The sequence below is a fragment of the Rhizophagus irregularis genome, chromosome 13 (assembly GCF_026210795.1).
Source record: "Rhizophagus irregularis chromosome 13, complete sequence".
Classification (NCBI taxonomy): domain Eukaryota; kingdom Fungi; phylum Glomeromycota; class Glomeromycetes; order Glomerales; family Glomeraceae; genus Rhizophagus; species Rhizophagus irregularis.
Window position 1 is genome coordinate 4,739,156 of NC_089441.1, and position 101,474 is coordinate 4,840,629.

At 25.6% G+C, this 101,474-nt stretch overlaps 21 protein-coding genes across 25 annotated transcripts; 14 read left to right on the plus strand and 7 right to left on the minus strand.

Annotated features, from left to right (window-relative positions):
* Positions 1-4,739: 4,739 nt before the first annotated feature.
* On the minus strand, positions 4,740-9,368 carry OCT59_005640 (uncharacterized protein). Its single transcript, XM_066138481.1, has 4 exons — positions 8,931-9,368; positions 8,397-8,573; positions 7,930-8,319; positions 4,740-7,847 (listed from the first exon to the last, which is right to left on the minus strand). The coding sequence occupies exons 1-4, from the start codon at positions 9,114-9,116 to the stop codon at positions 4,932-4,934; spliced, it is 3,669 nt and encodes a 1,222-aa protein (XP_065997603.1). The 5' UTR covers positions 9,117-9,368; the 3' UTR covers positions 4,740-4,931.
* Positions 9,369-9,995: 627 nt separating this feature from the next.
* OCT59_005641 lies at positions 9,996-10,927 on the plus strand. Of its 3 annotated transcripts, none has more exons than XM_025317544.2 (4): positions 9,996-10,138; positions 10,216-10,401; positions 10,488-10,672; positions 10,757-10,927. In XM_025317544.2, the coding sequence occupies exons 1-4, from the start codon at positions 10,010-10,012 to the stop codon at positions 10,851-10,853; spliced, it is 597 nt and encodes a 198-aa protein (XP_025178003.1). In that variant the 5' UTR covers positions 9,996-10,009; the 3' UTR covers positions 10,854-10,927. The 3 variants fall into 3 exon arrangements, with proteins under 3 accessions (XP_025178003.1, XP_065997604.1, XP_065997605.1); XM_066138482.1 differs by having other exon boundaries at positions 10,232-10,401; XM_066138483.1 differs by having other exon boundaries at positions 9,996-10,401.
* OCT59_005642 (uncharacterized protein) lies at positions 10,703-12,648 on the minus strand (the record flags this gene model as incomplete). Its single annotated transcript, XM_025309311.2, has 6 exons — positions 10,703-11,113; positions 11,188-11,436; positions 11,533-11,810; positions 11,885-12,138; positions 12,233-12,476; positions 12,548-12,648. 6 exons carry the CDS (start codon positions 12,646-12,648, stop codon positions 10,947-10,949), a joined length of 1,293 nt encoding a protein of 430 aa, XP_025178004.1. The 3' UTR covers positions 10,703-10,946.
* A 9,496-nt stretch (positions 12,649-22,144) lies between these two features.
* Positions 22,145-22,345, plus strand: OCT59_005643 (uncharacterized protein; the record flags this gene model as incomplete). Its single annotated transcript, XM_066138485.1, has 1 exon — positions 22,145-22,345. The coding sequence occupies one exon, from the start codon at positions 22,145-22,147 to the stop codon at positions 22,343-22,345; it is 201 nt and encodes a 66-aa protein (XP_065997606.1).
* A 225-nt stretch (positions 22,346-22,570) lies between these two features.
* OCT59_005644 (uncharacterized protein) lies at positions 22,571-22,792 on the plus strand (the record flags this gene model as incomplete). The annotated part of the gene is made up of 1 exon (XM_025310840.2): positions 22,571-22,792. One exon carries the CDS (start codon positions 22,571-22,573, stop codon positions 22,790-22,792), a length of 222 nt encoding a protein of 73 aa, XP_025178005.2.
* Positions 22,793-26,506: 3,714 nt separating this feature from the next.
* On the minus strand, positions 26,507-29,382 carry OCT59_005645 (uncharacterized protein). Its single transcript, XM_025317545.2, has 2 exons — positions 28,356-29,382; positions 26,507-28,259 (listed from the first exon to the last, which is right to left on the minus strand). The coding sequence occupies exons 1-2, from the start codon at positions 28,879-28,881 to the stop codon at positions 27,025-27,027; spliced, it is 1,761 nt and encodes a 586-aa protein (XP_025178006.1). The 5' UTR covers positions 28,882-29,382; the 3' UTR covers positions 26,507-27,024.
* Positions 29,383-40,001: 10,619 nt separating this feature from the next.
* On the plus strand, positions 40,002-40,894 carry OCT59_005646 (uncharacterized protein; the record flags this gene model as incomplete). Its single annotated transcript, XM_066138486.1, has 2 exons — positions 40,002-40,316; positions 40,379-40,894. The coding sequence occupies 2 exons, from the start codon at positions 40,002-40,004 to the stop codon at positions 40,892-40,894; spliced, it is 831 nt and encodes a 276-aa protein (XP_065997607.1).
* Positions 40,895-40,927: 33 nt separating this feature from the next.
* OCT59_005647 (uncharacterized protein) lies at positions 40,928-41,938 on the plus strand (the record flags this gene model as incomplete). Its single annotated transcript, XM_066138487.1, has 2 exons — positions 40,928-41,264; positions 41,328-41,938. The coding sequence occupies 2 exons, from the start codon at positions 40,928-40,930 to the stop codon at positions 41,936-41,938; spliced, it is 948 nt and encodes a 315-aa protein (XP_065997608.1).
* Positions 41,939-42,359: 421 nt separating this feature from the next.
* Positions 42,360-42,674, minus strand: OCT59_005648 (uncharacterized protein; the record flags this gene model as incomplete). The annotated part of the gene is made up of 1 exon (XM_066138488.1): positions 42,360-42,674. One exon carries the CDS (start codon positions 42,672-42,674, stop codon positions 42,360-42,362), a length of 315 nt encoding a protein of 104 aa, XP_065997609.1.
* An 11,010-nt stretch (positions 42,675-53,684) lies between these two features.
* Positions 53,685-55,889, plus strand: OCT59_005649 (uncharacterized protein; the record flags this gene model as incomplete). Its single annotated transcript, XM_066138489.1, has 11 exons — positions 53,685-53,687; positions 53,766-53,794; positions 54,286-54,314; positions 54,388-54,411; positions 54,591-54,614; positions 54,689-54,722; positions 55,379-55,412; positions 55,523-55,555; positions 55,634-55,650; positions 55,744-55,784; positions 55,870-55,889. The coding sequence occupies 11 exons, from the start codon at positions 53,685-53,687 to the stop codon at positions 55,887-55,889; spliced, it is 288 nt and encodes a 95-aa protein (XP_065997610.1).
* Positions 55,890-60,574: 4,685 nt separating this feature from the next.
* OCT59_005650 (uncharacterized protein) lies at positions 60,575-61,241 on the plus strand (the record flags this gene model as incomplete). Its single annotated transcript, XM_066138490.1, has 2 exons — positions 60,575-60,589; positions 60,801-61,241. The coding sequence occupies 2 exons, from the start codon at positions 60,575-60,577 to the stop codon at positions 61,239-61,241; spliced, it is 456 nt and encodes a 151-aa protein (XP_065997611.1).
* Positions 61,242-61,338: 97 nt separating this feature from the next.
* On the plus strand, positions 61,339-61,548 carry OCT59_005651 (uncharacterized protein; the record flags this gene model as incomplete). The annotated part of the gene is made up of 1 exon (XM_066138491.1): positions 61,339-61,548. One exon carries the CDS (start codon positions 61,339-61,341, stop codon positions 61,546-61,548), a length of 210 nt encoding a protein of 69 aa, XP_065997612.1.
* Positions 61,549-69,085: 7,537 nt separating this feature from the next.
* OCT59_005652 (uncharacterized protein) lies at positions 69,086-71,143 on the plus strand (the record flags this gene model as incomplete). The annotated part of the gene is made up of 1 exon (XM_025317547.2): positions 69,086-71,143. The coding sequence occupies one exon, from the start codon at positions 69,086-69,088 to the stop codon at positions 70,754-70,756; it is 1,671 nt and encodes a 556-aa protein (XP_025178010.1). The 3' UTR covers positions 70,757-71,143.
* A 204-nt stretch (positions 71,144-71,347) lies between these two features.
* On the plus strand, positions 71,348-72,024 carry OCT59_005653 (uncharacterized protein; the record flags this gene model as incomplete). The annotated part of the gene is made up of 2 exons (XM_066138493.1): positions 71,348-71,771; positions 71,906-72,024. 2 exons carry the CDS (start codon positions 71,348-71,350, stop codon positions 72,022-72,024), a joined length of 543 nt encoding a protein of 180 aa, XP_065997613.1.
* Positions 72,025-72,638: 614 nt separating this feature from the next.
* On the minus strand, positions 72,639-74,539 carry OCT59_005654 (uncharacterized protein; the record flags this gene model as incomplete). Its single annotated transcript, XM_066138494.1, has 1 exon — positions 72,639-74,539. The coding sequence occupies exon 1, from the start codon at positions 74,424-74,426 to the stop codon at positions 72,639-72,641; it is 1,788 nt and encodes a 595-aa protein (XP_065997614.1). The 5' UTR covers positions 74,427-74,539.
* A 692-nt stretch (positions 74,540-75,231) lies between these two features.
* OCT59_005655 (uncharacterized protein) lies at positions 75,232-76,705 on the plus strand (the record flags this gene model as incomplete). Its single annotated transcript, XM_025334007.2, has 1 exon — positions 75,232-76,705. Exon 1 carries the CDS (start codon positions 75,248-75,250, stop codon positions 76,703-76,705), a length of 1,458 nt encoding a protein of 485 aa, XP_025178013.2. The 5' UTR covers positions 75,232-75,247.
* Positions 76,706-76,861: 156 nt separating this feature from the next.
* Positions 76,862-78,227, minus strand: OCT59_005656 (uncharacterized protein). Its single transcript, XM_066138495.1, has 3 exons — positions 77,822-78,227; positions 77,514-77,734; positions 76,862-77,414 (listed from the first exon to the last, which is right to left on the minus strand). Exons 1-3 carry the CDS (start codon positions 78,176-78,178, stop codon positions 77,357-77,359), a joined length of 636 nt encoding a protein of 211 aa, XP_065997615.1. The 5' UTR covers positions 78,179-78,227; the 3' UTR covers positions 76,862-77,356.
* Positions 78,228-79,051: 824 nt separating this feature from the next.
* On the minus strand, positions 79,052-80,812 carry OCT59_005657 (uncharacterized protein; the record flags this gene model as incomplete). 3 transcript variants are annotated; one of them, XM_066138496.1, is made up of 2 exons in its annotated part: positions 79,846-79,860; positions 80,012-80,812. In XM_066138496.1, 2 exons carry the CDS (start codon positions 80,810-80,812, stop codon positions 79,846-79,848), a joined length of 816 nt encoding a protein of 271 aa, XP_065997616.1. The 3 variants fall into 3 exon arrangements, with proteins under 3 accessions (XP_025178017.2, XP_065997616.1, XP_065997617.1); XM_066138497.1 differs by lacking the exon at positions 79,846-79,860 and having other exon boundaries at positions 80,148-80,162; positions 80,342-80,812; XM_025317553.2 differs by having other exon boundaries at positions 79,052-80,812.
* A 6,462-nt stretch (positions 80,813-87,274) lies between these two features.
* On the plus strand, positions 87,275-88,948 carry OCT59_005658 (uncharacterized protein; the record flags this gene model as incomplete). The annotated part of the gene is made up of 4 exons (XM_066138498.1): positions 87,275-87,377; positions 87,477-87,540; positions 87,628-87,765; positions 88,423-88,948. The coding sequence occupies 4 exons, from the start codon at positions 87,275-87,277 to the stop codon at positions 88,946-88,948; spliced, it is 831 nt and encodes a 276-aa protein (XP_065997618.1).
* Positions 88,949-93,015: 4,067 nt separating this feature from the next.
* Positions 93,016-93,727, plus strand: OCT59_005659 (uncharacterized protein; the record flags this gene model as incomplete). The annotated part of the gene is made up of 2 exons (XM_066138499.1): positions 93,016-93,310; positions 93,429-93,727. 2 exons carry the CDS (start codon positions 93,016-93,018, stop codon positions 93,725-93,727), a joined length of 594 nt encoding a protein of 197 aa, XP_065997619.1.
* Positions 93,728-94,475: 748 nt separating this feature from the next.
* OCT59_005660 (uncharacterized protein) lies at positions 94,476-95,448 on the plus strand (the record flags this gene model as incomplete). Its single annotated transcript, XM_025329144.2, has 2 exons — positions 94,476-94,652; positions 94,840-95,448. 2 exons carry the CDS (start codon positions 94,476-94,478, stop codon positions 95,446-95,448), a joined length of 786 nt encoding a protein of 261 aa, XP_025178020.2.
* Between the last annotated feature and the right edge of the window lie 6,026 nt (positions 95,449-101,474).

Genomic DNA, 101,474 nt, shown 5'->3' on the forward strand with positions numbered 1-101,474 from the left:
TGGCTATATATTTAAACTAAAAAAAATTACCTTTAAATTTATATGAGCTGTTTTTCTTAATTGGTTACCACAATAATGATCATCATCATTGTACTGTTTCAGTGAAACTATCCGAAACCTCTGAAATCCTAATTTGGAAATGCATTTGTAGATTATTTTAGTATGTTACATAAGAAATTTAATATCACGACATTTCGAATTATTTCTTGGCGTTATTCTTAAATTGGTCATACTTCCGATAATTATTTTAAATCTATTACAAATGTAACGAAATCGACCTTAAATTATGTGGCTTAAAAAAAATTTTGAAACATTGTCAATCAATATTTTATTTTATAGACAAGGAGTCAAATTTATTGAAATATCTTATCATTGGATCTTATTATTATTAATTTATTATTAATGCAAAGATCTATATTGTAAACGTATGAAAAATTAGAATTTCGACGAAATAAACATTTTTGAACTTTTTATGCGTGCGTGCAATGCGGAGTTCACAATTTTACTTAAAATAAACAAAAATATTTACAAAATGCAAGTATTGAATCAAAGTGCATTTAAATTCCTCTTATTGGAAAATTTTATCCGGTTCATGTTATGTTTTAGCAAGTGATGATTTAATTAAAATTTTCAGTTTTAATTGAGAACTGTAATCATATTCAAAGTTTTAATAATTTTAATACAATCTTTGATTCATCAATCTTTGTAGGTAATATGTTTCTTCGAAAAAAAGAACGCGGAATTCGTTAATCCGTGTCGGTTAAACAATTGCCCTTGCATTTAATACATAGTATAAGAATTGATCAGTTTGATCGATTCTTATAATCTTTAATAAAGCCTGATTATTGCTGTATTGCAATGAATTTTTGAATAGCAGTAGATCCTTAATTAATATATTTTCTCCTGAGTAAGATAGACTCTTACGAATATTTAATTCCTTGTTTATTATAAGTCGATTGATACGCCAAATTTTCGAAATCTACAACGTTATACAGAAACAGCTTCATAAATGCAACGCTCTTGGGCTGGGTATGTACAGGAAGGATGTGCACTACCTAAAGGACGTGGGTATATACAGGGAATAGTGCATCACCTAAAGAACGGCCAATAGCAAAATAGACATTAAAATAATATATTGTCTATTAAAATAATATATTGTATAAACATCAACTTACTTTTTCTGAAGGCATTGTTACATTATATCATTAATTATTTAAATTAATTTTTATTAAATTTGACGGACTTTGGATAAAAATTAACCCATAATCGAACAGTTTAATCATCACGTGCTTGCATATTTAGAGAGTGTGCCAGGGACTGTAAACTGCACGTGCAGAGCATAGGGAGTGTGCATTAGTTAGGTTGGTTCGGTTCCGGTTAAAATTCCGAAATCTTAATTTTTTGAATTTTACGACCTTTTGTCGTCCAGTTTTAATGGTAACGATGCATGTGGGACACAATGTGCCTATTATGGACTATCATGATGATAAGTTTCTTTGAGGAAATGAGTTATCGAAACAAGAAAAGATATCTTGCTAGAATGCTGGTAATCTTGACTGACAAAATCCAAGATGATGGGAAGTGATCAACGGTGAATTTAATGATTTTGGGGAAAAAAGGAAGATAATGCGATTCATGTTCAGAGCATCTATTCACAATGGACTAATGGACAAATCAATGAGCTAATGGCAATGTCGAGAGTGAAAATAATACCAGCAATTCAATGGTGCAGTTAAAGAATTCGAGGACATAATCCAATTTTGGGGCCACCTAAAAACGCCATGTCATCTTTATACGCCCGGACAGTCAATTCAGTCAATTCAGTCAATTCGATGTTCCAAAAATGAAATCAATCCTTTCATGTGCCAGGTGTCAGTTGATAATGAAACATATGGGCGTCGCAAAAGTCCACTCATATGACATGATCGTTAAATCCAACCGTAACTACGCTTGGAATTAAGCTTCAAGATGATATTGGTTATATGAAAGAAGTTCTTGTCTGTTATATTAAAGAAGTTAAAGTGTATGGACCATATCGAGGAAAACTGCTGCGGACTTCTTTTTATGGGCTGCGTCGGTCACGTGTTTGATTTGGATTCTATGTGCAATGTGTTACGGTTACTTGATTACCACAAAAGTGCTATAGATTGTGAAGTCCATTGGAATAAATGCATAGTTTGTTCTTTTTTTTTATCTTAAATTTTATTATAGATATTTCTTACAGATACACCATATGATCGCTAAATCTTTCCCATGATGGGAAACTGGTGAAAATTTTACTGGAACAGCATTCTCTTTCCAGTTTCAGCAAAGAAAAAGTTATGATATTGCTGGAAAAAAACGGAATTGGTAAAAGCACCATTACCAAAACTATTCTCAAACTTTAATGAACTGGAATATTGAAATCACTATGGAACATTGGTATGAATGGTATCAAAATTTTAATTCAGGCCAGGCATTATGAATTACGAGTTTGACCGGAGTAATGATTCAAAAACATTTGATTAAAATTATAATATTGCCAAAATTAAGTTAACACTGATCTTCTCTGTTAAAAAAAATAAAGATGTCGAAAAAAGAAAAGAAACGTCATTACTGACTTGGAATTTTTTTGTAGTGTTTTACGTGTACTTTTTGATTTAAATTATAAATTATTTGAATTTCAAATTCATGTTGCTATTAGCAGATTATTTAAGATTAATTGTCATTTTTTATTAATTACATTTAGCTGAAGATAATTAATTACTAAGTATCAATTAATATAATAGTATAAGGTTGGAAATTAGAGCCATTATAGAAATATCTTATAATAAATTATTCTTTCACCAATTTCGAATGCTATTTGTTGATCAGAGATCATCGATCGGATCACGCGACACATAGACACATATATAAGTAACACATTTTTTCTTTTTCCAGAAAAAGATGAACAGGAAAAATTTTCTCTAGCTTTCGAAAGAAAGATATCACTTGTTCTCGATTGCAAATGAGAAAGCGGGCGCCGTTCTGAAACTAACACACCTGTTTCTTCCTCTACTTACTGGAAATGGCTCACACTAGTGGACAAATAAAAATTATAAATACGACGAGCTTTGCTGGGGCGAGATTTAGGTCTTGACGAGGACGACGAAAAAAATCATTCGTAATTAATTACCGTGTCTTTCTCAAGACGACCAAGCAAAATTCATGCCATGAACAGAGGATCTGCTTCAAGGCTTGCGGATTTTACCAAGAAGTGTAAGGAGAAAACTTAAATTCGTTCTGTACCTCATCTTGAGTAAAATATTAGAAAATATGGCCTTGACTCTGATGATATAGGTTCCATCCCGATGTTCAAGTTACAAGCCTACGAAATTCAAGAGGATGATAAGGATCACATACGCTGAGTTGAACTTCCATGGAACATTACAACCAACAGTTTAAAGTAATGTGCAAATGAGTATATCGTGGCGCTTCTTCATCACTTCATGCTGCCGGTAACCTATCCGTATCGTCATGGATGAAAAAGGAACTTAGCAATACGGGTACGTGGAAAAAGCAGAGGTCGTTTATCATCACGTATCGTGACGATGATTTTCTTGATATTTTACCTGGTAATGTACTAATGCTATTTCTTTTCATCTCCAGGAAGCCGACGACCTTATTTGAATCACGGAGGTAAGCAGTGTAAAGTTCCCATAGGCTTTGTCCAGAATATCCAGCAGTTCGAACACTGCTCGAACAAGTTGGAAGGATGAGATGATTTATATGATTTATGGAATCGTCATGATAGAACAGGACTGGCACTTTCCTTCTATATGCCTATGAGAGATATCTGAAGCAAGTGATTTTACCGAGAGGGCCCTTTTTCTTCACATAGCTCAGAAAAAGATGAATAGAACTTAATATTTTCTGGTTACGAGAAGGCAGTGATAGGGCGTACGCGAAAGAAGTGCCAGTTAGGAAAAGGGCTAGAATAGAGGGTCATCGCTCAAAAAATAATCGTATGTAGTATTTATTCCCTTGTGATTAATACGGGCTGCGTCCGGATAAGATATTTCGATCACATGCAACCAATCATTTATTTTATAATCGTGCATAACTGTAACCTAAGATTCAAATAAAAGTTTTATTATTTATTTAAATAAAAAATAAATTTAATTTATCGCAATTTTCGAATTACTGTAAACAGTATAAACGGGAAAAAATAATGATTTTTTTCAAAAACCCGTGAAACCAGTAAATTTTATTGCATTTTTGGAGAAGGTGCGATTATAACATGAAAACCTTGATTTTAGGATGAAAAATCCAACTCTTAGGTAAGTTTACTTATAGAGAACTTTTTAGGTTACACGAAATCTCAAAGTCGCTTTAATATGCAAACTTGCCGAAAAATTAAGTTTTCTGCTCTAAAATTAACATTTTCAGCACCTTCTCTATCTAAAAATGCAATAAAATTTACTGTTTTCGTGGGTTTTTGAAAAAAATCATTTTTTTTATTTTATTTTCCCATTTAAACTGTTTTCAGTAATTCGAAAATTGCGATAATAATGGCCAAAAATAATGTGATTAAATAACAAATTTTTTGTGCGGATCATTTAATTCTAACCGGGAATTTTGAATAATGTAAATATACAAAAAAAATTACGTTGATAATAATTAATCACAAGGTAAATGTCTAGATTAAATTTTTAAATAATAAATCTATATAATTAAATGAAATTTGTATTAACAATAAATTTGTATCAACAATATAATGTCCCCGGCATCAATTATAATAATTGCTTTATTATGTATGTTATATACAAATAATATACAAAGCATAAAAAAAATCTACCAAATTTTTTAGCCTATTATGACTTTACAATACAAAAATTTTTTCATATACCAATTATTTTAAGACAAAAAAAAAAGAACAAAAATAAAAGAATAAGAGAATTAATTGGTGACAATTACCACCAAGGTGTATCACCGGGTTGTTGCTTGTTCCATACTTTTCCTGGTGCATCATTAGAATCAGGGGCATTTGCCTTAGAATTATTTGCGGTATTATCAACGTTATTGTTTTGATTATTATTTTCATTGGTTAAATTCTTCCTATCATTAGTATGTTTTTTCTTATACTTTTTATTTCTATTATTATTATTTCCGGTTCCATTGTTACGTGAGCTATATGAGCTATTGCGACTATGCACTTTATTATCTTTAACATTCTGTTGTGCCGAATATGACAAAGAACCTTGCTGTGATAGTGTTGGTGAAGGTAAAGCTGATGTATTCATTTGTTGCTGAAGCTGGGTTGTTTGTATCATTAACGGAGGAATTGGTGGTTGCTGAGAATGAGTCTGCGTCGGTTGGAACATTTGTGTTATGTTTTGTTGCAATTGTTGATGATGTTGAGAATGTTGCTGTTGTTGAGGTTGATGATGAGGTTGTTGAGGTTGTTGAGGTTGTTGAGGCTGTTGAGGATGTTGAAATTGATGATGTTGAGGTTGATGTTGTTGATGTTGTTGAGGTTGTTGAGGCTGTTGAAGTTGATGGTGTTGAAGTTGATGGTGTTGAAGTTGATGAAGTTGTTGAGGTTGTTGAGGTTGTTGAGGATGTTGGGGGTGTTGAGGATGTTGAAGTTGTTGAAGTTGTTGAAGTTGTTGAGGATGTTGATGTACTATTGGTGATACTGTCGGTAATTGAACTGTTGGTACAGTAGTAGTTTGATGTTGAAATGGTTCGACTGATTGTGGTTGATTTTGCTGATTATGATTAAAAGGTAACTGATGTTGGACTGAAGAATGTTGCTGAAAGTTAGTCACTATTGACATGGGTTGTAAAGGCATATTATTATTTGGAGGAGCTATTTGTCGTGGATAAGCACTTTGTGACTGCTGATCAAAGGTATTTGAAATTGACGAACCGTTGAAAAACAATTGATCTCGAGACACACGACGTTCATCCAAAGGATTATTATGTATTGTCGGTATACTTGTATTTATCGTTAATTGAGGATTCTTGTCAGTATTTTTATTCTTTTCTATATTTTTATTCTTTTCTTCTTCTAAATCAAACAATCGCGATTTCAACGCAGATATACTATTTTCCAAAGTTCGGTTCGTTTCGCGAAGACGATCTGCCTCCTCTGTCTTCATAGAGACCTCTTTCTCCAACTCCGCATTACGATGTTGTATACTCTCAACTTTCTTTTCAAGTTCTTGAGTCATTTGCTGTACAGTTTCAATATCTCCCACACGTTTACGTAACTCTACACTTTGACTCTCACATTGACGTCGGTAATGTTCTAATTCAACTGTCTTATCACTTTCCAACTTACATGCACGTTCAAGATCTGTGACTTTTTTCTCTAGATCTTCCCTATTAGTGCGACATTCATTTAATCCAATCAACTGATTCTGAAGATCTTCAAGAGCATTATTAAATTCGCTGGTCTTTGAATTAATTTCCCTCTTCAAATTATCAATTTCACGATCCTTGTTATTTATGGTTTCAGTCTGATCTTGAACCGTCTTTCGAAGTTTATCTGATTCACTTTCAAGAATATCGTGATGTTCTTTCAATGAACGACTATGCGAAACTTCTGTTTCTAATTGATGATAGCTAGCACGCAATTCATTAAGCTGTCGCTCAGTATCTTGTAATTTTTCCTCTTTATCTGCAAGTTTTCGTCCAAGTTCGTGACACTCTCTACGAGACTCGGAACAGTCAGTTTCGGATTGCCGAAGTTTAAGATTAAGATCATTTAGACTAGTTTCTGTTTGTATCCATCTATCTTGTTTTTGTTGCAAGGCACTATTCTCTTCGTAAAGCTTTGTATTTTCATTCTGTAAAGTACGCACTTGTCTTTGGAGTTCATTTTCGTTACGTGATAAACTACTTTTGAGCGCAGTGATTTCAGATTGCAATTGTCGTTCACGATTAGAAAAATCATCGATTATCGACCTGCTTGAATTATTATCATCAGAAAGTCTTGCGTTCTCATTTGTAAGTTTAGAATTTTCACTCATTAATTGAGCATTCTTGAGGACATGCTGTGAATTTTCAGATTCAACTTCCATGATACGACGATGTAAGGTTTGTGAATTACTCAATTCATCATGGAGTTGTTGTTGACGATCTTGTATCTTCCGATGTTCATTTAGCATTTCTTGAATACGTGTCTTTAATCCATCAAGTTGGCTAAATTCTTTTTGAAGTTCAATATGACGTGCTTGCAAGTTTTGATGCATGACTTGAAGCTCTGCATGTTGTTGTTGAACTGTACTTGCAGATTGCATTTCATCCTTAGCATTATTAAGTTCTGCTTGAAGTGCAAGATGTCGTGTTTGTATTTCTTCGTGTCTTAACACAAACTCATTATGAGAAGAACGAATATCTTGTTGATGATGTTGCAATTCGTGTAAAAGCTGTTCTCGAATCCATTCGAGATTTGATTCTTCATTTTTTTTTCCAGCTCCTTCCCGTCGTTCATCTGCATCATCCTCCCTCTTATCCAAAACCGACGAACTACTACCAACATGTTCAGGTCTAGTTTCGGCAAATGTTGCTTTAACTTCAGAAACAAACTTCTCAATATGTTTTTGAAGTTCTCCCTCAACTCGATTAACAACCTCAATCGACAAGCTTTTCTGGAATTCATCCCAGTTAGGGGGAGAAGAATTATTTTCAGCGTATGGAACCGGCGGATAAGGTGTAGGCGGTGCTGCAACATAATATGGATGTTGCTCATAAGTATTTGGATAACCGAACGAACCTGTTGCAGAGTCAAGATCGGATGTTACAATTTGTTGGCCTGGATGTTTCCTTAGTTTTCTTTGATGATAGGACGATGACTCGACCTCACCATTTATATCTATTGTCTACACAATAAAATCGTAACAATAATAAAAAAAAATTATCAATTAAAAGATACAAGTAAGAAACTAACGTGGAATTGCATACCTTCTCCTTTTTGCCCTTTTTCTTTCGGTCCTCAGCCTGATCCGAATCAGATTTACTTGCATCCGTTAATGGGCTACCAGAAATGAAAGACGGTGTGAATTCTGGTGCAAAAGCATTTAAATTGCTCTTTCGGCGACGTGCACGTTCTTTTTTCTCGAACTCGTCGAGGTCAACTTCTTTTGCATCTTCATTGACTTTCGAGGACGAGTCCGCAGTTTCTTCTTTTGTTTCTTTTGATTTTCCCGCTGTTGAATGCGCCCTTGGGGGGAATGTGAAGTCATGGTCTAATTTTCCGTAATTCGAACCCCTGGTCCTTTGCTGATCTGGGGCTTTTCCAAACATTCGCTGGAGGGCTTCAATTGCCGCTTGTGGCATATCTTGCGTTGATCCCTGGAAAGAAAATATCGTAACATATTCAAGAATTAAAAATTTTATTATCTAGGAATAGGTGTAGTGGTTTAACTCACCTCCTTTCTTGTACCATTTAAGGCATTTAATGCATCGCTAATGTCCCTATCTTTCTTCTCGCTCTCTTTCTTCTTATTATTTGGATAATTTACAATGTAAATTTTATCATCCTGTAGAAAACCTGTAGATTGAAAAATATCAGGCTTTGTATTCGTATCTGGGCATTTTTTCTTTGCCTATTATTGAAAAAAATATAATACGTGACAAGGTGATTATTCATAATGTGATATGATTATTGTGTGATAGTATCCATAATTCGATGGCTATTTTTTTTAAAAAATAAATTTGAATATTCGAGTTTTTAAATTAGTTTTAAAGAAAAAAAATAACACAATTGCAATTCTAATATTCGAATATTCTAAAATTATAATCTAACTAAATTAAGTTTCGTGTAAATGACCAAAAATTAAGAAATAAATAATATTTGTTTAGATAGTGTGTGATACGACTGGTTATCTTGATAATAGTGTGTTATTTTCAAAAAAAAACTAATTTCGTTAAAGTTAAAAAAAAAAAAATTCTTTTTCATTTACCTCCTCTTCTGCAGTCTTTTGTGCCACTTCTTCTTTCTTTTCTCTAGTGGCTTCATCTAATAATTCGTAATCTCCAACCGACGTTGGGAATTTGCCTTTGGGTAATAATACTACTGGCCCAGTTGTTTTTGACTTTTTAGTCTTCTTTGGCTGTACTGGAGGAGTAGTTGGAGCTGGTGTTGTCATTATGTTAATATTAATTTTATACAAATATTTACGAGATGTGATCAAATGAAAAAAATTTACAAAAGGTTTTTGTTTTTTGAACAAAAAAATTATTAAAATAGTTTATCAAAAATGAATTTGATAAACTGAATAAATAAGATAATAAAATAATTTTTTTTGTTTGAAAACTTTTTGAAATAAAATCTTTGTTACGAGAAACGAGCAAAAATTATTATTAATAGGTATTTTTTATTCTTCTCGCGACAAAGCGTTAAAAATTTAAAATCTTTGAAAGTCATTAAGTTTATAAAAAAACCAAGATTACACAAATTCAACCACAACCTTTTGTGTAATTTCAAATAAAAAGGCAATGATTGACCAGAATCAAGAAATTTTGCCTTCTAACCGGCAAAAACTTACTGGTTTATTTATTCTTTTTTTTTACCGTGCTAACCACTTTTTTTACATAATGAAAATAATTGTTACATCCCCAGAATTTTCTTGTACAACTTTTCGAATAATACGAAAGTAGAAAATATTTTATTATAAATTTATATATTTTTGTTATATCTCGGATTTCTTTCAGGCAAAAACGCAGTTAGGTACTTTGTATTACTATACAAACAATAACGCCAGAATTAAAATGCTAGTTCAAACAATATGCAATAAATCTTTCAAATCACGTTACACATAAATTCTAACTGCAAATTTCTGATTTTGGGTTTAAGCATTATCAACAATCAGGTCATAAACAATGCTGTTTAACATTTTTAGAACTTAGTATACGCAATAATCTATTCAACTTGCACTTGTCTAATTATGGAATACGGTGGAATACGGGCTGTACAGTGGCTGTACAAACCAATCGATTTATTTGTGATTTAGTTAAAAAAAAAAAAAATTCTTTCAGCATCATGTCGCTTGTACGTAAAGCAACTTTATCTCGTAAAACCAATGAAACCGACATTAATGTAGAGTTATGTTTGGATTCAGCAGGAAATCAAGAAATCGATATCAATTCTGGCATAGGATTTTTAAATCATGTAATTAAATTAACAAATTTTATGACGCGTTAATGTATCAAAAAAAAAAAATCGTTTCTTTTTTTTTATGAGAATAGATGTATCATGCTCTAGCAAAACATTCTGGGTGGTCACTGTCACTAACATGTAAAGGTGACTTACATATCGACGATCATCATTCTGCAGAAGATACAGCGATTGCTTTAGGACTTGCCTTCAAACAAGCCTTAGGAGAACCAAGAGGTATAAAGAGATTTGGTTATGCTTATGCTCCATTAGATGAGGTAATAACCATTCCTTTTTTCATCAAGATGCATTTTTTTTTCTTTTTTGCATAAGTCGTACATTTTTGTTTATTGGCGTTCCGTAGGCTTTGTCACGCGCCGTTGTTGACATTTCGGGAAGACCATTTGCAGATATTAATTTGGAATTAAAACGAGAAAAAATCGGTGAACTTTCTACTGAAATGATCCCTCATGTTTTATCGTCTTTCGCCACATCTGCAGGAATTACATTACACGTTGATGTGTTAAAAGGAAAGAATGATCACCACAGGTAAGCAAAAAGTTCTGCCGCTCTATAATATTGAATTTTTCTTATTTTTATTAATTTTTCTTAACATAATAATTTAATTTATAGGGCGGAATCCTCTTTTAAGGCTCTCGCCGTAGCATTACGACAAGCAATTGAAAGGACTGGAACAAATGACGTTCCTAGCACAAAAGGGTGTTTATAATATAAAAAAAAGATGTAAAATAAAAACAATATAACAGTAACGTGACTTTAATATTATGAAATGAAAGTAATGAAAATGAAATTATTGTTGTCTTTAATCAATTTTTTCTATTGCGCTTAATCTTTCCGGAAGAGGTGGATGTGAGAAATGATATGCCGAGTACCATGGGTCATTATTTAGATTTCCCAAATTTTTTATCTGAATTTTGATTAGACCCGAACGAAGTTGTACTCCATAGCCTAATTTTTTTGCGTACGCATCTAAAAAAAAAAGATATATATATGTTAATAATTTACAGTGTACGATCATGAAAATAACTTTGAAAAATAGTTACCGGCTTCGAATTCATGTTTTCTACTTAAAATATTCATCAAAAATGCAACAACATTCTCAACGGGCGCATAAATAAATTGAAACAACATAAATCCAATCAATATTGGTTGTGTTTCAAACCCGAATGATCTATAAAGGGATGTGTTGTTGATAAATTGAGAAAATACAAAGAAAAGGAAGAAATTGTGAATCTGGGAAATAATAAGAATTTTAACGGTATGATTCAGATACCAATGACCTAATTCATGACCTGTGAAAAATAACAGAATTGTTAATAATTCAATTAAATGAAAAGTGAAAAGGACAATTAAGTAAAATCTGCCTATTAAACGTTATAAAAGCCTACCGACAATCGCCACTATTTCCCCATTATTAGCTTGTTCTATTAAAGTATCATATAGAACAATTCGTTTATTTTTGAAAAATCCGTAAAAATAGGCATTGGAATGTCCTGATCTTTTGCTACCATCTATTACATATAATTTTTTAAGTGGAAAATTAATACGAGAAGCTAACGCTTCAATTTGTCCACGGAGTTCACCCTCCGGAAGTACTGTTACTTTGTTGAACAAAGGTTGAATAAGTGTTGGGTAAATAGTAAGTAATATGAAAGTAAAAATTATCCTAAAAAAAAAAATTACTTTTAATTTAATTATTAAACTTAATATTTAAATAGTAAATATAAAGATTCGACCTACATAAATATCCAAACGTAAAAATAGAAATTTTCACCACTCCATTTGATAATTTGCAAAACTAAAGATAAAATCGGAAGCCCTATAACACCGGCAATCAAAAATCCTTTAATCATGTCCATGAAAAATAACCCCAAAGTCATTTTGTTAAAGCCATGACGTTCTTCGATGACAAAAGTAAAATAAAGACTTAGAGGGAGTGATATAAGATACGATAAAAGTGTTAATATTACGGTAAAAATCAATGATTGCGTTATCTACGAAGAATAAATATGATTAGAAAAATTATCCTTGCCACGATATAGAAATAACTGTAATAATCGATAATTGAAAATGAATTTAAAAAAATACCTCGTGGTCGGGCCCGTATCCAGCGTATGCCAACCATTCTCCAGAAAGGTTCCATAACCAAGGAAGAATATCAAACACGATCATACACGTGCTTTGAATCTGTCCAAACAAAGCCGAAACAAACTCAAATTTCGCTTTGTCAAGACCATATTCTTGTGTTTTTCGAAATTTCTCTCGAACTTCTTCAATATCCTGTAGGGACTTTGGTGGATGTGGTTCACGAAGTTTACGATACTGACGAACGCTTTAATATTAAAAAAAGAGTAAGGACCGAAATATGTGAATAACAGATCTATCATAAAAAGATAAAAATACCTTAAATATTGTTCAAATGTATAAACTGCCCAGGAAAAAGCAAGTACAAATTCTTTATACGGTGTATCTTGTGCTTTAAAATCCAAAATTAACTTATCCATCGCGAATAATTTCAAAAGTTTATAGCTAGAAAAAAATTTGCTACAAGCCACTTTTATTGAACCAGTGATCGCAGTTAGTAACACAGAAAATTTCCGCAGTATAAAATTTCGTGTTTTTTTTTACGAGACTAAACGTTAGTTCGTGTCAATGATTTCTATATTCGATCTTATATTTAAAACACGTGTAAAATAACTTTTTAAAAAACTTTGTTATCAAATCAGGACCCGAAAATTGCGTGTTTTCAAAATTTCTTATACACATACTCGGTTAATATCCCTTGTTATTTTTGATAACTATTTTGACATGTTGACTGAAACTATCAAATCATCATTATAAGAAATTTAAAGTAATTGATTTCAAGAATGGAAAATCTAACTCTTAGTAAATAACAACTTTAAATTACACAAATTTTTTTTTTTATTATTATTATACTCAAAGAGAACAGTACATGCTCAAAGGAGCAATTACAAAATCATCAACCTATATAAAAGCTAAAAAGCACTTTACTTGCCAATATGTATGATTAAATATACCAAAAAAAATTTAATAATATATAATTTATTACTATTTTTTTTATAAAAAAAATTAGTTTTTTTTATTATTATATTAATTTAAACTGAAGTTATAAAATTTAAAAAAAAATATAAATAAAATTACATAATATATATTATTATTAATAATTTTAGTTAAAATTATAATAATTTTAAATTATATTTTTGGTTTTTTTTCTTTAAGTTGTAATTTTTAAATTATATTAAATGAAAAATTAACTTAAAGCAGTTTTAAAGTAAAAAAAAAATTTTTTTTAAAATTTTTTTTTTTAACATTATTTTTTACAAAGAGAGCAGTTATCTTATTTAAAAAAGAATTTACATTATAACTGTAAATTTTAGGAGATAATGATAAGATAATGTAATAGTTATAATATTTAGTAATACTAATACTTAATTATAATTAATAGCAATTGGTTAGAATGTATTTTTAACTTAAAGTTAGATGCAATTTATTTTTTTTATATAAGTGAAAGATCAATTTTTTACCTTTATATATATCTAATTAAAGTATATACTTAAATAGTAAATCATGTAATAGAATAGTACAAATGATTATAATAATATATAATATAGTAATACAAGTATATACACTACCTAGACAAAAGTAGCAGACCTTTTATTTTTGTTAATTACTCAAAATTATACATAATAATGATACTTGAAATTTTAATATGTGATAACATAGACTCTAAGGAACATATATTCTAAATTTCGTAGTTCTAACCTTCATGCAACTATATTAATTAAAGAAACTTATAAAGGGAAATATTGATGATTATCTATAAAATTAAATAAATAGTCTGTTATTGCCTATTTATTTAGAATTTTGCATAATATTAATAACAGAAATTTTAATATGTAATAGTACAGAATTTTGATTAATATATATATATTAAATTTCTTTATCTAGTTTTTGTTTTTATATGAATTATATAAAAAATTGAGAGAAAATTTAATTTTTAAAAACAGCAATACTGTATTTTCACATTCTCAAAATTTTACATAATAAAATACTTTAATTTATATATTGTTTGAAAGTTACAGTTCTGGAGAATAAATATTATATATAAATTTTTATAATTTATCTTTTAAATTAACAATTAACATCTAAAAAAATAAAAATAATTCATTTTTTTTTAATTTGACAATCATCAAGAATTTTTAATTTTTTTAATAAATATAGCTGTATGAAAATTAAAAGCATGAAAATTTGACTCTATGTTTTTTAAAGTCTATATTATTACATATTAAAATTTCAAGTATTATTATTTTATGTAATTTTAAGTAATTAACAAAAATAGAGGATCCACTATTTTTGTCTAAGTAATGTAATAATTACCAAGCTTCTTTTTTAATTAATATAGCTGTGTGAAAGTTAGAAGTATGAAATTTTAAATATATATTCTTTAGAATTTACGTTATCACATATTAAAATTTCAAGTATTGTTATTATATACAATTTCGAGTAATTGATAAAAATGGAAGGTCCTCTACTTTTGTCTAGATAGTGTAGTATATAATTTACTAATATAACTTTAAATTTTAAAATTTATAAGTATAAGTAATCCTGAATTTGGTTTGCACTTTAATAAGTTTTGATTTGGATAAAAATAAAAATAAAAATAAAAATTAAAATAAATAAAATATTAAAAGACTTGAATATAGTAGTTCTATTAGACCAAATGTAATATTTTATAATAAATAAATAATAAATTGAAAATAAATATTTAAGATAAAAGTTTGAATTTTTTACTTATATAAAGAAATTTAATAAAGTGAAACTATCACAGTTTAATTTTTTAAAATATTAATATATTAAATTAAGTAATATTAGTTAGAATTATAATACAGTCACAATTTATGATAAACAGATTATTATTCAACCTGATAATAATATGAAACTATATCTTAAAAAAATAATTTAAATTTACCTATTAGCAAATACATAATTCTACAATAAATTAATATATAGTAAAATTAATGATTTTTAAATTTATAAGTTTACAATAAAATTTGATCAAAATTTTTTTATTTGAAAGCTAATTGATTATAATTTTTAAAAATGTACTAATTAGAAATATTTTATTTTTAAAATGCAAAAGATATTTATTTGTAAAGTAATAAACAAAATAATTTTATATGTAAAAATAAAAAAATATATATAGAAAAATCATTACTTATACAGGACTCCAATCATTACATATATAACTCACATTTGAGTTTTAGCAAATTCAATTAAAATTAGGTTAAACTCATAATTTTAGATAGAGCAAATTGATTGAAAATTAATTAATAGTTATAATTATGAGTTTTAGCAAATTGTATTAATTTTACAAAGTCATATTTTATATTTGAGCAAATTGGTATTTTTTTAAAACTTTTTTTTTAACTTTTATAGATAATATTTTTAAAAATATAAGTTTCAAAGTCCGGTTTATATTTTGGCCAAAATTAAGTATAATTCCGGCCAAAATTAAGCATAATTCTGACTAAAATTAAGCATAAATACAGGTCAAACCCCGTTCAATTAGTTTCACAATATTTTATTTTTTAATAATTATTTATATTTAATTTATTATTTTTATTAATTATTATTTTTATCTATAATCTACATATTTTTAATTATAAATTATAAAAATTGACAGTTTAATTTATATTAATTATTTATTTTTTTATTGATAATAAAAAAAAAAAACTGTTAATTTTGGTAAATTAACAATTAAATTTACTGGTCTACAAATAATTTGAATAAACTGAAATTATATTTTATTAAGCAAATTTAAACCTATATCATTTAGAATTTTACTACAGTTTATATAACTTAGTCCAAGCAATTAAATTTGATGAAATTTAAATCACTACTATTTATTCAAAAAAAAAGATAAATATAAAGTATAAACATACAATAATAAACCAGATTAAACTTAATAAAACTATGTTATTAAAATTTCTTATAAAGTATTTTTTAATAAAGTAGTAGCATATTTTTAAAGTAATTATAATCTACTGATTTAAGACAGATTTCAAAAAGTTTAAAATATTTTGGATTCAGAAATCTTCTAATATATCTTAAATAAAACTTTAAAAAATTGTATAAAAACTTTATTTAACTGTAATTTAATTAGTTTTGTGATGTTTATAACATTTAAAAATAAAGTATTTGTAAATAAAAAAGCCATTTTTTTAATAAGTATTTAATAAAAAGCTGAAAAAATTTTCATAAAAAATGATCAATGTAATTATTAAAAAGAGTTTTTTCTATTTTTTTTTTAAAAAAAAAATTTTAAAAGTAAATATAATATTCATATGGGTTGATTTATGGAATTAAGTTTTTATATTTAAAAAACTAACTTTATTAAGTAAATGCAAATACAAGTTACATGAAAATGATAAATTCACATTAGCTGACATAAATAAAATTGATTTAATTATATTATTTTTTGATTTTTTTTAATAATATCATTAAAATTAAAAAATTTAAATATAATTGTTATGACAAAATATTGAATAACTTAACATATATATATGCTAGACAAATGAATTTATATTCATTAGAAAGAGGTAATCAAGAGCTATCCATAAACCAAATATTGCATGAATTGAATCACAAGTTGCTGAATAATTACGTTCAATATATTTATTTTTAACTTTTGACTTTGATCATTAATATCTTCACATCTAGTAATTTGATTTGAATGATCATTTTTTGTTCAAGTAGAGTAGGTTCTGGGCTTTCATATGAATATAAATATATGTGTTTAGCATGCATGTACGCTGAGATATTAACAATCTTGTTAATTGAATAAAACTTTGACACAAAAATTTTTAAAATTATAATTCTTACTAAAAGATTATCTTTACAGGTATTACTGAGCTCTTTTTACTTTACTTAACAAGGTTTTATTTGCTATTTCTGTTTTAAATTGAATAAATTAATAAAATCAATTTTAAAAAGTAATTAACAAGTAGAATAAAATCAGTATAGTAAAAAACAAAAAAAACATTTCAAAAACTCTAAATCATAACTCACATTTTTATTTTGTATATATTTTTACTAAAAAAAAAGAAGGAACCAAGGTTAAAAATAAATGAAAAAAGATTTTTCTTATTAATATAAATTATTAATATTTGTTTTCTTACTTACTGATTAAAAAAAACCTGCTATATATACCTATAAACTTTTCTAAGTCACCTAACAAAAATCTGATTGAAAAGTGATTGAAAAGTGATTGAAAAAGAAAGTAGTTGCCATTGTTATTTTTGAATAAACGTTAAAAAATTTTTTTTTTATTTTTTGATAGATTTAGATCATCTGATTATGTAACACATATAATTTAAGCTTATGAAACATAATTCTTGTTAAAATATGCAAATCTTTATGAAAATCTTAATTTTGACTAATTCCACGAATTGGCAGATATGTTTAATTATTTATACACTACCCAGACAAAAGTAGCGGACCTTACATTTTTTTCAATTACTCGAAACTGTACATATTAATAATACTTGAATTTTTTATATATGATAACATAAATTCTGAAGAATATATATTTTAAATTTCACGCTTCTAGCTTTTATACAACTATAATAATTAAAAAAAAGAAGTTTGGTGACTGTTATATTACTTAAACAAATGTAATGGACCCTTTATTTTCATTAATTACTAAAATTACATATAATAACAATGCTTGAAATTTTAACATGTAATAATATAGAATTTAAAGAACATAGAGTCAAATTTTCATGTTTTTAACGTTTATACAGCTGTATTAATTCAAAAAAATTTAAAAATTTCTGATGATCGATAAATTAAAAAAAAAATAAAAATTATGAATAACATTTTATTTTTTAGATAATTGTTAATTTGAAAAATAAAAATATAAAAATTCATATGATATTTATTCTCCTAAACTGAGCTTTCAAACAATATAAAAATTTAAGTATTTTATTATATGCAATTCTAAATAAACTGGCAGTAACAGACTATTAATTTACTATTATATAACATATATATGATAGGTATTAATATTTCCTTTTAAATTATCTTTAATTAATATGGTTATATAAAGGCTAGAACTATGAAATTTTGAACGTATGTTTTTTAATATTTATATCATCACATATTAAAATTTCAAGTATTATTATTATGTACAATTTTGAGTAATTGATAAAAATAGTAGGTCCGCTACTTTTATCGGGTAATGTATTTTTTTTTTATTTATAAAGTAAATCAACTAGGAGTTTAAATTTCATACAATAAAAATATAAACATTACAAATATAGAAATAGATCTCTTACCATTTCTGAAGTGTAATATTTTAATTATTTATAAAATTTTATAAATAAATTATAATAGGACATTACTAAATATCACCAGTGGTGATCATCACCATACTATTTAATTCTAGTTGAAAATTATAATTTTGGCTAGAGTTAAAAAACACACCATAAATTTTTTTTCAAAAATTTCAATTTAAATAATAAATGTGTAAAACAAATCTGAGTAGATACTAATCACACTAAAATTTTGAAAATTTGACTAAAAAAACCTTTTTTAAAACAAAAAATTGTATTTTACTTATAAAATCAAACTTTCCTGTTTTTCTCAAAAACTATCTAAACAATAGTCTTTATAATCTAAGGAAAATATGTTCTACCCATAAATTTACATATAGTAATAATATTTATATTATAATTAGAAGAATATTCAGTCAAAAATTTTTGAAAATTCAAAAAATATTTTATATGTGATGATAATCACCACTGGTAATATTTAGCAATACCCAAAATAATAATATTATTTTTATTTTTACAAATTATTTATTTAAACAATATATTTAGAAACAATCTTCTTAGAATGATAAACATTTAAAAATATTATATTTTCGATACTAGAGATATTTGCAAACAAATATTAAAAGTATATATAATTATTATAGTTGAATTTATAATCAAGATTAGTTAAGTCTGTAAAAAAAGTTATTGCTTTCTTTGCTTCTTCAAATTAAGCATTTTTTTATGTAAATATAGATAGTATAATATATAAAAAACTAGTATAAAATTACACAGAAATTTGAATAAAAAATAATAAATCTATCAGAATAAAATTAATTTTAAATATACTTATTAATAAAATAGTAATATATTACAATAATCTAATCAAATAGAAAAATATAGATTTATAAAAATGCTTAACTGGAATACCATACCTTCCAAATTAGAGATCCTGGACAAAACTGATATATTTAGTCATTTGACTAAACTGAAATAGTTAGACATTTAAAATTAAAGAACGAAATGCCAAAATTCAATATTCCATAGTATTTCTATAGATTTTTTATAGATTTCCATGGATTTTTAATTATAATAATTACTTATAAAAAAAAAAATAATAAATTTATATTAAAATATAATATTTTTTAAAGGAATTTATAAAACTATTATATGTATACTAGTATAAGACTAATTTTAACCTGAGATGATTTAACCAGAGTGATTTAACCTGATAATTTTTATATATTATTTTAGAGTGATTTAACTAGGGTGATTTAACCTGGTAATTTTTATATATTATTTTAGAGTGATTTAATCAGGGTGATTTAACCTGATGATTTAACTTGATGATTTAATCTGGTGATTTTATTATGTAACGAAATGATATCATTATGATGTGATATTTATATTTACATGAAGTATTTTTTTCACACACAAAACATCAAATTCAATTTTGTCAATAAAGTTGTTCACGTTCAAATATAAAAGTTTACTTTAATACTTTGCAAATATATAAGTTTCGTGATTAAATACTTAGTTACCTTAAATTTTGCTTTTAAATATAACTATTATATAATCATCACCACCATTACTTACGTTACTAATATCACTTTCATGTCTAAATTTACTTGTTTACATAATGGAACTATCTTATAGTAATTTTTTACAAGACTCCTTTTTTAGTTCATATAATATTGAATAGTTATTTTCCTTAAAAATGTATAATAATAACAATAGCTATAAATTAAATATTCAACCAGAAGATGAAAAAAATCAGGTAATAAAGGATCAGATAATATAGAAGAAGTAGAAAATATAAATGTATTGGATGTAAAAGATATTGATATATTGGAAGATGAAGATTTATATAATGATGATGATTATGTAGAAGAAGATAAATTAGAATTGAAGAAAGGAATGACATTTGAAATATAGAAAATTGCTAAAACTTATCTTAAAAATTTTGCAAAGTAACAAGGATTTTCCTTTCATAAGAGAAGATGTGAAATAGATCTTATTGACAATATTACAATAAGAAAAAGAACTTTTGAGTGTTCCCATGCATATACATATGATTCAGACAAGGCTATTTTAGAAGAAAATAGGAGAGATAGAAATTCAGAAATGATCGGATGTGCTATGTACGTTAATATGGCTTTTTCTAAAACAGCTAAAGGTGTTCGAATTAATAGTATTATTAGTGAACATAATCATTCACTAAATCCTCTTATCATAAAAACTGCACCAAAATTTCAAAGACTTACCAATGAAATGCTTGAAAAAATCAAATTCTGGATAATTGAAGGAAAAATGAAAATGTCAAATCAATATAATTTACTTGTAGCATTTTTCTCTGATAAGACAATTAATAAAAAAGATTTAAGTAATGCTATACAGAAAATTTAAAAAACAAATAGTGCCAGATAAAAATGATGCTTGTCAAATGCTTACTAAGTTATATTTAGAAAAAGAGAATAATCCAATATGAATAGTAAAATCATGAGTTGATCCTGAAGAAAGAAGACTTAATTCTTTATTTTGGATGTCCTCTGATCAGATTATTGCTTATGAAAGATATCATGAATCATGATTAAGGTTGCTTGCCGAAACCTAGGAGTTTAGGCAAGATGGCGTTTCGCTGAAAAGTGAAATTCTGCTGAAACTATATTAAAGTTATATTAAAAAACTGGCGAAACTTTGGAGAATGGCGAAACTGCCGAAACTTATTATAAATGCCAAAACTGCCAAAACTCTGCCGAAACTATAATAAATCTATAGTAAAATTTTGATGAAACTAATCGTAAGATTTTGAAGAGGTTTAGACAAGCAACCTTAATCATGATGTTGTTATAGTCGATACAACATCAAGAACTAATCAATTTGACATGATACTATTATTATTTACAGTTGTTAATAATAATTTTAGAAATCTTATAGTTGCAGCAGCCCTTTTAGAAGATGAAACTGAAGTAATATTTACCTGGATCAAAACTAGTTAGACCAGTTATGCTATTAATTGTAATTTTACTGCAAGTATTCAGAGTTCTCAACATGCACACGTCAAATGACCAAAAACAGGCAAAAAAAATGGCTAGAATTGCATAAACTATTCGCAAATTTATATAAACTATTTACAAATAGTATAGGTTAATTTGCAAATAGCCAAAAACAGCCAAGAATAGCCAAGAATAGCCAAGAATAGCCACTGCTTTTCACGCTATTTTTTTTGCTGATTTTTAGCATTTCAAACTGTGATGCTGAAGTATCTAATAAGATAATTAAAGAAAAACTCAACCAAACTTCAAGAATAAGTGAAGTTGTTGAAGAGGTTCAAGCTATATTTGATAAACAATTAAAAAAAGCAGTATTTAACTGAATATATGAACAAAATTCCAACTAGAGGTTTACCAAGTATAATGGAAGAATATTTTCTGGGATTAGATACAGTATTAAAAGAATATCTTATGTCACAAATATTTCAAAAGCAGCGTGATCAGATAGCACAGTCACTCTGCTATGATATTATAATGATTGGTTATTTTTATTAGAGGTAAAAAATTTTAATTTTAATGGTAATCATGTACACAGACACTTGGTTTTTACATTTTGATAAGATTGATAATCAAAAACACAAAAAAAAATTTGCTCATTTTATTATTTTTAGTTGATGGATGATTTTTATCAAACAGATATTGCCAGAGAAGACAATTATGATCAATCACAGTCTTTACTTTCTTCATTACTTGGTAATATAATACAACATAATGTTCAGGAAGTATGGAAAGCAAATAGACATCGTGGCCAACAAACAGCACCTCAATATGTGATTATACTTGATGATGGATCACATTTATGTATATGTCTTTAACTCATCAATTGTGAGATTGTATGCAGATATTTTTTCTAAGTTATGTCATATTCATCTAATACTCAATTCCATATTATGCTTATTCTACAATGTTGGTATAATAACAAGAAATATCAAATGAGTCAACAAGAACATTATTTAGTACTAGTTTATCAAATTAAAAACAATGAAACAGATTTTTTTTTGTCTTAATTATCATTTCAACATTTTGAGAAAGTTAGGCAAATGCCTAATATTAAACAATTGCAAGGCCTTAAACAGAAATTCAGGTTCAATATAGACTATGCTAAAAAGATACTTGATTATACTATACAAGCAGATAAACTTAATGAACTCATTAGTCAACCTGAAAGTTTTATTGAAGAAACGAAAGAAGAACTATCAAATAATCAGGAAAATATTGATAGTATTGTTAAAGATCCAATACAAGTTAAGCATAAAGGATAACAACCTAATAGGTATAAATCAGGAGGTAAAACTTCACGAAAAAGAAAAAAAACTATTAAAGATATCACAAATGTAAATGATCAATAATCTGGACTAATGATTCAAGATTTTAGCAATCAAAAACATGTAAAACATTATCAAAAATGTAAAAAAACTGGTTATTATACTTCACGATGCTCAGGAATATAAATATATGTAGTAAAGTTAAAAGTTAGCAAAAATAAAATCATTTTTTTTGAAATAAGTATCTTTTGTTAGTTGTTGTACAATTGTGATCAAAATTTTTTTTTTAAGAAACGCATATTATGTACAAATGCGTTTTATTAAAATTGTAAAAATAGTGTACAGAGTAAACTATTACAAATTAAAACCACTCCTACTCGTTAAAACTAAGATGCCAGGTTTGCCAATAATTCAAAAGTAAAGAAATGAAACATCTAAAATACAAATACCTAAACTTAATTAACTACAATCAAATATCAATTACCCATTACATCCAAACAGTCAAATAATTATACGTTCTAACTAATTTCACTAATGCATCATTATTCCCTTACAGTATATCTCTTAGACCATTTACAATAAATTTGAATCTCTGAGGAATTTTTTGGAAATTCTTCTTATTTTCATTATGATTATTGATACAGAACCTAAAAAGAGGTGTGGCATTAATTCTGGCAGCAAATAATTTTTAGGTCTAAAGGATGGAGTGGAATAATAGCATTAACAGTCATTTTATAACTAAGGGTTATTAAATTCGGTAAGAAACTGCATCACAAGTTGCAAATAACCAATCTGTTTTCTACTCCCATCCGTGTTCTTGATTGAAGTTCTACCTCTTTAATAAATGAATTAGAGAAGCCATTGAGAAAGAAAGATTTGTCATCCGGAATATCATTGACTACTACCTAGAACTTTTCTCTTTTTGTTCCAAAAGATTTCAACTGGCCGGAAGCCACAGGTAAACTGCAGAATGGAATACTGTAGCTCAATCTCTTTTGTTAAAGGCATGAAGAATTGGTAGAAGCAGTGAAAACCATGGGTGGAGAGTTAGTAGATAAAGACATTAAGACTGAGGGTGAGGGCAAAATCTCAGGTGTTGTTAGCGAAAAAAGTGGCAACTTTGTGTTTAGACAGGACGTTCTAATTATTCCTTTACTTTCTTCTCTTTTTTCTTGTAGTTTTAGTACAAGTTCTTTTGTCAAATAAAGATGTAGATATGATTATCAGATCAACTGGATCTGATATATTAATGATCATACTGATCAATAATGGTTACAGTAACATTTTATTATCAGCAAGAAAATAGGTTAGTTGATAACGGTCAGCTTTCTCTTGATCATGAGAGAAAGGTCAAAGTTTTCAGTAAAACCTTCACACCCACTTATTATAATAGTTAGTAGGAGTAAACAGGTGTTTATACATAAGAAAATTTAAATTTATAGGGGAGGATAGTGATTTAACTTGGGTGATTTAACCTGGGCAGATTTTTAATAAAATATTAGATTGTAAAACTAATTTTATAAAAGAGGGAGTGATTTAACTTGGATGATTTAACCTGGGAGGCAAGTTAGCAAGACTCATATGTATAATATAATTTCATATATTTTTATAATAAAACTATAATTTTATATAATTAAAATTTAAACTTAAAAATTATTACTATATAGTTTAGTCAATGATGAAACCAAAACTAGTTGGTGACGAAACTGAAAATTTTTGGTAAAAAAAGTTTAGTCAGATATTACTATTCCAAATATTAAAATAGAAAAGCTTAAATAAAAACTATATAAAAAAAGATGCAGAAAGTATAAAAAGGAAAAGAAATGATTCACTCAAGTAGAATTATATATAGGAAAAATAAAAGAAAATTATGTTTAAATAGATTACTAATTTAACATATTGTATTTTATCTTAGTAATCAAATACCATATATTACAGGTCATAATATCTCAAATATGATACAAATTTCAGGAAGTTGATTTTGTATTATTACATTTATAATTCAAATTTTTATTATAGCTATATGTATTATTTCAAAAACTTGTATAATAATTAGAAAATTACTTATATCTAATTTCTGAATAAGATTTGATTTTCTAAATAATAAAATTGATAGAAAAGTAACTTTTTTCATATAAAAAAGGAGGATACTATACATAGGGGAGTATATAACCTGTAATATACAGATCATAGTAAATTGATTATTATAAATAATAGATTGCAAAATTGGCACTTCATGCCTTAACTTAGCAATCAAACTATAGGTTATAAATAGCAGAATTGCCAATTTGGCACTTCATGGTAATACGCAGTTAATTTCGGCCAGCACTATGCCCAGGCCCAGAATCTAGAAAGGAGCGGGCAAGTGTGGAAATGTTTCGGCCAGAATACAAGGCGCAGTAAATTATGAAATTTTGGACAGCTGGGAGTCTGGGACGCAATATCTCGCCATCCAGGCAATCGATTCCAAATTTGGCATACATATAGGCCAGGTCACGAGCTTCCAAACAAGTCTAAAACCGCACGAATCCAATCACTGGAAGCGCTCCAAAGATCAGGCAGAAATTTCAGCATAGTGCCAGCCGAGTGACTTCATAAAATAAAATTATGAAGTATCAAATCCTGGTACATATTAGTCTATATATGGTACATTATACTCTAGTAGTCTAGTTGACTAATATGTACCAATAAACTATAACGTCCCGGTACATATTAGTCTTGACTAAGCCGGACACATTAATATATTAATATATTAATGTATCCGGCTGGTCTATTTCAGTTCTAAATTATTACTATTAAAATAAATGAATTTGAGCTGGTTTAAATTAAATGAACTGGATTGTATAGTTAGTTTGATCCAAAATTAAGTCAGTTCATACTTTATATTAAAAATTTGTTAGAACTAAAGTATAGAAATAAACTAATTTGAGCCATTCAATTATGATTCTTACATACAATATATTTTTTATTTTTATTTTTATCATGAAGACAGAAACCGGGATTACAAGTAAAAGGTAGAAGTATGAATTACAAAAACAATACTAAACTACACGATACAAATTGATCCGACCCCCAAAAGGAGTTGTCCCGTCTGATATTTACCAACTATTCTAGGCGTAACCGCCCATAAAAAGAGGTTCCAACTGATCTATCATCCGTATTTTTCTTTCGTCCGAGGACGCCTGAATACATTGCAAATATATTATTGAAAATCACGTGACACCGTCAAAATCGCCTAGCAATTTTATAGTAAAAGGTCGGCTGGCTAAATAAAAATAAATGTAAAAATGATGGAGAAGCAGGATTTTAAAAAGATGAAAAAAATATGCTTGCCAAGTTCTAATCCATATGTTTTGATATTTAAACTACCCAGTTTCTTTAATCTTTACTATTTACCTATTTGCTAATTTACCTCTTAGTTAATATACTAAATTTTGGATTTCTTTAAATTTTTTATCAAATTTTATAGTTTATTCGTATTACTGTAAAGATGGTAAAGAATATTTAGGCGGTCTAGTTAGATTTAAGTAAAGTTTGCTTGATTGGAACATTAAACTTGACCGATATTGTATAAAACCTTGTGATAAATGGATAAATCTTTGCGGACTATGGGACTATGGCAATTTAACCAAATTATCATAAAAAATGTATATACTGTATATTATATATATGTTTTTTTTTTTAGAAAAAAAAAGACTTTTAAATTTTTTTTTATTATTATTATTGTTAATTCTGTAATTACAATAAAAAAAAGATTAACGTTAATAAGAAGAAATAAATATAAGTTACTTTTTTAAAAAAAAACTCCACAACAGGACAAGAAAAAAAAGCATTTATTTCTTCAGGGTTATATAGTATATATTAAGTAAATATCTAAGGTACAAGGCTATATATGTAAAATATGTATAAACGGTATCTTCTATTTTTTTAAAAAAAAAGGATTTTTTTTTTTTGCCATAAAATTATTATTCACAGAAATAATTCACTATAAAGGAAAAGTAAAAAGAAATTATGGCGAAAAAGAAAAAACCTACATAAAACTTTTTATGTACAAATGAAAAAAAAATGCAAAATGTAATGTAAAATGTATAATGCAATTGTTAATGAATGAAAAAAAAAGGATAATAGTTTAAGTGTGTATTATATATATAAATGTGTAAATGTGTGATAATGCAAAAGTTGAAATTATTTTTTTTTCTTTTTTTCTTTTTTTTTTTATTTCTTATTTGTTATAGGGCAATTCCGGTTTCTGAATAAGAACTCCTTTGACTTTGATTTCCAGTATTTCTACTGGGACTATATTCCTCTATAACGTCATCTATACCATTTGCTACGAACGTGTCTGTGGGATGTACTCTTACCATAGCATATGTTTGTTGATGTGGTAATGGTGAGGAAGGAGTAACATTAATGGATGGAACGGTTTCATCATAAACGGCTAACAAATGATTAATATGACTGACACTACCACCACCAAAACTCATTTGGGGCTGTGATGGTAATGGTGTGGAATATTCTAAGGCCAAATCATCATCTCCTTCAACGTAACGATTTGTTCCAAAATCATCATCATCCTCAATATAACGGTTTGTATCAAAATCATCATTGATATCATCCTCAACATAACGATTTACTCCGAAATCATCATTATCAACATCAATTTCTAAAGTTTCTTGAATTCCTCGATGATGATAAGCAGGAGCAGGTCTTTCATGTAAATCTTCATCAACTTCATTTATAACAGTTCGAGTATCTATACCATCAATATTCATTCTTAAACCAGAAGTGAGATCAAAAGCAGCTTGTTCACTTGGAGTACGATGACCTGTCAAATATAAAATATTTTTCATTCCAGATTTCTTTTCTTTATCAATCATAGCTCTTGGTGGAGGAGTAATTATTTTTGGAGAATCATCTGAAATAGATTGACGAGATCTTGGAGATCTTGGAGTTCTAGGAGTTCTTGGAGTTCTTGGTACAGAATGTTTTCCAAAACTTAATTGACCTTGAAAAGATCTAAGAGTTCCAACATTACCATTAATATTAGAATTATTTCTTGATTGATCATCATTATTTGAAGGAAATAAGCAACAGAAAATTTTATCCAATTTTGCAGCAACAAGCCATCTTTTATAAGTTAAGACAGCTTCTTGACCAGTTCCAAAGAAAATGAATAAAATAAAACCGGAAAGAGGTTTTGCATAATCAACAAAAGTTACACCATGATTTTCACCCGGGAATCTAGTAATGGAGTGCCAATTTCTCTCACTCATATCAAAAGGGACGAAACCTTCCAAAAGATTTGAGAAGGTATTAAGAAGAGCGGCAGGTAAAGCAAATATGAGGTAAGTTACACAGAAAAGGACCAAGCGATAATAATAAGAAGTATTTATCCCAGATTCATTATAAGCCAAAAGGGATTTAATTTCGATACGTTTTTTGATAATAGCGTAAGATGTTAAACCTTTGAAAAAAAAAAAAGGGATTATGATTAATACACGAACGAATATATACTGTATATATATATACAACATTAATAGCTGACACAATCAATACATACCAGCATAATAACATCCAACTATAGCTATTATTGGAGGCCACATATTATCCACGACGAAGAAGAACCAATTTTGTTGATGTACATTAGCACATCCAAGAATAGGACGTATACTATATTTAGCAGTTTGAACTATATAACTTAAACCAGTGAGAATAAAAGGGATTACCACAGTAATTACAAAAGCTATTAAAGCCTGACGTTTTTTAACTTGTACAGTCAAAATAATGGGGGAAGCAACATAAGAGTACATAGTATAAATAGTACAAGTAGCAGAACCCAAGAGACCAAAACCTGCAGCAAGATAAAAAGGGGAAGCAAAAACCAAACACCAAATTTCCGCCTTATCTTCCAAAATTTCATAATCAGGCCATAAAATTGAATTCACGAAAGTTATAAAATTTGCAATCAAGACCCACATAGTCATAAATATAGCACCATAATTTCTAGTTTGTAAATGAAAGATTCCTGGTATAATACAAAGTATTACAGCCAACCCTGTCGAAATAGTGAACATCAAATCACCCATCTTTTATATCATATATATATTATGAGAGTAGAGTATAGTGGAGTTGTTCGTTAAAAGATGTCGTTAAAAAAAGGATTTTAAAAATGAAAGATTATAATTGGAATCCCCGACAAAGTTATTGTTGAATGATAATGTTGAGTAGGAGTAGGAGTTGTATAAAGTTATCTTTTTTTTCTAAGCGCCCGGCCTTTAAGAAGAAGAAATTATATAATGTATTATTAAATTATTATTATTATTAGATAACTTTTTAAAAATACTGTAGTATTTTTTTCTTTTTGATTAAAAAAAAAGGTTTTAAAAGAAAAAAAAAGAAAAAAAAGGTTTTATAAAAAGGGGGGAATATAAAATAATGAGAAATGTCGGAGAACCAAGGAAATAGGAAATAAATTAATAGTAAAGAATCGTGATAATTTAAAATTTAAATTTTTTCTTGAACCAGTCGAATCAACGACTGTCCAAAAAAAATAACCTTTTTACTTTTTCTTCTGAAAAGAATGAAGATAAGAGAGAAAAAAATGAAATGAATGAACAACAGAAGGCTAAATAAGCGTAAAAAAAATTCGAAACACTAAAATTAATTATGGCTAATCTATAATTTAAGAAACTTCCTTTTTTTTTTTTATTTCAATTCTCAAAAAAGCAATAAATAAAGTTGATTAATGTATATATATATGTAATATATATAATATATATAACAAAGACATTAAAAATATATATATGAAATATATAAATTAAAATTTTTAGAGCGCATAGAAAAAAATTTTAATTCATCAAAAGAAAAAAAAAAAGGGAAATAAAGAGTTAATATACATTTTATAATATTTCTTTGTAATGATCGAATTTAAACTAAACGGTTAAAAATATCCAACAAATCATTCCTTGTTTTAAATTACTGTTACCCGAATATGGAAAGCATGCATTGTTTAAATTTGATGATGAAAAAAAAGTCAAATGCAAATTAAAATGTTAAAAATGCCGATCCCGTTACAAGTTTATTTTAATAATTCAACTTCAAATTTTTAAAGTAAAGTATTTAAAAATCTATTACTAATAAAGGAAAGATGTTGTATAAACAAATATAACTTTGTGAGAGTCATAAGGATGCGATATATTAAAATAATTAAATATTTATATATATATATATAATAAATATATAATAAGTATATATAATAAACATATAAATATATAATAAATATATAATAATACATTTTATTATTATTATTATCACAAATTTGTTTAAATTCCTTTAATTAAACTTGTCAATTCATACTGTTTAACAAAAAAGAATTAATACCAATTATAAATGTTTTGAATGTTGTAATTTTTTTAATTAACAATCAATCAAATTCATATTTTTTAATAGAACTAAAAGAGTAATAAAAATTTCTTCCACGTTGATTACAACATAAATATAATATATGTTGTCTTCCATTGTCGGAATGGATCTTCATTGTTAATTTTACAAACGCATTGGTGTAACCCATTTTAAAATTTTTTACCATTCATCGGATTTTGGTTAAAAAAATTTCCCAAATATTAAAATCTTTTCTTCTTTTTAAGGTTGACTTTAATTGTCCCATAAAAAGAAAAGAAATTCCGAAAACATTTCAAGAATATTATTCGGATCATTTTTGTGTATCAAGTGTGTAACCCGTAAGCGGGTAAAGGGTCTGCTAAGTACATTAAGTAATTCAAGTAATACAAGTGTCACTAATCCTAATTGGACTAAAAAAAGGTGAGTACTTTCTTTTGTATTACATTGCTTTTATAAGTTTGGTTGTGAAGGGTTGATTTACCTTCATTCGATTCGTTTTGATGAAAATCATTAAATGTAAAAATGGCGCAAATTTTAAATTGTGGCAAAAAAAAAAAAATTAAATATATTTGTTTTTTTTTCTCTTCTTTTTGATCTCGTAAAATTTTTCATATTTATGTAAACTAAATAAAGTGAATAAATGTGTAAATTTTATTATATTAAGGCGTAAATGATTGTATCGTAATATTTTGAGATCTGACGACTGATAACCGTACATCAATTATTCTGGTTTTTAATCTTGGTTTTTTTTTTTAAACAAAGAGATGATGACGTAGATGGATCAATATATATTAATTATATTATCGTATTTTATATCATATTTCCTTGTATGTATCGTATTGTAATCGTATTGTTTTATTTTGTTATACATTAAATTTCTATAATTTTAATAATTTCCATATTATTTTTAACAAAGAAAGTTTTATATTAATTACTCTTTGTTTCTCGCTGCGCCTTAATATTTAATTGGTTAGTTTTAATCGTATAAAGAATTTCGTTGTTTTTGACAGTTTTTGTCTCTAAGCTAAGCCTTCTCCATTCTTTACATATTTATCTTATGCACTACTTACATTATTAATTGTCGGTCCCCGGAAAATTTTTAACAGTGCAATGTATTATGACATTAAATATCATGTCTCAATGTCTCATGTTTTACTTCCTTTGTTTAATTTAAATGAATTTCTTTGTTCAAAAAGTTCTCCCTTGTCTTTTGTATAAATTGTATCATTATATGTTTAATGTCAATTGAACTTTTTTACGTTTTACTTCAAATTTATTTTCTACTTTTAACCACAAAATGAAATCCAAACTATTGTTTTTATACACATTGGTTTATTTTTTTTGAACTTTTGGTCTATCACGTGACTTGAATTTAATTCGTGTGCGTGTTTTTCGTACAAAATTAATTAAATTAATTGGATGTTTTGTTTTACAACATTTGTTAAAAATATAACTTTTACTCGTTACAATCCTATTAATAAAAAAATTCATTGATAAATGATTCTTTTAAATTGAAGTTGGTCATGCATTTTTGGATTTAATTTATTTAAATTAATAGTAATTTTACCTCTTGATTAATTTGTCATAATTCTTTATATATATATGTATTTATATGCATTTATTAATAAACAAATAAATTACTTTTATTCATTGTTCCGGTGCAAAAAAAGCGAAGGAATCGTGCTATCCATTCTTATGTACTTTGACTTACATATACGATTAATAATTATAGACGCTTCGATTCTTTGTCAATGTTTGAATGGAAAATTCTAATGAATACTATACATTATCAAGTAATTTTAAAATTAAATTTTATATGAATGTATAATACATGTGTATCACCATTTGATTTGTCGATTTTTAATCCTTTTGGATGCCAAGTAATACTTACGATATATAATATATATTTGATTTTCGATTCTAATCCTTTTAGATGCCAAGTAATATTACAAAAACTTACGATATTTGTAGACTCATATAATATATATTCGATTTTCGATCCTAATCCTTTTACAATTATTAACAATTATTAGATGTCAAATAATATTACAAAAACTTACAATATTTGTAGATTCATATAAAATACCCCACTATTTGATTTTCGATTCTAATCCTTTTACAATTATTAGATGACAACATAAACTTACGATATTTGTAGATTCATAATATATGTTTTCAGCAAATAATAATTGGTTTTCAGCATTTACCATGATTTGATGTAAATCCTCTACCTATATATGTATTTTCACACGTTTTTCTGAAATTATATTAATTTCCTTATAAAAGAAATTAAGAAATTGCGCGATGTTAACACTACTCTTGTCACCCGTGTCACATACCTCCCTTTTTCATTTTTTATATATATTTCTGAGAACTTTGTTGTAAAAAATCTATTTTTCACACCCCACTTTAAATGTCACTTGTATTAATTTTGCCCGGCATTACGTAATTTTGTCCAGAGACGAGGCGATGAATAAATTTACTCATTATAAAATTACTTGAAAATATTAAAAATGTAAAATAGTATATTTAATAAATATTAGTTTAAAAAAATTAATTTTGTTTAAAATGTATATATATATTTATATTTACTTATTATTCTTTGATTAATAATTTTCTAAATAATAAACCTAAAATTTTTAATAGTAATTAATACTGAAAATAAATCTCATTAGACTTTAATTTTTTATATTAGATTAAATATTAATAAAATATTTGTATTTTTATAAAAAAAAAAAATTTCGAATTAACTTGCATTAGTTTCCTAAGTTACTTTTTGTTATTCATGATACAAGCAAGATAAATTATTATTATACTAAATTACACTCTTTGACATTCTATAACTATTTGCTGGATTACAAATAAGTCAATGATAAAATTGGGAACTGTGATTGCATCAGGAACTGTTATGGTGTAATCAGTTTTATTTGGGACATTGGTATTTGTAGTGGAATCCAAAACTATTGGAAAGTTCCAAAAAACATCTTCAATTGGAATTGTCATTTGATAAGCAGGAAGGTTCAGATCAGTGCAAGCAGTAGCATTAGTAGTACCATATAGTAAAGTGCTAAAATCTCACTATAATATAGCCAAAGTTATAATTGACTATAAAAAAAATATTAACAGTAGATAAATCTTATTTACAGTTTTGAAAAATATTCTTGGTAAATTTGGATTCATTGATGCTGTAAATCCTAGTAGTACACCATATCCTCCTGGTGCTATTGATGACATATTTTAGCATATCTATAACGTAGTCTAATATTAAAAAAAACTTATAGAGATAAAACTATAAAAAAAAAAATAACAAACTAGATATATCAATATTGACTAATGATCCATTTCTTGATGGCTCCTAATAGCATCAAGTTTGATGCCAAGTATATCTCAAACACATTGTTGTTGCATCCACTTTTCACATCTTATATTCAAGTCAGTAAGGCTTTAAAATTTAGCTATCTCAACAATGATTCTTATATGAGATAAACTCTACATAAGAGTATTAGAAAAGTAACTTAAACAAATAATACATAAACTAAAAAAACTAAAATAACATTTGTATGTATCACTGGGTGGAGGACCAGAGTGTGGAATACCAGGTCTTAGAACATAAGCAGAAGTAGGATATACTGTGATATATACCACCATTTTTTTCCAGTGAGCCAAATTATAGTAAACTATAGAAAAAAAATGTGAATTGATATTACAAGTTAAAGATCAAATATATTAAAAGGAAACCTCTTATATAGTTGATAAAGAACTTTTATCAGACAGTTAGAGTTCTGAACAGGTTGACCAAATTCAGGTAATCTGACAGGTTGACCTGAATTTATCAGGTCAGGTTTAGCAATTGCAATTTAGCATCAGTTCAGGTTGTAACATCAATATAACCTGAATGACCTGTTGACCTGAAACTATAATTTTATATAATATAAGTGATGGTATTATAATTCACTTTTTATATTGGTTTTATATAATAAAAGTAAGTTGCGGTATTAAAATTCACTTTTTTATATTGATTTTATATAATAAAAGTGAGTTGTGGTATCAGAATTCACTTTTTTTATATTGATTTTATATAGTTGTGGTATTGCGATTCACCTTTTCATACGATTTTAATATAAAAAAAGTGGATCGCAATATTTTCAAAAAAATGTTTTGCATTATTTTTTTTTGATATTTTAATAAAAATCCTGAAAATTTTCAGGTTTCAATTCAGGTCAAGTCAAACAGATAATCTGATATAACCTCCACACCGTACCTGACCTTGAAAAATTTCTTTTAGGTCAGGTTTATTCAATTAAGCATCGATCCCTGATCTGATTCATTTGGAACTTTAAATTCAGAATAGTGGTTGGGCGTAGTACCTCTCATTAAGCCTGATTATAGTGAAATTACAAGTTTAATTCTACTGATCACAGAAATAAAACAAATTTTACTGCAGATGCTAATACCAATAGTGTAAAGATACAAAAGTTAGTGTAGTTGAACTGCATCATGGTGAATTAATACATATTACACCATTATTTGGAACCTTAAAGTAATCCATTAATTTTGACATAACAGCTTGACGATCTATCTGTATAGAACATTTCTATAATACAGTCAGATCTCTATATAGTCACCTAATCAGTTCTGCAAAAATCGGTGACTATATAGAAGCTTTTGATATGCTGTGATTATACAAAGGTTTTTTTTATATAATAATTATATATATTAGTACTTCCCAAAGGTGTGATTATATAGAGAAATTTTATATGATATGAGTCATATGACTATATAGAGTGTGATTATATAGAGGTCTGACTGTATATATATTTTTGTTTTTCCAATAAAATTTATATCCAGTCAACTTATTGCAATAAACAAAGGTGTTATGATACTCTTCCATTAAAACGTTATTTCCAATTCAAAATGGCAAACTTGAAAACTATACAGATCAAAAGTGAGCAGACCTTAAAGAACATGCATAAGTCATACTTACTTTTTTTCTTTCAAAGAAAACTCTGGAAGTCTGGAATAGAGCTCCAAAAATGACTTGCATAAACTCGCATTTTTGACTCACATAATTGTAAATTTTCGTTTAATTATATTCTAACTTAATAAAAAGTACTTTAAAATTAAGGTTTTTGACTTGTGACTCGACTCAACTCGACTCATTAGGAGCTCTAGTCTGGGATAGTTATAAACTAAATTATCAGTTACTACTGTGAATTCAAACTTGAAAAGGAAGATATTTTGAAAAGGTAGGTTTCAAGATGAAAATGATTAATCAATCTGGTTAATATATTGATTAATCAGTGACTTAGAATTGGCTTAGATGTTATATAAAATCTGATTAGCCGATTATTCCATGATTTGAGAAACTACAAACCAATATAATTAATTCCCATATATAAATCTAATATTTTATTATAATATACTTATTACAAACTGTTATAATTCACTAATAATAATATAAAACTGCAAATTATTATTTTATTACTTAAACTCTTATAAAGATGAATTTATATAATATAGCCTACTTTAAGCTTTATTTATCTAATTATAATAAAACATATAAAAGTATTGTTCTCTTTAAAAAAGAAACATGATAATAAAACATCAAAAATATGATGCTTTTATATTTGTGATTTATTTAGAAAAATACTTGAAGAATACCTAGAAATTTTTTTTAAAAATATATTATTCAAATATCCCTATAAAAAAATTCCAAAAAAATCTTCAATAAATAATCATTTTTCTAGATTTTATTTTAAAGAAATTCAGACATGTGATTATTTTTCTGAAAAATTTTTATAGGGTATATGCAAGATTTTATAATATTGAAAGGTTTCTTCCTTCTGAAATAAAAATAAATTATATATATTGTATTATATACAACTCTTTAGTATTCATTCTTAAAAAAGATATATTTTACTATACAAATAATAACTTGAAAAGGTGTATTAATAGAGTTATAGAGATGCTATTTCAAATAAATATATAAAAAGAAAAGAAATTCTTCAATCTATTATTTTAAGGAAAAATCATATCTAACAATATGAATAATACATATTATAATAAGAAAAAACTAAAATAAATCATCTTTAACTGGAACTATAATCCAATTTTTTTTACATTCAAAAAAGAATAAATTGATATTAATATTATATTTATATAATAATTATACAATTAGCTATAAAATTAATAGTAAAAAATACTATACAAAAGAAATATAAAAAAAGGATAAATTACATAATGACTTTACTACTTATTTATTAATAATTTCTTTATTACCACTAAAACCTATTGCATTAATATAATGTAGTGCAAGTAATACAAGTATATCTGAGATTTTCTTTTTTAATTTATAGCTTTAAAAGAAATTAGTAAATATTATAAAAAAAAACTTGAAATATAAGTAAATGAATTTAAAAGATGGTAAAAAATAATAGTACTTTAACAAAAAAAAGTTATAACTTTTTATAATAAAAAATTTATATAGTATATTGGTTATTATACTTTATGCAAGTAGTTTGTGTTCAATTATATAAATAATTAAGTACTTTACTTTATTATAATACATATAAATAGATATATATAATAAAATAAATGTTTTTTGATTCTTATTAAAGTATATATAATGTAATAAATAATATATTATAAATTATTTGTATAACTATTACTTATATAATAAAATATAATATTTATATTTACTTTAGAGAAATAAGCTATTTCTATTACATTTTAACCAAAAGATATTTATATAATATTATTAGATTTTATTATTGAATGATTAAAGGCTGATTGTCTCTGAACTATAAAAACGAAGTTTGCTTTATAGTTTGGACTCTTACTGTACTTAATGTACTGTGCTGAAATGTTTAGTTAAAATGACTAGGATGCATCCAACCTAGTATGGTTATATGGGAGTATGGGAGGATAGTTATTCTACCTTTGCTTATAGAGTGAGTTAAATGCTTCATACTGTGCCCTGATGTGTTCCTTGGTCAACTACCATAAGGTGGTTAGAGGATTTGTTATCTGGTTCACTTTAGCATTTAGAAAGTACTCTAAAAAGTATTAAAAAAAAAAAAAATTATTGAATGATTAAACAAATAAAATAAAAAAAAATTATATACATTATCTTTAATATCTTTTTAAATGTTAAAATCTTTAATATATATTCTATATATTTTTATTTCTAATATAAAAATTTAGCATAAAAATTTATTGTATATTATTTTGATTTTTAATATGAATTTAAGTTTAAAAAAATATGATTGAAAAAATTGCAAAATATTATAGTAAAAAGTTATTGAAATTTACATTATTTTTTTTAGCAATTTTTTAATATTATATGATAGTAGTCATCTATAAACAACAATTATGAACAATAGTTCAAAATTTGAAATTTTATTTATTTATATTGTATAACCTATTTTTTAAAGTACTTTTAAAATATTAATTACTGCATGAGCGGTAAAATTTTTTTTTAAACATATTACATAGAATTCTTGTAAATTTCTATGGAATTTTTGTAAAATCCATAAAAATTACATAAAAACTAATCTGAAATTTTATATTTTTATTATTGCTACTTAATAAAATTATTCAATTTTAACCCATAATATTAATTAAAATTCTTATTAAATTCTATAAAATAATCCAATAGAAATGTTCAGTACATGTTGTTCTATTATCTTATTGGTTTAGTTTTTTCTTCTTACTATTCAATGCAATTTACTGGATCAAAAGTTAGCAAACTACCTGATTGGTAAATGGTAACATTATTTGGCGAAAATACCAATTAGTCACAATTATTCATCAATCGATTACCTAATTGGTGATCGATCAGTGATTAATTGATGCCTAATTTTTCACTTTTCAACCTGTGAAATTCTAAAACTATAATTTGTAATTCCAGTCAAATTCAAAATTCTGAAATTTCAGCCAAAATGCTAAAATTAAATATGTAATTCAGCCAGAATTATACATTTAACTTTGGTAGGAATTATTGAATTTTCTAAAAAAATTTAGGTTACACAAAATCAAATTAATCTTCTATATATTAAAAAACACTGCAATCACGTGGGCGTTATGGCGTTATGTTTAGATTAACCATATAAATAAGTCATTTGAATTGTGTAACCCTACTCCTATTCGTCGCCAATATTACACAAGACCAAAAAAGGAAATTTTATTTCTGGCGGAAAACTGAAATTTGGGTTACACAGGATTCCATAAAAGGAATTGTTGGTTACGCAAATTTCCAAAAAAAGGAAATTTTGTCTTGTTACTTTTCAGAGAAATTAAAAAAATTGGGTTGCTTAAATTTCCAAAAAAGGAAATTCTTTGCAGATCTTTTAATTCTGGCCGGAATTACATATTAACTGTTGTCGTAAACAACAGGTGAACACTAGTTTCTATAAAAATTGATTTTGTGAAATAGTTATTACCAAAAAAAAATAATAATTAACATATCTGTTTTAGCTGGAATTTAAAATTATGAATTAATTCTAGCCGGCATTATGAATTTGGCTGAAATTATTAGTATAATCAAATCTGAAATCTAAATTAAATCTATCAAATACAATCTCAGATTTTGAATAAACCTAATCTGAATCTGATCTGATTTGATTTAAAGCTAATCTGACTTGTTCAAATCAAATTTTTTTGATCTGAATTTAAACTATAGATTAAATTCATCTGATTTGATCTGAATCTGATAAATCAGATTTAGATCAAATCTAATCAGATCAGATTTTTTCAAAGCATTAATTTTCAAAATATTAGAATTTTAAAAACAGTATCTTTTTAAAGAAGAATGTATTATTTAATAATAATCTTTTTATTTGTAAAATAAAGAAAAGCCTTTTACTTCAAAATAAATTAAATATAATATAAATAAACTAAAAGAAAAATCTGCAGTAATTAGTATTACTTTTTTTTATATTATTAGTTAAAATAAAATAATTCAGCTTAAATTTAATTAGATTAAATATAAATTAAATAAATATTACAAATTATAATTACTATAATTTTACTTTTAATATTTAATGTAAAAACTAAACTGAAAAAACTAAAGGGTTTTAGTAAATTAATGAAATATTAAAATAGTGAAACTTTGCTAAAACTATATAAAATCTTATTAAAAAGTTAGTGAACTTTCCAAAAAAAATGAAACCTGACAAAACTTATTATAAATGCTAAAACTGCTAAAACCTTGTTAAATTTATAATAAAATTATCATAGTAAATCTTGAAAAAACTAATTGTAGAATTTTGGAGAATTTAGATAACTTATTCAAATTTAAACATATTTACATAGCTAATTAAATTAATTAAAAATTTTTAAATCATAATTATATATACATATCGGCGGGTTTGTTTCATTACCTATAATTATTGAATTTTGTTATATGAATAAAAATAAATGTTGCGAAGTTAATGCTTAGTATGATGTGCATATAATCCTAAAAAAAAAATTTAAATTTGTCGCAATTTTATTTCCAGCCAGAATTAACATAATTCGGCTGAACTTAATTCTGGCCAAAACTTTATAATATTATTTGCGACGGAAAAAAAGAATACAAAAGAATATGTATTCCGTAAAATATATGTTGCGTCGTGCTGCGGTCTTTGATAATATTAATGGGTTAACATTAAGTGTAAATAAAAAATTGATCATCCAATTGCAAAATTGGTTCATATAAACAAAACATGACGACATAATACATATACAATTTAAGAATCATGTGTAAGTTTGTATCACACTTGATTTCAAAAAAAAATTTTTCTAACGCTAATTTCAAAATAACAAAATGGAAGAAGATAGCACTTATCCAACAAGTCGTTTTATTAAACTTTATGATAAAAAAAGAACTTTCTATTACAAAATCATAAAAGAGGGAACATATCCTCTTACCAATCAACTTCATTACACCAGAAATCCAAAACATCCAATTCCTCACAATTATATTGTTGAAACTCAATATGGAAAAGCAAACCATATTGTAAAATGTTCAATTAATTATGTGGAAGGAAAACCTTTATTTAAAGTCAACTTTGGAGAAAATTTTGCGAAAGAAGTACATTCTTTAGAATCTTCAACAGAAGCCGCCTGTAAATATTATCAGGTATATTTGATGAATTTTTTTATTATCAAATGTTAAATATGAATGCTAAAACAAATAATTAGGAGTTCAAAGAAGCTACTAATAAAGGAAAAATATCTGGCCCTCTACTTTTTGGTCTCAAGTTACTTAGTGTTGAACGAGTGTATAAGTCAGTGACATTAAAAATTCAACCTTTTAGTGAACTTAGCAACACCACAAGATGCCGAAAGATGCTATGCTTATCACAATGTATTTTGGATGCTGTTGAAGAAGAAAAGGAAAACATGTTCCATCCAACTGACCAAATAAAACTTAAGCAAGTAAAATTTGAATCTTATAATGATTTATATGATATTAATTTTGAGCAGTTAAATATAATGGGAGAAATAAAAAGAATTGAGGCAGTAGTTAAATCTTTAGACAGAAATCATATTTCAAGAGAGGCATATCGATCTTTAGCACGAATTGAACATAGTATACCACGTGAAGAGGCAGTATCAACTACACGACAAAGAATCAATATAGAAATGAGAAAAAATATTCCATTAACTCTTGTTGATTTATTACAACCACCTATTTTTGAGCCAATTACAGAATAGCCTCATATTACTGATAATGCAGTTATTACAAATATGTTAGAATCAATTGGTAAAGGAGGACAACGGCGTATTACAAATATTCTCAATTACATTGTACCGTTATATATAGAACGAGGAATCTTAACTCCTGAGACATCAACTTTATACATTAGAATTTCAGGTGATGGACGCAATGTTGGTCGCAAGGTTAAACATGTTATGGTAACAATAACATTATTAAATGACCTTAATGGTTTACAAAAACCAGATAACAATTATACATTAGTCTTATATCCAGGAGCTGAATCATATGAATCTCTTAAAAATGCCCTAACTCCTTTAATTTCTGACTTGTCTATATTAAAAGAAAAAGGATTTGATCAAATAGGAGGTAATCACTGGCCGGTTGAACTATTTTTTAGTTCAGACTGGAAATTTCTATCAATATGTCTAGGAATAAAAGCCGCTAACGCTCAACATTTCTGTCCATGGTGTGATTGTAGTAAAGATGAAATTAACACTACAACAAAAACAATAAATAAGTCAATGGATGAGATTAAAGATAATTATAATCAAATTAATGGTCATATTAAAAAACCACTATTTTATATGATACCTTTACAAAACTGGGTATGTGACGAATTACATGTTTTTTTACGAATAACAGACAGATTATGGGAATTGATACTTTCTGATCTTCGTCGTAAAACAACAAATGAAGAAATTTGGAAAGAAAAAATATTATTAGAAATGCAGAGACTTAAGATAACATTTCAATTTTGGCGTGAAAAAAATAGTAACAATCTATCATATACTTCCCTTATGGGACCAGACAAGTTAAAAATCCTGAAAGAATTTAATCTTATTGCCATTTTTCAGTCAATAGAAAGAGCTATACAAATCCAAGAATTATGGAATCAATTTAATGAACTGTATATCTTGATGCAAAACATGCAAACTACAGGTGAAACTTTTCGTTATAAGGCTCAAACTTGGCTAAATGCATTTTTAGCTCCTTCTAAAGGTCATCCCAACAGGAGTAATTTTGTTAGAAGAATGTATTGAATTCAAGATGTAACTCCCTATATTCATGTATTGGTTAATCATGTAGCAGAGTTTATTGAAATTCATCATGAGTTTGGATTAACTGCTTTTTCATGTTCAGCGGTGGAAAAGAAAAACCACATGCAAGTGTGCCTTTATTTTCGAAACACATTAAAAGATGGGGACACGAGAATTCACGAAAATCTGCAATTGTAGAAATGTTAGAACATGAAAATCGGCAATTATATTTTGCGTTAAACGAAGTACCAAATTTTTTTGAAAAACCAAAAAAATACAGAATAATTTAGTCTAATAATTAATTTCGTAGTTTTTTTTATTTAAATAAAGAGAAGATCACAATAATAACTGACATATATTTACAACAAGATGATTTTTTTATTTATTTGTATATGCAAAATTGATTTATTTCTATAAAAAAAATCTATATTTGACATTGATCCAAAAAAAAATGAAATTGGACGGATCCCGCCTCAAACTTATGATTTTCTTTGTCTTTACCACCCGTCATTTGCCATTTTACAGTCATTTCCCCATTAGCTGATAATTTCATTTTAGTTTTTTGTTTGTGATTATCATCTCCATTCTCAGGTATATACAAACGAACAAAACTCAATTGCCCCTTTCCATAATTACGTTCTCCCCACTTCTCATCATCTAATATTTGCCCAATTTCATCAAATGCATTTTCCCCCTTGAAACTACAAAAATAAAAAGATCCACATGGAGAATAACGCATTATATGATCTTTGAAAACACCAACAAAAGCATTTTCACTACAATGTAATGAAAAGGTTTGTTCTCCAACTGCAGTATAATTGTTCCTAAGTCACTTTTGTAGCTCCTTAATTATAGCGCTTTTTAAATGGGAGAGTTCTGAATTAAAAATTTGTTGAATATGTGATGGAAGTTTATTGTAAGATATATGTTTTAGTGTCTCATGTCGTTGTAACCCTGAACGAGTTTTAAACCCTTTGGTACGCCTTGTACAGATTGAACAATAGAACTTAGCCGGATCTCGAATCATAGGCATCTAAAATAATAAAATTTTATGAGAAAAAAAATAACCAAAAATATGAAAAATAACTATTTGTACAGTTTTGCAAGTTCGAAAAAAAAAATCAGCTGGTTTTAGAGCAAAATACATACCGGGTTAGGTCGGATGGGTTGTTAGGTGGTCGGATGGGTTGAGTGCGCGCTTTTTTTTTAAGTTTTTTTGTTTTTGCGTGGTGCGAATTAAGAAAAATTCTTTTTGATTGATCTGCACACTCACCTGATACAAGATAACTTACATGCAGATCAGTTTTGATACACAAAAAATTTTAATGCAGCATTATGTCAATTTTACTGCGTGAACTAAATCCGCCCATATGAAACCTCTAAGAAATCATTTTCTATAAATTTTATTTTATTTTCATGTTTATTTTCTTCTAGATAAAATAAAGAAAAATAATTATTTTGAATTTTTTGATAAATATAAAAGATATGTTCTAGATTAGAGTTCCGTACGGGTTAGATTGGGTCAGGTTACCTGGTTAATCTGACCCAAAATTTTTTTTCAGGTCAGGTCAGGTCAGGTAAACTGTTCTGACCTGACCTGACCTATTTGACCTGAAAATATTTAAGTCACTTTGGGTAACTCAGGTTACCTGAAGTTTTATTATTAAACTGAATATTTCAAGTAAAAAAAACATTTTGTAACATTTTTTTTTATTAAATATACAAAAAACGCTGAGTTTGACGTTAAAAAATGATTTTTTTTAATTTTTATTGAAAAAACGTTAGGTTCTGGCATTTTACTTTTTGTTTTATATATAAAACCACCAAAACTATTAATTCCAGCATTTTTTTTGATTTTACATGTAAAAATGCCAGAATCATTAGTTTCAGCATTTTTTTTATTTTACATGTAAAAACTCTGAAACTATTAATTTTGGTGTTTTTTTTTGATTTTACATGTAAAAACGCCAGAATCATTAGTTCTGGTATTTTTCTTTTTGATTTTACATGTAAAAATGCTGAAACTGATAGTTTTGGCATTTTTTTTTCAATTTTACATGTAAAAATGCTGGAATCATTAGTTCTGGCATTTTCATTTTGATTTTACATGTAAAAATGCTGAAACTGATAGTTTCAGCATTTTTTTTGATTTTACATGTAAAAATGCCAGAATCATTAGTTCCGGCATTTTTCTTTTTGATTTTACATGTAAAAATACTAGAATCATTAGTTCTGGCATTTTTCTTTTTGATTTTACATGTAAAAACGCTAAAACTATTAGTTTCAGCATTTTTTTTTCAATTTTACATGTAAAAATGCTGGAATCATTAGTTCCAGCATTTTTCCTTTTGATTTTATATACAAAAATGCCAGAACTATTAGTTTTGGCATTTTTTAATTTATTTGACCCAAATATATGTCAGATCAACGGGTTGGATCAGGTATCGACTAGCATTGACCTGATCCGTATCAGGTTATGAATTTGATGACCTGACCTGAATATTTCAAGTCAACCTGTTGGGTCATCTGATCTGTTGGGTCAGGTTGCAGAGCTCTATTCTAGATGCTTTATCTAAACAAATAAATAAAACTTTCAAAATTAGCAGTAAATTGAACTGTATTATTTATTCATTCATCATAATATAATTTGTATTAATATATTATTAAAAATTCAATATACCTTACATTTTACAAAAATATACTGTATATTAATATAATTTTTATATAATAATATTTTTGCTATATTAAGTAAACTAATTAACTTTGCCTTATTTTTAGTTTTTTAATTCAATTTAAATGAAAATTAAGATAAGCTTTTGTATTGTAATAATTGGTCAATATAAACGTGATGATAATTATTTTAGTTAATTAAAATTAAAAATCAAAAAACTTAACATGATCAAAAATTGTTAAAATTAAAGATTCATCTTAAGAAAGCTAATTCTGTATTAATATCAAAGGTAAATTCAGTAAATATGTAGCAAATCAAAGAATCTTTAAGTTTTAAATAATTATATTTCTATACAAATGAATATAACTATACAAGTTTATAAATTTACTTGAAATAATTTAACAATAGACATATAATATAAAAATTATCTGAAACATTTGAAAGATATAATAAATTTACCAAATAGTTTAAAGTAGTATAATACTAAAATTATAACAATTTCTTTTCTTTATTAGTTAAGCATGACTCTCTTTAAATCTAAAAGTACAACTAATATTATAATTTTAATAAAAGGCTATTTATCACATTTAGCCAGAAATTATTTTGATATAGAATTATTATAGAATTAAAAAACTAAAATATATTAATTCTAATGCAAAATTTCAAATACAAATAAAGCTTATTGCTATGAATTATTGGTTTAACTATGATATTATTGCAATCTTGATTAATTTAAATAATTCTTGGAAGTGAGTTTTTCTAAAAAAAGAAATACCAGCTGTATATTCTTATAAGTCAAATTTACTTGAAGTTACATTTAAAACACTTCAATAACTTGTAAACACAGAACTGATAGAAGTTAATTATACTAACAATATTAGAAATATAGTTGATAGATTTAATAATAATAGTCCACTTATGAAAAGAAAAAAAAAGGTAAATATGTTTAATGTGCAAATTAATAATATAACAAATTTTAATAATTTTGCTAATATAATGCTTAATATGAAAATAAAGTTAAAGTTAATTGATAAAAAGTATTTAAAAGAGGTATTTTGCCTTTAAGATAAAAGCAGAAACATTATATTATATTTCATATAAGTTGATTTATCTACCTTTAATTAAAATATTGATTTTATTACATTTTTATTATATATAATATACAGTAAATTGGAGTGAATATTAAAAATTCTTATTTAAGATCTGATCTGCCTATGATTCACAGAAAATTACTATATAAATTCAGGAGAAATTATTGCAAAAAATAAACTAAATTACCAAGTTATGTGATGAAACTTAAAAATGCTAAAAAAAATATCAAGAAAAAAATTTTCATATAATAACTCACAATAAATGCTAAAATCTGACACCTACCATATTTTAAATATTTATTATTTAGTAAAAATTGCTTATGAAAATTACTCAAATATTATTGTCAAAATGATGGTTTTTTGGCTAAAAATAAGTGTAACTAACATACAAATAGAAAAGATCTTAAAATGAAAAATTTAACCTAAAATAATCTATCTGCTATATAAATTCTTCTAAAAAGCCATTATTACCTATTATTCTGGTAATTGTATGCTATTTTTTTTATATTATTGTTATAACACTTTCAAAAAACTAATAATAAATTGAAACTAACGCTAAAAGTTTGTGTAATGCACTCAGATTGAAAAACTAAATAAGAATACATATACCAAAACTTTCATTATTTGAAATTAATTTATGGGTTACTCCTTATACAGATGGTGCCCAAAATTATCCGGCCACTTTTCAAATTTGAAAAACTTATATATGTTAAATATGATGAAAATAAAAATTTAAGTTTAAAATATTTATTATGCCTTCCTTTATTGAATTTTACAAAAATTTAATAATTGATTCTATTTCCATTTGCGGAAATAACTGCATCAACCCTCCGAGGCATACTTTTGATTAGTTTTCTATAATATTCAGGAGGAATGTCATTCCACGCATCTGTAACATACTCCATAAGCACACTAATGCTGATGTGCGGGTGAACGACATCGAATCATCATCTTCATTTCAGCCCAAATATTTTCTATAGGATTAATATCTGGTGACTAAGCTGGCCAGTCAAGAGTCACAATCCCAGCATTTTCACGTGCGGCCATTGCAACTCTTGAACGGTGTGGCGCAGCATTATCCTCCCCCGAAAGATTCCATTACCCTGTGGAAAATGTGTATGCAAGGTAGGTACAACAAAATCATTAATAACTTGAGCATGCGTTTGGCCAGTAACTGAACCATTTAATGGAACAATTGGCCCAAGGCCGCTCCAGGAAAAACACCTCCAAAACATTTTGCTAGGACTGTGTTTCACAGTAACTGAAATACAATTAGGATTTAACTCCTCCCCAGGTTCACGCCATACCATCCCCTGCCGACCCTGTTGAAATTGAGTAAAGGTGTTTTCATCTGAAAATAGGACTCTTTTCCATTTTCTTTCAGTCCAATTTTCATGTTCATAAGCCCACTCAAGCCGAGCCTGACAATGTGCTTCTGTCATTGCAGGTTTACGACGAGGAACACAGGCTGTAAGTCCAACTTTCTTAAGGTTTCGGCGTATAGTATTACGAGAAATAGGTTGCTTTGTTTGGGCTGTCCAAGTGGTCGCAATTTTTTTTGAACAAAGTCGATGATTTTCATTGTTTTCTTTAATGAAGGACTTAAGTTTTTGTTGAGCTGGTGAGTTAAGAAGTGGTGGACGCCCAGTTTGTTTTTTTGGTGTTAAAGAGTGAGTTTTACGAAGGCGTTTAAGTATGTCATTAACTGTTGTTTTCCCACACCCCAGTTGTTTGGCAATTGTGCGACTTGAATGTCCACAATTGTGACCGTAAACAATTGCGCCACGAGTTTTTGGGGTAAGTGGTTTCATTTTTCCGGAAAGTTCCAGAAGAAATGTGGCGCAGAGGATTGTTCATTGTAATTATAAATACAAAATTATTGTTTGTTTACATCATAATAACACGTGATGATCAGCATAATTTTGGCAAAATAAAGTGGCCGGATAATTTTGGGCACCATCTGTAAAAATAGAAAGAAACTATAGTAATATATGGACTAAAAGCAAGAGAAAATATTAGAATTATAGTAGTTTTAAATATATAAAATACATAAAAATATAATTTTAAGTGTTCATATTTGTTAAAATAATGTAGTATATGACTTGAAATTCTCATATATATATGGTGCACATAGTCTAAAGCCACCACTTTTATTATGTAATTTCAAATGAATAGAAAAAAAAATTTAATCAACATTTTTTTAAAAAACTTTCTGTAATATTGTAGTTTATTAAACAGTATACTTTTATGTAACAGAGAGTTTTTTCAAATTGAATTACTGTAACATAAGATATATAAGTTTTAATTTTGATTATTTTACTATATTTTAAATAAATTTAGAGGAATTTGGCCAGTTTAATACTAATATAATGCAGGCCAAAATTTATAAACTGGTCTAAATTAAGAATTAATTCGTGATCCGTCTCCAAACCAGTGAAATCTACTAACACATTTTGGAGAATTATTTTGCAAATTAATTTAGTGGGAAATTCAGATAAGAGCAATAAATATAGCACGCAGGAAATGTGAAATGAACTTACAAATTATTAGAGTAGAAGAACTGACATTCCAAAAGTATCAACTATTCAAAATTACTAGTGATACACCGCTCAATATAAGAAAAATATAGTACGATGAGTTAGACAACCTGTGTTTAATAGAAATAAATAATTTTAATACTTTTTTTTTGTTTTTTCTTGTTTATAACCTTTAAATAAATTATTTACCAGCATATAAATAATATTTTAATAAAAAAATATCAATTTTGTGATTGTCCCACCTCTTGTATTGAATAATTATGGCATTTTTAAAGGCCGGAATCCAGCGTCGCTAAAGAAAAAAATTTTTTAACTAATCGTTGAATGTAAAAATTTTTGATGGATGCGATTACTTGCCTTTTAAGCAATTGGTTACACTATTTTTCAGCTGGGTTGTAATACAAATTTGGCTGGTTACTTTTTAGGCAATATCGCCAATTTGTATAACAACGTAGCCTTAAATGGCACATATATGTTGATCAAACTTGTGATATTAATATTTGACGATGCAAATTTATCATTTAATATACTCAGAACATTATTATATAACACCTAAAAAAAAAAAAATTCTGGGCAAATCAGCTCAAAAGCCATTTAAGGGATAATTAATTTGTAAAACCAGTTCCCCAAAATTTATTAGTAGTTTTTACTGGTTCGGAGACGGATTACGAATTAATATAAAAATATTTTTGTTTAAAATAACTGAATGAGAATTATTTATCTATAAACTTTATTTTTTTTTTGAAACAAATTAAATATATATTTATTATTTTAATGAATATAGAAAAAATTTAATGGGTAATAATATGAATTTATAAATCATTTTAGCTAGAATTAATATTAATTCTGGCTAAACAATTGGTATTCTATTCTACAAACCCACCTATATATATATATGATTATACTTGTGTCCAAAATTATTTTAGTATTACGGAAATATGTAATTACGTAATTCTGTAATTATTAAGTAATTCATTAGAAAAACTCCGTATTCTGTAATTAATTTCGGACTCCGTAATTAATTTCGTATTACGAAAATATTTGGCCAGAATTAGCCTTAATTTTGGCCGATTTATATATAAAAACTTTAACAAATAATAACTCGGCACCCAGTGATCCGTTTTGAATGATCTTACTACCATTTGATTCGTCTCGATAAGACGATTCTAATGGTAATAAGATTATTTAAATCCAATTACTAGATCGCGCTCTGATACCAATAACGTTTAAATATTTATAGCGTAATAACTTTGCCAATTTCAATGCTAGAAAGATTATCATACCGCCATTAGAATCGTCTCGTCATGACGAATCGAATGGTGGTAAATTCATTCAAATCTAATCACTAGATCGTGTTCCAACACCAAAATTCATTAAATATTTATAGTAATTTTACTCCATCAATATCGGTGCTGTAGAAATGAAACACATATCATTAGATTTGTTTCGATGAGACGAATCGAATGGTAGTAAGATCATCGAAATTAGATCACTAGATCCTGAGATATTTGCAATTTCGCACTATTATGCAAATTTCAAAATTTCAGAATACGTAATTAATAATTTCAGATTTCGGATTTGCCAATTGAATTTTGGAAACAACTATATATATGATAAGTAAATATTAACCAATAAAATTTGCTCATGTAATTTTATAAAAATTTGGCTAAAAAATAAAAAAGTGGTGACTTTAGACTGTGCGCACCATATATATACATACCTGTCAAATTTGACGTTGCTTTAAAGTAAAATTTTAAACAAATAAATAAATTTCTCAATTTTTTTTTATTTTTTTTATTTTTGACATTTAAGAATTCATCATATGAATTTGTTGCTACAGCATAATAATCTGCAGTTTTTATAGCTCATGAAATTTAGCCAATTTTAGCATTTTTATAATAACTTCACCCTGAATTTATATAGTAATTTTCTGTCATTCGTAGGCAAATCAACTCTTAATGTTATTATACTATCTATAATTTGGTAAATATTCATTTAAATTAATATAATTCTTAGCACTTACTATATATGTTAAAAATTTGTATCTCAACTTTAAACATAAATATCTTTAAATTCAATGATCTAATCGGCAAACTTTTTTCGCTCATATAGACCAGATCAAGGGCTTTTCAAAGAGCCTAAATTTATAGAAAACGGATCAGTGAATCTTGATATATTTGCGTCTAAAGGTGGTAATACAAACTCTGATATAAAATAATTATTTGAAAATATCTATTATGATACCATTTTTTATATGATATTTTTATTATACATTTATAAATATTTATAGTTACTAAGACTATATAAATTTTTATTTTACTTTATATTTTATTAAAATATACTTATTTTTTAATAATATATGTTAAAAATTCCATATATATGAAAAATAAATTTTTTATTAGTGAAATGGATTTTTTCATATTTTTTTTACATTAAATAATTTAAGTTTTGAAATGTAAATTTTTGTTCAACTTATTATTTAGTCAAATGATCATTAATCAGATAATTTTTTAGTATTACAAAAACAATTTTGAGTAATGAAAATTGTAAAAATCAATTTAATAACTCTTTTTAATGCAGAGTAAATAAATCAGCTCACATGATCAGTAAAACATATAAAAACAAAAATATAACATAATTATAGTTTATTTTTAATATAAAAGTTTATTATATACTAGTTAATATAAGTTAATCTTTAATTTATATTATTTAAATTTAGTAATACATTTCAATCTTTATTTAACTTTTAAGAAAAATTTAAGAATATTTATATAAAAATAAAATATAAGAAAAATAATACAATTAAAATAAAGGCAATTTCTATTTGTACACAGGGTGTTTAAACACGGGTCATATTAGTAGATTAAAAACGGCATTCAAAACCTCCTTTAATGCCTTAAGTAAACTTGCAGAGCAGGTGAAAATACATATATTTATCTGTAATATAATAAGAATAAAAAGTAAAGGAGTATAATGTCAGTAGCATTCAATTTCAAATTAAAAAACAAAAAATTAGTCTATTAAAAATTATATTTATATGACCTGTGTACAAACACCCCGTGTAAACTTAGAAATTTTCTAAAATAAATAAAAAAAATAATATAAATAAAAAAAGGAGTTTGCTATTTATTGCCAGCAGCGATCATCGTGATTTTTTAAATTTGGCTAGAATTAAATGATCGATATAGAAATTGCCTTTGGGCATAGCTAAAGCGGAGCTAATGTGGCTCAAAAAATTTTCCAGATTCCCCCGATGTGACACGTGCGGAAAAATATTTACCCATGGTGTCCAGCCGGCATAACGTTGAGCCGTGGCTGAGCTTGGAAGGTCCTTCGTGGGTGTGGCAAGTGCTGGCACGAGCCTCACCGTTATGAAGAACCGGCCCTGCCACGCCACAGTGACACTATTGTGACGAGCTTGGCCACTGTGGGTAAATATTTTCCCGCTATGTGCCATCGGGAGAATCCGGTACTTTTTTCACCATTTTTTGAGCATTTCTCCCCGCTTTGCCCCTAAACTTTAGCCGTCTTTGTTGGAATATTGTATAACTGATTTTCCTGATTTTTATGAGAAATAAAATTGCCTTTTTAGATTGTGTAATGTTACTTAAGTTTTCAAAAAAGGATATTTTGGCCGGAATTATAAAATTTGGCTGGAATTATTATAGGGGGTGTTGAATAAGAGGAATAAGGATGACAAATAGGATTTTTAATACTAAGTCCCTGGAATACATAGTAAAAATAGAAACAAGGAGGGTGTGACGCAGAATGACAAATTATACATTATTAAAAAGCACGTGATACTAGCGATTCATAGCAATTTTAATTAAAAAATTACATAAATTTTATTTATTTTTATATACAAAACAAAATAAATTAAAAACCTATTATTATTTAAATTAAAATTGGTTAATATAATAAGTTTTCCTATAAGATATTTTAGATCACAGTAAAAAATTCAAATAAAATACTAAAAACTACTTTTTTTACTATTTATTTTCTAATTTAACATCAGGAAAGTTTTTGGGGTGCAGAACTGCGGAGATCTGTGAAATTAGCAGATCTCCGCATTTTTTTGCACTTTTTTGACGCATTTTTGCGAAGTTCTGCAAATTTTGCAACTTCGCAGATAATTGAATATTTTTATCTATAAATCAGCAAAATTCTGCAATTTTGCAGATTTCTGCAGATTTATTAGAAAAATTCTGCGGTAATCTGCGATTTTGCAGATTTTTGCTTTTATTTTTCATTGAAATATCGGCAATTTTATCATTTTGATTAACTCTAATTAATTTAACACGATTGCCAGTTAGAGTAGAACCCCGAATAATACTAATATAACTCACAAATGATCGGCATGCATTTACTACGATATTAACTCTACACAACTTTTTTTTCATAGTAACACTACACAAATCCAAATCTTAGTTCAAAAAATTTTTGTTACTAATATAATTCGTTTCACATTTTTTCTATTAGTAAGATATTAATAAAATCATGCGAAACTCACCATTTATTTGTTAAAATAGTGCGTTTCGCACTTTTTTCTATTAAAATATTAATAAAATAGTGCGAAACTCTCCATTTATTTGTTAAAATAGTGCGTTTCACACTTTTTTATATTAAAATATTAATAAAATGGTGCGAAACGCTCCATTTTTTTTATTAAAATAGTGCGTTTCGCACTTTTTTATATTAAAATATTAATAAAATGGTGCGAAACGCTCCATTTTTTTGTTAAAATGGTGCGTTTCGCACTTTTTCTATTAAAATATTAATAAAATGGTGCAAAACTCTCCATTTTTTTGTTAAAATGGTGCATTTCGCACTTTTTCTATTAAAATATTAATAAAATGGTGCGAAACTCTCCATTTTTTTGTTAAAATGGTACGTTTCGCACTTTTTCTATTAAAATATTAATAAAATGGTGCGAAACTCTCCATTTTTTCGTTAAAATGGTGCGTTTCGCACTTTTTCTATTAAAATATTAATAAAATGGTGCAAAACTCTCCATTTTTTTGTTAAAATGATGCGTTTCGCACTTTTTCTATTAAAATATTAATAAAATGGTGCGAAACTCTCCATTTTTTTGTTAAAATGGTGCGTTTCGCACTTTTTCTATTAAAATATTAATAAAATGGTGCGTTTGCACTTTTTTATATTAAAATATTAATTAAATGGTGCGAAACTCACCAATTATTTATTAAAATGGTGCGTTCCACACTTTTTTTTCTTAATAAAATGGTGCGAAATTCACCATTTTTTGTTAAAGTAGTGCATTTCACACTTTTTTCCTATTAAAAAATATTAAAATAATGCGAAATGCATTACTTTTTGTTACTATATATCGGGGTCCTGTTGGAGTATATTTGTCAGTTCGTATTATTACAGTAATCATTACCAATCGGATATAAACCAGAAATCGATAAAGTTGATCAGACTAGTCAATTATGGTTTGTGTGCTGAATGATAATCTTTAGCTTTAAAAAAAGTTTTTTTAAAAAATTTATCTTTTCTAATATTTTTTTTAGGTATCAGCGAGACTCTTCGCTTTGGATTGGTAAGTTTTGAAAGTTTTTCTTTCAAAACTGTTTTTTTAAAAGATTTTTTTAATATTTTTTTTATTTATTTTTTTAGGTATCAGTGAGACTTTTCACGGTAAGTTTCAAAAGTTTCATTCTTTAAACTTTTGAAACTTTATTTTTTTAAAAAAAATTAATATTTTTTTTATTTATTTTTTTTAGGTATCGGCGCCCTTCACATAAGTTTCAAAAAGTTTCATTCTTAAAACTTTTAAAACTTTCGTTTTTTAAAAAAAATTAATATTTTTTTTTATTTCTTTTTTTGGTATCGGTGAAACCCTTTCACGTAAGTTTCGAAAGTTTCATTTTTTTGAAATTTCGTTTTTTTTAAAAAAAAATTAATATTTTTTTTTATTTCTTTTTTTTAGGTATCGGCGTTAAACCCTTCGCAAGTTTTGAAAGTTTCGTTTCGAAACTTCATTTTTTTTTAAAAAAATTTAATATTTTTTTTATTTTTTATTTTTTTTAGGTATTGGCGAGACCCTTCACTTTGCATCAGTAAGTTTCAAGAGTTTCATTCTTTTGAAACTTTGATTTGTTTTTTAATTTTAATTTTTTTCTTTATTTGTAGGTATTGGTTGGGATCTTTGGAGTAGTAAGTTTTGAAAAATTTGTTCTTCTTTTTAAAACTCTATTATTTTTTTTTAAAAATTTTTTTCTTTATTTGTAAATATCGGTTGGCAGGAACATTTGGATGGTAAGTTTTGAAAAGAATCATATTCTTTTCAAAACTTCAAATTTTATTTTTTTTAACTTTATTTCTATATTTTGTAGGTATCGGTTGGGATTTTTGGATAGGTGAGTTTCGAAAAGTTTCGTTCCTTCTTTTCGAAACTTATTTTTTTTCTTATCTTTATTTTTCTATTTTGTAGGTATCATCAGTTGGAAATTGGGATTTTTGAATAAGTGAGTTCGAAAAGTTTTGTTCGTTCTTTTCGAAACGTATTGGTTGAATAGGTTGTAATAACCGAAAATATAATGAAATAAAATAAGGATAAATAATTAGCCGATGGATAAATAATTAGCCGATGGGTAAATAATTAGCCAATAAAATTATATTTATAGTTTAGTTTAGTGTAACGAGATAGTTAAATATGATAATAGATCTTTAAATTTTATTAGAAATATTAGAAATATTAGAAATATTTTTCTTAAAAATGTATAAATACAAGTGGATTTCGATAGGAAATTCGGCAGTTCAATTTTTGGAAAATAAAAATTTTATTTCGTCCTTATTAATAAACAAACACATTCTTTTAGCCTTTTTCTTATGAGTAAAAAGTGCCACATTAATTATTCTATTTTAATTAATGGTTTATTAAAAATATAGAGAAACTATCATAATTTAAAATTTCGGTAAGAAATAATGTTTTGTAATTTTTGTAACTAATTTTTATCTTAAAACCAAGCATAAATACTATACGAACTCAACACGTCGGTGGCAACATACGATATTTTATTTTAATATCCTATGGGCGGCGTGTCACAAGGTAAGTTTTGAAAAGTATCATTACTTTTCAAAACTTTAATTTTTTTTTTAATTTTCTTTCTTTATTTTGTAGGTATCGGTTGAAACCTTTGGAAACGAAACCTGTGGTAAGTTTCGAAAAGTTACATTACTTTTCAAAACTTCATTTTTTCTCGAAAAGTTTCATTACTTTTCGAAACTTTAATTTTTTTTTAATTTTTTCTCTTTATTTTGTAAGTATCGGTTGCAACCTTTGGAAACGAAACCTGTAGTAAGTTTCAAAAAGTTACATTAACTTTTTGAAACTTCAATTTTTTTCAATTTTTTTTCTATATTTTGTTGGTATCAGTTGCGACCTTTGGATAGGTGAGTTTTGAAAAGTTTCATTTCTTTTTGAAACTTCAATTTTTTTTAATTTTTTTTCTAATGAAACTTTATTAAGGTATTCTCTTTTTGTAGGTCTATGGCTTTCTGGGTGTTTCCTGAATGGAACTTCGAAGGTATTCTTCGAAGTTCTTTAAATTTTTATTTTTTTTAATAAAAATTTTTTTTTTAACGAAATTAATTTTTTTTCTTTTTTTGTAGCTTTGCAACTTTTTAGATGATATCTGAAGAGAATTTTGAAGGTATTCTTCAAAGTTCTTTAAATTTTGGATGAATACTTTAGATATATGCGCTGTCAACGTCATTAAAATACATTTGAAAGATGATTATATTTTAATAAGTTGGCATATATTGGGTTTTTTTTTTCAATTTTTATATTGTATTTTATTAATTTCAGTTAGTTATATTTGAAATTCTTTAACTTTATAAATTTATTTAGCTATATTCAATTTTGCAATTTTATTTGACAAATTTATTAGTAAATAAAAATACATAATAAAAAATACAATATATAATGACTGTGACGATTAGTAAATAATTTATTTTTTTGTGAATTATTGCAGAACTTCGTTCTTGAATTTTTTCACAGAATTTTGTTCTTGAATTTCTTGCAGAACTTAGTTCTTGAAATTCTTCGCAGATTTAATTTTGAAGATTTTCGCAGAACTTTATTTTCTTGAAATTCTGCGCAGTTTTTGATGAATTTTTTTTTTCAAAGACTGCCGACAGGGTCGCAGATCTGCGCAAAAATGTCACCTGCAGATCTGCGCAGATCTGCACCCCAAAAAATTTCCCGATAAATGTAAATATAATAAACTAATAAAACTAAACAGTAATTAAAATAAAAACAAAAATTTATATTATTGCTGTTTTCTAATTACTGTGATCTAACATTATTTAATAAAAAAAAAAATTTTTGAGAAAATATGTGAAAATAAAAATTTTATTGCATTTTCAAATAAAGGAGGTTTGATTATAAGCTAAAATTATAATTTTAAGAAAAAATTTTCAATTTTTAAATAAGTTTGCTTATAAATAACTTTTTAAAAAACGATTTGTTACACAAAATTTAAAAAGTTACTTATAAGTAAACTTATTTAAAAATTGAAAATTTTTTCTTAAAATTGTAATTTTCAGCTTATAATCATACCTCCTTTATTTGAAAATGCAATAAAATTTTTATTTTCACATATTTTCTCAAAAAATTTTTTTTTTATTAAATAATGCTAGATCACAGTAATTAGAAAACAGCAATAAATAAAATAAAAATAAAAATAAAAAAAATGAAATATAAAAAAATATAATTTTTGTTAATTTACAAATAGTTAAATTTTTATTTTAGACTTTTAGTCTTTTTTTATTCTTAAAGTTAGAGGTATACTCTGGTAGAATCTGTTCAATCCGTCATCCATTTTTTGACTGAATCAAATGATCCAGATTAAAAATAAACAGATTTTAGAAAATCTGGATGGATCTGTTAGATAATACTGAATTCATCAGATGTTATACGGATGATCTGATTGACCAGATTGATCAGATAATCTGGTCAAATCCGGTATTTTTTTTTTGCTTTTTTTTTAAAAAAAAAAATATATATAAAATATAAAAATATAGAGCAGTCTTCCTTTCAGAATTCGGCTTAAACAGCTTAGGACGTTCCCTTTACTTCATTTTTCTAGGGAACACTTTTCTGGAACTGGATTTCAGCTTGAAGATAAGTTAGAGAAGGTCTTTTTGTTTGTTTTTTATTTATTTATTTTTCTAACGTTTCTCTTTATTCTTTTTTGTAGATTTTGGCTTTCTGGGTTCTTTGGAATATTGGGTAAGTGTATGGCAACGCACTCTTTACAAATTTACTTTGAAGAAACGTACTAACGTTTCTTTTTTTTATTCTTTTTTGTAGATTTTAACTTCCCAGGTTCTTTTGGATATTGGTAAGGTTGCTTGCTGAAACCTAGGGGTTTAGGCAAGATGGCGTTTCGCCAAAAAGCAAAATTCTGCCAAAACTATATTAAAGTTATATTAAAAAACTGGTGAAACTTTGGAGAAAGGTGAAATTGCCAAAACTTATTATAAATGCTAAACTCTGCTGAAACTATAATGAATCTATAGTAAAATTTTGACAAAACTAATCGTAAGATTTTGAAGAAGTTTAGACAAGCAACCTTAGATATTGGGTTAATATGTGGAAGTGCGTGGTCTTGGAATTTACTTTGAAAAAACATACTAACGTTCTTTTTTTATTCTTTTTTATAGATTTCAGCTTCTGGATTCTTTGAAATATTGGGGTGTATTATTTACGAATTTACTTTGAAGAAACGTACTAACGTTTCTTTTTTTTATTCTTTTTTGTAAATTTCGGCTTCCCAGATTCTTTGGGATATTGGGTAAGTGTGTGGGAGCGCATTCTCTTGGAATTTACTTTGAAGAAACGTACTAACATTTCTTTTTTTATTCTTTTTGTAGATTTCGGCTTTCTGGGTTCTTTTGGATATTAGGTAAGTATGTGGAAGCACGTGGTCTTGAAATTTATTTTGAAGAAACGTACTAACGTTTCTTTTTTATTTTTTTGTAGATTTCTTGGCTTTCAGTTCTTTTCAATTTAATTGTAGAGAAATGCGTTCTTTTAGAATTTTCTTAAAAAAAATGTACTAACATTTCTTTTTTTATTCTTTTTTGTAGATTTCAGCTTCCTGGATTCTTTTGGATATTGGGTAAGTATGTGGGAACGCGTTCTTTTGGAATTTACTTTGAAGAAACATATTAACGTTTCTTTTTTTATTCTTTTTTATAGATTTTGGCTTCCTGAGTTCTTTGGGATATTGAGTAAATGTGTGGGGTTAGTTCTTTTGGAATTTACTTTGAAGAAACGTACTAACGTTTCTTTTTTATTGGGATATGGGTAAGTATGTGGAGTGGGTTTACTTTAAAGTTTAAGCAATGTAATAATTTTATTTGGTTCAAATTAATAAATAAATTTTACATTACTATATAATAAACTATAAAAACTATAAACAATAAATATGAATTATGTTTTTAAGAAAAAAAAAATTGAATGGATTGAACAGATTAAACGGATATCTGTTAAACTATCCGGTCAATCTGGTTAAACCGGTGATACAAGGATTGAATGGATATCCATTGATCTATCTGATCAATCCGGTGATACAACCAGATTAATCCAAATCCAGTCAATTTTCAGATGGATGACCAGATATCTGAATTGATGGATTTCAGAGCATACCTCTACTTAAAGTATAAAGATAATTGTAAATGAAATCAGTATTATTATAGTTCATTAAATATTTAAAGATAAATCATTAATCAATTCTATATTCTTAAAAAAAATATTAGCTATAATTGGTATTTAAAAACTGTTAATATTTAAATTTAATAAATTTAAATATTTTTAATAAGAAATATTTTTATTTAAATTTATAATTTATTATTATTAATCTGAAAAATCAGTTACTGAAAAATTATAAAAATATGTCTAAAAGTTTTTAAAATATATTTAAAAATGGTGGAATACCTTTTTTTTAAAAAAATATAATTTATTAATATCCGATATTTTTATAAAATCATATAACTATTATACAGTTCACCCTCGCTATAGTGAATTTTTATATAGTGAATAACTCACTATAATGAAGAAAAGTCAGGTAGGATTTTTTCGGATTTTTTTATAAATAATAATTCTTGATATAGTGAATTTTATAATAAATTTTCTGTATCTCGTAATTCGAATTTAAATACTGGAACCAGTGTTAATAAAATGACCCTTGATATAGTAAAGATTTTTGCTATAACGAATTTTTCAAATGTTACACAATTAATTAGTGAATTTTTTATCACGTATAATTTATTTGAATTCGAATTTGCCTTTAGAAGCTAGAATTTTTTCGTGATTTAAACTAAAAAGGAAAAGTATCATATTTTATTTTGATTATAATAAAAGTAATCCTGATCTAGTTAATTATTTTCTTCACACACTACGCCCAAAACTCAAAATAAAAGAACTTCGCGTACTCAAATAACCATAGGCAAAGGTATAATATCCCAAGAAAAAACTTTGCCAAAAAGAGCCTCCTTGACTCTTGCCCAAAAACATGAAATATGTCCTTAAAAAAGTTACTGAACCTTCTCTAAAAAATAAAGAACTAGCGAAATTATTTGATGTTAGTGAAGGATGTATTAGTAGTACGTTAAAAAAATTCACAAAAATGGCTTGAAATTGATCCCAAGCACCTGAAGCTAAAGGTAAAAGACAAGATAGGGTGATTTTTCCAGAAATTGAAGAAGCACTTACGTTATGGGTATTAAAAGCTTTGGAAAATAGTGTTGATATTAGTGATCAAGTTTTACATGAAAAAGCTATGATGTTTGCATCTTTATATAAGATTGAAAATTTTAAAGGAAGTAATGGTTGGATTAATGGATTTAAAAAAAGGCACAATCTTTCTTGTTATTTAAAGCAAGGAGAGGCTGCAAGTGCACCACTTGAGAAACTTGATGAATTTAGGAAAGAGCTTCAAGATTTGATTCGTGGATATAGTCTTGATGATGTTTTCAATTGTGATGAAACTGGTTTGTATTGGAAAATAGAACCTAAAAGAACGATTTCTGATAAATCTATATCTGGACGAAAGCAATCAAAAGATCGTGTGACAATTCTTCTTTGTTCTAATGCAACTGGTAGAGAAAAGCTTAAACCAGTATTTATTTATAAATACAAAAACACAAATCAAGCTGAAAAACTTAAATATGTTTCTTTAGGTAGAATATTCCTGGAATATAAAAGCTTGGATGCAAGTCTCCATTTGGAATGATTGGATTCGTCAATTTGATGCAACAATGAGATTAAAAGGAAGAAAAATTCTTCTTCTTGTAGATAACGCTCCTGTTCATGCTTTATACGAAGGTGTAGAATTGACTAATATAGAAATTAAGTTTTTACCTCCTAACACAACCGCGCATCTGCAACCTTGTGATAAAGGTATTATTAATAGTTTTAAGGTAATTAATTCTGAAAAATTTTAATGTAATTTTTTAATTATTACGAAATTAAACTTACCATATTTATATATTTGTAGGCACACTATCGAAAATTGCTCCTTAAAAATCGTATCAAGGCCTTTGATTATCAACAAGAAACAGGCAATAGTAAGTCACCAATTGATATCAAAAAAGCTATTAAGTATGTGGTATTAGCCTGGGATAAAGTTCTTTCTCAAACTATATTTAACTACTGGAGAGATGCAGGAATTTTGCCATTAGATGATACAGATTCTCAAGATGAAATAGAAGAGAATGAACGTGAAGAGAATGAACGTAAAGAAATCCAAGATTTAATTGATAAACTTGAATATATACATCCCCTTACCGCTGAAGAATATATTAAATTAGATCAGGAGAATGAAATTACTGGTGAGACACTAACTGAAGAACAGATAGTTGCCATTCTTAAAGAAAATAACTCCATTTCTGATGATGAAAGTGATAGGGAAATTACTTCAGTATCTAGCTCTGAAGTTTTGGCCGCGTTTGATAAAATTTTTATTTATTTAGAATAAAATAAAAGTCAAGATATTATTGATAAAGGTGCTTTTAAAGCTATGAAAAAAGCTAGAAGGGAAGTTTACAGAAATAATTTTTTTTTCAAAGAAGCAAATGAGTTTAGACCTATTTGTTAAAACTAATGATAGCGTTGATGGTGTTGATAATAATAATATGAATAGAATAGGTGATAAAGATAATATTATGGACGTTGATAATATTAATTTTGAAACTTTATATTTTAACGAAGGGGACTTTTATAATCATGAAGAGTGTGAAGGTTTTATTGAATACCAAATCGATCGGGATAGTCTTTATAAATGATTGTATTACAGATTTGCAGTATTGCGTTTATCATACTTAATAAAGTAATAATCTTTGAGTGGCATAAATATAAAAAGTATTTATGCGCAGGTTTACAAAAAAACAAAGAAAATTTATTTTATTGCATGTGTTTTTTATAAAAATAAGCTTAGTCGTCGTGACTTTTAATTATTACTATATAATATACATCACGTGATAATAATGGATTTTTAATATAGTGAAAATCTTATCTTTATTTACTATACGTGATTAGTGAATTCCTTACTATAGTGAATTTTAGTTTTCAGCCCATGAGCTTCACTATAGCGAGGGTGAACTGTATATACAGTCAAAGTTCTCTATAGCGAATCTTGATTTCCGGAGGTTATAATTCATTATAGTGAAAATTTCGGTAATAATTGTACCGAATTTTAAACATTTATTCGCTATGATAAGCAATACTGAAAATTATATCCAAATTCGGTATATTGAATATATTCGGAAAGTTAGTTAGTAATTAATTTTTTAAATGGTAAATTTGGCACGAACTTTATTACTTCATTATAATAAACTATCACGCTATTCTTTATTTATACTAAAACATGAATCCAAAGTAACTTGCTGTTTAGAATGGAATTCTTCCCGCTCTATACTTTACGCAATTTTTTTATGGTTCGAATATGATCATTTGAAAATTCCATTTTATCAAATTTTTGTTCCATATATGTGATTATTTGATTGAGTGCCGCTAGCGCCTCATAGTTACTGATAATTGGAATTTCTGGCCCCTCAACATTTGGTTCTTCTGGCTCTGTTATCATTTCTATAATTTCTTTATCAGTCATCATCTGGTAATTTGTTTCATCCTTTTCATACTCTAAATATTCTTCAGCAGAAATTAGGCTTCTGTATATTTTAGAAGCCAGCTGGCCAATAAGATCTTGTAGTTGGTCAACTTCTTCAAATTCATCAAAATCAAAATCAATGTCATCGTCAGTACTTGGTGGAAGAATGCCAGTTTTTCTCCAACCATTTGTAATAGTTACTGGTTGAACTAATTCCCATGCCTTTGCTGCATATTTAATTGCTTTTTTTATTGTAATTTCAGGTATGGGTTGTCCATTTTTTTGACTATTATCAAATGCTTTAATACGATTCCGCAAAAATAGTTTTCGATATTGTGCCTACATTTATTATTTTATTAATAAATTGGTTTTTTTTTGTCAATTATAAAACATTTTTGTACTTACTTTAAAACTATGAATGATTTCAGCATCACATGGCTGAAGGCGTGAAGTTGTATTAGGAGGTAATTTATGAAGACGAATATTGGAAAATTCAACATCATCAATTAATTTATGAGTGAATGCGCCATCATAAAGTAAGATTATATGTCTATTTTGGAGTCTTAGACGTGAATCAAAGAGCTTTAACCAATCGTTCCAGATACTAACTTGCATATAAGCTGTTTTATTCCAATAATATTATACTGGTAGTGACGACTTTGGAACATTTTTTAAGGCACGTGGATTTTGGCTTTTCCCAATAAAAACTGGTTTTACTTTTTTAGTTCCTGAAGCATTACAACATAATGCAATAGTAACCCATTCCTTAGATAGTTTTTTACCCACAACTATTGTAAGATAAGTATTATTTTAGTTTATATATGATTTTTTATATTAATTTTATACTAATTAATATTTAATTTACCTGGACCAGTTGATAAAGTTCGATTTAGCTCCATTTTCCAATAAAGTCCAGTTTTATCAATGTTGAAAATATCATCAGGTGAATATTCTTTAAGAATATTTTGAAGATCTTTACGCATCTCATTCAAATCTTCTTCTCGGGGAAGGAGCGCTTGCTGCTTCTCCATGTTTTACATAAGATTCAAAGATTGTGGCATTTTTTAAAACCTCGCTACCCATCCATCAGATCCTTTTGAGTTTTGTACATCAAGTAATGTTGCAAAATCACATGCTTTTTGTGCCAATAATTCACCACTAATAGTAATATTATTATCAATGGCTTTTTCAACCCAAAAGCCCAAAGCTTCATCAACTTGTGGAAAATTTGATTTGACTTGTTTTTTTAAGTGAAGCTTCATAAGAATCCAATTTTAAAGCCAACCATTTTTCACTTTCTTTTAAAATATCGGATATCATTCCTTGTGAAACATCATATTCTTTAGCAAGTTCTTTATTTTTAGGTGTTGGTTTCTGCAACTTTTTTAGACAAACTTCTTGTTTTTGAGCACCTGTAAGAGAGGCTCTGGTTCGTTTTATATAAGAAGCTTTCTCTTTACCTTTAGAAGTTTTTTGTCTTTTTTCTTGAGACATCTGAAATAAAATGATCAATTATCAAAAAAAAAATTCACACGATTGTTTAATTTATAACGTGAAACTTTCTATTAATGGAAATTTCGTTATATCCCTTACATTTTAACGTGAAATTTGTTAAAAAAAAATTCGTTACAGTCATTATAAAAATTCGTTATAAAATAAATTCGTTAATTAAAGATTCATTTATTAATAATTGTACAGATCTTCATTTTCGTTATACGCAATGGTAGGATTTACTATAAAAATTCGTTATTTTTAATTATTTTATTTAATAAAAAATTGGTACCACTCATGTGATTCGCAATGGCGTAAAATTCGGAATACAGAAATTCGTTATAGAGAACTTTGACTGTAGTAAAATTTTATAATTATTCAATAATATTTTATATGTAATATTTAGTACTTTGTATAGGTTAAATCTAGTGTTCTTCATGAGTCAAGTCGAGTCGAGTTTTGAATCAATTTTTTATATGATAAAATTTGTCCTACACTAATTTTTATAATACTTTAACTTTATTATTTATGTTATGCAAGTCTATGCAAGTCATTTTGAGTCGTATATGTGGGACACTAGTTAAATCAAATCTAAATGATCAATCTGATCTGAATTTTAAATACTATAAAGCACTGACTAAACTATTCTCCCTCCGTCCTTCTATGTAAACTACCCCCTTTATAATTTTGAGGTCAAAATTTTGTAAGAAATCTAGGTATTTTACATACAGTCAACTCTTGTTATAACAAACCCTAAATTCCAGACCTCAACTTTGCTATAGCTATAGAGGCGAAGATTTTATGAGATTTGATTGGTTAATTCGTTATAGCAAGGGGAAATTTATTATAGTTGTCTGAAAAATTCACTATATCAAGGGTTCGCTATATCAAGGTTTAACTGTAGTTAATTTTTTTTTTATTGAAAAATAACTGATTTATTTATATTTATTAAACCTTTTATTTATTTATATATAAATGAATTTTTTATTAATTTGATTTATCTTTATAACTATTGAAATTCATTCCAGTTATTGTAATTATTTTCACTATTCGTTACAAAATACTTTTTATATCATATAAGCATATTGATTAATATAGTATAACTGTATAATATCAGTAAATTTTTTAAAAAGTAGATTTGCAAAAAAACTGTGAAATTTGCAGTTTTTTGCATTTTTTTTGCACTTTTTTTATGCATTTCTGTGAAATTCTACAAATTTGCAATTTTGCAGATAATAAATATTTTTTCATAAAAATCTGTAAAATTCTGCAATTACAGGTTTTCTGCAGATTTGTTAAAAAAAATTTATAGTAATCTGCAAAATAATCAAAAGTTAAATCATTATGTATTTGGTAGCAATAAAATTACATAACCTAAAAATCAGATAATGAATTAGTAATTTTGTAAATCTGATTAATGTTACATTTATTATATTTATTATATATATTACAATATATATATTATTTTTATTATTTTTATTATTATATTATTTTTTTTATTTATATTATTTTTTTTTATTTATATTATTTTTTTTATGGAGTTTGCTATTTATCACTGACAGTAATTATCACCGGTATCACGTGATTTTATAAAATTTGGCTGGAATTAAGGAATTGACATATAAATTTCCTTTTATGGAGTTTGAGTAATGTTATACGATCCAAAAAAGGCAAATTTGGTTCTCATCAAAAATGGAGAAATGCATTACACAAGATTCCAAAAAAGGATATTTATGTAGATTACTTAATTCCGGCCAAAATTTTAAAAATCGTATAACAGTGATGTCACCGATGATTTGTAGCAATGATAGTTAAAATAGTTTATCAATTTTTTATATATTACTTTTATTTTTATTATATCTTATTTAATAAATTTATAAATGCATTACAATTAAAAAAAAAATGTCAAAATATACAGTATATTTTTTCAAATTTTTAGTTTTATTTTATATTTATAAACATTATTGTATTTCTGTATTTCTTTAATTTTAATATTATTTTATATTTTATATTTAATTAAATATAAAAAGATATTAAAAAATTTTTAAAATATAAATTTATATTAATTTTACATTTTTTTTTTTTAATGTTAAACTATATACTACTTTATTATAATATATTTGGATTACATAATAATCACAAATATTCTATGAGTGATATTTTCAGCTCCATGCCAATCTGATCAAACATTAAATATTATATCACTAATAAAATTAAAAATAAAAATAAACAAAAAGCAAGCTAATATAACATACTATAAACTGGAAAAATAAAAAATAAAAACAAAAACAAAAACAAAAATAATAATAAAAATAAAATTAATAATAAAGTATATCTCTAAAATTATAAATAAAAATAAATATAACTGAGAATAGATAAAAATTTAAATTATTTATGAAATTATTAATCCAGTAATTTTTTGCTCATGTATAATGTAACCTTATTAATTTTCTTCTTTATTGGAATCCAATTCTTATATATATATTTCTTTACAAAGGTATTTATTGATTTTTTTACCAAAGAAATTAATTTTTATAATCGATCTACTTTTCTTGTTTGTAAATCTTTTACTTTATCTGAAAGTTGATTTAAATTGTCCTTTATTTTGGATTCTGAAGTAATTTTATCTGTTTAAAAAATATTTTTTCTTTTTTTTCATAAAATAATTTATTCACATCTTGGTTTTCATATTAATTTTTTAAATGCTAGAATAAATTGAATTAAAATATTGGCCATAAGTATCTGTATTTCAGCAAGAGATATCTTAAAATCATATTAATTTTACATTATTGATATAAATTTGCATATTATATAAAATATATAAAATATTAATATTTTAAAATCTAGCAATTGTTCAGAATTTTTAAAAGAAAACTTTATAAGGAAATCATTAAATTAGGGGAGTTATATATATTACATAATATTCAGTTTAATATAAACTTACTCTCCTCCTCCTTTTGTCAGATTTAATAACCAATCAAATTATAATATTTATAAATTATATATTTTATTAAGTGTAACGTAAGATTTTGGTTACCTCCTCCCCCCTTTCGATAATTACGTAATATCTGTAAGCTCCCTTAGTTTTGATTTTTTTTTTTTTTTTTACAAATAGGATTTTCAATACTTTAAAAAATTTTTTTTATAGTTGATTATTTTTTTTTCTTAAATTGGGTTTTTTTAAAATTTATTACTAACTTTTATTCTTAAATTTTCTTTAGTTCTTTAGCTTATAAGGTACATTTTACTTTGTTAATAAGGTGAAGTAAAATGGGATTTATCAATGTATTGTATTGTTATTACATATCATCAATAAATAAAATAACCACTTCTGCCCTTTAAGAGTAATTCTAAAAAAAAATTTAGTAATTGAATATTGGAATTTTACTATTTAATTTAGTAAATTGCTAAAGTTTACCAGTGATAATGTTTACCATACCAGCATTATGATGTATTTTCAACTAGAATTAAAACTCCAATAAAATACTGGCTGGCATTATATTAAACAAATTGAATGGTACTAGTAAGATTATTTTATGTTCAATATTGGTAAAGTTATTATTTAATATATTTTTAAATATTTTAAATGCAGAATTAGTATTTATTATTATTCAAATATTTTAATAACTAATAATAAAAAGAGTTTTGCTAATTTGCCTTTTGAATTAAATAACCTGAATAATATTTTTTTTTTTAAAAAAAAAATCATTTGTGTTATTATTCATTTCACTTTTATATAGTTTTTATTTATTTGGATATAATAGAGTATAATGACCAATTTTTTATATATTTTTGCTCATTTTTTATTGTAATCATAATTTACATTTTTTTTTTTTTGAAAATTTGGGCAAAATTATAAAATTTACTAGTAGGTTAAATCACTCTGGTTAAAATTAGTCTTATACTAATAAAAATTATTAATTTAGTTTATTAGATTTCTTTTATAAAGTTTTTGTAATCATTATTAAAAGTAAGCAGAATCAGTTTAATTTACTAGTTGCTAAAATATTAATTCCTATAAATTTGATTACTTTTGTTTTTAAATAAAATGTTCAAATCTTAAATTAAAAATCTGTATAAACTTGAATAAGTATATATATTGAAATATTTTGTTATAATTGCAAGTGTAATTACCTCATAATTACTTTTTTATTTAAAATTTATGAGATTTGTTAAATAATTATGGTCTTTTTTTAAAATCAACAATTACTGATCCAATCTTTATTCTTCAAAAATTTGGCGTTTATTTATCCTGTCTGGTTAAATTTCCAAATTTTTACATTTTAGGCGTAAAATTCTCTTGTTTTTGATACTCTTAACTGGATTGTACGTGACTATTTGATTATTATGTAATTCAAAACCTTTTGATATTACGTAGTAATGTCTTCTTCAAGTTTGTTATCCGATAAAATGTTATCTAAAGTTTATCTTGTACTTTGCCTTTTGCCATATTCGATCAGAATTACGATTGGGCGTTAATTTGTATAACAATTAACAATACGAGGAAAATTGTTTCTGCGTGTAACTGTGTATCGTATAATTAATAATTCACTGAAATACATACACGTTTGAAAATTTTTTTTAGCGGATATTAAAAAAATGCGTAAACGCGGGGTTAATTAAATCAACATCCCTTTTATTGTTAGTCAGAATTTATTTAAAAAATTGCTAAGCAATTACATGTGATTCCAATATATCGTATTGTAAGTATTGTAATAAAATCTACATTAGCCCTTATATGTATTATGGTCATAAACGTCATTGATCTACGTAGTACCAAGCACTACCTGCATTCAGAAAAAATAACTTGTGAGATACGCATTTGTGAAATCACAAATATACAAATTAAGTAAGTGCAAAAAAGAATGATCATTTACAATTTATGATTACATTTTATGTGTAAATAAGCACAAGCTTTTATGTATAAACCTATCGAGGAAAGAATTTTTTTTTCCTTACAGTCAATTATTATTTACTACCAAATTTGAAAAACTTCTTCAGGTTTAAAAGGGAAGGGTAAGGTTTTTATTTTTGCTTTGCGTACGCGAAAAAGTCACTTGTGATTGTATTACAAGTGGAAAAAATTATTTAATAAACCTTCCTTCCCATACCCTTCTTTTACCCGATTTAGTTTTTTATAATTAATTAAAGAAAAATTTTTTGTTACTTTTTTTTTTAAAAAAAAAGAGATAACATTGATTGTACTGCAGTTCGTTTTTGTAATGACTTCAATAGAAGAAAACTCTATACTTAGCGCAAGTGAGAGAGCAGCAAACGAATTTTACAGCTGGGTTCGTCAAAACATCATTGCGTTTCTTCTATTTGTCTCCCTGTATTCGATATCTTATAGTTTATTACAACGATTTCGAAGGAAAAACAGAATTACAGACATAGAAGAAGAAGAGGATGATCCGTATGGCATAGATAGTTTAATAATTATCATATTGTGTGCGGGAGGATTGGCAATGGCATTAGCTGGATTTTTGTTATGGCCATTTACTATGATAGCAACAGCTTTGTTACATAACGAAATATTTTCAGGAAATTATTATTTGACTTGGTTGGATGTTGAATTATTGGTGACTTTATGGAATTACGCTTTTATAGGCTGTAATATTTCTTTATTTGCCTTATTACCTTTTGCTTTTTTTTATAGTGAAACCGATCAACTTCGAACCTTTTTTGCCAAGGCAAGGGAAACCTTAATAATTATGGGTTTGGTTGGAATGTTGATGTATGGTTTTATTTATACTTTGAAAATGCTTTTTGGAATATCAAATGTAGATGAATTAGAGATGTTGAATTTATTTACATGTATAGGAGGTGCATTGATATGTTTAAAAGCAACCCCAAGAGGTTATATTGAAATATTTTCATGTATTAGCAAGCTTCCTTTGCGACCAAATTATCGAAGATCTTTAAAGGAAAAGTTGAAACGAAATAAGATGGATATTACCGTATGGCAACAAAGATTGGAAAATTTAGAGCGTGGGTTGAGATCAATATATAGTGTTAATAATACATCACGTTCCGCTATATTAGTTCCTTCGACAGAATCGCAATATTCTTATTCATCTGAAAAGTTGTATGCATCTGGAATTGCTAATAATATCATAACCAATAGATCAGGGCACCTTTCAAATTCAAGAAATGAAATCATTGCAAAGATTAATAAGCTCGAAGAAGAAGAGAAGCGATTACAAAAAGATCTCTCGCATTCTCCACTTTATCGAAATATGTTATTTTTAGTTCTTTTCATAGTTAGTCACTTTATTTGGTTGCTAATACTTGGACATATCTTGTACGCTTTGATGAAGAGTCTATTGGTAGATGATGGAAAGGAATTAAAAAATTTGGAGGCGCTTATCGGCAAACAAACGGTATCATTATTTGGATTTGGTACATTAAATGAAATTACACTGATTTTTTGTTTTACCTCAGCAACAATTATTGGAGTTTATTCAATATCCCCATTTAAACGAATTAGACCTCGTTTAGGAAAAATGACGGTTCAACAAATTATAGCAAATGTTACGGTTTTATTGGTGATAAGCAGTTCGTGGCCTGTTTTAGTTAGAGTCTTGGGGTTAACAAGATTAAGTTCAGCTGGACCTTATGAGAATTTTAGTACAATGACTAATATAGGACAATATCTCGCTATGGCTTTTAGAGTTAGCGCTTTGATTACAACAGTATTCTCAACATTAGAATACTATGTATTGAGAATGATCAGAAATCCTTCTCATACTCCTATCGTAAATGGAACTTCACGTCAACCATATAATCATGCAAGATTTTATCAACCACCACGAGACAGAAATACAGATGAATTAAATTTGAATAGATACTTTTTTCATCATTCACCGCCAGATCATCATGGAATGAGACGATAGTACATAAAATGCATGGTATTTCAATATGGTTGCGGGTCAATTAGAATATATAAATGTTATAGGGTGGGATAAAACAATTCATAATATACATATATCAATCATCATTAATGAATCAATCACAAAAACAAACCATATATATATATATATAGGGATGGGGGTTAATTAACCACGGTTAATTAACCATGGTTAATTAACCGTTAATTTTGTTAGTTATGATTGATTTAAAATGGTTAATTAACCGTTATTTATAATTAGCCAATCAAAATGCAGAATTTAAATCATGTGATTAAATGATAATCCATTATTTTGTTACACAATTAAATATTAATTAATATAAATATTGATTAAATCTATGATCTACATATTGCATGATCTTTTTTTTAAGATAAATTTTTTTTAAAAAAACACTTTTTTTTTGCAAATTTATTGTTCATTATCATGGTAAAAAAAAAGGGAACTGTTTGGAAACATTGGACAATAATTACTGAAGCAGAAAGTAATGAAGAAAGTAGTAGGTCTAAGAAAAAAACACATCCTTCTGTACGTTGTAATTATTGTTCTAAAGTTTTTGAACAAGGTACAGCTAAAAGAATGCAAGTTCATCTTAATGATAGTTGTCCTAGAGCTCCAGAAAGTGCAAAAACAAAGAAACAACAAATTCCTGAACTATTAGAAACTTCTGATGCTACTACTTCTACTTTTATTCCTACAGTAAAAACATCAAAAAAGCATTTAAAAAATACAACAATTGAGAATTTTGTTGATCGTATGAGTGAAGAAGAACAAGATACTCTTGAAATTTTACTAGCTCAAGCATTATTTGCTGCTGGAGTTCCTTTTTCTTTTCTTGAAAATAATTATGTTATTCAGTTTTTTCAACAATTACGTCCAGCATTCAAATTACCTAATCGAAGAAAACTTGCTGATGAATTACTTGATGATGTTTTTGATGAAGTTAAAGCTGAATGTAATGAACAAATTTTACAAGCTAAATCTCTTACAATGGTTTCAGATGGTTGGTCTAATATTAATCGAGAATCAGTTCAAAATTTTGTTATTTGTACTCCAAAACCATTATTCTTTCGATGCTATTTATTCTGTGAAGAATCTCATACAGCTAAATGGGTAGTAATTTTAATGAAAATGAAGAAGATAGTAATAATAGTTCTGATAATGAAAATAAAGAAGATGATAATAATAATAGTTCTGATAATGATAGTATATTTGGATTTGAAGCAAATGTTATTAATTTAGATGATGAAGAATAAATAAAATATATTAAAATTTTATAATATTTAATAAATTATAAATTTATTTTAACTTCCTTAAAATTATATATACAGGTTATTTATGGGTTAATTAACCGTTAACTAACCGTTAATTAACCGGTTAATTAACCAAATTCATAACTAACGGTTATTTTACCAACCCTATATATATATAAGGATTATCATATTAAGATATTAAGATTATATATATAATGGAAGTATTTCTTTTTTTTTTTACAATATATTTTTTTGTACATTTTTTTCTATTATTATCACAATTATTATTATTATTGCATTTTTTTTTTCCTTTTTTTTTTAAAAAAAAAAAAATCAAGTAGTTTTGTATATTATTAATATTCATTACAAATAGCAGGATTGTTAAAATATATTGTTAAAAAATATATATATATAGATAGATAAGGCAATAATTCAGGTAATATATTAATAACATATATGTAAAATGGTTAAATTATTGTTAAATTTTTTTTTTTATTTTATTTATTTATTTATTTTTTTTAAATCAAATCAAAATAATCTAATTTCTAAATCATTATTCCTCCCACATGCTTCTTTTTTAGGTAATTAAGATCTCCAAGATAACTCGTTTACCTATATTAATAACCTTTATAACCTTTATCACAACCGAAATGAGGATAACAATAATAATGTTTAGCTCTAATATAAGGTTCGGCGAACCAAGGAGCAGATAATATTAAGATAGAATTCCATAAAACGAAGCCAATAACTTTCTTTGTATAATAATATCTTTTCTGATCGAACGCTGTATTATCATTCTTTCTAAATGAGAGGGTTACAATAATTTCCCAAAAGATAGCTATAATACCATGAAATAAAAAGAAAGTAAAATGTTCACCATTAGCTAAACCAAATAATGAATGTATAACATATTCATGAAATATGCAACTCCATAAAAAACCAGCAAAAGTTCCAAAAATATGAGATAAAACTTTTTTATGAGGTAAAAAAGAAGGATAATAATTATTCATGAATTTTTTACAAGGTAAATAACCTAATTCAACAAAACAATTACGATAAAGTAAATGCCATCTTTTTGACCAAAATTCAGAAGGAGAACAAGATAAATGAGGGGAATCAAATAATGGATTAGTAAAAAATAAGAAATGATATAACCATTGTTCTAAAAGTGAGGAAAAATTTTTCGAAATTTTTAATTTAATTAATAATTTGTTATAAGGATAAGGAATAATAAAAGAAGTAGAAAAGATTGAATTTGAAAATTTTTTTGTAGATTGAATATAATATAATAAACAAGAAGCTACAAATAAATAAATTTCATAAATCCAAATCATATTCCAATAAATTATTCCAGTATAAATTGCACAATAAAACATATAAAATGGTGATATATAATATTGTTGATCTGAATCAGATGATGTAAAATAATTATAAAATCGAATTGGATATGGTATAGAAGATATTTCATTTGGCATATAATATTCTATAAAAATCAACCAAAATTCTTGTATTGTCGTTATTTTAATAAAAGAAATTAATCTAGTAAGAATATATTTTGAAGGTATTACGGGTATGTAAATATTTTGATTTTGATTGGACAAAATATCCTTTGAAACATCTTTTGAAACATCATGATTTGAAATATCCTTTGAAATATTGTTGTTTGAAATACGTTTTGAAATATTATCCTTTGAAATACCATTAGAGATATCCTTTGAGATACCATTAGAGATATCCTTTGAAATACCATTAGGGATATTTTTTGAAATACTTTTAGGAATATCCTTTGAAATGCTTTTAGGAATATCTTTTGAAATACTTTTAGGAATATCTTTTGAAATATCCTCCTTTGAAATATCCTCCTTTGAAGGATCCTTATTTGAAAGATCCTTATTTGAAAGATCCTCCTTTGAAAGATCCTTATTTGAAATATCCTTCGTTGAAAGATCCTTTTTTGAAACATCCTCCTTTGAAAGATCCTTCTTTAAAATATCTTTTTGATTATTAATCATATCAAAAGAAGATTTTCTCCACCAAAATAAACTATGATAATAAGGTTTTATAATTTTATCTTTTTTAGTAGAGGAATTCTCACATTCTCTTAACCAAATCAACATTTTCCAAGTATATGAAATAACTGTGACAGGAATCACCCCTTGAATTGTACAGTTAAAATGATAACCGTAATTTAACGGTAACAGAAAATAAATCAATAATATAAAATAAATGGTATAATAATGATAAGATGATTTTGGTGGAGAAAGTGTTAAAAAGATTAGAAAGAATTGTAAAGAATAGATCAATATAAAATAAATTGGAATTGGAAGAGTTTGTGGAATGAAATTATTTAGACGAGAAAGAAAGATATCTAAATAGGAAAGGAAAGGTTTAAAAGAGGAAATCATCGTTAATAATATTGATGAATAAGAATGTTCTTCTAAAAGTGGTTCTTGTAAGTATGAAATAAATGTTATCGAAAAATGAGAAATAAAAATTGGTATGTTCAAAATATTTTACGATCTTAGGTTTATTTATGATCTTACGTGAGAAAGAAAAAAATCAAAACTAAAAAAAGAAAATCGCCAAAAATCAAAAAAAGGTACCCGCTAAACCTATTTATAAATTAAAAACATGATGCAATTGTACCCGCTTTATTTTATTTTATTTATTTGTTTATATTTACGTCTATAAAATTTGACGCATAAAAATTTTGCAATTGTTATACATTTATTATTAAACCCGTATATTAAATACTAGAGTTAATCATATAAAATATATAAAATAATAAATCTGAATCGGCCCGTTACGGAAATTTTTAATCCTAAACTGAAATAAACTGAAACTTTTTTTAATCTGATCGATTAATTTTATTCGTTATATGCATTAAACTTAAAATTATTAATTATATACATTTTGTTATTTATTGTATGACGTTTCGCGCGAATCCTTATATGAAGAAAAATTTTTGATATGAAATTCATGAAAAATTTTCCCTTTTATGACTGATGGTTTTAATTTTAATGACATGGTTTGAAACCGATATTAAGGAATACTGCGGTGGCCATCCTTAATTGATTAACTCGATTGAACAATAGTATGATATAGCTATATCGTCATGATCTACATCTACTGTATTTGTTAAACAACGCAAAAAAAAAAAAATTTTTTCTATAAAATTATCGTTAATTATTATTATATTATATCTTTGAAAAAAAAAACAAAAACAATGATTTCAAAACTTTTAACGGAAACTCTTATTCAAATTTTTAACGAACTTGAACTTGATGAATTATTTTCTTGTATTCTGGTTAACAGAGAATGGTGTAAAATAGTTGTACCTATTCTTTGGAGTGATCCTTGGAAGAATATTGATATTTATGTTGTATTTAATACTAAATATATTGGACATGGAAATATTAAAAAATATATATTACTTATTTCAACATATATATCATGTTTATCAGATGATGATCGAAATAATTTGAAATTATTCGGTATACCAATATCAAATTTAAAACCTTTCTTTGATTATCCAATATTTTTAAGATATTTAAATTATCATCATTTCATTTTTTTAATAAATAAATTTGTTTTTGAAAAAATTGGAAATAATAATGATGAAAATTTAACAAAATTAATTATTAAAAAAATTTGGAATTTATTTAAAGAAAAATGTAAGAAACTTAATCATTTTGGATTATTAAATCCTTATGGAGAAAATATTAATTATAGATTTGATAAGATTTTTAATGATGATGATGATGATTCTTTTATTATTAATAATAATGGAAGTTTAGTAGAAAATAAAAATATTTTTAAAAATATTACTTCATTTCAATGTGATGGGAATTTACAACCTTTAATTTTATTTAAATTGGGAAATATTTGTAAATTAATACAAGATATTAAAATTGATAATATATCTCAAGATAATGAAGGTATAGCTTATCTTATAAAATCTCAAAAATCTATACAAAAATTATTTTTAGGATTTTATTATGATACTCCTAAATCAGGATTTATTAAAATTGAAAAAGTTCTTAAAGGTATTGATTCTCTTAATCAATTAATATTATCAGGCAGGTTTCCTTTATCATTAAATTTATTTTCAAAATGTTCTAAACTTCAAGAATTAGAATTATTATTAAATGAAAGTAATAATGGAATGGAAGAATTTGTTAGAAATAAATTTCCTGAACTTAGATATTTAAAGATTTGTTTTAGGAAATTATCTGCTGGTCAGTTATCTTTATTGATTAATAATACTCAAGGAAAAATTGAAAAAATTTTTATAATAGGTTGTAAAATCATTGATCCTGAAAATTCTAATATATTTAAAAATTCTATTATCAACAAATGTTCTAATTTACGTGAATTGGCTCTTTATGTTGAACCTATTGGAGATTTTCTTCCACCTTTATCTGATCTTTTTCAACAATGTATTCATTTGGAATTTATTATATTGAACGGTTCAAAATTTAATGAAACGTATGATTTTGGTCAAGATTTAATGGAAGTGATTCAATATATTCCAAAAAATTTGAAATATATTCTTGTACCAAATAATTTCTGTTCTAATAAAGATTTATTGAAGGAATTTGGTGAATTAGTAAAAGAACAATTTAAAATATCTATACATGAATCTTCAGATTCAACAAAGATAATTTTTTATAAGTTGAATTGATTTTATTTGATTTGATTGATGTGATTGATTTGATTGATTTGATTGATTGATTGATTGATTTGATTTGATGATTTGATTTGATTTATTGATTGATTTCTTTTGATTTCTCATTTAAAATAATAAAAAGTTTCGTTACATTCAATTCAATTCTATATTAGCGAGGGTTTAAAAAAAATATTTTTTTTTTATTATTTTTATTGCATGTATTTTGCGAAATTGCGAAATTAAAATTTTTTTTTTTTTTTTTAGCGTTCAAAATTAAATTTTTTACAAAGCGAGAGAGTAGTTACAGGGAATTATTAAGATAAAATTAGCTGATATTATTTCTTCATAAGATATTATTCACCGGGATTCCTCAACCAGGGTTAAATTATTCAACGGGATTCCCAATTGAAATTATTCACCGGGAATCATAAGATTAAAATTGACCCAGGGGTTACATTATTCATTAACCCAAGGGTTGAAAAGTTGAAATTGTCCATCAGGAAATCATATAGTGAAAAAAAAAAAAATTATTAATAATAATAAATAAATTTTTTATATACGAATATAAATATTCTAAGCGTATCATTTTTCATGACCAGCTTTTTCATATACGAATATAAATATTTAAGCGTATCATTTAGCTTTTTCATATGCGAATATAAATACTTAAGCGTGACATTTTTCATGACCAGCTTTTTCAAACTCATTTTTACATTTCCATATTCTAAAAGAAAAAAAAAAAAAGAAAAAGAAAATTAGATATCTTAACGTTATTATATATAAAAATAAATATAATATATATAAAAAAATTTTTTTTTTTTACCCTTTTCTCCAAATTATATAACCCAATGAGATGAAAGTTAATTCAAATAAAGCAGATAATGAGAATAAAGAGATAGATATTTTCAATAAACCGTCATGTTCAGAACAATATATTTCATCGCATAAATTTTTTATAAAATTGATTAAAGATGAATAAAGAAGAATTGGAATTATGTTATATATTATGAAAATAGTATAATGTGGAATTGATCGCGTATAAATCTAAAAAAAACGGTTAGAAATAATTAATAATAATGAATAAGAGTTAAATAATGAATAAAAAAAAATAATAATTAAAAGATACTTTACGGTGATAATACTACATATTATTAAACCTGGTATAGTTAAAAATAATAACCAGTCAGAAACACGCATATAACCATTAATTTGATCACCTAATATTTCCGTAATTAATGAAATTGAAGATATTATATAAATTGTAGTTATAAATATAAATATTCTTTCTAAAGGATGTAAAGGTATAACTATTGATAATTTTCGTAAATTTTGAAATTTTTGTGATAATTGAAATTTTTGAAATTTTTGAACTATTTTTGAAAAATTAAATATTAATTTAAATAATTTTTCAAAATAATTACTCATTTTTAAAAATGTAAAAGAAAAAGATATAAAGAAAAAAACGAAAAAAAGTGAAATATTATTCATTGTTCCAAAATTAAAAAGAAAATAAGGAAAAAAAAAAAGTTTTTTGGATAAAGGAAAAAAGGTTTTGGTGTAATAACTAGTATATATGTGAAAATAATTGTTACACAAGACTCCAATCATTTTTTTACTTTTTTGACTATAGGGAAAGAATTTGATTGGATGATGATCATAAACCATAGATTTATAGTTCAAATCATATGTCATATAAAAGTTAAATTTAGCAATTACAAGTTGTACAATAACCATTAGATAAACGATAAACTCGATAAACTGTAACACTCTACAATCAATCAAAGTCTTATGAATACTTGGAAAAAAAGTTCTTGAGTCTTGACTTTAGAGTGATAAAGAAAATATCATTATATTTTAAGATTCTGAGAAGAAACGAAATTATATTAACTTTAAACGAAAAGGTTTCGACATGTTTGAATAATTTATCACATGACGTGATTTATACCTATTAAATTTCGTAGTAAATTTTCAGAAAATAATCATTAAATGGGAATGATTGGCCAGATTGTAACAATGAAAATCGACATTGATTATTATCGTTATTATTACTTTTTTTTTGTCGTGTGACCAAAAATATTTAGTATAGCTTTACTAACGGAAATTATAATTATATTTGGATATAAATACGGAATAGACTATTATATACGATTATATATTTAAAAAAAAAAAGAAAAGTTTTGACATTTGCGTCCGACTGATTATTAACAGATCTTAACCTATTATGAACGATTAACATTTTGTATACGTGATACAATGTGATACAATAAATGAACATTTGAACATTTATGAAACTATTATAATATATATTATTTTATTATTCTATAAATTTTAAACGAAGATTATAAAAAGGATTATTTTATATTAATAAAATGATTTTATAAAACGATTTGATGGAACTACATCAATTCCTTGACTCTTTAAAGAATCAATTATTTCTAATTCTTCATCATTCCAACAAAATCCATCCTCACTTTCATCAATTCCCAACACTTTTAAAGAATTATGTATCTTTTGATAATTATTCACACAAATTAAATAATCTTTTCTTAAAGATTCATCATAAGGAATGATCCATTTTTTCAAATTAACTTTAGAATTATTTGTAAAATATTTAAATGATGATAAACAAACATCTACATTTAAATATAAATATTCAACAGTTATTAAATGATCACCCAAGATTTCAACTAATTGATTACTACCGTTATGATTATTATTATTATTACCATTATTACCATTATTACCATTCATAATTTCATCAGGATCCATTTGAATATGTAAAATTTTTAATAATGATAAATCACATATTAATGGAATTATTGAATTTAAATGTTTTGAAGAAATTAATCTCATATGTAAAAAATTGATTTTTGGACAAGAATCTTTTACCGCTTTAATCGTCTCAGAAGTAATAATATTTAATGATAATTTGAGTAATGATACACCGCCAAGAGTAATAATCATTCCTACTATAACGTTTAAATTTATTCCAAGTTGATCATAAACATTATCAGAATCATAAATAACATCAAGATCATCGTGCCATAATTTAAATTCTTTCAATTGAAATTTCTTTTTAGAAAATATATTACAATGTTCATAAGTAAATCCTTCACAATTATCAAATTCAAGTTTTTCTAAATTTTCTAATTTTGTTAATGATGATAAATCTATATTTTTAAAATCCATATAAATGAATATTAATTCCCTTAAAGTATTTGATCGATATTCCAATGCATATATAATTTCTTTTTTATATTGTTCCAAAAAATTTGTATAAATTGATATTCTTTTTAAAGGTTGTGATTTTATAATATTCACAAATTCTTTAACAAAATTGCAATTTAATTTATAAATTAATAAATTACAATTAATTATATTATTACATGATTTATGTATTGATTTTAAAAATTCCATGGTATTTTGATATTTATCATCATTTGATTCCAAATCTATATCAATCTTTAATGATCTTAAATTTTTTATACCAGGATAATAATAATTATTATTATTATTATTATTATTATTATTATTGTTATTATTATTATCATCTTCTTCTTCCTCATTATTATTATTATTATTATTATTATTATTATTATTATCAAATATTGAAAATTTTGGTAAATCAATATAAAAATCACTTTGAAATACTCTCAAATTTAATTCTTTTAAATTTGATCCTTGTCGAATTATCATATGATAAATAACATTTATCAACTTTTTCACTCTAATATCTTGATATTTTGCTATATTATATCTTTCTGTTAATACTTTTCCATTGGTTGAATTAAGCCATGTTATAATATTTTGTTTAACAAATTCTTGATCAATTATTTTTATAAATTTTCCATATTCAAATAATGGTGTTCGATTCTCTGTTATATTTATTTGAAATGGTATTAATGTTGTTATTTCTTCTTTATCAAGACAATTAAGTAATGTATTGATTATTAATGAATGTTTCGAATTCATAAAACTTGGTTTAAAAGGTCTTTCCCAAAGAATTGGAATCGCATATCTACAATAATTTCTATTAACAAATAAACATTTGTATAATGTTTTATTATCAAGATATAAAAGTAATTCGTTTAAACATTCATCGGGTAATAAAATTTGTCGCATTTTTTTTTATTTTTATTTTATTTTTTTTTCGTTTCTTTTTTTTTTATTTTGAAAAGGAAAAAAAAATGAAAAGAAAGAAAAAAAGTAAATAAACAAATAAGTAAAAAAAAGGGGGGGGGATGCTTTTTTTTAAACAAATGGAAGTGGCTCAGTCAAACTTACGCACAAAAAATCATGTGACACGTGAATCCCATAATGACTCTCCCGAAATGGCTTAGATTTAACCCATCATTAAGCCAATTAGATTAATCTTTGAATTTTCAGCCTTAAATGGGTTAGAATTAATTAACAAAATCATATCCTTAAAATCCATTTATAGTAAATAATTAAAACATATGATGAAATATTTCTAATTTGGCGTAAGTTTCAGACGCAGTTGGTTATGTAAATGCATTACATACAAGCGTAATTAAAAATAGTACTATATATAAATAAGACCAATACGCCAAATATTTTATGTTATGTTATACACACCCTTGAACAAACTTTGACAAAACCTTTTTTTTTTTTTTTTGCGCCATTAAAAAATATGAATGCCGTGAGCCGTGAGGATTAATGATTTTATTTAATGTAAATTGATTTATATAATTATATTTTATTAAATTTATTTTATTTGTGTTATTAATTATTTTCGTTTTATTAATAATTCAGCATATTGAAGTACTGTATTACGTTAAAAATATTTGACCAAAATCACAAATGTCCAAAAAATTTTGGATTCTCGTTATGTAGTAATCAATTCTTACAAGGATTATGTAATTTGATGTCATGATTGCGGTTGTTTTTATTTAGTGGAAAAGAAAACATAATATTGTTGCGATGTTGCCTTAATACTTAATAGGCTATGACTTTTTACGCGATTGGTCATATTAACAAGGCATAACGTATCTAATGTATCATCTAATTAATTTAGGTTCTGCGTCACCAACTGTTGTAAACAATAACAACCGTTTTTGCTATTAGATTATCGCTAGTTTCTTTGTTAGAATATCTGATCACAGATGGATGTAGGTAATTGGTTGTATTGTAAGGAAGTATTAATTATATAGCATTTTAGCATTTACTTCTTTTTTTTCAAATCAAAAAGAGAATATAGAAATTCGCGTTCTAAAAAAGAATTAAAATTCAAATATTTTTAGATATATCGGTATATATATATATTATATATATAAATCGTTGTTTAGAGAGTGTTTATTTTAAATTCCAAGCATCATAGAATACATTATATACAAGAATTGCGTAATATCTTTCTCAATATCAAAGAAATATTTATCTATCAAAAACAAAATAGTCTTGTTTCTAGGATCTATCCATTTTGTACACTGACTCATTTCCGTGGCAACAGCCAACGGCTTTCGACATGAGGCGTCCCTCCGGCCTTGGACCTTGAGGTCCCTTATTAGCCAACTCCAGAACATTCATAATATTATCATACACTAATTTTTCATCCATCTCAAGAGTATCTCGTGTGTTATTAAAATTTCATTAGTTTACGTTTATTATCTATTAGTTCAGTATTTAAGACAATAAAATTGATACCATTTACATCTTGAAAAAGACACTTGCAAGTGAGGCTGACACGATCTCAATCTGGCGGGAATTGAATTATTATTGATCCTTGTGTTAATTCATATATCTGATGATCTGAAAATAAAAGGTGGTCAAAATATTATTAAAAGTAGTTTTTATGAAGACTATATATATTAAATTCTAACCTTGTTTGGTGAATTGAAAATAATTCATTTTCAAGATCATAACAGGTTCGTAGTTCCCAATATCCGTTCAGCTTACCCAACAAGTGCTGTCTGATGACCGTTCTTCAAAACGAAAGATTTTGGAACAGCATTCCTTTTTATTACATTCAATTTATGTTTAGTCTAAAATGCATCCAAATATTGTTAGACGCTGTTTCAGAACAAAAAGTTATTAAAAATTTTCATATAGCCCTGGCAATTTAAGTGCGTTACATGGCTAATATTAAACTGATTTTACCAGAGTCGAGATTTTTTAACCTTGCATATACCCGATCTTTATAAAGTGGAGTACGGCTAAAGAAGATCTTTTGAGCGTCTCTACGGCTAGATTCGATAGAACTTTCATTATGTCTTCATTATGGCTTCATTATGAATATCTTTGTACTTTTAGAAAAGGTTGGATAATATAATAGGATCATTAATAAAGAATAAATATATAATTAGCTTACTTAAAAGACTAACTGCCTGTTCACCAACAGAAATTACACTCTTTTATACTATCAAACAGTAATACAATTCTGGATAACCTCACCTTTGAGTAAATCGTAATTCTGTGAGAAAAGAATTTTCAAGCTCTTCCAGTAAGCTACAAGTATAGTATATTTATATAAATAAAAGTTTTCTCGCTTTTTTTCGCTATAAGAATACAAAGAAATAGATATATTTGCCTTACTGGGACTTGATAATACTCGGAAGTTATTAGTAAAAAGACGAAAATCTGATCGATCAGATGATCGAAACTTGATTAATTGTCCGAACGTGCATGAAAAGAGTAGATCCATAACGGGTTAAAAATCTCGATATGGAAGATGCTAATTTGGACTCTTGCATGAACTGATAATCAGCTCCCGATCATCAATTCTCACTTATATTAAACAATGATTCATGAACGACCATTTTACTGATTTATGATGTGCTGATGTTCATTATGAATTATATCTTCTAATATCTTCGCGGTATAGTTCGCGATGCATGTGACGAAAATCAGGAGCATATGATAATATCGGGTAAAAGTTAGGAAAAAAAAAACTGAAGCACGTGACAGCGACGATTTTCTCGGTGAATATAAAAATGCCAATATAACAAGATCAGAAAATATTTGAGCATCTAATTAAAACCCGGAAAATTTTACTAGCATTATAAAAAGTTACAATATAATTAAATAATTAAACGTCAAATAGCCTAGTGATTTTAAACTGATTATACAAAGATTTGTTATTTCTTCGCTTTACTTGGCTTGTATGAAAAATCATCAAGAGAATATGGATCAACAGGCTAATATTTATTGAGTACACGAGTAAAAATATTATTACAATTTGTTTAGAAGGGAGCCGTTCAAAATTCCGACAATTCAGAATCCCGCTACACAATCACAAACTCGACAAATAATTCATTAATTATCCCGACATTCATTATCCCGACATTCATTATCCCGACACTTACTATCCTGACACATTACTTTTTTTATAGACGTAATATTATTGTAATATTTTGTAATAATTTTTAAGATATATCGCAAAAATTATAGTTTTATTGATATATATATGTATTAAAAATTAATAATTTTCTAATTTTAGCAAAATTTTATTATTTTTTTATTAATAGTTAATAATATAGTACATCGCAAAGATTAAGTAACAATTAATTAATATTTGCAAATATTGTTTATTGTAAAAATTATTATATTCACACTTGACATTGGTTAGAATAATAAATAGTCCTAACTTCAAAAATAGAAAGTAAAACTATGACATTATGTAAAAATACAAATGTAAAATGAATTTTTATTGGTAACGCCGACCTATACTATAGCATAACCATACAGCGTGGATCAGGTGGACTAGTTCTAACTTTTATACTGGTTCCACACCTGGATTTTGATATTTCTTCTTATTATTTAACTTCTCCTTTTCATATTTAACCTTCCACACTTTTGTACTATCGTAACGATCACATTTCTCTAAAGTTAGAGTTACGGTCCGGATGAATTCGAAAGGGCACATTCTGGTAATTATACACGGATTTTTAATTAATAAAGATTAAATTTTTTTTTTATATATATTATAAGACTGCATCCCAATGCACAATCTAGTAGTTAAAAAATTACCATTTAATACAAAATAAAAGAGAAAATAAAAACGGATTGATTTTATCGGATGAATTTCAATCCGTTTTAATTTTCTCTCTACTTTTATTTTTGAAGACATTTTTTTTTTATTATATTATGTATTGATGATATCTAAAAAAAAAAAATTCTTTTTATTGACTTAATATTCATAAAATGGCTGAAATGTGTTCTTATGTACCAATATGTATCTGCATTTTATTCTGCTTTCTTTAATAAAATAAAATAAATTAAATACAAATCATCCAATTAAATTATTTTAGTGAATTTGATGTGAAACCCCGGAGGGTTCGTTGTATCAAGAGCTGACTGTATTGGAATTGAAAAATTTGAAAGTCTAAATGTACTTCCAGAACATCATTGGCTATTACTTTATTTTTTTTAAAAAAAAAGAAAAGGAAGTGCTTATAATCTCACGAGCAGCAGTAGTCACGTGATAGATTTTACTAAACGAATTTTTTTCGTACATGAAGTTTCACGTAAAAATAATTACAAAGTTTTGAATGCAGGCCAATATCTAAGAGGCTCCTGAGGTATATAATGACTAATAATGAAGAAAAGAGACAAAGCTCAAGAGCAAGAAAAAAAAGCCTTACAATCAACATTTCATCTGATCCCATTATATATTCCATGTGTATGCGCCAGATAATCTAATAAAATTTAATGGGTCGGTATTAATAAAACCTATATTGTTCCTGTGATCATAGCAGGGGCCTGAATGTAGGAAGTTACAAGTATGTGACAGAAGTATTAAATTGAAGCATTGAACGCGTTGGTAAATTAATTATATCGTTTTGTGTGGTGTTACGGTTCAACCGCTTGCGTTTTCTTTTACGTCGATTCTTTTTTTGTAACGTTCCCATTCCTTAAATAAAGTATTACGGGTTTCCATATCAATATATTTAAGTTCTAAAAGAGATATCGGATGACCATTCGTTACCTAAAAAAATAATGGAAAAGACTTTGATTTCTAAATCAGAAGTGAAAGAGGAATCACTATGTTCCTTTAATAAGTTGATGAGTGTTTTTCTTATCAGTTATATTTGGGAAGTATCTCTTTAAGTTGTGCAAAGTGGGTCAGACATGTGTTATCTTCCGGGGTTGATTTGCACTTAGGACAGGGGACAGGGGAACGGTGAATTATATACTTAGGCATATTTATTTTGTTATTTTGTGGTCACATGTCGAACTTGCTTATTTATCTTAATAAAAACCTTGCGTAAGCTATTATAAAATTTTTGACCTTTTCTGTTACCTAATTATGCTACATGTTGCTCGGAATCATCGTTGAAATTTGCATGAACAAAGGATTTTTCCAATTCTGTTCATGTGTTTAGTAATGCACATTTACGGACTTTTTAATTGATTCTGCCGAAATAATTATATGATTATGTATGATTCAGACAATAACTTCCAAGAGGTGGCTTAAAATATTATTAAATTATTTTCGTTATCTAGGTTCGCACATAAATTTTAATAATACCAAATGAGTATTATCTCAAAATATTCTAACCATTATCTATTTTATTTGTAGTTACAATATTTGTTGGTAAAACAGGCCATTTAATAGGGGTGATACATATCGGAATTACCGGAACAAGTTATCGATTCAATAATAAAGTCTTGGCTTGTTTATTTACATATAATTATTATAGCATTAGTGTGCCATAAACTCCGTGCAGAAAGCGTACGCAACTAATTCAACGACATTTCGGAACGTATCGAACAACTTTTTTTTTCGTAAGGTTTATCTGGTTTGGATATACAAATAATATATGCGTAACATCATGAAATCCATTTTTTAATTAAACAACACGTTGGAATTTGAAAGATGCCAAAATAAGTTTAAACTATAAAGAGTAACGAAAATTCTAGAATGATAGATATTGATTGGCGTGCTTGTAGATCCATGAACATGGGACCCTTTTCATACCGAGTGTACAGTAAGTTAAACCCATAATCTACCAAAATTTTTTGAAAAATGATATAATAAAAATTATCATTAAAAAACTTATTAACTCCTTTAAGGAAAATCATTTTGACGCTTTTTTTCCATATTAAAAGTTTTTATTTATCAGACACCCTCTTTTGTACACTAAACACCTCCGGATTTACCCGAATTTGGTAAGATAGACATTGTCATTGATTTGAAGATTGCATTTTATCTTTAGAGAATTTTCCATACACATACATCAGTATAATATTAAAATCGTAAAAATTTATCATACAATTCACCCAATTTGGTTGATCATTTATACAGCCTACATGAGCAGTTTATAAACAAAGCCGTAATAAATATTTTGGAAATACCATATAATACGAAAGTTTTTAAGTAGCAATTTATCGTGAATCACAAGCGATTGCGAAATTTCTGTTTTTCAAAAAAAAAATCATATCATCCGAGTAACACAATTTAAATTTGGCTTTGAATAAACCGGATTTTTAATGTAACGATTCGATTGGTTTTTAGGATGCTGTAGACTGTAGTGCATGGCATTTTTTTTTTTCAAAAAACGGGAAAAAATGAATTAAAATAATTGATTTTCTTTTTCTCTTCTTTCCGTGAGTAGGAAACTTACAAATATGTCACCATCATATATTAAACTTGAATCTGAAATATCTGAATCTTTTGGAAACCTGCTAGAAAATAAAACGGAATCTAATGTTATTATTCATGTTGGAGAAGGTCATGACTTTAAAGAATTTCATGCGCATTCTATTATTTTACGTTGTAGATCCGAATATTTTGAATACAAATTCTCTAATAAATTTATCGATATAAAAGAAAATGGAAAATATATAATTAAGGAGCCAAAGATTCTTCCTCAAGCTTTTGAGGTTATTCTAAAGTAAGTTGTTATAATTATTAATTTATATATAAATTAATGTAGTTCACGTGTTTATTATAAAATTGATTCTTTTTTTTTTTTTATTAGATATCTTTATACTGGTCACATTAATTTTGATAAAAACTCTGGTCCCGTACTTTTAAATATTATATCCGCTTCTAATAAATTCATGTTGAAAAGATTAGTTATAATTACTGAAGACTTTATAATTAAAAATCATCAAAGGTTCATACAAAGTGACCCGGTTGGAATTCTTCAAGTCATTCATTATTCTGAATTTATCGATAATTTACAAAAAATTTGTGTGAAAATAATATGTTCTAATCCTGAATTTTTGTTCGAATCTGATAAATTTATTAATCTTCCCGATTATTTATTGGAAACTATTCTAGAACGAGATGATTTAAATTTAAAAGAATCTGAAATTTGGGATATTTTAATTAATTGGGTATTAGCACAAAATATGAGGCAACAAGCATTTAATTTAAATCAAATCATCCCTGTTGGGACTATTCTTCGTAGATTTATTCATTTAATTGAATTTTTTGAAATATCATCTAATGATTACTTTCATAAACTTTCACGTTATGAAGATATTTTACCCCACAAGCTAAGAGAAGATATTTTAAAATTTTATTTAAATACTAGATACGAACCAACTCCTACTATGCATATGCCGAGATGTTTAAAACCTCGACCTGATTCTACAATAATTAATCGAAGACATGTAACACTTTTTTCGAATTGGATTGATAGATGTAGTGGAAACATTACTCATAAATTTGATCTTATTTACAAAGCTAGTAGAGATGGTAGTACGCCTAAAGATTTTCATGCGAAATGTGACAATAAAGGGGCCGCTCTTATTGTAATAAAAATCAGTGATTCAGAAAAAATAGTTGGAGGATATAATCCACTTGGATGGGATTCAAGTGGTATTACTAAACCAGCAATGAATAGTTATATATTCAAATTTTCAGATAGAAGAAAACTTCAAACTGCAAATATAAGTTATAGTAATGGTAATCCACAATCTATAATTTGTAATTCGGATATATTCGGTTTCAATGATCTATATAATTATAATTGTACTTGGATTGGTAGCAATCCATCTTCTTATCCTAAACTTGATGGTATACCAAAAGGTGTGTTTTATGTAGATGATTATGAAGTTTTTCAAGTTAAGAGAGAAACAACAATAGATAATTCAAGAAGGGTTAGTCGATCAAGTCGAACTAGTCAAAGCTTGAAAATAAATGGTTCAACTAGAACTAGTCAGATTGAAACTGGATTATTGAATGGATTTAGTCAAGTTGAAAAAGAAAATCTTGGTAATGAAGTGGTCGATGAAAAACGTCTCAGTAGAGTATCTACATTTGTTAAAACTTTGTTTGGAAAGGACAAATAAAGATAATGAGTTTATTGTATATTTTATGAACAATGTTGCAAACATCATACGGCATATCATCACGGCATATCATCACATTTTTTTAAAAATAATTAATTATGTATATATATATATATATTCATTTCAGTTTATAATTTTATTATGTACAGTATATTTTTTTATGTAAACGGTTGTGATCACAGATCACGTGAAATCGAAATTTATTTAGTCAATTTAAATGCAGTGAATGCAATATAATATAAATCATGTATTAAAAAAAGTTAATATGAACAACATAGTTGTTGGCTTAATTTCGTCAAGCTGGAATATTCAAGATTTTTGTTTTTATCTTAACATCTCCTCATTTTTTACCAAGTATTATATTCTATTCTATTTACTGCGTGCAATTGCATATCTCTATTATCTCTTGGCCCCATTATACAAATTTTAAATTGTATTTTAATAACATGAATTCATGTAAATTTGACCAGAATTATAGTTTTTAACCTGATATAGTAGAAATTATAGTAATAGGAATAAGAATAAGTAAGAAAAATGCAGTGAAAGCCATGATATATATTAGCTAATATGGGGTTAAGCAAAATATGTGACACAAAATTAAACATTTTATTGGTTTATAGTATTATATATATAATTGAATATTATTGGTTAAAAAAGATCTTATTTAGGTAGAGTTATAAAACTAATATTAGTTAATATACAGACAAATCTCTATATAATGTACTAGTTCCTAGTATACTGATAATTTTCTGTACTAATAAATTTTATTGTTCTGTTTCATATCATTGATTCATGTATAATAAAAAAACCATGTTATATTAATATTGTATATAATTTTGTAATGTTAAAATACTTCACTCTTCTATCTTTCCTATAGAAGTACTAAAATTTCAAACATATTAGAATAGCATTCAATGGTACTAAAATACTATTAGGTATTTTAAGGAGCATAGCAGGCTTTCGATTTTATTACACAAATTTTTTTGATTTTATCACGTAATATACAATTTCGATATGAAACATTGTTTAATTTTTTGAAAAATTCAGCATATTAATATATACTTAAATTCTATCAATATATATGTCCTATATTAAATTTTAATTATACCAATTTTTACTAAAATCAGATTATTATTGGCTAACTTTTATATGTAACAACTTATTAATTTAACGTGATTAATACATTTTTTTGATATAAATGTTTGGCAAATTCAAAATTCTATATAATAATTATAACTCAAACTTTCCAAAGCAACTTGATATACTTGTATTTAAAATTTTACTGAATATGGATGTAAAATGAAGAACTTTAATATATATCATTGTGTAAAATTAAAATCAAACATAATTCTTATAAAAAAAATGCAAATAATTTAATTTACTTAGAAACTAGGCGGATATTTTTATATTTACTTTAAAGAATAAACCAAGACTATCCAATAAATTAAAAATTACTTTAGTTGAATCATTGGTTGATGAATAAATACGTTCAACACATTTATTCCTAATTATAAATTTAATTGTTAACATTTTTATATAGTGAATCAATTGGAAAGATCTTTGATTCCAAAATTAGAGTGTGATTTAATCTTTTAAAATGTAAAATTATTTGTTTAGCCAATAATATACACACTGAGAAAATAATACTATATTACTAATATTACATCATAAAATTTCTTACTAATAAGTTATTTATAAGATTTTATATTTTATTTAAAGAAATGAAAAAAAGTTATTACTATTCAAGAAAATAAATAATAGATAGATCAGTTTTCAACAAAGAAAAATTATGTAATAATTTATTATAAAATCCAAAAAATTTGTTTTTTAAGAAGTTGTTAAATATATGAAGAAAAAAGCTTCTTTAAAAGGGTTCTTCTATTATAAATTCAATAAACATATAGTAGATTAAAAGACTTAAGTAATAAACAAACCTTTGAATATGTCTGTTTTCATTATTGTAAATAGATCTCATTTCTTTGTTTCTTCAGCTTATTACAATTTGAAAGAAAACGTACTATACTTATTTTCATTTTATAAGAAGTTTTCAAGTATTTATAACTTCTGGATTCTGCCTTCAATAGCTGGATTCCTTTGTAATACATTTAAATATAACCTGATAAATCAATTTTTTTTATTGTTCTTCGCTATTAAATTTTTTGTAGCACAATTAAAATAAATTAATATAATTATCATATGCTGATACATTTGATATTCAGCCAATAAAATACATATCTATATAACAAACAATTATGTCAGTGTTACGTCATTTAAAATTACTTGAAAACTTGATGATTTACTTAAATTTTATTGTTATTTAAGTAAAAATCACATTTACTAATCATTATGTGATTACTTGAAAATTGGAAAGCCTGCTATCACAGGTCAAAAAGTGAAAAATTAGGCATCAATCAGTCACTCGATCACCAATCAGGTAGCTGATTGGTGACTGATTGGTGACTGATTGGTGACTGATTAGCATTTTCGCCAAATATTGTCACCAATCAGACAGTTTGCTAATTTTTAATTCAGTGATCAGAAGAGAATGAAATATAGCTCATTGGAATTATCTCAATAAGACAAATCTAATGGTAGTAAAATCGCATTTTTAGGATTAATACATAATGAGAAATTAAGTAAAATGTAAAAATAAAAATATATCATTTATATTTTATTTAATTTTTTATTAACTATTAATTCTAGAAATATGATTTTACTATCATTAGATTCATCTTATTGAAACGATTCCAATGAGCTATATTTCATCCTTTTCTGATCACTAGATCAAAAGTTAGCAAACTACCTGATTGGTAACGGTATTTGGTGAAAATGCCAATTGGTGACTGATTGATACCTGATTTTTTACTCTTTAACCTATGATATGCTATTTTAAGGATAAAAAATCATTTTCAATACTTATCTTTTATTTATAATAATTTGTTATAAGATTTGTTACAAAAAAAATATATAAAAAATTAAGAAAGAAGAAAATAAGGGAAAATAAGAAAAAAAAATTAGGAAATAATAAATGTAATAGATAAAACAAATAAACTACTAAAAGAAATTTTTAAAGATGATTTCAGAAAAAAAAAGCTTTTATTTTACTTTTTTAGATTTATTATATTTATTACAATATATTATATATATTTTCAAAACATTTTCAATTATCTATATAAATTAATAAACTACTAATTTATTTTTATTTTTTAATTAGTTTTGTAAATTTATTAAGTATATTTTCATATCTTTTATTCACTTAAAATCTAAGTAGAAGATATATCTTCTATTTATCTGAAATACAAGTAAAAATTATAAACTTTTTATTTACTTAAAATCTGCATTTCTTAACATTAATTCAAATTCAAAATCTGCTTATCAAGATCCAAATTAAATTTTATTTTATTTATTATAGGATATCTGAAAAATAATTGGGTACTATTTGTTATAAAATGACTTCACTTACTTCTAATAGAAGTATTTCAGATTTACTAGTAATTTTACCAACCTTTTCTGTCTTATAATTTTACCTTATATATAGTATGATCTTTTAAAATTATATTGAATTTTACCTTAAATTTTTAAAGACCTAAATTTTCTTTAAAAAATATTTAATCATTAAATAAAGTATTTTACAATAGTTTAAAATTTTTTTAAACATTCATTAAATTCTTATTAATAATATAAATTTTATTATTTTTATTACTATAAATAAATTTTAATATAAAAAAATACAATTATAAATTTGCAAATTATTAAAAATCCAGTGATCATATTTTGATAAATTTTATACCATTAGAATCATCTCATTAAGACAATTCTAATGGTAGTAAAATTATCTTTTTAGATTTAATATTGACCAAGATAAGTTTTAATAAATTTTATTAATTAATTAAAGAAATTAACTAGGTAACGCCTCAGGCGTTTTCACCTGATCATGTGATTTATTACGTAATCACCTGATTTAATTATTAAGCTTTCTGATTAACTATTTTGATTTCCCATGGTTCATAATTTATTTATTTCTTTTTCTTTTACTCTAACCTTTCTTACATTATAACTACCTAATAATGAATATAAATCACAAAATTATTGATTCTAGCAGTGAAGAAAATGAACCTATTAATGAATATTTTGATTCTAGTGATGAAGAAAATGATTTTCATTATACGATAATTACAGGTGCAAAGTTTCATACTTGGGAAGAATTTGAAGTTTATCTTGAACGATATGCTTTACAGGAAGGATTTTCTTTTAAAAAAATAAGGGTTGAGTATTATTTGCATCAAAAAGAAATGAAAGGTTTAACAGTTGATCAGAAAAAACTTCATGTTAAGCGAAGGACATATGAGTGTACTCATTCCGGTAATTATGTATCAAAAGAAGATTATTAATTTTGATAACCGAAAGGAATAAGAAGCATTACAGATCAATTGTCCTTGGCATGTTAATGCAACTAAACCCAAAAAAGAAAATACCATAGGTATTACATCTGTTAAACTTGAACACAATCATGTTATGAATCCATTAATTGCAGAAATGGCACCTAAATTTAGAAAATTTACTCCAGAAATGATTACTGATGTTGAATTTTATGTGAAACATAATATATTTAGCGCTACACAGATATATCCATTACTTCGAGCAAAGTATTCTGATTATCCAATTTTAAAAAAGGATCTATATAACATTATTCAAAAAGTTAAGGTTGGGCAAAAGGAAGTTGTTAAAAATGATAGTGCAAATTTTTTACATTATCTTTATGAAAAGAAACAACAATAACCTGAATGGTTCTTTGAATTTCGCTTATTTGAAAATGATTAAAGACTAACATCATTAATCTGGATGTCACCTGATCAATGTTCTTACTATATTAGATTTCACGAAGTCTTAATTTTTGATTGTACAGTTGGAATAAATCGTTATGATATGGTTCTATATTTATTTCTTGTTGTTGATAATAATATAAGATCACGATTGATAGCAAGTGTATTGCTAGAAGATGAAACGGAAAACTCATTTATTTGGGTATTACAACAACTTAAAAAGTTTCAAGTGATGTTTATCATAAGTGTTATATATCTGATTCTGGCTTCTGCTATGGCAAATACTATTAGTTTGTTTTCGGCAATGGCAACGAGCACAATCGTATTTCATATTGATCTTAACGCCCAAAAGAATGTGAAACCAAAACTTGGATTGCAAAAATTTAGTGAATTTCGGGCTGAATTTTTTTATGCCGTAATAGTTGCTTGTTTATGAGATTTTTGAATCAAAATGGAAAATTTTAATTGAAAAATATCCTGAAATATCAAAATATTTGAAGCGGATGCTTGAACCAACAAAGGAAAGTTAGGCTACTTGCTATATAAATGAAATTTTCAATTGTGGAATAAATAGCACTCAAAGAGTAGAATCCCTTAATCATCTACTTAAAGCTGCTATCCAAAAAAATTTTCTCTTATATTAACTCACCAATGAGATTCAAAATATACTTAATAATGAAATGAAATATGAACGTATAATCAAAATGAGAAATATTTTACCTCTACAAACTTTGGATGATGTACCTTCAAAATTTTTTGTAAGTATTAATGAAATTTGTAAGAAATTTTTAATTTCACACATTCTTTTAGCAACTCAAAATCAGATGAAGCATTCATTTTTTTACGATGCATACTTGGTTGATAAAGATACTATTCAGCAAGTAAGTTAGGTTTCAGAGTAGCTTTAGGATTAGGATAGCGTTGAGTTAGGGTTAGAGTTAGGGTTAGAGTTAGGGTTAGGAGTTAGGTTAGGGGTTAGGGTTAAGATCCGTTTAGGATTTAGAAAGGAATTTATTATGAATTTAAAAATTTTATATGGTTGCTAATTTTGTTGTTTCTTTTATTTAGGTTGATAATACAGATGATAATGAAGGTTTTCAGGAAGATGATTATGATGCAACACAAATATTACTTCAAACTATAATCAGAAAGATACAAAATTTATTGAATGTCAAAATTTGGAAAGTTAAGCCAGAATTGTCACAAACAAAATCACATTTTGTAGTTTTGATGGCAGATGGAAGTTTTTCTTGTACTTGTAACCTTCTAATATCATATGGTATTCCATGTAGATATTTTTATAGAGTTCTTAGAAAGAGTTCACAAGCAAAATTTCATATTTCTTTAATAAATCAGCGCTGGTATCAAGATTCGAAGTTAAATATTGATGATAAAGAAATAGCTTTATTAAATATTATATCAATTGTTGAAGATCATAATTCTTCAGCAGTAATTCATGAAGAAATCAATTTTAATTATATTCATCATGTTCGTGATGAACAAGTTTATACAAAAAAGCTTCAAGTAATCATTTCGGCAAAATTAAAATATGGAAAAGCATTTGGTTTCACAAAAAAGGCTTTAGACTTAACACAAAAATTAGATTGTTATAATGAGTTGAATGGGTTACTTCAAATATATATTGAAGAAAAGCAACAAGAATTACTTTGTAATTAAACAACTGATGAAAATACTGCAGGAAATCAACAAGAAAATATTGAATGTTCTAATCCAGTAACTTCAAGACGTTATGGACGACCCCAGGTCAATACTTAAATGAAGGAGAAACTTTAAGATAGAATAAGAAACAAAAGAAAACTGAAGGCAACTTAGAAGTTAATGGAAATGATAAGAAGGAAAGAAAGTGTAAAGGATGTGGGGGTACAGGTCATGATTTGCGTAATTGTAAAAGAAGAATCCTTAGTGAGAAAAATTGATGAATTATAGTTGAAACTAAAGTAAAAGGATTCTTAGGTAGAGTAATTAAGGAATTTATAATTGAAATTGCATTGTAAAACTGTAAAATTATTATGTATTCATATTTAAACTTTTAAATTAGCTTTTAATAAAATTTATTTCAAAACATCGCAACTACATCTTGATCACGTGATTTATTATATGGTGGTGTGGTGATAATTAGAAATTTTCTTAATTAAAAAATTATTAAAAAATTTTCTATGCTAAAATAAAGTATTAAAATTAGTTATTTAATATAAAAATAATACTGAAAAATTACATAATTTTTAAAAAAATTTATGGACTTATAATATTCTCGTCTCTTATCCCATTACCATTCTTTTATTCTAAAGTTCTTTATATAAATTTTTGTCATTACACTATTACATCTAAAATAATTTCTATTTTATCTAAATTTGTTTATATTTTGATATTTAAATTTGTTACATCATCACATCTAAATTTCATTACACCATCATATCTAAAACTTATTATAATTTTATTACACTGTCACATTTAAAGTTTTTATAAACTTGTTACATCATCATGTCTAAAGTTTTTATAAACTTGTTACACCATTATGTCTAATTCTTTTTAGAAACTTATTATACCATCACGTCTAAATTATTATGTGTTATTTATTACAATTAAGGGGTAAATTTTCATATTATATTTATATATAAAATTAAGAGTCTAATTTATAATATAATATATAATCAATTTTACCTTATTATATACTGAAACCTATACAAATTATTAATTAATTTTATCTTATAAAACTGAAAACCTATTTTAACTTTACTTTACATATCCGAAAACCTTTATTTGTTATATATATAATTTATTAATTTTACTTTTAATTATTAAAAGACCTAAAATTAAATTTTACTATAAATTTTACTACAGATTTTTGGATACTTATATTAGAAGTAAGCAGAATCCTGTTATAAAAGTAAGTAAATTAATTTACCTTTATTTTTTGTATTCTTTTTATTGTGATTTTTTTTATTTTATTCTTTAAGTATTTAACAATATACTATTAATATGTTTTATTAAATTAAAAAATTTCAAATCTAAGTTCCTTGCATTATTAATTGAAATTTAATTTTAATTACTTTTCTCTTTTTTTTATTTTAATATGTAACTGTTCATTTTTTATTTATAAATAAAACTATTGTATTTTTATATTTCTTCAATATCTTGAGTTTTATAATAAAGATTTCTGCAAATTTTCTTTCAAATAGATTTATAATTATTTTATATCTAAATATTAGTTTCATAAGAGACATACAGTATCAGAAATCATGTAATTATATTTAATTAGAAGCTTAACCTTCTTATTCCTATATAATTAAATTCTAATTATTAAATAAATATATATAATATATATTATCAGTTATATTAATATATATATAAACTATTATTATTTATATCCTTTAATTTTATTATTTATATCCTTTATAATCAGAATTATTGGTTAAGCAATATTATATATTACCTTACAATAAATTATTATATTTAACAAAATTTGCATAATAATTTTTATGTTATATATAAGTTTATGAATTTTTATTAAATTCAGCCAGAATTTTTTTATTTGAAAGTTGATTATAAATAGTTTTATATATCAAAATAAATAAGAAGAAAAATTATAAATATAAAAAATTATGAAATTCTTACTTTTTTTAATAAAGAATCAACTTTTTAAAATTTTAGAAATTTTTTTTATTTTTTAATTTTAACAAAAAAATTTTGACTAAATTTTATTGAAAATTCATTTTTATATAGTCTAAAATTTATTAATTATTATTAATTTTACTATGTAATTACCAATTTTTATAAGATTTACTAGTAAAATTATTAATTTTTAGGTTATATAAAACTTTATAAATTTTCAATAAAATTCAAATAAAATTTTTTTGTTTAAAAGCCAATTAATTGTAATTTTCATGTATTAAAAAATAAAGAAAATTTTCTAAAATTTTAAAGAGTTAATCCAGTATTGATCTATTGTTAAAAATAAGTGAGAATTTCATAATTTTTTATATTATTTTACAATAAGAAATTTTTTTTATATTTATAATTAATCTTATTTATTTATTTAATGCATAAAAACTATCTATGATCAGCTTTCAAATAAAAAAATTCTGGCGAATTTTATTAAAAATTTGTAAACTTATATGCAATATACATGAAAATTATTATGCAAATTATATTAAATCTAGTAATTTATTATAGAGTAGTATATATGTATTAGTATATAATGTTAATTTATTATAAATTAAAAATTTAATTATATATATTTATTGAAGTAAATAAAAAAATATTCAGGTTCTACTTTATTTTGGATAATTTTAATATTTCTAAATAGTTTTATATTTAGTATTTAGTTGATTTTTGAATATTTTTTTTTGAAAGAATTATTTAAACTGGATGGAATTGCTACTGATTTTTCTTTATTAATATAATAAAGTTAAAAATTTTTTCTTTTAAAAAAATAAATAAAATTTAATTATATTAAAGGTCTTGTAAGTATATTTTTTTTTAGTAAAATACTCTTTATAATATATTGAAAATTCATTTAGTTATATAACTAACTATTCCTTTTTTAAATTTTAATTTTGATATTTTCATAAAATATTTAATTTTTCAGTTTGATTTTAAAAAATATTATTATATTGTTAATTAATTTTTGCTTTATATATATATATAAATCAAGTAAGAATACTTAATTAATTGTCTAAACTGTTTTTATGCTTTTTTGAAACTAATTATAATTTAGAAAAATTTCAGATTTACCAATTTTTTAAATTTCAGATTTTTGAATTTATCATTAAATAAGTTTTGGGTAGTAATATTAAAGTTAAGATAAATATATTATTATTAATATATTTAAATCACTGTAAGGGGATGGCCAGAAATGACGTAATTTAAATTTTAGGATTTTTGACTCCCCCTCCCTATGTCATTATTCATTTTAGGAAATGTAAAGTTAAAACACAATTCTGACTAAAATTATATTAACTACAAATGTCTAAAAATGGAAGTTGTGTAATATCATTATGGTCTTAACCTCTCCTCCCCTTAGAAAATGATGTCATTTTTGGCCATCCCCTTAAAGCAATAATAATTTTGTAATATTTGATTTTTGTTATAGCAAAAATAACCGAAAAATAAAGTTTTTATTATAATATAAAGTAAAATATTATAAAAATAAATATAATAGCAAAAATAAGTATTACTTATTTTTATTAAAATTGTAAACATATACTTAATTTTAAAATACTTTTTGCAATGATTTTAAAGGCTTTAATGAAAACATTATGAAAGTATTCTTTAATAATATATTTAGTGAAAAAAATACTTTTCGCAATAAATTGTAAATATATATTTATTGGAATTTAAGCTATAAATTTGAAATTCTATCATTTCAAATAAATACTAAGTATTGCAGAATTCAATTTTTATATAAATTATATAAGACAGAAGTGTATAAATATAGATTTTTATTTTATTTTATTTTATAAAATAAATTATTTTAGAATTTAATATTTGATAAAAAAAATTAATTGTAAAAATTTCTGTAAATATAATGCAAAAAAATAAAATGACACAAACATTTACAGATTAAAATTAATTTAATTTTTAATTTTAACATAGCATGAGCTTAAATTTTATTAATTAATGCCATAAGTCACTTTAGAGAATACAAAGTATTCTAAAAAGAACCACAATAAAGTGCAGAACTAATAGAAAACAAAGAACAAATAATCTTCCAAAATTACAAATAAAAAAAAACTAAGATTATAAAACTAAAACCCTCTGTATAAATAACTACAGCTACTCTCCAAATCTATTTCAAAATGGGTAAAGTTGATTATGCTATACATAACCCATCTAGTACCGTACCTAAGGTTACTTGCTGAAACTAGAGGGTTTCAGCAGAATGGTGTACATGAAACTGCCAAAACTAGTTTCGTAAAATCATCAAAAAATGCTAACCTATCAAAATCACGAAACTGCCATAACTTACCGAAACTGTTTCAGCGTTTTGGCAATACTTTCTATATGATTTAATTAGAGTTTTAGCATTTAAACAATTTATAAGAATAAAGACAATATAATTTTTTGTATGTAAATATTTAAAATAACTTTTTTCTTTATTTTAATTTTATAATATTTAATATTAAACTAATAAAATATACAATTAAAAATATAATAAAAATTAAAATTTAATATCTTTATCTTCTATGTGGAGACCTGCTTCTACCTTTTCTTCTATCTCTACTTCTATCCTGTCTTCTATCTCTACTTCTGTCTCGTCTTCTATCTCTACTTCTATTTCTACTTCTTGATCAAGATCTAGATCGCAACCTTCTTCTTTCCTTTTGCAATCTATATTCATATCGACATCAATCATGCGCAGCATGCTGCCATCGATACCTCGTCTAAACAGATCTAAAATCCAATAAAAATATTAATGAATTGAATGAATTGCCTAAATAAAATTAATTTAAAATAATAATTAATAATAATTACCGGTTTGTAACCAAAATTCATCATTCATATCAGCGAAACACGCTCTATTGAAACTATTTGGGCTTACAATAGGAATGTCGTCATCATTATTATTTATTAACCTATTGAGGTTTTCACAACTTCGTTTGAAAGTAGCATTCCATTTTGTAGAGCATTGCCTATTTGATATTATTATCCATGCATTTGCATGATAATGGTTTGCAATTCTTTCGAATTGCTGATGCAAATTTCTTCATTCTGCGATTAATTGCCTAATAGCGTTAATCGTCCATTGGAATGCTGGTGGTAGGACCCCGGAAAATACTTATATAGGTAAGGTCCCAAAAATATTTTTTATTAGTAGCTCTAAGCATAGGTTTTTACTATGATCGCTAAGCATTGTTGATATCTAACCTTAAAAATTATATAAAAATAAGCAAATCAATCTTCTAACCTAATTAAATTTTTATTATAACACATATAATTTATAAAATATATTTATAATTAATATATTTTATTAAATCCAATTTTAAATATGTTGTGAAGCTAAACTAAACATAATATACAAGTAGATTAACAATATTCAATTAATAAAGTTAATAAACAGTAAAAGAAAAATTCGAAATTAATACTATTACAATAAATGTATATTTCTCCATAAGTATTATACTTACACCCATAAAAATTAATATGTAGGTAGTTTCGACCTTGCTGAACAATTTTCAATTAATTTAGAAAGTCGATTTCATTTGACCAAAGGGGTGTAATTACGCTCTGAAGTTATAAACGGAGAAATAAAAAATTCGGAAGTTAGTACCGTTATGAAAAATGCACTTTTCTCCATAAGTATTATACTCACACTCATAAAAATTAATATATACGTAGTTTCGACCTTGCTGAACAACTTTCAATTAATTTAGAAAGTCGATTTCATTTGACTGAAGTGGTGTAATTACGCTCTGAAGTTGTAAACGAAAAAGTGAAAAATTTAAAATTATTACCGTTATAAAAAATATGCTTTTCTATATAAATATCATACTTAGCCTTATGAAAATTAAAATACAAGTAGATTTAACTTGCTGAACAACCTTACTTAAGCATAAAAGATAATTTGATATAACCAAAGTGGTGAGTAGTGAAATTATATTTTAAAGTAAAACATATTTACAGTAATTTTATTTAAAAAATAAACATGTATAATATAGTAATTTTATATTAAAAATAATATA

Coding starts and splice junctions, on each gene's coding strand:
- OCT59_005656 (XM_066138495.1), bottom strand. CDS start 78,178: ATGAATAATATTTCACTTTTTTTCGTTTTTTTCTTTATATCTTTTTCT. Junction 77,735..77,821: donor TAATATGTAGTATTATCACC/GTAAAGTATCTT, acceptor CGTTTTTTTTAG/ATTTATACGCGATCAATTCC. Junction 77,415..77,513: donor TATATAATTTGGAGAAAAGG/GTAAAAAAAAAA, acceptor TTTTTCTTTTAG/AATATGGAAATGTAAAAATG.
- OCT59_005641 (XM_025317544.2), top strand. CDS start 10,010: ATGTCGCTTGTACGTAAAGCAACTTTATCTCGTAAAACCAATGAAACC. Junction 10,139..10,215: donor GCATAGGATTTTTAAATCAT/GTAATTAAATTA, acceptor TTATGAGAATAG/ATGTATCATGCTCTAGCAAA. Junction 10,402..10,487: donor CTTATGCTCCATTAGATGAG/GTAATAACCATT, acceptor GGCGTTCCGTAG/GCTTTGTCACGCGCCGTTGT.
- OCT59_005640 (XM_066138481.1), bottom strand. CDS start 9,116: ATGACAACACCAGCTCCAACTACTCCTCCAGTACAGCCAAAGAAGACT. Junction 8,320..8,396: donor TAAATGGTACAAGAAAGGAG/GTGAGTTAAACC, acceptor TTTTCTTTCCAG/GGATCAACGCAAGATATGCC. Junction 7,848..7,929: donor AAAAGGGCAAAAAGGAGAAG/GTATGCAATTCC, acceptor TTTATTGTGTAG/ACAATAGATATAAATGGTGA.
- OCT59_005645 (XM_025317545.2), bottom strand. CDS start 28,881: ATGGGTGATTTGATGTTCACTATTTCGACAGGGTTGGCTGTAATACTT. Junction 28,260..28,355: donor AGTTGGATGTTATTATGCTG/GTATGTATTGAT, acceptor TTTTTTTCAAAG/GTTTAACATCTTACGCTATT.